General features: G+C 42.9%; 8 protein-coding genes across 12 annotated transcripts; 4 read left to right on the top strand and 4 right to left on the bottom strand.

Moving 5' to 3' along the window:
* Nucleotides 1-4,318: 4,318 nt before the first annotated feature.
* Nucleotides 4,319-6,297, bottom strand: LOC106646846 (START domain-containing protein 10). The gene is made up of 6 exons (XM_014362997.2): nt 6,116-6,297; nt 5,801-5,948; nt 5,485-5,637; nt 5,264-5,388; nt 5,081-5,203; nt 4,319-4,623 (listed from the first exon to the last, which is right to left on the bottom strand). The coding sequence occupies exons 1-6, from the start codon at nt 6,269-6,271 to the stop codon at nt 4,519-4,521; spliced, it is 810 nt and encodes a 269-aa protein (XP_014218483.2). The 5' UTR covers nt 6,272-6,297; the 3' UTR covers nt 4,319-4,518.
* A 2,725-nt stretch (nt 6,298-9,022) lies between these two features.
* Nucleotides 9,023-15,369, top strand: Pgm2a (phosphoglucomutase 2). Its single transcript, XM_014362934.2, has 10 exons — nt 9,023-9,282; nt 9,634-9,793; nt 9,878-10,134; nt 10,230-10,692; nt 10,765-10,949; nt 11,019-11,196; nt 11,270-11,493; nt 11,574-11,679; nt 14,450-14,676; nt 14,772-15,369. Exons 2-10 carry the CDS (start codon nt 9,719-9,721, stop codon nt 14,872-14,874), a joined length of 1,818 nt encoding a protein of 605 aa, XP_014218420.2. The 5' UTR covers nt 9,023-9,282; nt 9,634-9,718; the 3' UTR covers nt 14,875-15,369.
* Nucleotides 15,140-22,427, bottom strand: LOC106646921 (uncharacterized). Its single transcript, XM_014363144.2, has 11 exons — nt 21,928-22,427; nt 21,581-21,841; nt 20,633-21,206; nt 20,277-20,499; nt 19,997-20,193; nt 19,608-19,715; nt 18,698-19,357; nt 16,123-18,627; nt 15,800-16,053; nt 15,494-15,728; nt 15,140-15,426 (listed from the first exon to the last, which is right to left on the bottom strand). Exons 2-11 carry the CDS (start codon nt 21,655-21,657, stop codon nt 15,367-15,369), a joined length of 4,893 nt encoding a protein of 1,630 aa, XP_014218630.2. The 5' UTR covers nt 21,658-21,841; nt 21,928-22,427; the 3' UTR covers nt 15,140-15,366.
* LOC106646923 (Taspase 1) lies at nt 22,372-25,871 on the top strand. Of its 2 annotated transcripts, XM_089591375.1 has the most exons (13): nt 22,372-22,449; nt 22,560-22,693; nt 22,758-22,825; nt 22,889-23,160; nt 23,220-23,367; nt 23,441-23,557; nt 23,625-23,805; nt 23,866-24,017; nt 24,088-24,174; nt 24,874-24,918; nt 25,049-25,180; nt 25,455-25,569; nt 25,683-25,871. In XM_089591375.1, exons 2-13 carry the CDS (start codon nt 22,654-22,656, stop codon nt 25,826-25,828), a joined length of 1,503 nt encoding a protein of 500 aa, XP_089447501.1. In that variant the 5' UTR covers nt 22,372-22,449; nt 22,560-22,653; the 3' UTR covers nt 25,829-25,871. The 2 variants fall into 2 exon arrangements, with proteins under 2 accessions (XP_089447501.1, XP_014218406.1); XM_014362920.2 differs by lacking the exons at nt 22,372-22,449; nt 22,560-22,693; nt 22,758-22,825; ... (4 more) ...; nt 23,866-24,017; nt 24,088-24,174 and adding an exon at nt 24,687-24,781 and having other exon boundaries at nt 25,683-25,866.
* Nucleotides 25,872-26,315: 444 nt separating this feature from the next.
* On the bottom strand, nt 26,316-32,142 carry LOC106646822 (uncharacterized). 3 transcript variants are annotated; one of them, XM_089591482.1, is made up of 10 exons: nt 31,774-32,142; nt 31,195-31,263; nt 30,983-31,106; nt 30,002-30,898; nt 29,503-29,916; nt 28,718-29,190; nt 28,400-28,633; nt 27,424-28,251; nt 26,987-27,357; nt 26,316-26,906 (listed from the first exon to the last, which is right to left on the bottom strand). In XM_089591482.1, the coding sequence occupies exons 2-10, from the start codon at nt 31,222-31,224 to the stop codon at nt 26,801-26,803; spliced, it is 3,477 nt and encodes a 1,158-aa protein (XP_089447608.1). In that variant the 5' UTR covers nt 31,225-31,263; nt 31,774-32,142; the 3' UTR covers nt 26,316-26,800. The 3 variants fall into 3 exon arrangements, with proteins under 3 accessions (XP_089447608.1, XP_089447607.1, XP_089447609.1); XM_089591481.1 differs by lacking the exon at nt 31,774-32,142 and adding an exon at nt 31,506-31,716; XM_089591483.1 differs by lacking the exon at nt 31,774-32,142 and adding an exon at nt 31,370-31,478.
* A 154-nt stretch (nt 32,143-32,296) lies between these two features.
* Nucleotides 32,297-34,967, top strand: Nup44A (nuclear pore complex protein Nup44A). Of its 2 annotated transcripts, XM_014362972.2 has the most exons (6): nt 32,297-32,486; nt 32,563-32,719; nt 32,805-33,066; nt 33,140-33,373; nt 33,461-33,745; nt 34,282-34,967. In XM_014362972.2, exons 1-6 carry the CDS (start codon nt 32,376-32,378, stop codon nt 34,460-34,462), a joined length of 1,230 nt encoding a protein of 409 aa, XP_014218458.2. In that variant the 5' UTR covers nt 32,297-32,375; the 3' UTR covers nt 34,463-34,967. The 2 variants fall into 2 exon arrangements, with proteins under 2 accessions (XP_014218458.2, XP_023245315.2); XM_023389547.2 differs by lacking the exon at nt 34,282-34,967 and having other exon boundaries at nt 33,461-34,183.
* A 709-nt stretch (nt 34,968-35,676) lies between these two features.
* LOC106646773 (testis-expressed protein 47) lies at nt 35,677-37,405 on the top strand. The gene is made up of 6 exons (XM_014362894.2): nt 35,677-35,742; nt 35,821-35,886; nt 35,976-36,182; nt 36,260-36,406; nt 36,489-36,667; nt 37,351-37,405. Exons 1-6 carry the CDS (start codon nt 35,677-35,679, stop codon nt 37,403-37,405), a joined length of 720 nt encoding a protein of 239 aa, XP_014218380.2.
* Nucleotides 37,406-41,243: 3,838 nt separating this feature from the next.
* Nucleotides 41,244-104,144, bottom strand: LOC106646772 (neural cell adhesion molecule 2). Its single transcript, XM_089590854.1, has 14 exons — nt 104,117-104,144; nt 103,727-103,868; nt 97,367-97,575; nt 79,575-79,685; nt 76,144-76,347; nt 51,787-51,938; nt 50,258-50,405; nt 49,795-49,925; nt 48,468-48,627; nt 46,267-46,560; nt 45,159-45,467; nt 43,037-43,396; nt 42,564-42,781; nt 41,244-41,859 (listed from the first exon to the last, which is right to left on the bottom strand). Exons 1-14 carry the CDS (start codon nt 104,142-104,144, stop codon nt 41,437-41,439), a joined length of 2,889 nt encoding a protein of 962 aa, XP_089446980.1. The 3' UTR covers nt 41,244-41,436.
* Nucleotides 104,145-142,879: the final 38,735 nt, after the last annotated feature.

A 142,879-nucleotide genomic window follows, 5' to 3' on the forward strand; every position in this document is an offset into this window, starting at 1 on the left:
GTGCGTCAGATCACGGCGTATACACGCGACACCGCGGCAATCGGATTCCCAGTTCGGTGCACGTGAGGCTTGATCGCTGGTGTGTTGAAGAAAAAAACTGCCAACTTGGGGTGGGAAAAAAAAAAAAAAGGACCGAGGTTTACTTACCCGGTGCGCGATGACACTGTTATTGATTTTTTGAAAAAAGTTAGAGCATGTGGGGCAAGGTTGTTGGTGCTTATTTCTTAAATAATTTATGGATTCTTTGGATGGACGATTTTTCACGAAAAACTGCGAGCTTACACTTGAAATGCACCGAGCAGTTGTACTGAAAGAGTCGATTAGAGTTTTAAAATGTGTCTTATTGAAAAAAAAAAAAAAAAAAAAATTTATAAAACAGGCACCGATATTTTTTAGCCTCCGGACACTTTTGACTTTTCGAGCGGCCACGGAAAGTGAGACTATTGCGAGCGAAAATTCATCGCACGCTCGCCGTCGAGTGATATTGACGTTACAATTTGCCACTGCGTTTTCAATTTTAACCCAATTTGCACCTTCCGAAAGATATTTCCAATACGAATTATCTTCGAAAAAGTGAGGAAAAAAAAAAAAAATTACATCGGGATGGCAGGTATATAATAAGGGAAACACTCGTTGGAGATGCGATATTATTCATGATGTTTTATTGTAATCGTAAAATGCTCAACTGTTTGTTTGATACAATGCTCGAGATGGTGATATACAATAGTTATATTCAAAGCACAAAAATATTTCCAAAATTTTTTTATTCGTAACATTGGCGTAATCGCAGAGAAAAACTATAGACGTTTAGCAACGCAGCTGTCTCATATACAATAAGAAAAAACGGTCTCGCTGTACAGTCGCTACACGGTAAAATCGTGAATGATTTTCCCTATTTTTCTTTTTTTTTTTTTTTTTTTTTCGTTATCTTCCTTTCTCGTAACATCGACACGAACGGAAAGAGTCTAACTGCAGAGATTACTTTTTTTTTTTTTTTTTTTTTTTAATGCATACCTCATCAAGTACTATTATTCGATACTATAACCGTGAGATTTACTTCATGTGTCGTGTAATTGTGTGTTACACTATACATATTGCTGATATGAAAAAATGTCTTTCCCCGCCTCTCGCCGAATCACTTTATCAAAGACGCTCCTCGACACTTGGGGGTATTGTTTTTTGTGATATCAGTGCAAAATCCATCCGTACAATAAATGTTGAAGAAAAAAAACAATTGAGAACATTTTCGGACACATCTGATTTCGCAGCAAGGCAAACTATATGTGAAAAAGCTCGCGTACACTTACGCTCTTTCTTTTTTTTTTTTTTTTTTCGTCAAGCGCGCAAAAAACCCGCGATAACACAGTGTAATACTTATGACTCGAACAACTTTTAATAATACAATCGTGTACTTACAGCGCGCTAGCACAGCCTCGTTTTTCATACAAGTACGGCATTATTTTTTTATTTTTTTTTTAACTCAACGTGTGTGCATTTTGGAAATTCAAAGTGATCAGTGATCCGTTGGGGGCGAAATGTAAGAAAATAAATAAATACAAGTAAAGTGTATTTAAATTTTCTGCGTTGATTTATTGATGCGCAACGTTTCGCTGACAATATGCGTCAGCCTCATCAGGCGCAGATACGCGAGAATTCGTAAGTTTGGTTGACTTACTCGTCACCTGTCGTGCTGTCGACTGACATGTGTGTGACACACTGTGTGTGCATTTTGTACATCGGAACATTACACGCAGCTGTTAAGCCCTTCGGGTGCGCGACAAAACGTAACAAACGACGCTCTAAATAGTGTAAGTACAGAAAAAAAAAAAAAAAAAAAATAGAGCTGGTGTGGAAGCAGAGCAGCGGACCCGCGACAGAGGCGGGAAACGAAAAATCGGGAAGGAAAACGGGAGAGCAGGGCACCGAGGAGATAAATGGATTCGTCGGTGTCATATTAGAAGACAGAGCGAGAACGGCGGCGCGTCGACCTCTCGCGGGTGTTTGCATTCACGTATACGATTGTGACGTTTGTCGATTTCATCAGTCGGTTCGTTAAAAAATGACGTGGACTCTCCAAGTCACTGAAAAAGGCTGCAAAATACTTTGAGAGTCACACAAAGACGGAAAAAGTATCCCAGTTTCTTCAAGTCTTAGAAATACTGCACAAACGTTGCAAAATTTTAGATTTTTTTCATCAGCTCTAATGAAAACAAAAAAAAACCATTTTGATATTACCACATGAAAATGAACCACGTTGCTTTGGTCATTGTTAACCACGAGGTTTCTTTTGCCAATATATAAGACTGTAAATCAGAATGGAGATTACGCTTGAAAATAATAGTGGTGATATGGCGGTAACGATATAGTTATATACTTTAGTTTGACAAATGACAACAGAGTGCAGTTGTTGACAAAACTATTATTAAAATCTTACGTGAATGCGCTTGTATAAGTACATGTGTGTTTCGTTACGGTTTCAATTAGTACTGATATGCAAGATTAAGAGAGTCCGAGCCGTGATCACGTTGTTCTCTCGAAAATTTTCATTTCGGTATGGATACTTGTATATTTCGCGCTCACCGTCTCTCAGATTCATCGAGATATGCGTGCGGAAGAAAATTCGTTTTGATCAACTTATTTCTATTTTGTACTATTTTCATTACAAGTTTACAGTGATTTCATAATATTACACATATAAATGTACGTTTTGTGTGTGTGTGTGTGTGTGTGTGTTCATTTATGTCATTTTTAAAGATGTAAATGTATGTATCGTATGTAACAATCAAAAATCGATCACGACTTGAACTCGTACAACAAAGTCTTTGTTTCGCCATGCGTTTATATATCATTAAGTTTGTTGAAAATTCATAAAAAATCCACGTTTTAATATAATAAGTGTTTTATGTATAATAATATAATGATATAGAATAAAGTGCAGTGTTTGTCTCTTACTTTCGTTTTCTTTTTTGTTTTTTTTTTTTTTGTTTTTGTTTTTTTTTGCAACTGAAAATAAAAAATATTACGTCTAGGCTAGTTATTTGTCTGGAAAATTGACGTTGTATTGATGCACAAAAAATGAATTATACGTGCAAGAAAAATTATCCATGTATTATTGCATTTTGCAAGCAGAGCTCAAGCGATTGTTGGAATAGTTAAAAAATTACAAGTATATTATAGCCAATGGCAGTCTTATGGATAAAAGGAGTTATTTGTAATAATATGTAAATTACAATGATAAGAATAAGTTTGGTAAAAATCACAGAATAACGGAGATATGAAAAATGGAGAGAAATTTTCGTTTGTTCATGTAAAGTAGAAAAAAGTAGACTTAAATTTAAAATTGTTTAAAAATATCTTACGATACTCAATATTCGCATAATTAGAATATACATTTTATAGATTAACTTTTTTAATAATGTCTTTTTTTATTTAATGTCAAAGAGAAAAATGTTTTCTACAAAAATGCGATGACCTTAAAACGAACTTTCGCTTTTCTCGCAAAAGTCTACAAGATCTTCTGTGAGACGAGTCTCTCAACGTTATTATCATTTTAAAATATTTTGTTATTTATTTTTTTTTATCGTTCAACTAAATTTTTTTTTAACAATGTAATATTTCAATTTTATTTTCAAATATTTAACTAACTAGACGACGAGACTAGCCTTTGAAACAAATTTCACATCAATTCACTGTCTCTCAGTGTAAAATCCACCTACTTATTTCGGTTCTCAAAACTATTTTTTTTTTTTTTTTCCTATAAAAATTCATTTTCCTTTTATCATATTATTCTTCAACATTACTTTTGTCGGTACAATGAGCAACAAGATTAAAGTTAAAACGCACAATATAAAGTGTACACAGTAATGGGATATATACTCTTGTAACCCGAGTTTGTGTTTCGCAATTATTTCACGTTGTACAAATGGAAATTGAGAAAAAAATGAGCATTTCATCCAACGTATCTTAACTTTATTGTGTTTGCGAGTGATTTTTAACGCAAAAACTTACGTACAATTTGATATACCCTGCATATTGCGCGTTATATTCGTGTTTTGCTTGATTTTTTATTAAATTTAATTTTTTTCTTCACTGTTACGATGACTAAAAAACGTCATATTGTTAAATTTTATTTCAAAAGACTATACAATTGGCGCGTAAAAATCCGAGCCTTGTAACATTCTGGCACACTCGTGGCCTGTGTTAATATTCACATCGTAATCATTGTGACCATCGGTAACAGCAGATTATTAATAACTTTAACATTTTTCGTCCATCTTGATCGATCAGGACTTGATAATCGCTTTTTTTATTAATCGTCTTTTTTTTTTTCTTAAATCGAACTTCAATCGTATAAAATCACCGAACAATCGTCATGCTTTTTTTTTCGTTTTGATTTGCGCCCACTCACAACACTTATACGCATAAACTACAACATTGAACTTGTCTCAAGCTGAATTTAAAAAGAATGAATTTGTCTACCTACTTTTCTCTCGACAGTCATCTTGTCGCAATGGAAGGTTAATCACTGTCCATAATTTCAATATCTTTACTTCGCGCCTCCTTAACATTCGACTCGTCAACATAATTGTTTTTATGTTTCATTTCCTCAGCTGATTTCACGCACTAGATAATAAAATATAATTTTTTGAAAACAATTGTAATTGCATTTTTTTTTTTTTGTTCTTGTTGTTGCTAGCTCTAATAACTACACTAGTCTACGTGCACCTATAAAAAAAAATTATTTAAGAAAATATTGTAATAGGTATTTTTTGTGAAACGAGCATATTTCATGAAAAGTCTTTTTTTAAGATTGCAACGGATGTTAAAAAAAATATTACATTTCTCATCGACAATCTTATTACAATGATGTGTGTCAACATAGCAAAACAACACTAGGCTATATATATATATATGATACGTTACAGTGATGTGAGTGCAAAAAATTTATCATAAAAATGCAATGAGTAAAAAAGCAATTGAAACATTGCCTCGGGTGGTGCCAAAAAAACAAATCCAACGTAAAACTCATGAGCCTATACATAGGTTTCCGCGCAAGCAGCTGAAATTATTTGATACTTACATCCTCTATTCTTATTCGCGGCGACATGATCTGCTCCGGAAAGTGCCATGGCTTGTAATTTGGATTGTTGAGCGATTTCCAGCTGGGATAGTTCACCGATGCTTTGTGTAATTTTTTCACCATCTGCAATCGAATGATGTATCAGAAGTGATGGAAAAGAAAAGGAACTCGGGGTAATTTTACCTTTGGTGCGAATATTTGGGTGACTTTGTTCACCAGCCAGACGGGCAGCTTGCCATGGGGATCCGTATGCGACACGTAACCGAGTTCCGAGCCTTCCCCGTTTCTCGACGGCCTCACGACGTACCCTGTACACGCACATTCATCACGTGCAATGTTTAATACCATTTACTCTTGGATTACGGAAAAAAAAAAAAAAAAAAAAAAAAAAAAATGCAATTCACCTGTGAGGTACGAGGTCGCCCTGACGAAGCTTTTTTTCGGCGGATAATCCTTGTGAAAGACGGAGTGATTGATGATCAACTGCTCCAGTCCTGTGTCCAGCCAAGATCTCTGCAGCACGAAATCTCGGTTTTTCAAAGGAGACGGGCAGGCCACTGCAAAGTAAAATTTCACATGGTGTATACACGCGCGTGCGAATACCTCGACTACCACATACAAACAACAATAAAGATACACGACGAGTATGAAAATTGAAAGAAAAAAATAAAATAAATAGTCGTACAGTCATTGGTTGTATACACATCAGGGAGTGCTTACTCGAGTAGTAGCCAATGTCATTGTTGGGATTGAAAAAGCCAATGTCCTTCGAGTCGATGACGTGGGTGTCCCAAACTTTTCGATACTCGGGATCATGCAACACATCGTACAATGTTTCAGGCAAGACATCGGAAAATCGTGTTCTAATCTACAATTGACGACGACGAAAAATGTATTTCAAACCACTCGGGCGTAATAATAATAATAATATATATATATAGCGTGAACGAAACAAAAAAAACACACACACACACAAGTTGTGCACATATAGTTGTGAGAGTGGGGGGGGAGGGGAAGAAAAAGTCGTTATTTTACCTTGACCATGCGAAAACTGATCCCCGGCACCGTCTTGGTCCACACCGAGAGGTCGGGCTTGTTGTAATCCAGCCTCCAGTCGTTGTTGTCGTCGTACAACTTCTTCAGCTTCTCGAAATCTTTGTCTTCGGCTATTTTTACCAGGCCAACGTCCATCACGACGAAACCTCCTGCGTGAAACGAGCGCACACGCGCGAGAGAAAAAATATTATATGCAAAAGCTATATACTGCTTGGACGTAAAAGTTGAAGTAGCCGGCTACAAAAAAAAAAAAAAAAAAAAAAAAATCCTCCACCGTTCGGTGAGTTGTTTGGGTATTCGGCGCGATAAGGAACAAATACTATCGGTGCGGGTGTTCATCGACAGCAAAATCAGTGGAGGTTCGGCGGATTGAAATTAAAAAATTGTTACGTTTCGGTGCGCAAAAAGTGCCTTATCTCGAAGCGGGAGCCCGTAGGTAATGCCTGTGACGTGGAAAAAGCACGCAGAGAGAGAGAGAGAGATAACACATGTTGCGGGCAAAGCTATAACGTATTGGAAAAAAAAAAAAAAAAAAAAATCAACAATATCAGTGTCGCACGCTCCACGGGGGAGAGAAAGAGAGTTCGAGGCGCAGGTATATAATACAACTTTGCCCCCTTGATAGGCAAAAAAAAAAAAAAGGAAAAATCGGGCGCTTTTTTCCTTCTTCCAAACTGTACGACTAGGTATATGTATCGTGGATTGTCGGCCTCTGTTTGCATAATTCACGCTGCCGCGAAGCTTATCGCTAATTTTCGTAATCGCTCCCGAGGCCGGTGCAACGCATTTTAGCGCTCCACCGTGCAGTAACAAAAATTTTTTATCCTGTACTTATAATAGTACTATTGCGTGCGCGAAGAAGAAAAAAAAAAAAAAAAAACCACAATGCACTTTTCCTCTCCTCCGCGACGGAAGCTGTTGAGGGCTCGTATATAATCAATGAGGTGAGAGCTTGCATATGTAGCGCTCTTTTCTTCTCCCTTCGGAGAAAGAGGGGAAAAAAAAAAAAAAAAAAAAAAAGAAAACACTCTCTCGAATAAACATGATTATATGGACAGTGCAGTGTACTCACGGTCGCGCAGAGTCGTTCAGCAGCAGTGTCTGTCTTTGTCGGTGTAACGGGTGAGGCGGTTCGTACAGTTGGATGATGATAAAAAACAGGTCCGGCAAAGGTTTAGCTGCGGTAACATCAGCGCTGGCACGAGAGTCGACTCGCGTCCGAGCCGAGTCATCATCCTCCTCCTCGCCGACGACGGTCGTCGGGAGCCACGCGGGACTGTACTACTGTCGATACGGCACAGAGAAAAACGCGACAGCAGCGGCGGCTAAGTCCATTGCCTCCTCCTCCTCCTCCTCCATACCCTGCACCACCTCGTTGTCGCGCACTATACATACGCACGCTCACACACCCCCTTTCTCCCCGTTCTCGCGGCATATATATATATGTATCATACTCCTCGCATCAGTTGGTTCCCCTGTTGTATATATGGGAGAGCTTGCACGGGGGGTTGTACAGCATACAACGTGTGCGCAAGCACCACTCTTCCCCGTATAGGGAAAGAGAGAGAGAGAGAGAGAAAACGAGGGTAGGAATAGGTGTATATATGTAGATATATGTGTACACGCATACGTATACACGCGTATACCCCGGGAGAGCGGCGGTTGTGCGATTTTCTCGTTTTCCCTTCTCTTCTTGAATTTTTCGTCCATTCCATTATGTACAATACATACATACATCTCTCACAGCTGCCCCGTTCCACACCAACTTCTTCTCCAAGGATCTATTTCCCGTTGATCGGAAATTATTCAAGGCTCTACTCTTCGAATAGGTGGTATATACTTATATATTATGATACTCTGCGCAGCCGTTATTTTTTCCGGGTCGGGAGTCGAGAGGAGAGGGAAAAAGGGTGTGCAAATGAGCTTTGTCTCACGCGCCGACGGCAGCTGATTCGAGCCCGCGATAATAAATATTAATCCCCTACCCACCCACCCCCTACGCCTGCACTCCGCTCTGCTGCATATAGGTATATAGGTACACGTATACGTGTGTACATACGTGCTCCTGCGGGCCGGGAGATTATCCGATTGCTTTCGGCTGCAGGGGGTGGATATATGTATATATATATCGGGGGTTTCTCTCGGGTCCTTCCGTGCACTCAAACTTCAACTTACACGGAAAAGCTCTCTCGCAGCCGTGGCAAAATAGGTTACGAGTGTGGGTGTGTATGTATACTGCCTAATCGATTTTCCCCTCTTTCTCCCTTTTATACCGTATATGAAAATGCCTTTTCTCCTCCTCATCCCAAGTTATAAGATGTATCCGCATCAGCAGTCCAATGCGTAAATTTTTCAGGGCTAATTTCGCATTCATGGAAGTTCGGTGAGGGCACAGAGCCGGGGGGGGGGGGAGAGCAATGCGTCTGAAATATTAAGCTCATCCCCTTCTTTTGGCTTTTGCTCTCGTCAAGTATATATACATGCCGAGATGACTCTTTAATATCGTCGTTGACGCCTAGATGAGAATTTTTTTTTTTTTCTCATCTGCTCGCCCTTTTTTTATTACCTACTTATATACATAATATGGAAAATAGCTGAAATATTTCAGTGAAGCTGATGAATGTTGACGTCTTCGTCTTGTTACATCGAATGGCGCGAGGGCGGCGAGGGGAGAGAAAAAAATATATATGTCACATTCAAATTCAAACTCAAGAGTCGTCGGTCGGTAGTGCAGGTTTTCCTTTGTTGGTGTGTTATCGGTGCATAAGACGCGGGCATGGCACAGTTGATAACATAGAATTAATAAATCATCTTTAGTAATTTTTTGACAGCTATACATATGCAGTTATGCATGCACGTATTGATCATACACGCATAAAGAAAAATACTCTCTACCCGAAATGAAAACACACTGTTTGTTTGTTTCAGATATCAGGGTCGTTGCATTTGTTACTCATGTCGCACAATCAACTGTTCGTTATTATACGTGTGATTTCATTTGATTGCGAGAAAGATAATCCTTATTAGATGCTAAAAAAATATTATTACTTACTCTTCGATTAACGATTAAACTCATTCAAAAGTTGAGTTTTTTAATAATAAAGACAACGTTCGTTCATACGACTGTTTTCATCGTGGTGCTTATCGTGAGTATATCCACTTATGTGTAATTAAGTATTATTTTAAGCGAACCGCTGAGTACTTATTCGGAGATAAACATGATTTTTCCATGTCCACATCGTTTGTCACGTGTTTTTTGCTTTGAGAAATGTGTGATAAAGTACAAATTTAGATTACGCAGACATTGCGTGTCTTAGACAGCTGGCAGAATCTCATATTTGATAGTTAAATAGTGGAATTTATTGAGATATCGTTAGTCATCAAGTTTTTTTTTTCTACCCACATTTTGGCAATCGCTACGTTTTGTAATAGTTATTTTGCTCCCCCGGGGTATATGTACGTAATTGATTATAGATTGCGTATTTATCGTGTTTCAGTATCTTCAATTGCCAAACACATTTTGAGACTTGTATCTCAGTTGAGCTGTGACTTTGGAGGCAGATACTTTTCAATCTCGTCGCTATGCCACCTAATTTTGTAAACACTGGAAATTCCATTTTGGATGACAAAATCAACGAATGGTTAAGCTGGAATAAAGTAAGTAATTGTTTACTGTGTAATACTTCGTTGCAAAACTGTTGTAGCATTGTAAACTTACTCCAAATATCACTCAAATTCTAGGATACCAAGGCAGAGCAAGAAATTCAGACTTTAATTGATAATGATGATGTCAAGACTTTATCAAATTTATTCCTCAAGAGACTTGAGTTTGGAACCGCTGGGCTTAGAGGAAGAATGGGGCCAGGATACAATCAAATGAATGACTTGGTGATCATACAAACTGGTCAAGGTCTGGCCAAGTATTTGTTAAAAATCATTCCAGATGTTGCTGAAAAAGGTATTATTCTAGGATACGATGGTAGATACAATAGTAAAAGGTAAACTATTCATTTTTTTTTTTTTTTTTTTTTTTTTTTTTTTTTTTTTTTTTTTTTTTTTTAATATCATGGAAACGAAAGTATTTTATCTTTAGATTTGCTGAATTGACTGCGGCAATTTTTCTCAACCATAAAATTAAGGTATACATGTACTCCAAGCTCTGTCCCACGCCGTTTATTCCGTATGGTGTACTCAAGTATAAATGTGCTGCTGGTGTCATGGTTACTGCATCGCACAATCCAAAAGAAGATAACGGATACAAAGTTTACTGGGGCAATGGTACCCAAATTATTTCGCCTCATGATAAAGAAATTCAAAAAAGTATTTTTGAAAACCTTGAACCACTAAAATCATCGTGGGACACATCTGTCGTTTATGACAACCCCTTATTCAAAGATCCATTGGCTGAAGTAATGGTTTCGTACTTTAATGATATAAAGGAAAATGTTTTGTATCCTGAAGTTACAAGGAGTACTTCACTCAAATTTGTATACACACCTGTACATGGTGTTGGATATAACTACATGACAGAGGCATTTAAAGTTGCCAATTTTAAAGTAAACATTAAATATTTATTATTCATTCATAAAAATTTGATGTATGACTTAATGCACGTACTTTTTTTGTAGCCCTTTATAGCTGTGGAAGAACAAAAGGATCCTGACCCTGAGTTTTCAACTGTCAAGTTCCCCAATCCTGAAGAGCCATGCGCATTGGAATTGAGTATCAAAACAGCCGATGCAAACAATGCTACAGTCATCATTGCTAATGATCCTGACGCCGATAGACTTGCATGTGCAGAAAAAACTAAAAAGTAAGCTTAATGTACAAAAAACCATTTGAAGACTTTTATGGGAAAAAAATTCACAATGCATTTTTGTAGCGGAGAATGGCACATATATTCAGGAAATGAGCTCGGAGCCCTGTTGGGCTGGTGGATGTTACATGCATTCAAAGTCAGACGTCCTGATGCCAATATAGCAGATGCTTATATGCTAGCTTCAACAGTTTCTAGTAAAGTCTTAGCGTCTATGGCGAAAAAAGAGGGTTTCAAATTTGAGGTGAACACATTTTTTTTTCAACTGATTTTACGTGTATTATTACATTATTTTAAAATATGTTTGTATCTTTTAGGAAACTTTAACTGGTTTCAAGTGGATGGGAAACAAAGCGTCTGAATTGATAAAATTAGGAAAAACTGTTCTATTTGCTTATGAAGAGGCCATAGGGTTTATGTGTGGTTCTAAGGTGCTGGACAAGGATGGCGTGAGTGCTGGAATTTGCGTAGCTGAGATGACAGCTTACCTCGACACAATGGGCCTTACGCTGATGGACAAACTAAACGAATTATATTGCGAGTAAGCATTCGTACTGTTGAAATATTCAAAATTATTCCAAGTGCATTTATCGTTTACATTTCAATATTTTATTTTTACAGATACGGCCATCACATAAGCGAAAATTCATACTGGATTTGCCACGAGCCAGAGGTAACGAAAAAGATTTTCAAGCGCTTGAGAAATTTTGATGGAAAAGACGATTCGGTAAGTTTGAATATTAACTAATGGCACCTACTGAATCTTAATGGCTTTTGTTTTGCTCACTGCGTCGGTGACATCATGAATCGTGCAGCAACTCTTTGTTACACTGACAAAAAATATTTGCAGCCATTGTTTGAGTGTTGTTGTGGAAAATAATTAATTCCACATTAATTATTAGTTTCTTTAAATATCTTACCTTTCTTGTAACTTGAAAAAGTTGTACAATATTTTTTTACTATTCATCGTTGTATTACTCAAATAGAGTCTTTGAATTTTATCTTATCCTGTTAAACTAGATCTAAAATCCAACTGATAGTAACTAAACAGATGTTTATCAAAGATATAGACATTTTAATTCTAGATACGTTATCAGTTGAAGCTAAACTTGACTAATCAAATTTCTTTTAATTATCTCGAAGACATAAATTTTCTAGTATGTGATGTGAATTGAAAAAAAATTCCACTTACACATTTTGAAAAATAAATGCACGTAAAAAAAAAAAAAAAACGCGAACTTGACTGTCTTTCAGTGAAATTACACACGACTGATCTATTAAAGAATCAACCATAATAGCATACCTGACGTTGATGCATAAGTAATTACATAGCATACGTAATATGTCGCGTAATCGAAAATAAGTTCATATGGCGTAATCGACCTGTAAAAAAGTCCATCTTTCTCGGAAGCTAATTACAGTAATCACCGTTTTACCTTATAGATTTGCATTCGCAAAGAAGCACAAAAACTCCTCGTTACGCGACAAGCACCGGTGTACTTAAGAAATCCAAAATTAATGCAAATAAAACCGAAAGAGTCGTATATTTTGTGCTATGGATTGGCGAACGTAAAAAAAAAAAAATTCATTGTTTGTAAAATTGATCGCTGCTGCGTCGTAATGGTAACAGAGCGCGGGACAGATATCGCACAATCGGACATCGTGATTTATGATAAAAATATGCTTGCGACCCGTGAAAAAAATCCGTGACCGCGACGGCAGCGCAAACATTGTTTTCGCCATTCAGTTACCTGTTCCGGCTAGCTTGGGATACATCGGTATTTTCGATTATTTGTTTTTTGTCAAAATTGCATTGCTTTTTGTAAAACATCTAGAGGCTCAAAACGTTTCTGCGACTCTCATCGCGATTGATGTACACATTTGTACATAAAATAGAATCAAGCCCGACGAGTTTATCACACGACAATCAAATGAAAGAAGAAAAAAAAAAATGCTAATAAAAACCCGTTTGTGCAAATTTTTCGAGCGGCAGTTTCGTGTACACACGCGCGCTCCTCGACGAGCTTAGTCATCCCTTGCGTTTGTTAATGTTGTTTGTTGGGTTGCATGTGCAACAATATCGGCACATGTACAAGTAATCTGCAAGGCCGGTGAGGTCGTGTGCTCTCGTGGGGTGCGAAAGTGTACAATAAGAATATGGCCAATCGGGCCGGGAAAAGGCACCATGTAACGCGTAGATAATCGGCAGTCGTGTAACTATTGAAGAGAGTAAAAGTTTGTCGTTATCTCGCGTCGTCGCGCGTCGAGATTATCGTGTGTGCCGGTGCACGCGGCAAATCGTCGCGACGGAAAAAGACGAAGAATAAAAGTAGGGTAATTTAACTGGAATATATCGGGTGTGCCGATTTTTTTTTTTTCTCTATCGACCTATACGACGTCCACGCGATTATTTTCGAGGGCATCATAAAATAAAGCGCGAGTTCGGTTGAAATCGGTTCGGCATCCGGTGGATTGCGGGGCTGTACGTAACCCGCTGAGGTGCTAAAGTCGTTGTTACATATGGATGTTTCCGTCGAGTCATTGGAAAAAATTGCTCACTACAATACACCTACGAGTCTCGCGAGTTGGCGCGAGCTACGCGCGCAGTAAGCGAAATGCATCGAGCATCGGGCCGGCAGATAGATTTTACGTCGCATCTCGCGTACACGCTCTTTGGATTTTTTTTTGTTTTTTGTTTTTCTCATTTGATTTCATTGGCGTATAAGATCGGAAGTTCGGAGAGTAAATTGACAAACTCTGCTGGGATTTCCCGAAAATTTTCAGTGCGTGCGTAAAGAGGATTGAAGTGCGTAATTCGAACGTGGATGAGTTGGAGGAATAGTAGCTGCGATAGCCCGAGGTACCGCGGAGAAGAGAATGCCAGCGTCGTCATCGGCAATAGCGACGAAATCGTTTTGGGTGGGAAAAATGCAGGATGTGTTTTTGACTTCCTTAACGCTAGTGCCGTCTCTGCTCCTCGGCGTGCTTGCCATACCGGCTGTACAGTCCCTTTACTATCTCGCGCCGATTTTCGACGAGATCAAGGACATGTGAGTGTACGATGCCTTTTTTTCTTTTTTTTTTTTTTTTTTTTTTTTTTTTTTTTTTTTTTTTCTAAGTTCACTAAGGTGTTGGAAGGAACATTCAACGCAAAAAATACTATTTTAAACTTTGGATAAAAATTACGTTGGAAAAGCCATTAAGATTCAGATTACTGCGTGGGACGTTGAAAATCGTGTTGGATTTTTAATGTAAAATAAATATTGCTTGTTAGCTCGTACTTTTTCACATTTCTTTTAATAAATACATACATTTTATTAATATTATCCATCGCAAATTCATCACCAACTTGTACGCATACCCTCGACTTTTGTAGTGTATAATATATCTTATCTTTTCGTTTAATGTCGAGCTGAGTTTTATAGTTTTAACAAGTATTAGCTCACTATTACGTCGTAGTTGTTTATTTTTTTAATGATAAAATATACGTGTTAAAGTATCCAACCAGCATTCTCGGAGGAAAGTATCCTATCACAAGCGTCAGAGACTTAACTACAGGATACGACAATACCAAGCCTGGGAATAAAGCTATATTACCTGTATCCAAATCGAGCCAGATGATAACGTTCGTGTTTAAAAACGGACTGGTCACTACTCTTAGAAGTAGTGGCACAGAGCCTAAAATTAAATACTACAATGAGCTGTGTGCTTCTCCGGACCAAAAGTACGTATGACTTTTTTAATATTTAATTCTACTCTGTTTATAGACAAAAGTAACGAAAGTTGCTAAATTTTTATGCTCTGCTTATGAATTTACAGAGATTTGAATGAATTACGAAGTATTCTAAATGAGATGGTGTCTGCTATCGTTGAAGAATTTTTACAGCCACAAGAAAATAAACTGATACCTCGAAGCGCGTAATTAAAAGCGACAGAAAGAAACCAAGTGGTAGTTTATTTTTATTAACGATCATAAAAGCGATCGTGGCGACATCGAAACGTTTTATAAGACTAATGAAATAACGATATTACATACATTTGAAAATTTTCACTCGAAATTACAGAGTGTTTACTGATGTTTTTTTTTTTGTCCACAAAAATGTGCAAGGAATTGTAAAGAAATTTTCATGTGATAAATTATATTTGACTCATGTTCTCATTTCTTTTTTTATCATAATATTTATTTTAGTCTTTTTTTTTCAACAATTTCAGACATTCGTAATAAATTTTTTATACAATAAAAAACGGTTCTCTTTACTTGAAAATATCTCATGTAAGAAAATAACTTTTTTATTCTTATAGCTAATTTCGATAAGTAGCTATGTACAATATCTGTGAATCAACTATTCGCGTAACGAATGATTGACAAGATAAGAAAACAATATTTATACAGTAATACAACCGTGGATTCAGATTATTTTTTCTTTTTTCTTCTATCGTCCTTTTTCCCCGCTTTAACTTGAAATGTTATGCACTGAAAAAATTATGCTTTCAATTTTTTTGTACAACTTTGTTGCATTGCTTTTAAAATTAATACTGACCTGTTCATCCAAAAAATCCATAAGACTATTTTTATCACATTTGAACCCTTTTTCCTTCAAACTTGAATGTAAATTTTCCAGTGGCAAAGGCTCATACGTCAAAACTTTATTATGCAACCCCCTGTCGGACATAATCAGTTTATCAAATGCTTCCTTAATACTTTTAGAGTCTTTTAAGGTAAAACCTGTGGCTGTTTCTGGCTCATCATAATTTATTTCTTCAGCAATTACTTCTCTAAAATGTAATAATTATGTCAATGATCACAGTAAACTCAAAATATAAATCATTAAAAATCAATGAATTACCTATTTTCTGAAGCTTTGCTTTTTTTCTGTTTACTTGCGCCATTTTCCTTAGAAGAATCTTTTTTAGATTTCACTCTAGAATTCGGCTTTTTAAGAGGAGGCTCTTCAGTTTCACTTGCCGAATCTTCATTTATAAGTCTTTTCTTGGATTTACGATTTTCCGGATTTTTAGCTAATTCTGAATATACGTGCCTCAATAAAAGCTTAGAATTCTTTCGATTTTGCGGCTTCAAACCAAATTCCTTCAATTTTTTCTGTAAGATAAAATTTTGTAAGAAAATGAGTGATTAATAAATGTAATCTAAGTATAATGTTCATCTTACATGCAACTCGGGTGTTTCACATAAACTAAGATTGTTCATAGCATCCTCATATTCACGAGATTTTTTCTCCGTTTTCTTTTTTGGAGGAGTTTCAAAATTTGATGTCGATGCTGATTTGGTTTGAAGTTTTCTCGTAGCTTGTGATCTACTTCTGTTTTGACTTAAAATGGGTGATGTTGAAGTTGGCAATATTCTTACGTTTTGGGATGGAGAAGCTGGTGGGGATTGCGGTGAATCAAACTTTGAGAACTCATCTGTAGGTCTTGCTTCATATGAGGCTGGCGATGACGGTGAGGAGTCAATCTCTATTAACTCGTTTTCCGGAAGTCCAACATTTTTGGGAGGTGAGAGTGGAGGAGACTGTGGTGAATCAAATTCAGAAAATTTTTTCTTATATGATTGGTGTTCTTGCAACGGCAAGGCCAGAGGTGATTGTGGTGAATCAAATTTAGAAAAATCATTTCTACATGCCAGGTCATTTGCAGATGAGTTTATCTTGTTTAAATTTGAAGTAGACGAACGTGTTTTATCCCTGGTTATTTCGGGGGGCGATTTAGAAGTCCAATCGTCATTAAACCAATCATTTTCCAAGGAACCAAGATCAACATCATTGTTTTTGTTTGAGTTATTATTTTTATTAGATTCGTTAATTTTATTTTTACTAGAATTTTCAGATTTTGAATCATGCGGTTTTCCTGCATCTTCATCATCTGAGCTTAAGATTGCTATTTCACTTGAATCAAGATTATGATTTTTTTTAGCATTATCATCTTTGTTTGCGGTTATTTCGTTATTTGAAGCTTCCTTTTGCTGTTTTGATAAATCATTTCCTTGTTTTCCATTTTTATTTACTGACGTGCAACCTTTTTCGTTTTCATCAGAATCGTAACACAAATCTACAAATTGGTCTTTTGGTTCTTCTGCAGCGTTCATAATTTTTGAAATTTCCTGATCCACTAAATCAATGGAAGAAAGACTTGCATATTCAGATCGACTGATGTTAGGTGCTGGAATCGAATTGTCATTTTTTTGCAAGTGTGAATCAGACTTTGTTGAAGTTGAAGTTTTTGAAGGGTTTTGCTCCTCTTCATCTGAATCATCAACTAAAGTTACATCTTCAACTTTTTTCTTTTCAGACAATGTTTCATTCTTTTCGGATGAAACTGATTTTAAATTACTTTTCAAACTATCATCATTTTCTTCATTATTAGTATTGTGATTTTTTCGTCGTGAACTATTTCTCTTTGACTCAAGATTCAACTCGCTGCGATATTTTTGTATGCTGTTGTTATGCTGATTTTGTTTTTTATATCTGGAATACAAAGATAACTCATTGTCATCAATAGTTGCATTAGAACAATCCGAAATATTATCGCTACTACTTTTGGTATTACTTGAGGGTATGTCTTTTGTTAACTTTTTGGGCTCTAAATCGTCTACTATTTGTAAATCGTCAGGTTTTTTAAGGTCTTTACTTGCCTTAACATTTTCATTAATTTTTTTTTCAGTCTGATGATCAAGGGTTTGATTTTCTCCCAACGATTCTCTTCCTGAGGCATTTTGTAATTTTTCATCGTCCAACACATCTTGTTCTAGTATGCTGATTACTCTTTTGTTTGGACCATTCTTTCCATCACTTTGTAAGTATCGATATGAATCATCGCGATGCCTTTTTAAAAATGGATTCTTCACTTTTTGTTGTAGAATACTCAAATCAGATTCCGAATCCGATGCCAAATCATCCTTTGCATTGATTCTGTCAATTTTTTTTAAAAACGAATCTTTCTCAATTATACTTCTAAAGTCTCTTTCACTAGAATTACGCCGCGGTGGTGTGACTGCATCGTGTATCGATTCTTCATTATTAGAATCATCCGACTCAAGAGCAATCACTTCCGCGCAATTTGTATTTTTTGATGAATTTTCTCTTGGAGTTGGCGATAAGTTGTGAACTGTCTTTTGTGAGTTGACGATTTCACACTCATTCGGATTATCTTGTACTTGTTGCTCTTCCGTGATCGGAACAACATCAACTTGATCATCATTCACATCATCATTAGCCAAATCTACAAGAACATTTAAGGCCGTACTGTTTTGACTTGGTTCCGATTGAGTGTGTCTTTCAGTAAAGCTTTCAAAAAGCGATTCATTCAATGATTCGAATAATTCTGGAGAATTAGTGAGTCGTCCACGGATATTTTGCAATATCGGTTGTATGGGTCTAGCCGAAGAGTTCATCACTGACTCAACATTTGACTCTGTAGGTTCCATTGGATAATCCACCACTGGTTCGGGATTCCATTCAGTCAATCCATTTTTTTCAGTAACTGTATTAGATTTTTCTAAAGATTCTGTTGTTTGCGTTCCCTGATTCTGCATTGTTTTGGAAATAGAATTTGCTGTGGAGTCTTGTACATCATGAGTTTGTGTCTGTCTACTTCTTTTTTTAATGTAACTTGTATTTTGCTGCACGTTAGCAGGCAAAGCAGGAATCCCTTGAGTTTCCTGAAAATTTAAATGAAAGTATATGTAAAAGATTCAGTTCAACCTTACTGGGTCCAAAGTCAAATTTTACCTTATAATTTTCGTAAGAAATTTTGTTTGATGGAGCTGGAGTTTTGAACTGCTGTAAAGGTGAATGCATTATAGATTTGGTAGAGGCATTTTTACCACCTCTGTGTCTACTAATATTGCGAGATTCATTTGACTTTGAGGTCTTCTGCTCATTTTGCTTTAATTTGATGTAATCTAATAACTGTGTTACTTTATACTGTGTTGCCAACTGCTCAACTTCAGCTAATAAATTTTTTTTATCGAAAACCTCAACATTTTTGGAAATGCAACCACAATAAATGAATTCTAAAAATGCTAATGCTGAAAGCTGATCTTTTGTCAACCAACATATTTTATTTTTAATTTTTGTGCTCCTTAACGAGTCATTCACCTCCATACTGTGTAAAATACTTGACCATTGCACATACAACACTAATTTGTGGGCATAAATTTCCTTATTATTTTTAACAAAAATAATGACGTCACTCTGTGCACTGCTGTTGAGGGCTTGACTCCAGTTAGCAATTGCTTTCTTCATATAATGTAATTCAAGATCCATCTCGTCCAATAATGTGTCCTGTTCGTACTTGTTTTGTATTAGAATTTCAACATCAACGTCAGGCTCATATTCTATAGATAGGTTTGCATCAAAACTAGTTTTTTCACTTGGTGCCTTCAAATCCTGCCAGAATATTAAAATTTACATCAACACTGTGAAATAGTAATAGATTTTTTGCTCAATTGTCTGGTGGGAAATGACTAAAATTACTCAAACTTTATCTTTAATTCCATCGTGATTCATGCTTAATACAAATACGCGATAATTATTAATTGATCAAAAAATATTCTGCAAAATGAGTTTCTGTTTTTCTTTTTTAAAGCAACTGCCAAACAAACAACTTAAATTTAATTTTCTGATATTGGATACTCACAGCACATGATTCATCAGTGTCTAATGCTAATAATTGAGACTTTAACCGTTCAACAAAAAAATCACTACACGTTTTTGTCAGCCTGCTACGATCCCACAGCCTGTCACTCTGAAAAAAAAGACTTGTTTAGTTAGGTATACTTACTTCGTACTTGTTGTAACACGAAAAATAGACTACATATATATTTGTCCTTCAGTATACTATATATATACATATATACTTTGCATTGGACATCAAAATCTAAGATCAAAAGTTAACCTATAAATAAATACTTAACCGGGAATATTATGTATTAAAATGATCATCGCAGTGATAAATAACCTATCTATACCTAATATATACATGCACACAGTACATTTTTAATAAATTGTATACGTAATATAACTCACCGAACGTTCGATACTGCGAAGTTTTTGACTTGCGAGCAGAGTGGCAGTTCTTTTCTGAGGATCTGTCGAAGTGTCCTCATTCCTTGATTGCGTGAGGGCATCGTCCCCCGTGATAATGCAAGCTATTCGCTCCGTCAGCACGCGATCTTTGTCCTCTTTCGAGCGGCTCAAAAGTATCGTAGGCCCACGAAGTTTTCCTATAGTAAAAGCGAGGGAACATTAAAATTCTTATCTCTCTGTCAAGGTGATAACATTAGTAAGAGCACCGTCGCTTCTGTACTTTTTTTACTCTGCCGTACGGGGGCGTCGACTAGAAGCGGTTTGTTTGTCGAGAAACCAAATCCCTGCAGGGTTTTACGTTCCTCTGCGTTTATGTCTTGCAGACACTCCGATGGCACCCCGGCAAGAACAGCGGCCTGTTCAAATTCTTGCTGCTGTTCTGCCTGGTACAATGATTCGGACATGGCCAGAACGAGCTGAAGCTGAGGATCATCTTCGGTGCTCTGAAAAATTTTGGGGAGAGCTATATTTTTGGAACGATTCGTTCCATTGAATGTCCCAATTTTAATTGAAAATATATTGTCAAATGGGGACAGAATTTCTTTTAAACAATTGGAGAAAAAATGTTTGACGTACGTAATTTTTTGAACGAAAAGTTTTTTTTTTTTCCGGAATGGCAGGGGCTGCTAGCAGTCCCAATGCTTTTCTTTCTTCGGCTTGACGATCTTGTAATCTTTTTGCATCCAACAATTGCTCTGTAGAGATTTTTTTTTTCGCTGCACACGTTTTCATATGATTATGGCATGTCGTATCATCTTTGAATGGTTTTAGACACAAAGGACAGGGAAACGATTCCTTATCGGCTAGATTGGATGCTTGTGGTTTAAAAAAAGATGACTCTATTGACGGCTGATTTGTATCTACAGCAGATCTCGTAGGTTTGCTTTTGGATTTTTTCAATTTTTTTTTTACCTTTTCTCTGTCGAATTTAAATTTTTTAAGGATTGGATGAGGCTTTTTTTCTTCTTTGGGCGATTTAAAATCTGCCAAGCTGTCATCGACATTTTTATCATTGCATGCTTTTTCTTTTTTAGGGGATTGGAAATCTTCCAAGCTGTCATTTTTGACATTTTGTTCGGTGCATACGCCATCATTTTGCGACGATGATTTACTGCAACTATCTGTACTTGAACCCAAAGTGTTTTGTATGCTACAAAAAAAAAAAATGCTTATTCTCCCCTACTAATAATTATATTCCAAAATTTTAATATTGTCGTCTTTCCATGTAACACCACATTAATATACATGTGAAATAGATCAGTCAATAGAGCACTAGTCACATGTATTAAAATTTCATGTCACAAGTGGATGAAGGTTATTTTTTGAATAAAAAAATGAAATCATATTATTCTTGAAGAAGATAATCAGTACTTTGAATAGTTAGAATCAAAGGAAAAAAAGAAGGAATGCATAAAAATTTTAGTGCTATTACTTTTAATACATATCTTTACACCAGAGAATGTCGAAAAATGTTTGAAGCTAAAAGTCTACAGAGAAATGTTACAGATGTTATAATCTTCATACCTGTCACTATTGCTTCTCTTAAGACTCAACTTAAATCTAAGGTTTGCTCTTGTACCTTGGCTCCCACTGCCCAACATTTTTTTAGCAATAGTCTACCATATTTCCAAGTTAGAATCCTTTGGCATATCCCTCCTCTTTTTTCTTTCAAGGATATGAGATACTAAAGCATCATTGAGGTACTCCTTGAGCTCCGTTGCCTCGTTTTCCTCTTTTGTCCACTCAGCTATGGTCTGCAATTTTTTTTCCACATAAGGTGTGCGACTGAATAATTGAAAAGAGAAAATGTAAGTAACAAGAACCACTGCAGCTTCAAAGAAATAAATTTCACAATATAAAATTAATATTACAATGCCAACTCTATAAGACCAGCAATGGCACAAACGGTGAATAGGTTTAACTTGGTGAAGAATTTGTAAGCGGGTGTTCCCTTGACTCTAGTCGGCTTTGAGTATTTATTTGGATTTTCTGGATCGAAAAGCATTTCAATTTTCAATACTTATTACTTAGTAGCTTGAAATTTCAACATTTCTTGAATGTAAATTGACAATGAAAAGTCCGTTTTCCGTTTATCGCAATCGCGACACAGATACACACACACACAACACGACGCACTCGACCGTTTGATGGGGGTTGCGTTAATTTTCTCATAACCTTCAAGAGCACATCAAACACTTGCTCCAACTCGATCAACTCCTTAACACCACATTCACTTGTTTTGTGTGAACAACACGGTTAAAAATATTCATATTTACGATCAAATCTTGATCAAATAAACGTTTTACTAACTTGTGTATGTTTATAAGTGCAGATTAAAAACTTTCCAAAAATCAAATAGGGATTTGACATCAAGTTGCCATCAGTTGGTATAGGTAAGTACATGTTTTATTGTTGTCGGTTGACATATTGAGATTTATTTAAACAAAATCTGCACGAGGACATCCGGAACTCTTAATTGATTTGCAACGATATTTTGATACAGTGTGAAGATGACGAGCGACGAGTCATGTACATAAATGGTAAAACATTGAATACTTAATTAGAAATTTCAATATTCAAACAATTTCGATTCGATAATGAATAATCCGACCGAAGGGTTTATTGCAGTACATCTGGGTAAGTACATTTAAGTAAAGTAAAGTTAGAGACGAAATTTATTTCACAGAATTTTATTTAAAAGGCGCAGGGCAGCACTCTAGCACATTGAAGGAAAAGTATTTCAAATTAAGTCAAGAAGCGTGTCAAAAGGTAACAAATAGTTGTAAAATTTTTTTAACTCAATGAAATTATTGTTTGATTATCTTATTTTAGGGAATAGAATCTCTCAAATCAAGTAGCAGTGTATTGGAAGCAGCAGTTAGTGCTGTGACTGTATTGGAAGACTCCCCATTGACAAATGCTGGATATGGATCCAACTTGACTTATGATGGAAATGTTGAATGTGATGCAAGTGTTATGGATGGCTCAAATTTGCAATATGGAGCAGTTGGTGCCATCACTGGGGTGAAAAATCCCATTCAAGTTGCTAAATGCTTGTGCCAATACCAAACAGTAAACATAGGACATGGCAGAGTTCCACCAAGGTAAAACTTTTTTTTTTTTATTTAGCTGTACAAGTGCGTTATGCAAACAAAATTTACAGCTTATTGACCGGATCTGGTGCATCAGCGTGGGCCAAAGAAATTGGGATTCAATGTGTACCTGCTGAAAATTTGATTTCGGTAAAAGCTAAAAAAATTTACAAACATTACAAAAGAAAAGTTGAAGGTGATTGCAGCAAAGTCACTCTAGTATGTATAGCAGCCGGCTTTTATCAGGTGGTACAAATTTGCTAAAAAAATTTAATCTTAAAATTTATTTCAGCAAATTAAAAAACGTATGGATACCGTAGGTGCTGTTTGTATTGATGGATGTGGTAATGTTGCAGCTGCATGTTCTAGTGGAGGAATTATATTAAAATTTCCAGGAAGAGTTGGCCAGGTTAAAAAAAAATTGAAAAAAATTTTTCAGAAAAAAATATAACAGTTTTTTTTATCCAAATTTTTAGGCTGCTATTTGGGGTTGTGGTTCTTGGGCAAGTAAAGGAAATGTTTCAGTTGGTTCTAGTACATCTGGATGTGGAGAACACCTCATACGTACTTCGTTAGCTCGTACCATTGCAGATTGTATTGTAGATGCTGACTGCCCTACTACTAGTGTACATAATACCATGACGTCAGATTTTATAAGTAAGGACATATTAGTATAAAAAATGTCAATAATATACAGTAAATAAATACATTTTGTAGATTCCAAATTTTTACAAAATCTCAATGAAAAACTGGGTGGAGTGATTGCCATTAAATATTCTGCAGAAGACAATATTGGTGATTTCCTCTGGAGCCATTCAACAAATAGCATGATAATAGGATATATGAATTCCAGAAACAAATCAGCAAAGGTAATATGAAAACTAGCTTTCGGGATGATTCAACATTTTAATGGATAAATAATTTTTTTTTTTTCTGTAGAGTCATATGTCTACTCTGCCTATTGCTGATGTTGGAAAAAAACCAATAGTGGAAGGAGTCATGTTCAAATTGAAAAAGACTAAAAAAGTCGAGTGATTTGTTTTGTCGTTTAATACACTTTTGTACAAAATGTAAAACTTTTACTTATTTTTTCATTTAGTAATGCATCTAACTAAAAATAAATCTAATTTTACACGATGATTTATTCAAACATAAGTTAAATTTATGGTGAATCATAGAGTTAAGAAAGTAATTTTCAAGTATTACAACTAAATTTTAGTAATTTTAAAATTATCCATTGCTCAGTTTGTTTAAATGTATATAGGTACAGTAGTAGAAGACATAACTTTATTGAAAAAATTATCTGTCCCCTCGTCAAATAAGCATAATGAATATGTAAATAAATCTAAAAGTCAGAAATAAATCATTGAATAGTAATAAGGAATATGTATTTACATACTTACGCAAACAATGCATGGAAAATCAAATTTCGGTGCATCAACAGAGCCAACTACAACACCAATAAATAAATTTCTTGAATTGGTTCAGTTGGCTAGCATGTGTAGCGCGCAGCTTTCCAAAAAAAATTTTGACCGATGTTACCTAGTTCCATCTTTCCTTACGCACTGCAGCGCCTTTTTTTTTGTTCTTTCGTGTAACTTCGTGAGGTCGATCCGTCACCATGCAGGCAAAGGTGTAGTGAACTTTTTGAAAATTTATTTAAACAATTGAAACTTTAGCCCCGAAATCATTCAAACTAAATGCATTATATTGCGATTGTTTCAGAAACAAAAGCCACAGATCCAGTCCGTTCAGGTCTTCGGACGCAAGGTGAGTTCTTCAGTGCAATTTGTCGTGCCGAGGTTATGGCAACTTGACCACGCGTTAATAGCCTGTTTGTTGATATTTTTTGTGCACCGATATTGAATTATTGTGATTTTAATCAAATGTTTCCGTACAGAAAAGTGCCACAGCGGTCGCTTACTGTAAACAAGGAAATGGAGTCATGCGGGTGAACGGACGTCCTCTGGAGCTATTTGAGCCCCGTGGTCTTCAGTACAAACTCCAGGAGCCGATACTCCTTCTTGGCAAGGTATGCTTATTTTAATTTCTTTCCGATTTAGGTACTTTTTCACGGTTCGTGGTATTTTACTTGTTTTATTTTCATTTTGAGAGGCTTTTTACAAGCTTCTCGTCTTACAAAGCATAGGGTACATTAATTGGTCATTCTGATGAATTTAACTTATTCCGAACATGATAGTTCTTGATTACACAATGGTTTTTACTGAATTGACTCTCTCATAACTTTAAATGTTAAGAAATATTTGAATTGATGGATTAATATGCTTTCTTCTTTAACTTTTCAGGAGAAATTTGCTGGAGTGGATATTAGGGTCCGAGTTAACGGAGGAGGACACATCTCGCAAATTTATGCCATAAGGCAATCAATAGCTAAAGCGTTAGTTGCATATTACCAAAAATGTAAGTATAGTTATGAAAAACTATGAACTTAATCACATTGAAACGGTCACAAGAACTACTTTTAATGTCAATAAATGAATTGAACGTTTTCTAATTTGGCAAATATTTTTTAGATGTTGATGAAGCAAGCAAAAAGGAAATCAAAGAAATCCTTATCACATACGACAGGACACTTTTGGTCGCAGATCCTCGGCGATGCGAACCAAAAAAGTTTGGTGGTCCGGGTGCCCGTGCTCGATACCAAAAGTCTTACCGTTAATATTCAGAAACTATATTTTTTACTTCAAATTTATTGAATAAAAAAAAAAAAAAAAAAAAAAAAATCATTTTGATGTCTATTATGTGATAGTTTGTACACCTCCATCATTTTTGAATTATTCGTAGTATCCGCTCAACTTAAGATGATTTTTCCATGAAGTATGAATTAAGAAAGCTATTTTTTAAATTTCGATTAAAAATAACTGATTGATACGTCATACGGTCGAGTATAAATGTTTTACAAATTGATCGAGAAATGCTTAGTTGCGTGCAAATTCAATAATTCTCTCATCTAGTCGCCTTTTAAACATACATTTTCCTGCTATTACATTATAATTTATACAAATTAATTTTTATTTTAAAGACTCCATGCAAAATATCTTTAAGAATCAATTGAGTTTGTCAAGATCTTTACATAAAAACCAAAAACAATTACTAGTTGAGGGAAAGAATCTTATTTCGCTACATAATATTGAGAAATGTAAGAATTTTTATTAATGACCTTTATTAAATGTCAATCGTAGATACATTTTTTATATTAAAAATATTTTGTCAATTTGTGAACTTCAGATCCCATATAAAAATTTATCAAATATGCATTTTATACATTTTATAGATGAGCATTCAGAGGCTAGTATTATACATGACTTTTCACTAAAATATTTTCAAAGATATATATACATGATTCAAAATACTCAAATGCTCATCTCTGATAATCATTTATTTCTTAAATTTTAATTTTTAAATGGCTTCAAGAAAGTTCTTTAAAATTCCAAATTCACTTAATCTAATTTTTTTCGTTTAAAATACACATGCACTCGTAAATTATGCTGTCGCAAAAACCAATAGTAGTGCTGCGACAGTTAATATTGCAGCAAAGTGTACGCATTTCATCGCATGATCGTTGCCAACATTTTTTTCGCAATAAAGCAATAAAACAAGGCATCGACTCGATGATTATTGACAAAAATCACTAAACCTCTACAACACCGATCCACGCTCGGAGAACAGAGACAACGTAATTTAGTTTCTCTTGCCACTCTGCTAACTCGTCTTTTTCGTCAAAAGCTATCAGTGTCCTGTGGATTCAAATAATCTCGTAATGAAATAGCTTGCACCGATGACAAATAAAGGTATATGTTGAATTTTTATTACTGACCCAACAATGGTAGATTTTCCCCTGCATTGCATAAAAGTCGTGTCGGCATCGAGACTGTCCCGTCGACTCCGGGCCGTCGCAATGAGCAAAGTTTTCGGTCGAGCGCAAAGAGAGCGATCGACTAACTCGACGCGTTGAGTAGTACAGCGGGATAAGTCGATGGTACGTTCTGGCGGAGCCCCAACATCCCGGTTGTGCGGATATTTCCAGAAGAAAAGATAGTGATTCTCGAGTGCGCAATAGAATCGCGTCCAATAGACTTGACCTTGGACCTCCTCACCGAAATTTACAAAACCGTCGATCGATATTAGCTTTATTTTGCACTCTGCCTTCATTTCGATCGTTCCGTACAGAGCACTGTTAGATGGCACCTAAAAGTTAAAATATTGTGCACTTTAGCTTTACTCCAGCGAGGTACGGATTCACGTATAACCAACCGCTTTGAGGTTCCAGGGTGGCATGGTCCGGATGTCCCGGAGAGTGAGCTCGAGATTGCCACACTCGATGAACGAGGAATTCTTGGTGGCCACGTTGATATTCTCCTGTCTGTGCCCCATAGTGCTCATCACCGACGTCCTTCGTGATCGCATCAAATTATTGCGCAGCAAGTGAGCGGGACAGCTCACATAGCTGTTGTCAAAATTTTGTTGGTGCCTCTGCAAATGATAGCGTTCGTCGTGGTCAAAGTTATTCTGCTGGCGCAGCTGGAGGCTGTAGACGCGGATGGTAACTCTAAAATTAGGATCGAGTTCGCCAATGACGAAGCTATCAGGGAAGGAAAGTTGGGGTGACGACCTGGAGTAGCAAATGACTCGGCTGGCCCAAACGCGTGGGCCCTCGCTTACTACGAGCAAGAACCACTCAACCATCCCGTTACCGAGACGTTCGTGCTTTATGATATTTTCGCGCAGTTTCAGTTTAATGTCTCTGAGCTCGAGGTCGCTTTGGGCTGAATATTGATGCTGATTCAACTCGGCACGGTATCCTTTAGACGTCAACTGGACAATCTCGTCTAGGTAGGCTTGGTTGCGTAGTTTTGCAAGAAGGAGGGCCCGTTCGGACTCGACACGCTCAAGGCTAGTGATGAACTCAGGCATAGAGCAGCACAAGGACAGAGCCTTTGCTGCCTGAAATATGAGAGTCTGCTGAACCTCCACATGGGCTCTCAGGGCTTGAACCTTCTCGTGTAAACTCGGGCTCACTTCGATCAATTCGGTCGTCAGCTCGCACGAATTATCGGGCTTCATAACGGTTCTGCGAAGTTTCTAAACAAATCATATTTACAAAAGCTTTTTTTTTTGTATGTTCTACACACGAAACTATGTTTTGTCATATTTTATTGAAAGTAAAAGGTAACATATATAAAGAAGAAAAAAGTTTAAATAGAGCTGGTAATGATATAGTTATGCGCACCTTTTTGAGTCTATGAGAAAATGTCTTCAATCTGTTGAACGCTCGCGACCGGTTACTCAACGTCTCGCTGTTCAAGCTTTTTGTACATGGAGCCTGGTAGTCAGCAGGTTTGAAAAAATCAGAGCCAGAGCCGTCGATGATGATCGAATTGCTTATTCTGTTGGACTGGTCCGTGTTGGTGGTGATCGAAACGTAGTGCTCAGTACCAAGGGCGTTGTACAAAAAGTTCTCCACCTTCGTTTAACACAAAATTGACATTACCGATTTTTCAAAATAATATAGTTACGATAAGTTGTCAAGTCTCATGTTAGTACCAACCTCTTCAGGTATGGTCATCTCATATTTTTCATGCTTTGTTGCATTTTCGTTATGTTTGAAGGACTCGTGTACGGATTCTAGCCGATCTTCGAGGTTCCGTTCCTGTGCACTCATTTTATCAACAGTAATAATTCTCTCGTTAGTGCACGGAGGCGTATTGGGCATGATGCTGGAGATGGTGCTATCGACTTGGGAGAGCGTCGGTGACTTTGCCACGGCTTCCACTTCAACAAATGTGGACTCGTGGCAAGGAGGCTGCCGAAATTTTCCATGGGGCGAGAGATTGTCTATAAAGTTTGCCGACTTGCCGTTAGCTTGTATTCGTTCTACGGCCTTCAGTTGTGCACTCGTGATCGGTATATCGTAAATTTTGCCTTGTGCCGGTTTTTCAAGCGTCGGATCTACAGACTCACGTAACTGGATAGGCGATGGAGATCTTAGGGGTGATTTAAACGCGCCAAAATACGGTGTACCTGTGTACAGACATAGATGCACGAAAATAGTAGTTTATTATAGTACATTAGTGGATACTGCAGCGATTTTAATGCATGAAAATCAAGGGAAAAAGCCAGAAAACGTTAAAACCATTTCTGCTGTATCGTGCATAGTATGAGGTTCGTAAAAAATACAATATTTCATTTATAGTGAAAATTCAAAAATTTGCACATGCTTTAAACAAAAAAAAAAAGGCTTATCTTTGTTTTCTTCATTAAATAGAATAAAGTATTGTAAATTTCAAAATACGTACATACGGACGAAAGTGGGGGTAAAAAATAATAACTCACGTATAGGAGTGAAAAATTCAGGCTTCGTCTCATTATCATGGAACTGTCTATTACAGTGCTGGTTGAGTGTTCCAAAAATTTCAGCCTCAGTCATTGGGTTCGCCTCAGCCTCCTTAATCACAGATTCTTTGATATCTAGATTTTTTATCTCCTCGTCCAAAGCTCTGATTTCCTTTGACAGCATAGATATTTCCCAAGATATTTGCTCAGTTTGAGCATCAGATGACCGATAATCTTCCACCGAATCACACTGTCTCGTGATTTTAGGCTTGACGGGCGTCACTTTAGGTTCGAGTGTTTCGAGAAGTCGGATGTTGAAGAACTGATCGGGTCCCTGGCGCAGCAGTTCGGCGTTGCCTTTGGCAAATTCCTCCTCCAGATCGTAGTCTTTGACGAACAATTGCTGACTTATTTCTGAAATACAATTATTACCGGAGCAAAAAAACATTAAAAACAGGTGGGATAAAGTAATTAGAAGCGCAGAAAACAAAGTACAAACTTTTGTTGACCGGATCAGCCAAATATTTGGTGAAAGATCCATCCGAGTCTATCGAGTCGGATTCGGGCTCCGACATACGCTCGCTCTCGGGCAATAGCTCCGCTTGTAGCTGGATGACATCGCTTGTAGATGGATCCGACGAAGTGCTACCGCATGCGTCGCGTACCCACTTGGCAAGTGAAACACCCGAGTCAGCGTCCTGGTTCTCGAGGTCATGGGCGTTTCGACACTGATTGTACTGGAAATCCATGCTAGAGATCACATTATCCGAAAACATGCTGCATTTTCTTTTGTCGCTGGAGACGTGAATAAACTCTTCGACCGAGTCAATTAGGCTCGTTGTCGTGACTTCATTGTCCACATTAGCTGCTACTGTTGGCAGAAAGTCGGGATGTATCAGCGCTCCCGTCGTCGTCGTTGTCTCTCGGACGTCAAGAGAAAGTCTCTGGTCACTCAATTTTCTTGGGCAAAATAGAGAATCCCGAGACTCGCCTAGGGCATGTCGCTCGATAGCAGGGCATGACGTTTTCTCAGCCATCAGCTGTAGCAGCGTGTCCTTGGAGAGCCAATTCTGCTTCGATAAGGAGCCCCGGGAGCGGGTTTCGAGTTCTTGTCGACGAACTCCGACGCGTATAGGCTTGACGGGGCGTGTCTTGTGCATCGACTTGCGGGGCCGGCTATGCGAGGGAGAGCTGTTTGCGAGCAAAGAGTCTCTACTGCTGCTCTCGGTGATTGTTTCACTCAAAGTCGTAGACTTCTTCGTTCTGATGGGGCATTTTCTCTTGGACAGAGTTACCTCGAGGGTCGATTTGTTGATAAAAGGGTACATATCGATGGCACTCGAGGAGTCAGACAGCACCTTTTCAGTGAAATCACAACTGGAATCGCTTTCCGGACCTGAAAATCATGGAAGGCTTGATTTAAAAAAAGAAGAGGTCCGGACTCAAAATAAATTGCGCGTTGAGTGGAGAACATACGTACATCTATTTTCATTTTTCGTGTCGTTGTTATTGTTTATCATCAACTCAACAATGCTGACCCTCCGTTGCATCGCGGATTGGGTGGAATTCATGCTGTCACGCCTCGAGTTCCGATTAATCAAGCGCTGTGATGTGACAAGACAATTTCGTTATTCAATGCTAATTGTAAATAAAAATTAATAATGGTACTTCCATAACGTGACGTTTACTTACTTGAACGTACAATTCGTCCTTGTCCTTCATGATTTTCTAATCCGTTTGCTGACTTCCTACCTGCTTCATCTGTAACCATGATTCATTTGTTTAAACACTGTCATCAGCAAGAAAACAATAAAAGAAACGGTAATATCCCGAATAGCAAGCGAAACTTGAAGATATAATTACGTACGTGCGTCGAGAAAATTGGAAAAAATTTATTTTCTGTTCAAGAAAATACTATAGGCAAATTAACATTCGGTTAGTGTGTTATGATTTAGAAAACAACTAAGGGTCAGCATTCCACGAATATCCTGTACTTTGTATACCTGTGATATGACCATGAAGAACCACTGAATGTGTGGAATTTAGTTTACAGGTGAAGTCGTGATGGTTGAACATAAATTTATAAAAATAAACAACAGTTGACGTAATCAAGTAATTGACCGATCGGCTTGAAATGTACACTATACCATTTATACAGTTAAACTGGTATATGTCTTGAGCACCCGAGAGATTACCAAACGAACGTGGTACATATGAGTACACAATTTGTTTGTAAACACGAGCACTTCTTACACTCAAATACATACGTACCTTTTCTAACTAAATCCCAATGCGGAATTGCGTATTACATTTTTCAAATACTCAATCACATGCGTGTCGCACACATACACACTGAGAGTTGACAAAATTTTGATTGGCTGTAAAAATAATGACTGATTATTTCATCAATTTATCATCACTACCGTCGTATCAGATAAATTTAAGAGTTATTTGATAAATTATTGACTGTAAACCGACGAAAAACTAATCAAGTCGACATCAAGTAAGTATATGCCGCAACCGCAAGCTGCCGTAAGGTCCGTAAGCAATATTTTCGTTCACGAGAATCACGAAAATGAAATGGAGTAAACGATTACTTTTGAAGCGGCCGACGACCCGCGACCCGCAACCCGCAAGTCCCGCAACCCTCGCTCGCAGTAACGAGTAACGAGAAGATACAGGTGTGGGGGAGAGAGAGAGAGAGAGCTAGAGAGCGAGAAATACAAGACTAACCTTAAAATTTAACGTTCGCCTGGTTGCATCGTGCGCGGGTAAACTCGACAAGCGCGTTTGAAAACGCCTTGGTAAGAACTCGCGATTGTTGTTGTTTCTCTTCGTTTGATGCCACAGTACTTAACCAAGTGTCAACAAAAATGTTTGAAGCACACAGCATCAATACCGAGCACAAGGATCTCATACACGACATAGCTTATGATTACTACGGGCAGCGGATGGCCACATGCTCTAGTGATCATTACGTCAAGGTAGGACTCGCTGCAAGAGACGAATTTTTCCGACTTGGAAAATTATTGATTAAATACGTGTTGCTCGTGCATTTAGGTCTGGGACGAGGACGAGCATGGTAACTGGCACTTGACCGCGTCCTGGAAGGCTCACGGTGCTTCTGTTTGGAAAGTTACCTGGGCACATCCCGAATTTGGTCAAGTCTTGGCTACTTGTTCTTTTGACAGAACTGCCGTTGTCTGGGAAGAAATAGGTATGCTTGATTTTTTCATGTTTTATTCTACTTTAATTGTTCCTCAGAACTTAAATACTCATATTTTTTACTCAACATTACTTAGTTGGAGAAGGATCTGGAGTTGGTGATAGGGGTACAAGGCACTGGGTGCGTAGATCAAATCTCGTCGACTCCAGAACTAATGTGACAGATGTCAAATTTGGTCCAAAAATATTAGGTCTTTTAGCTGCAACATGCAGCACAGATGGAGTTATTAGGATATATGAAGCACCTGATGTGATGAACATCAGCCAGTGGACATTGCAGCATGAGATTAATTGTAGATTTGCTACTAGTTGCTTGGCATGGAATCCTTCTCTTTCAAGGTATCAATCCGTGTCTTTTCAATTGTTTTTCAAATAGAAAAAAAAAACCTATATGCTATTTATTTTTTTCTAGACTTCATCCTCCTATGATAGCAGTAGGTAGTGATGATTCAAATTCAACAAACGGAGGAAAAGTGTTTATTTATGAATACTCAGAGATTAGCAGGAAATGGGGAAAGACTGAAACTATATCTAGTATCAACGATGCAGTTCATGATCTTGCATTTGCTCCAAATTTAGGACGTAGCTATCATACACTTGCTGTTGCCACCAAAGATGTGAGAATCGTATCCATAAAACCTGTACCGTAAGTTTTTCAATCCCAAGTATGTTAAAGCTGAACAAATTACTCCCGCATCTGAGATTTACAAACTTTTTCTATTTATTGTTATAGAGATCAAGTTGGACTGGGGAGATTTGAAATTTCGACATTAGCACAATTTGATGATCACTACTGTACCGTTTGGAGGGTCTGTTGGAATATAATGGGAACAATACTGGCAAGTTCGGGTGATGATGGTTGTGTAAGGTTATGGAAAGATAACTATATTAACAACTGGAAGTGCGTTGCTGTATTGAAAGGTGATGGAACTACTGCACATAGTGCAGAAAACGTTATGTCAACGCCACCCAATTCGAATCATAATTTGGGAGTGCAACTGCCTTCCTCAACCACAAGGTACTACAAATTGGGTACCATCAGTCATCCAAATCAAGTGCCTTGGCACTAATATAATAGCTTCTTCTTCAGAGTATTTATTATAAAATGAAAATTTGAAGATAATGAATGTGATTGAACATTTTTGAAATATTGTACATATGAAAATAATTTTATATTAAATACTTTGAGTATGAATTCACATACCAAGTAGTCATATCTATACTACTTTCCTATTTTCTTTATACAGGCTGAAAAAAAATTTGTGTAAAATTTCTCATCTCTTGTTGAAAATAATCATTATTTTTGAGCTGACCATTTTGTTGCCCTTTTGTTTTAAACTTTAAACCAATTTGTAATTGAAACTCCTACCCGTAAGTTTTTTTTTGTTGTTTTTTTTTTTTTTTTATTTTAAATGTAATTTATTATTTTGGAAGAATAAAAATCAGTTTAATACAACTGTGCACTTCTTTTTTTATTTCCTAATACACACCTCACAATGCCATTTTTTAAATAACGGATGTAGTTACCTTGTAAATTATTTTCTTATCTTTCAGATCAATTCATATTCCAACTGATAATACAGAACCTGACGTAACTTTTGATACCAATATTTCTTCAAACAAATGGCAGCCTCCGGAGATAAGAGGTCGCTTTAGTAAATCAGTTTGGTTGGAAGATCCTGGTGAAGCGATACCGGCTCTTCCTATTTCTTTTAAACGAAAGTCCAAAAAATAGATGCAGTCAGTGTTTATAATATGTAAGAAACTGCATGTGATAATTAGTGGTTAAATTTCCGCAGTTGTTGCAACTATAATTTAAGATTTTATGATTTACGTCTATTTAATTACCGAGTCATTTTCATTTAATTTTAAACTAGATACAACCAAAAGACTTGATAAGATGTAAGGATTGTATGCGTTCATGTATTTTATAATTTTTATCAATTACCAGTTGGAGAGGAAAAAAAAGTATCTTTAATAATGTGCCTTGGTGCTTGGAACTAAAAATTTAAATAAGACTAGGAGTAAAATAATCTTTGGGTACTTGATGTTGGTAGTATTTTAGCTTTAAAAAATTTTGATAAAATTTCAAAACAAATATTATTGCTAAAGCTATCAAATAGAAATAAAAGCTGTGATTTAGGTGATAATTTTAGTATCACGGTATATTTTTAAATCATGTATTATGCTACGTCTTCTATGTTATCTGTTTGCTTTGCTGTTGGACTATTGTAATAATCGCATGAAAAGTTTTCAATTTACTGCAATGATATGGCAAAATATTTATAGTGACAGATTGTTTAAAAAAAATGTATGAGGACAATACCGTATGCAGTACGGTTCATGTCTTTTGATAAGCTTAAATTAAAAAAAAAAAAAAAAAAAAAAAAAAAACTATTTTTCTTAGTTTAGTTTCAGACATTTTTCTAATAACCTGATTTCCTTAAATATTCTGTATTTTTTTTCTTCAAGACCCCATAAAAAGCAGATCATCAGAAAAAAACAGATTTTTTCACAAACTGTACATTGTTGTCTTGCTGTCACAAATTTTTTTCAACGCGTTATTGAATCTACCGCTTCTAGCGTTCGATGACGGCAGCCATGATGCAGCAGCTGCCAATCACAGCAGTCCAGGAACAGTGAGAGACCGCAACTAAGACCGGCCGGTTGCGGTTACGTTTGTATACTTTACGTGAGTGCATTAAATAAAATAAAATAACAAATTTAATAAGTAACTCAATCTCGACAATTTGACAATTTGAAGGAATACCTTCACAACTTTTGAAAACTGACAGTTTAAAGAATTTGCGTGGCGTTTTTCATCGGTAATAATCTCAAACTCGTGCTCTCGCCAGTGACGTTAAACTCGGTCCTGCTGCGGCATTCGCGAGTCTGTTTTTTCGATCGTGGTCTTCGGTTATCAGTGATTCGCGATTTAATTTGTGACTTATGGAGGAGCCAAAGAGAAAGAGCTTCCTCGACGTCGTCAAGCACAACCTTAGCTTGGCAAATCGGGTAAACGACTTTTTTTCGACGCCATCCATGTTTACTTGGATATTAATTTATACCATGATAACATGTATCTCCCGATAGTCGGAACCTGTCACGAGATTTGTTTATGTCGGTAGCTACAGTGGATGTAGGGATGACTTGCAAAGAGTACGTCAAGCTCGTTATGCGTTTTTAGTGATAGGGGGAAAAAGGTGTACCTACTTATCAATTATATACACTTACGTATGTATCACTAGTGGATGAAGAACAATGTCAAGGAACTGAACGAAGAGTATAAGAAGATTGTATTTACTGGATTGTTGCTTGTGTATCCCGAAAGTGTCGTGCATTTGATTGAAGCTTCGGAAGAAGCAATCTATAAGCACTTACAATTTGTTCAAAAGGACAAGTCTTCTATGCTTAAAAATGTCATTCTCCTGCCAGCTCGTTACTTTGTGTATATGGTGAATAAAGCGTATCATTTTTTAGGTTTACTAATATACCGCTTTATGAGCTATACTTATTTATATACTTTTTGTAGAAGTATTTTTCTGAATGGCATATGGCATACGTGACAAACCCTCCTATGCTGTTTGATCAAATTGATAGTCAAGAGTTGGAAGAAGTTGGCAAACAAATAAGAAATTGCTTATTCAAAATTTACTCGTTGTGCGAATACCTGTCGAATGTAAGTTATTCATCAACGTATTACAATAATTTTATGATACCAGGTTAACGATTTAAAGTTTTTACTTTTTTTTCTACTGCAGCACAAAAAAATGATTGATCATTTGAAAGATTTAAGTGAATTACAACATCTACTACCAGAAGTTACCGTAGTTGAGTACATACTTTCTTTAACAGTGCCAGAAGTACAAAATCTGAAAATGTATTTGAAGGAATTCAATCAAGTTCCACTTATTCATCTATACAATGGTAAATATCATAGGTTATTTTTAATCTCATTAGGTTGATTAAGGAAAAAAAAATAAGTAACTATATTATTGAATAAAAACGATCATTTATTAGAATATTTACAATATATCAAAACAACAGTTTTGTCACACGTACGAAGGTGACGCGCGAGGGGTTTAAGTGGGTTTAGGGTGGCAAAAGGATAAAGGGACACACTCGTTCTTGAAATGACAGTAGTTAAATTAATAAGCTATACAATATACAAGAGTGAATACATCGGATGATTAGCTCTGTACAAAATTGCGCGAAATAGGTAAGATTGTTTGTGTCCAACTGTATCTCGGTTACTATATTATATATAATAATTGAATGAAATTCGTAACATTTTCAGTCATTTTAACATTTGTATAAATTATTTTTTCTCATTAAAATTTTAATAAAGTCTCTTAATTATTATAAATTTATTTCTGAGTAATTGGTACTTAGACACGAACTCTTCTTTAAAAACGTATCGATAAAAAAACTCGCAGCCGCTTTTGTATATAAAAATAATTAAAGTTTTATAAGTAGTAAATCGTCATTTTATTTTTTGTGTAAGTTTTTATCATACGTGTAAACAGTAACAGGATTTTAATCGAAAAAAAAAAAAAAAAAAATTCAATACATCACTAGTTTTTAATAAAATACAGTTTTAAAATATTTCATAATTGTTTTCAGAAAGTGTATGGCCTCCGGTTTGGTGCTTTGCACCTCGATCACCCTTTTCCTCTGACAAAAAAGCGCATTGAGGTATGTGTTAATTTTCGTTAACTTTAACTACAAAAGTAAATGTTACCGGTTCAAAAGTAAAATGGTATCACTCAATGTAAAACTTGGCCTACTTTGATTTATCATTAAGTTTTTTGGAAAAATTACTACTTGTAATTAATGCTTAAAAAGTTTAAAGTCTTCAATCTGAGCTCGTGTCTGTCATATATTTATAATATATTAATAAGTATACTTTTTTTTCTGAAATCTGACGAGTTTAACAAAAGTTTCGATTGCATAGACTTACAAATGATCAAATCGTCCATGCAAGATCTCATCAAATGAATATAGTTTTCAGTCATTTCATAAATCAATTGTACAATCAGATTTGGCAGTTGCTGCTTTTGTGTGTGTGTGTGTGTGTTTTTTTTTCTTTTTACATGACTACTTTTTTAATGTCATTAGAAAATTTTTACGAAGCAGAAACGATGTGTTTCCGCTAAACATCTATAGGTATCGCTATGAATTTCGTTGCGCCCACTGTATCTCTAGAAAAACCTTAAAATCCACTGGAGACTCGTGTTCAAACAAATTTTCTATACAATTTTTGTAACAAGTGCATACTGCACGTTTGCCGTGTGAATTCCCTCATTGGTAATCAATCGTAACAATTCTCGATAAAAATTTGCTCATCATTCAACTGTAATTTCTCGATCAGCTCGCAAACATTAAAATACCGTATTTATGTACACATTGGGCAACGGATGGAGAAATTTGACAAAATGCCAATCCGCAAATCACAACATGAATAAAGTAAAGGTAACCGATTGAACCAACCCTGTGTATACGAGTCCACTGTCGAACTACACGTACTATCTTGTGCGCCGTGTGCGTTACACCCACGTAACTCGATGCATCACAAGTTTGCCGGTGATGGATTCGATGTCAAAAGTAAAGAAGAAAAACAGCCTCTCGTTACACTCGATGTTAGGTATAAGTATAATGTACAACATCTCAGGATTTGTCATTTCTCACATTCGCTATACATATATATATACGTAAAAGTTTTGGATGTATTCATATGTACACACGCGCGCGCGCCTGATTGATCCGTGCATGAGTGATGATCGTGTATTTATATTAGTTACTCCGATAGTCGCTTCTCCGTAGCCGAGAAGTTTTTTTTTTTTTTTTTTTTTGTTTGCCCTTGACTTGATTGAAAAATTAAGCTGTGTGCAACGATATCGTACGTAATACCCTACGTGGCGCTACGCTCGCAAAAGAAAGAAAAATCGGAAACGGAGACCAGTCCAAAATGTACAAACGTAACGCACAAGTACTTACATAAAACGCACCGTGTCTGCTGCAGCCATTCGTCTTCTGCACAGCGCGTGCACTCGAAAATATTGGCCGCACTCATTCGTATTTATGATACACACACTCACCTCCGCGTGGATATGACACATTTTTTTTTTACACTTTTCTTTCATTGCGTTAGGTATTTCCTATGTTTCATTCACTCGGAGGTGGTGCTTCGTTTTTTCGTTTTTTCCTCGAATCTATGTTATTACGACGCTGAGCAAATATGTTTCACCGCGAATAATTGCCAACACCAGACAAGTCCGAAATTCGATAAAACGTCACATGAGAGATACCATTTGTCATGGTACAATTTAATGTAAATTATCAATGTAGGTATATATAATTATATATTATGTAATACAATGTACAGCGATTCGAGGGTCGGCGCGTTTTTTGTTGAAAACAATATATTCGTACGAGTTACGACATGGCCCATTTAGGTTGTACAATTACAGAACGAGAGAAAAAAAGGTGTGCCTCTGTTGTGGTTTTATTTTCTTCGAAAACAAGGGCGACGGATCCCGAAACCGTATCAACGGGTGCACCGTCACCACGCATACTTGTATCCCCGACGATAACTTTGCGAAAGTTCAAGTAGGCAAGGCCTTTTTTTTCCCCGTGACGAATGTTGTCGCCCCATCTTTCCCTGGTTATACACAAGGGGCCGTTAGTTGCGAAAGTTGCGAAGCTCTCGCGCGAACGGAAAAATATTATTGGACCGCGAGTCACAAACAGCTCCCCTCCCCCCCCCTTGACTCGTTGTTATTTTCCAAATTTTTCCCTTTACGAGATCCATCCGCGAGAGATTTATGCATCCGCTCGCTAAGGGCTGCTTGCTAGCGACAAACGGAGCTCAATGGCCCGGAGGAATACTGTGCGCCAAAGTATAACAGACGACGACGGCGTTAATAAGCCGAACAGTGGCGGGAATAAGAAACTTTTTTTTTTTTTTTTTTCTTCCCACCCCCTCCCCCCCTTCCTGCGAATCACTTTTCCATTTTACCCTCTTTTTGTAACCCGTGATAAGTAGGTGTACGTATATATACATAATAGCATATACGTAGCAAGGAGCCCAGCTCCTGCTCGGTGTATGTGTACACACGGCCGACAAATCGACTCTCGAAGGGGGGCATGATTTACCGTCGCCCGTTCCTCCTCCGCCGCGCGCTCTCCTTTACTCAACCGCTGATGTTTTTTTTTTTTTTTTCTTCTTCCTCTCTCTCCTCCCCTGGCCACGGCCATTCGTCTTTCTCCTCTTACGATTGCACGTACATATATATATACGTATAGCAAGCAAGCACGCCTGCATCAGAGTACCGACCCTCCCCCCCGAGCACCTGTGCCCCGCATCAGGGTCCCGGGATCCGTCCACCCCCTCTTTCTCTACTTCCTGTACTTGAATGCCCGAGATATATATATTTTTTTTTTTTTTACACATGTATACATTTACATTTACGTGGTAGGTACCCAAGTCGAGCCGCTCTTCCATCAGAGCCGCGATTTTTTTTTCTTTTAACAGTTTTATTTTACAATACACGTTAGCGTCCGGTCGAGAGAGAGCCCCTCTTTTCCTCTATACATATCATGATACAGCAATGGTATAAAATAATATTCTCATGTACGTGTTATATTTACATGCGCGTGCCTCGGATATTATTCACCTCCCTCCCCTCTGGTTTGCGTTGTTTCGTCTCCGTCCTCCAATAAACATATATGTACTTTCGTTTTTCCCTCCGTTTAAGAGTTTGCTACGTTTTCCATGCTCGCCGACGCGAGTTCTCCGGGACAGCGATAATTACTGACCCATCTCTCTTTTTTTTTTTTTTTTTTCCATTGCTCCTGCATCGGGTGCGCGTATTCGCGATGGGTGATTTCGCGCGTCGCTGAGCTTCTTTCAATTTTTTTTGTTTTTGTTTCTGCGGTCAAAGCGCTCTCGGGGGGTGGGGGCTCGTTTGCGCCCCCCAGGCTGAAATATTTATCGGGTTATTCGAACTCGCTCGGGTGGAATGAAATGAAAACCAACGGGCCCGAGTTGTGCGTGCACATGTACAGTTTGGTTTTTTTTTTTTTTTTTTTTTTTTATTCTCTCGCACGCGCGATTGGAATGCCTTTGGAATTTGGGGAGGAAAGTAACATGTATATATATGCCGAAAGAAGAAGAAAAAAAAAATTGCTCGCGCGCGTAGCGCTTTGAACGATTCGCCCCGTGTCCTCCGAGTTGATCAATCAATGAAATAATAAACTCTCGTCGTCGACTCGGGCTTTTGCTCTGCGCGCAGAGTCGGACTTTGAAATGAAAAATTGCTCGGCTGTTCTCGAGGTTGATTTGTTCCAGTTTCGGGATTTTTTTTTTTTCCCAAACGTTTGGAAATCCAGAGTTTTGGTAATCATACGCGCAGACGGGAGGAGCCTTTATTCATTCATTCACGCGAGTTTACCCTTGCCACGGTGACTTTTATTTACTTGTCATTTAATTATTTTATTTTATTATTTTTTTTTTTTTTTCATAGTGCATGTATTATATACATTATGTACACACAAGTATCCAATGCATCAGGGGCCGAGAGAGGAAACAACCGAGGCGGCGTCTCACTTGTGTATAGTATATCATCATCATAATGACACGTGTGATCGCGGTATAACATAATTATACGGAGCAATGTACAATTGTATAAGTCCTTAGGCTGGTCTGGGTCACACCGAGCTCTCGCGTTTCGTAACGAGTATGCCGGGTGGGACGAGGGGAGGCTTGAGCGTTGGGGGTGGCGCCTCCTTCGGTGAGCCCTGGACGCAACATTGGCCCATCGGTGGGATTGGTGGTGGTGGTGTCGTCGACAACTGGGGCTGCTGTTGGGCCAGTCTCGCCTCGACGACCTCCTTGGCGAGGAGCACAGGACACCCGCTGGGGGTCGTCCGTACCACGCTTATCGCCCCACTGCCCGTCGTGTACAGCACCGAGGGCGGGCCCGCCAAACTCAACGCCACCGCCGTCGAGGACACGTGTTGCTGCTGGTGCGGGTGGTGGTGGTGGTGGTGGTGGCTCGGCCAGTGCTGTCGGGGCAGCGTGCACATGCCGCTCTCGCAGACCTCGCTCGCCATTGGCTGGAACTGATGCTGCTGCAACACATTCGTTTTTTTTGTTTTTTTTCCTCCTTTTCAACCTACTCTTTTTCCCGGAGTTATTGCTCGAGTTCGGCTCGTTATTTCCCCCCCTTACGCGCGCGGCTCTTTAGCTCCGTGGTATAAGGGCGGCGACCCAATTTCTCTCGAGTCCGTCCGCGGCACTTGAGCGCAAAAAAGCACCTCGTGTACCTCCTAAATTCGCTTCGAAGGAAAAATCGCCGCGGAAACGAAAGAAAAGTCCCGGGTTGCAACCTTCATCTCCGAGGTGGTGGCTCTATTTTTTTTTTTTTTTTAATCTCCGTTTTTGGAGGCACCCGGGCCGAAGAAGCGCGGAAAGGGGCAAAAGAAAAACAGCGGTGTGTAGGTATATATGTACGGCGGGGCACGTCACCTGCGCAAGTGCAATTATTCCACGAGGACTCGGAAGCGGAGTGTCTGCCGCCCGAGGGCATCGGACCGAGAGGCGACCCTCCGAAACTCATCCGCGCCAACTGTTCTTTTCTCTTTCTCCTCTTCTGTATACCTTATTTTTTCACCACCCCCCCCCCCCTGTTCTCCCTCGTGGAGTTAACAGCGGACTTTGTGTACTCGAGGTCGAGAGTCGCCCAAGAACCTACCACCCCCTACTTTAATCCTCAACAGTCTCTTTGTCAACAAAATCGTGTGCATGTAACATGTATGATGTATTATATACTCACAGGCTTGGGCTTGAACTTGACGGTGTTGGAGAGCTCCCTGAGGGGCATGCTGCTGCGTATGGTGCAGTAGCCGGCGTAGTTGGGCCTCGGGCCCACCGCCAGGGCCGATCTCTCGAGCAGCCCCACCCGGGACGGCGAGGTCTCTATCGTCGACACCAGCCGCCTCTTTCTCAGGTACTCCGATACCTCCTCCCCTGCGCAATAATCCACCATTGTAGCTGTGTATATAAATATATACATACACATTGCGTTGCATTGATTTCATACTCTTTTATCCATTTCAAAGAGCCCAAGGTATCCGAATGAACGTGCGTCTTTGGCAAAATTTTACATTTGGCAAAGAATACACCCGTGCCGGATATAGAGATAGGAAGGGATACAGGAGATATCGGGGCGCGATCGGGGGGGTTTTTATATTTGATGTAACGCATATGTAATATAGATTATAGTAAAGATGTGGATGGGAAACGTACCGGTGATCTGCTGTTGGGGTATGATGTCGGGGTTCTTCTCGTCCGACTCGCTGGCGTCGCCGCCCGTGCTGATGGCGTCGAGTTTGCCGAACGAGTCGGGCAGCTTGATCTCGTCGGTGATGAGGCTGCCGCACTCGCGGAAGCGCAACTCGCGCTGTATCGTCGGCGGCTTGGCCGCGCAGTGCTTCCTGCTGTTGCAATTGTTGTCCTCGGCGTGCGAGGACTTGGCCTGCTCGTCAACGGGCGACTGGTACGTCCGCACTATCACCACGACTATCGCCATCACGATCACCAGGGCCACCACGACCCCTATTATCACGCTCATCATGGCCGTGGGGTTGCCCGTTGGGTGGGGCTTTTCTGTTGTTCGTTATGGACGACGGATGAAATAGAAACAAAAAAGAGGCGTGAAAATACAACAACAACAACAACGACGCGCGGTGATAAAAATATGACGAGGGTGACCCGCCGTAAAGGCGATAGTAAAAAGCGCCGTGGCTGGGGTGGGGGGGGGGCTTGGATTTTACGAGGCCGATGCGGATATTATATAGCTTTACGGCGCTGCTTTCTATTTGTGCTCTCCGAAGTTTATTGCTTGTATTCGTTTGTCGAGGTTTTTTTTTTTTTTCTACCTCCTTCCACCCACCCCCTTTGTACACATTGATGTCGGTGACTTGATATTAGCCGAGTGGCCAAATGGGTATTATTAAAATTATCATTATTATTTGCGAAAGCACTTTAATAACAAAATGTATCCCCGAGTTCTCGCGCTGGTGCAGTTTCGCCTTCGTTTTCCATTATTAGATTACATTACGGTGCAGCTGACGTCACGTGAAAGCCGCAACGAAGGTATATATATATATATATATATATACCTAATACATATATAATAATTCCCAGCAGTTTCAAATTTTCCGTCACGAAATGTTATTTCTCATTGTTCCCAGGAGCGCAGGCATACGTATTATTATGTAACATTTGCCTTGATGGGTTTGTGCATCTCGTCGTTTTTTGGTCCAATCTTTTAAAAATGCACCTGTTTACTTTTGTAAAAAAAAAAAAAAAAAAAAAAAAAAGCACAAGCAACCTCTACGTAATTAGCATAATACCCAATCTTCCCTAAATGTTTCCGCAGCCGTTAAAATCGATCGGAAGGCACTTTGTCTAAAAAACATTATGAAAATTCGACCTTCGTGAGATAGGTTCGTCTTAATGTTGAAATGGAGGAACGATGAACAATAACAACAGGGGATGGAAGGAGAGTGAAACAATATCCAACGATAATACCAAACGAGATTCAAATAAGTCTTTGGGTTGGTAAGTAGACACACACACACACAATCGAATAATGAAATTCATTCGGCTCAATTATTTAATGTATTCCGACAGCACGCCTCGTCAAGCTCTGCACCGAGTTTTCATATATATACCAAAACAAGCAAACCCATATATGTATATATACCTTCCCGCATATATTATATAACACGCCCACGCTGTATACTCTATGGTATATAGCATACACACGGGCTAATAATGCTTCCTCGAAGAGCACACGGATGCACCTTCTGTATAATTCATCGCGTCTCCCACTTCCACACGTAAATACCCAAACTATATATACATGCGTGCATGCATAATATTGGGTGTACGCAGACGTAAAACACGGGTCTTACAAAGTTGGCGACTCGCACTAAGTAAATGTATATAAGTACACCTGTACGGGCAACACACAGTGAAGGGGGAACACTAATGAAGGGAAAAGCCTTGACACATGTATATACGTAACGCGTGTCGTGCACGTTTCAGCTTCCAAGTACCGATTCTCCGATCCCCCCGGTAATTATCGATGATACTATACTTGCACAGTGTAGTTACGGAAGCGAAAAAGAAATAGGGAAATTCAAGATTGTGTTGTGCTTACGTCACGGGGGCGAGGGACGCACATATACATAATATACACGCAGTAATGAGCGTTATTCCCGCGCGCAGCATTAGACCGAACGTGGGGGGGTGGGGTGGGCAATTATGCCTGATGATTACCTCTCGGGCCCTTGTACGAGGGGATGATGAGTATCGGTGTAACGTATATTATGTGATTGCCGGGCGCGTTATATACACTCACCCGAGTCGGAGGTTAATTGCTTCTCGGGTGGGCTGAGGGTGCTGGCTTGGAGGAGCACGGGCTCGCTGCGGCCCTTGGCGTTGTAGGCGTACACGAGGGCCTGGTAGAGCGAGCCGGCCTCGAGGTTGCCGACGCTGAAGCGCGCGAGGCTCGAGGTCAAGTTCGCCGCGAGCCTGTGGCTGCCGCTCTCCCGCACCTCCAGCTGGAACGACTGCGACATGCCACCGTCGAAGCCCGGGCTGCACTGGAGGGCGAACGCGCTCTTCGACGTGTTCGTTATCGTGCAGTTGTGCACGGCGTCCGGGTGACCTGGTGTAAATAACAGAGAGTTGTAATTTTTCTTATTCTCTAGCAGCTGTGATTGTGCCGCGAACTCGAGAGCTTTTTAATTGCGTTTCCGCGGGGAGTTTGCGGGGGAAATTCCGGTGAAATTCGAGCTGCCGAAAAGTTTTCCCAACTTCGCGTTAGGTATACCGCAGTCGCGTTGCGCGAAAGGTAATTAGTTATGGATACAAGCTCGGCGAGCGGCGAGGTTTCCCAAAGGACAGATGTGTAGAAAATTCGCGCACCGAAAATTTGCTCCGTACATATAATAATATATATCCATCGCAATCTACGCGTTTTTCTACAGAAATGTTTTCTCGTCACTATAGGATATGAACACGTAAGATCGTCGAGTTTCGCTGAAATTCGAGGATTGGCAACTTGTTAGGGATCCTCTCCTTTCCAAGAGAGAGAGAGGGAGATCTTAACCGTAGGAAGGAGAAATTCTAAACCGGCATCAAATTATCGAGGGTGGCCCTTCCAATGCGAAAAGCTACAACCGACTCGTGACAAATGTACGTTTTTGGTAGTTTTTTTTTTCATAGAGGCGACGCCGGATTTGTGGAATGAGACTCTTACAAATGCGTGTTTGTATTTTTTGAAACAGCGCTACTGCGCGAAGGGCAAAGTGATCAATCTACTACTACTGAATCCAAGCCGTCATAAATGAGGTATCGAATTTGCGCTCCAAATATAGACGATTTATGTGCATATGGTTACAGCTCTTCCACGCAACATTGGGGTATACAGCTTCAGAGGGATTCACAGGATGTATATTATGTACCTGCTGGTATGATGTGATAGACGCAGGGGGCCTGCTGTTGGCCGATTTTGTTCTCTGCCCAGCAGAGGAGGGTGCCGTAGTCGAGCTCTATCGTGGGCGTGTACGTGGCCGTGGATCTCGTGGTGGTGCTCGTAAAGTGCCTCGGGGTGAGCTCGGTGCTCATGGCCGAGTTGTTAAAGGTCCAGTGAAAGATGACCTCGGGCGGGTTGGCGTCCACTTCGCAGGGTATGGTGGCGTTCTCCTGCTTCGCCACCCCGTGTATTTTCGTCTGGTTCGGCGAGCACGTCGGTGCGACTGTTGTTATCGCAAGCATGTAAACAGAGAGAGAGTCAGGTGTTGGCTTACTTTTTATATTTATTGATACACATCATTTTCTTCTCCCCACCCCCCAGATTTTCTCGTTTTCATTTCCAGCTCGACGGGGGATAAGAGAGATATCCTCCCATCACCTGGGAGGAGCCAATTTTTCCTCCGAGCGGGGATTTGCCGGGAATGGGATATCAGGGTGCCCACCCAACCCCCCCGGGCCTCCGTCGCGTGCCCTCCTCTTTCCCCCGGAATCGTTTTCAGGGTTTATCATGCCTGCACCGCTGTACCAGCCCTAGATACTAATACTTGCGCTATACTGCTCCTCATAATCTGCTGATGCAATTTTTTTTCTTTTTTCCATCTACGTAAGTACTTTGATAGGCGTCTAAGGCCTTTATGAATCATTTTAATAAATAATGCCAAGCAGTGACACTTTGGATTAGTATTTATCTACTTTTATGCGTTCAGAAAATAACGCATTCGGGGGAAAAGAATAATACTTTGTATTGTTATCAACAGGAGCGCAGAGCCTTTGGTGCACAAAAAAAAAAAAAAAAAAAAAAAAAAGTATTTAATGCGATTAAGTGTTTTGAAAAGGAAAAAAGTAGGTACTGGACAAAAGTCGAGTGCAACAGCTGTACGCTTGATGAAAAGGAAAGAAAAAAAACTTTCGCTTGAAATGTTTTTAAAACAATACCCAATCCTCTTGGAAAAACCACGAGTCCATCGAGCAACGTAATCTGATTAAAATAATAATGATCATCTGTAAAAGCAAAGTTTTTGGTTTACTCCGGAATTACATCCGAGGAAAAACCCACAGAGTACGCGTCTCTCGAGCTGACCCGTATACCAATAATGTAGTGAATGAGTAACGGACCTCTTTGTCTCACGATAACGCATGTGCGTGTTTTTCTCCGTGTAATCGTGGGGGGGCATTTCACACCACACCCGTTCCTAATCCGCGTGAAATATCAAAACTCTTTGTCAGCGGCCAAGCAAAAAAACACAAGCCCGGGTCTTTATTGTTTTATTATACTCGAGAAAATTCACCCGGGACGATAAACAAGATTACACCCGAGATTAAATAAATAACCCCTCCCGTCTCGGAAATATTTTTGCCCCTTCGCTGCACAGAATCGCGTAAGTGTACGCCGCTCGAAATTAATTCGCAAAAAACACTATGTTGTACTCTACTCCTTGAACCACACGTAAAGTACATTCAACCGCGATAATTCAGCCCAAGTGCCCGAACTAAAAACTTTTTCTAGCGCCCCCACTTCGTGCAATGGTATCCCAAGTATTGCATTACCACGCTCTCTCTCTCACCCCTTGACGTGCAATTGCCGCGCCCGGAGACAGAAAGAAAGAGACCCTCGAATTATTTAACAAACTTTATTGGTAATCCACGTGAGAATTTCCTCGGTAGCACCTCCCCCCCCCCCTGGCATGCAGCTTTAATCACTCGCCATTGTTCCCGGCGATAATTAAAGCACACCGTGGACACGACCCGTATCTGCAAATGGGGGGTAAAAAAGAAGCAATTCTTAGCCGGCCGGACGGTTAAACAGACAGAGAAAAGAATTGGAGAAGCGCTACAGAAGAGAGTTTATAGAATGGGGGGGGGGGAAGAAGAAAAAAAAAAACCCTCGAGAAATATGAGGAACACAAAAAAAAGAGGTGTCCGCAAAAAGGGGACCACGGCTGTGTGAAGTTGTATCGGTGGGGAGGTAATGGCTCTTGGATTAAAGAGCGCCAGCCCCACCGAGGTAATGAAAGAGCGCGAGGGCGAGTTGAAGCCCATCGAAGAGGACTTGCTTATACACGGGGACGTGTAATTATAAACTTGCGTGGGCGTGTGGAAAAAAAAAAAAAAAAAAAAAGTATATACTCACACATGACGTTCAAATAAAAGGGCTGGCTGATACCGTCGCCCTCGACGTTGAAGCCGACGCACACGTAGTTGCCAGCGTTTTTCCGCGTCAAGCCGCGCACGGCGAGGCTCTGGTTGCTTATCACGACGCCCTGCGAGACGTTGTGGCTGAGGGTCCTTCCCTGAAACACGCCGATGAAAAAGATTCAGGACAGCATCACCGACACAGGTAAGCTTCCGTCGAGCTGGGATTACCTCTCTCTCTCTCTCTCCCAAGGGAAGGGGGGGAGATTATCATGCGATATCCAGAGCAAAGGGATATATATATATTTCCATTCCCTGTGGGCTGTTTTTTTTTTTTTTTTCTAGCTCGAGGTAAATCAAGGCTCGTGGAAGATTAAAACCTTTAGCCAAGCTAATTGGGTAATACTGTGCACCACGAGCACCGCGCCGTCGCCCGGGACATTTTTTATTCAATCGCTATTATTAGCCCCGCCATTCGTTTCGGAGATTAGATCGGGGTGTAATTTTTTTTGTTCACCTCCGTGTGCGTATAATCGCGTCGTAGGGGGAGAAAACAAAAAGCACGTGTTTATGGATCACGCGCCAAACTTTTAAACTAGTCGCCTCGTATGGGTGTATTGTATATGAACTGTAAAGTTATACACAGCGGCGCGGGAAAGTTTAATTTAGAAAATTGAATTTATCTTCCGAGGTTTCAAGGGAGCAAAATAGAGCGCGATTCGATAAAAAAAAAAAAAAAAAAACAGGTGGAGTGGGGAACCAGCTTCCACTTTGTGGCTCCCCTCCCCCTTTGATATTACTTTCTTGGCCAGCGAAATTGTTTGAAAACAACAAAACATATACGTATGCGTGTATGGCCAATTGCGGGTGAAAAATCATCGGGATCCGTTTGGTTATTAATAGTTTGCTCGATTGGGCGCGAGTGGTTGCATATTATTTTCACTCGGACCAATGAGACTTGTGCTCCCGTCGCGAGTCCGCGCAAATGAGAGCCAAAAGAAAAAAAGAAAAAAAAAAAAAAAACGATTAATCAAGCGCCGGAGGAGGAAAGAAAGAAGTTATGTAGGCTCTTTACCACCCACGGGACGTAATAACACACATCCGCGTGGCAATTACCGTAATTAATACACGCGCGCGACCCGAATATCATTGAGGGGCGATAAAGGCTCTCGTGCACGTAAGTGCATTATATGAAACACCAGAGAGAAGCATATGTATATAGGGGAAGGAGGTATATGGGTGGAAAAAGTGTGCCATCGACTCGTTAGCTACGCCGGCGGGGGAAAAAAAAAAAAAAAAAGTAGCGAGAGAGAAGCCAAGCGTACCTGATGCCTCCACTCGACCTTATAGACCGATGGCTCGGCCTCGATTATGCAGTCAAAGTAGACGTCGCTGCCCTCCTTTATGTCGTCCGGGTTGAGGTTGGCGCCCAACTGGATCCTCGTCTCGGGCGTGTCTGAACAAAAAAAACGGATGAATTGAGCGTCTCCCTACAACAGGACCTCCTCTTGTATGAGATTTCCGGCGCGCTGCCAAGGGAAAATTTTAAATCTCGCAAACATTGACTCTCGGGCTTTGGGGACCAAAAAAAAAAAAAAAAAAAAAAAGTGCTTGATTTCATCTTGTTTGTCCAAACTTGCGAACAAAGGGGAGCGGCGTCATCAGAAGAGCCGTGGGGTAAGTACTTTTTGTGCTGAATTTTCGAAACAGCAGTTCGAACGGACGGACGGGACGGACTCATTAGTCCACAAGACAGTAGCAAATGGAAATCGCTGATACGGGGCTTACACTGTACTCGCAGGGTCCAGCTGTCCTCGATCACCGGGGAGGCCTTCATGGTCGGGTTTTTCGCCCGGCAGGTCAGGTTCCTGCCCGCGTCGGACTTGCTCGCCACGAAGGACAGTACGCTGCTGGTCGTGTTGCCGCTGTTCATCGTCTGCGAAAAGAGAAAAAAAAAGAAATATAGCACAATATACCGGCTTTGGGTGTATGTGTATATATACCCCCGCGTTAAACAAACGGAATTTCAATTTTTTCCTTTACGAGCCGTACCCTCGACTATATCCTTCCTCGGGTATCCTCTGACGCGGCACCTTTTTTTTCCCCTACCGCCCTTTTCTTCCGGCTCGTGGCGTTGATTTTTCGACGGAAACGAGATCGACTGGCTGAGCTAAATTCGATAATAAGCCGGGGCTTACGGATACGTATATATATATCTATTACCTCTCTATCCTCTATTGGCCTATATATATATATACCCCCCTCGCTCTATTACATACACGGGATGAGTGTGTATTTTGCCAGGGTGTGGTGCAAGCGTATGATACAAGGAAGCGCCCGCGGGACGTGTATATTTTATCCGCGAATATTGGGACAAACCAAGCGAATAAAATGGGAAAAAGCGATACGACAGACTCGGCGTGTATATAGTGTTATTTGCCAGCCGGCTGGGGACGAAAAGAGAGTGTCGAATCTGACGTTAATGTACAATTTATCGGGAGAGGAGGAGGAGGAGGAGGAGCGCTCGTTTTCTCCCTGTTTTTGCTTCTTCTTCTTTTCGATCGAATTTTTTAAAATAATGATGGGAAAAGTGTGTTATCGGAAACGTTGGTTCGACGCGCCGTGCAATCCAATACCCATACTACATTATACACTGCGATAGGGTACCCTGTGGGTGTGTATACATATAACACGCTCCCCCGTTGAATAAAACATGAGCGCCGACTCACTCGATACTTTTTAAATTTTAATAGCTCCTCGTCGCCGAGTGTAAGGGGGATATCGCGCGCTTACATCGAATGATTTTCCCGCGAAAATCCGCTCTCCGCTTACATTTTTCCTTACACGTATACAATGAAATTTCATACCGAATGGAAATTCCTCGCCCCCCAACGTACACTCGCGCTCAAACTTGTACACTTACGGGCGAAACTTTCGGATCCCCTCTTTGATTCATCATACGTACGTATACACATCCGTGTACAGGTTGTGAGAGGATCAAAAAGTTTTGTCAAAAAATTACCGCCATGTCGGAGGAGTAATTGACGGATGGACGAATTATTCATGGATGCAGCTGATCCCCCGCTCGACGCCAAGAGACGCGGGCAGTAGTAAAAGCCCGTGTTGGGTCGGACGAGCGCGACAAACACGGAAAGTCCACCACCGTGTACCCACGCGTATATATATATAAAGAAAAGACCTTAAGCTCACGCGTGCCGTGTAAGCTGTGTGAGGGTGTACATGTACAAGTTTGGGAAAGAAAGACGAGATCGTCGCGGAAAAGCCGGGGGCTCAGTGTGGGTGGGGTGTATACTCACGACATTCGTCGAGTTCCAAAGCTCCTGGTCGTCCTTGTACCAAGTGATAACCGCCGGCGGCCGGCTGCCCGACGAATCGCAGACCACGTCGACTCGCTTGCCCGCCGAGAGCGGCTGATTGTTGCCCTTTATACTGACCTCCAGTGGCTGGACTGAAATACACCCATTTCCATCATTGTAACGCGCGTGTACACATTTTATTCATTTCACCGAACATTTTCACAATGGTGGGATCGTTATTGCCTACTGACATTTTACAATATAAATTCTTGCTCCTTTGATCGCTGGGGGTCAGGTGTGGTTGGCCAAAACACGACGGATTCCCTTATTTTTGATCCCCCGCGTGCGAGTCGATTTTGCCGGCTCGCCAGCGCGACGTATAGACGGTATACACGGGTAGTATACACGAAACGGGAGGTGGGCGAGAAAATGGAAAGCCGAGAGCGATCCCGGGGAATTGACGTTGACAAATCTTCTCTCGCTGCTCTCGGGCCTATACATCATCCACGTCTCTTCTCCTTCTACTCCCGCGCAATGCTATCCTCCGGCCCTTGGGTCGCTGGTGGTGAAAAAGGGTGTTTGGGGGGGGGGAACTACCGTGGCCTCGCTCTTTTTTCACGGGGATTAACCGAGAAGCGCGAGATGAGATTCTTGGAATTTTTTCACGCCCGGGCTCGCAAAGCGCTCGAAATTAGTTACTAGTTGATTAACCCCCCCCCCCCCTAGCTTTCGTCCTCTGCCTTTTCCGGTGCTGAAGCTCAAGCGCGTGATTTTTCAACTTTGCAAAAAACACCTCCGAGGACGCCGACTCGCCAATTATATACCTACTCTCTCTTTTTTTTTTTTATTGCATCCTTTTAATCTTTTTTTACCCTCGAAAAGGTTAATTTGGTTTGTTTCCGTTCGCTAGTAATTATACCGTTTATTGGCGGGCTGTAGTAAAGAGCGTCAAAGAGACGCTCCATTTGCCAAAAGAGCGGCTCGAACGACGATTTATTTTTCCCGTCGCCTGTATACATTTATATACGCAAAACGCGAAAGTATGCGTACGCGTAACGTTTTGTAAATATGCGCAGGTGGTTTTATCGAAATTTCACGGTATTAATAATTCATGAATTCATAATAAATCGGCCCGGATGACGGGAAATGGGTAAATAAGCGTATGCTTTGACTTTTAAATGGGGGGAGGATGAAAAAAAAAAAAACAAAACAAAAAAAAAACAAACAAGCAAACAAACTGACAAATGCAATATCGTGAATCGTGAATTGCCTGGGAACTTAAACAAAGTGACGTGTTGGTGAATAGAAGCTTTTTTTATTTACGTGTACTCATTTCATGAACAGGACGTGATTGGCGTTTGATTATATACATCCCACTAGTAGCACAAATGCTTGGGTGATACCGCGAGCGATACCGTTTGCGAGCGACAAACTTGTAACTTTGTTCAAACGAATAGGACAAAAAAAAAAAAGGGACTAGGATACATCAGCTTTGACAAAGTAACGACGTTAATGGGCCAGTCGGATGGATTAATTAAAAAAGTCAAAGAAAACACTTGAAACGAAAAATGTTTCATGTACATACGCGCCAGGATGTATAACAGTACGGGGAGGAGCGAGCGAGTAGGTAACTTTTTTAATAAAACAGATTCCTGCTGGTTTGTTTTCCTGTACTGCTCATTACCGTACAAAAGTGCAATTTGCTGTGTATGTGTACATTTGTATAAACCAAGCTGTAGCGGTGTATGGGAGAAGGAGAGGCAACGTGGTTGGAAGCTAAAAAAAAAAATAAAAAAAAAAAGTATCGTCGAGGCGTGCAATAAGCTATACTTTCGTTGTTTACACCCTTGTTTGAGTTTAGCGCAAAGTTGCAGATTTTCATGCAATTTTCAAAAAATACATATATGTATCATTAAAGTGCTTGCTTTTGTTCTATCGTTTGGGCCTGTTTTCAAATTTTCTCAACTTTTTGATAACGAAAAGTTACAATTTGTTACGTTTCATGTATATATTTTACATCTGATGAAAATATCTGATTTGTCGAGTGTAACACATAAGCGCACTATACGAATACTGAAAGGATAAAGTATATTACTATTGGAAAAGGTTGAATTTTGGCTTTTGTCTGTTTGACGATTTTTCGTATTTTAGTGCTGAGTTCAGAGGATATAGGCTTTTCCGTGAAAATTAATGGATGGAAATCAAAGAAGATTTTAAATGTCACTTTACCGCGGGGCTGGGTTATATTTAAATAGCTGAATAATGCCGGGTTGTCGCCCACGCCGACGTATATTACCTCATTTTTTCCAACGAAGGGTAATAGGTGCCGGTAGAAAAAGAAGAAAAAAAATGAAAGGGGATTAACCCTCGTAATAACAGGGAAGGGACTTTACTAAAACCATCAACTCTTGGCTTTAAGCTCATCAAATTTTCTGACGTAATTGGTAGCAGCCAACTCTCCTCTTTGCTCTTATATACACATATAACTAAACGTCGACTTTAGAGATATGTAGAAGAGCTCCATTGTTATACTTTTTTTCTCCCTTTCCAGCTCAAAATAACGAATTTGCGATTCCTGAATTTTCTCTTTTTTTTTTGTATGTTCACTTTCATGCATACAAAATTTCAATGTTCAAAGTGACACGAGCGCGAATTCGAGGAGGGCTGAAGGCGGCATTCTTCATCGCGACACGAAATTCGGAGAGAGAACACCTACTCGGGAAAAAATTGAATTTTATACCTCGAAATAGGAACAGGTACATTATACCTGCTATGGCATTCATCTCCCGGGTTGCGTAAACCCCCTCCTGGCCCCTTAATCCAGGACACAACGCACGCGCGCGCGTGAAAATGTATAAAAAGTTGGAAAAGAAAAGAAAGAAAGAAAAAAAAAAAATCCTCGAAAGCCAAAGTTTCACTCGGGTCGTGTGTATACACACAAGCCGTAAAATAAGCATAAAGTAAATTAGATCGAGTTATCGATGCGACGTTTATTCAAGCGCCGTCGCCCTCGTGGGTGAAGCTGTCCCTATAAATTCGCCCCCTCTCCCCTGCGCCCGGGGGCTCCTATATATACGTTCCCTCCCTGCCAACTTTGCCCCTTCATTTCCCACGCAATAAAGCACGCCCCAAGGCCCCCGCGGCTGCTCCTCCGATCTTCCTCGTGCTCCCATCGTCGCGTATACACGTACTTTAGTCGCTTCTGTGCCCACATACACATGCAGAACGACGACGAGGAGGGAGCAACAAGCTCCTCTAGCTAATCATTTATCTCGCTCCGGGCAGACCTCGTCCAGCATCCGTCCACTCGGCTATACGAGTATACAGGTGGGGTGCTCTTGCACACGAAGACTGATCTTTTGGCCGGTTATCGGAGCTGGATTGGAAAATAAGATTTCGATCGCCGGCAGGTACGTAGCCAGTCGTCGAGAGAGGACGAGTAGGTAACTTGGGAGGAGGTTGACGTGAAAAGGGACCGATTTGCATGATTCACGAGTGACGTGATTCTACCGGGGCTCGGACGCGTCGAGAGTCAGGAAAGGAGGACTTTGAGGTGCGCATGGATGCATATTAAGAGGTGTACAGTTGACCCAAATTTCCATCATGAAACTGCTCGGTTCATCCAGTGGCTTATGTGTACATTGATTGGTAGCAAAATATTAAAAATCCTCAAGTGCCATTGGATGAAACCAGTAGCCAATACTATAGGCACTAGCAATTTACTATAGGTCATAAGCACACACCTCACAATACTAGTAGACAATTGACAAATTAAGCTCTTTTGATCCCAAGTTCTCATGGAAGTAACTTTACTTTTCAAGACACCTCATACTATATAGATAACAACTTACTTCATCTCACTGCGACAGCATAATTATATTATAAACTAATTAATTCTCGTACAAATTTTTTCTTTCGCACGAAAGCGATAACGATAATAATAATAATAATAATAATAATAATAAAAATAATAATAATTAGTATTAGAATAGAAAAGCAGTTTCGTGAGGATTATCGGCCACTGAGTTGGTATCAAATACTGGGTCAACTACCCTCATACGCGCAAGAGAGAGAGAGGGATGCCCGCGTCTGCGTGTACATACGTGTATAGATATATACACGTAGTAGGACCAACGTAGATATAGGATAAATGCACATGTATGGAAGGGTACAAGGAAGGAGGAGGAGGAGGATGGTGTATACGGGCGTCGGAGAGCGTATAAGCGCCCATCACTGACGGGCTGAAACGCCGCTCACTTTATAATGTAATCAGCTCGAAAGTCGATACGTACTTCTCTCCTCCCCCACCCCCCCCCCCTTTCCACCCTACGTACCGCTACCTATGCACCAAATATTATAATGTATACAGTTATATATACCCGTCCCGCGCACATGTCGGTATGGGTGTGCTCGTCAGTTATACGCGTTTATAAGTACGTGTGTTACCAGTGTCCCTGGATTTTGCGAAATAAGGCGCCTTGCAGGCTGCTCGTGCCCGGCAAGAGAACGAGATGGAACGCCAGTCCGCAACACCACAGAGTTACTAATATATATGTACGTACACTCTGCTGGAAACTTACAATGCGATTATATACCGACAAAGTTGACCATTGATGTATTTACCACGGAAATCGTAGTTTACCGCCGGCGTGTCCCCTCGAATCATCGCGGTGTTATTTCATTTCGGGACCGTAACAATTTTCATTATTGGATTGTGGACCGCGTGGATTATGGCGTTTGTCTGTTTGGTTAAATGACAAGCTAAACTTTGGTTTTTTTTTTTTTTTTTTTTTTTTTTTTTTTTTTTTTTTTTACTAAAAATATTTTCGAGTATAGAGAGAGTTTGATTTAAAAAAAAGGGGATTCTGGGTCACGGGTGCGTCGGTTATTTCGGCATTTTGTGGAAAATTGGACTGCGATTGGATTTTCGTTTCGCTTTTGCTTTCGCATATTTATATTAATTCCGATGTACTTTTTCCACTTTTTATTTCAAGATCTTTGACGTAGCCAACTTCAATCGGTACGCAAAAAGTATATAATTACATTAATCGGATCACGACGATGACACGCATTTGCAATAAATATCGATGAATAATTGCATCCGATGTAGAATTATTTTCGTGTAATCCATCTACGCTAATTATGTATACGATTTGTAATATGATTTTCCTATTGGTATGTTACTCATGAAAAAAAAAAAAAATAATAATAATAATAATTTCAAATTCAGCCAATCGTGGCTGCAATTTGGTCAAGCTGACTGAAATTTCAATCAAAATTTCCGGGTAATGAACGTTAATATATCATGTTTATCGATTGTAATAAATATAATGTATTCGAAAATACAACAATTAATTTCTTCTCGATTTAGTAATTAATCAGATAAAAGGCAAATGCATCCATGAAGCCCTCATATGGGTTTATGTGCTCCAGCATAGATGAGAGATATAAAAGAGCAAATGATAGATAATTTTAATTAACCAACCGGATGTTGCAATTATTTTTACTCTGGAATGGATTATGAGCTAACTTTGAAATCTATAACTAAAATAAGTATATAAACATGTGATACCTTTAAAAGTTTTAATTTTAATTCACATTTAATGTGTTAAAAATAATTAAAGGCATCGGTTTCACTTTTGTATTGTGTATGCTAAAATATCAAAAAAATTGTAACGCATAGAAATAATGAAAATTTAAATTTAGAGTTAAAACATGAAATTCCTTGTCATTCCGGAATAGTTATCTGACATGATGGATATATATGGTAATGTGGCAAGGTAGTCGGTTTTTAAATCATCGTTGGCCTGAAAACTCACAAGCTAATTGAATAGTAAGCGAAATACGTAAAATTAAATTAGATGTATAATTTCATCAACGTTTTTTCATATGCACCGTCAAAGTCAGATTTTTTTCTTTTTTTAATCTCACCAAATTTTTGAAGAAAAAAAAAAAAAAAAAAAAAAAAAAAAAAAAAAAAAAAGAAAAAAAAAACCTCTCGACGAGTAGGTGAACATGAAGAAGAAAAAAAATCTACGCGCCAGTTTCGCTCTCGCCACGAGAGTTATGAATTTTCAAGCTCGTTATCGTCAAAGTGCCAGACAGCTTCAAATGCAACAGATATTAGCACAGTAATTTCTTTTGCTGACAGCCTTTGTACGCTCGATTGCATTAACAAGCGAAACCTTACCACAGATTGTCCCGGTTGTATGAATCTTTTTTACTCATTTTTGACTACATACAAACAATTTCTTATTTTAATTATCTTTTTCCTCAAACTTTGTATGCAATCTCTCAGTACCTCACGAAAGCTCTACAATTTTCTTGTAACATGAAAACAATTTTTCTGCATTTCAACGTTACGTAATTTGAGTAAGAACGAATAAATTTCCACACGCGTTTGTCGGACAAAGAACAAAATATGAGACAAACTGAAATAAACTTCGATGTATATATAATGTGCACCACGTTTAATTAAAATAAAAATGTCTTGTGGCATTTAATTGGTTTTTCCAAGCTCTTTCTGCCACCGAAAACGAGAAAAACGAGTCGTCCCCGAGATACGAGAAGATAATGAAATTTCGTCGAGATTGGCGGGTAGTTTCGTATACAGTATAACAAAAATGCACAGGCTCGGAGGGGAAAAATAAAAAGGGAGAGAGCAAAAATGACCGCAATAAGGCACGAGGGAGGGGAGAAAAGTCGTCGCGGACTATTATACGCCGCGTTGTATGTGCTATTAATAATAACAATGACACGCGCGCAAAGGAGAGTAAAAGGCGAAACGAGAAAATTGCAGCGTCTCTTGCTCGGCTTTGGTCGTCGTCGCAGCGCAAGACAAGTCGAGCAGCGGGTGGTACAAGGGGGTGCCTAACAAAGTCGGAAAATTGCCTCGCGCTGCCTTCACGTATACATACATACTTACTTGTATATATGTATAATCTATACAGTTTGCGAGCGAAATTAACCGATGGCACGTATTTTATCGTCGTTGCATGTGTTACCATCACCGTCTACGTTTATATCGTGTTGCCGCTTTTACATATAGGGATTTGCGATGTACAATGCACACGTATATGTGTATAGGTCTACGGCAAACTCTTGTTGACGAATTCCTTTTAGCTGTAGCTACACGAGAGCTGGGCTCGAGCGTATTAGCTTGAGCTTTTAAACAATGTACTCTAGATTTGATGTTTCAACGGGAAAATTGTGTTTGCTCCGGAATTGGAGCATCGAGGTGCCAAAACTACTATATTTCAGCTCCTCTTATCGGCTCCCGAGCTTTTAGCACGTGTTCGCGTTGGATGGCGTGTCGTTGTATACAAGGATCATGTAGGTACATATATATATATATATTATACTCGCACGCACAGTCAGTTTCTTGAAAACCATACAAATTATTAGTCACGAACAATTGACTCTCGACTTGGCTCTGCACGTGCGTGTTTTAATGGTTGATAATTTCATGCGTTTCTTTCATTCTGCTGTTTTGCAATAATTAAATATTTCATTTTTTTCCCCTCGTAGTATAACTTCGAAATAATCATCGTCGAAATCACAGTAAAAAAAAAAAAATAATAATAATCGAGTAAAATCAAATTAGGGCAGTCAGAACGTGATTATACATCGCGAATACCGCGAATAGCCATTTTTGAAATTAAATAATGTATAGCACAAAAAGGGAAAGCGCCAAATTTTACTTCATCCCAGATAATAAAAGATTGCTGTTGAAAAAAGTGACTTTATCAATTATATTTTTAGTCCCTTACAATGTATAATAACACATGAAAATGATGTTTAATTATCACTTGCAACGTGATTTTCCATTTTTATTTTTCACTGAATGAAACTGTACCGGTATAAAGCATGTAATTTAATAGGCTTATTTTGGTATCACATTTTGTCATGTGTACAAGTAAAAAAAAATGTTTTTCAAAGCTCGTCCCCTGCATTTTTTTTTATCATGCTTTGTGCAAAAATCATAAAATACTGATTGTACAACGTAAAAGAGTACGTTCAATCAATGACTGTTACCATCAACCATTGCTCTTGTTATTCGATATTTTATCGACATCACCAGAGCTTTCTTTATAGCTAAACGACGGGGTTTCGTCAAAACTTGTTCATTATGAATAAAAGCTAAAGCGGTGCCTCTTTTTCGTTGGTTCCGCTTATTCATAATTGACAATTTTTTACGGAATTTTATCGTTTAGCTATAAAAAACCGCGCTAGCATGCGATTGATGAAATCCGATGTTTTCACGAGCATCAGATCCTTTCATTATCGATGCAAATATAACGAGTAAGTAGCGACGAGACGACGACTTTTTAATTGAAAGCATTTGACCCGACTCTTCCTTCAACGCAGATGACGTAACCCATCATGTACAAATCACTACTCCGTCCATCGCCGTTCAATTAGCGTCTAATTATGGCTTCTCTCGTATAAAATATCGAATCGCAAAACGCGCCGGTCGCACCGCGCCGAAGTTGTCCGGGAGGGGCTTTGATCAAGCGCTAATTAAGCTCACGCCTCCCGCGCGGGATACAAATAAGAGCAAAACTCGCAATTGGTGTTTAGTAAAAGGAGCTCCGTCGGTGAGGATGATCAGCCCCACGCCTGTATAATTTACCGTTTTCGCAGTCTCGGGTGGCTGACGTGCTCGAAAGGGGCGCCCGCAGCCATGCGTGCAAGCGCTAACTATCTCCGGCAACAATTTCTAAAATATTCCCCGGTCCATGGGGGGAAAAAAAACCACCTCCCTCGTTGCGACCCCGAAAACTATACGTGTACTATCTAGCCACGGGGCACACGATGCAAATAACGTACACCCACTTACCATGACGCCGCTAATGGAAAAAGCTAGTTTGGAGCATATATGATAGCTCCCTATATACCCTTGGCATATGTGTAATATACACATCACAACGGCAACGACGCTATGCTAACTCGTTTTTCCAATTTGTCCCAATAAAGTTGGTCGACGACTGCGTAAATATAGCACACGCGGTAATGAGACGCGGGAGGGTCGCCACCACCTCCGCGGTCGAAGGGTTGGGGGGAGGTATAGTAGCGAAGGCTACACGTATACATATATAAATGTATGGGGAAGCGAGGGCGCAAATAGCCTGATTAAATACCGGGAACGCCGAAAGTTTGGGCCTATGGGTGGAAAAAGGGGAGAGGCGTGCCGAGCCACCTGATGGCCCTGCGCGTATACGCGAGGACGAGAGCTCCCCGCGAAACTCAATATTCCGGTAGGTGCGCCGAACGCGCTGGGACAAGTTAAATCGCATTACCCGCGTCGTCGTCGGCCGGCCGTTCCCTGCAGGGAAGCTGCTGCAGCAACGACGCGCGACACGCTCGTGCAATTTTGACCCGAGAGATGCGAAGGAGAGTTTCCAAAGTAGCGACCCGCCAGAAGAGGCGCGCGAGTGTGTTTTCCCTCCCCAGGTCCCCGAAGAGTTTCCAAGGCAACTGTATACACACGCGCGTGGAAGAATAAGGCGTATCGAAAGGGCATTTCCTTGTTCCCGCGGAATCATACTCGTCGCAAAGTTTGCCGGCGTTGAGTGTTTATTTCCGCCACGCTCGTGTTCTACTCTCCCCCCCCCTTTTCCTTTCTGGTTGCGGGGGGTGAATTTTTTACGAGAACCCGAGCGGAGATGGAAAAGTTTTTCCTTCCGATTATTCATTCTGGATCGGTGATATTTCTGAACCGGTGTTGTTTTTTTTTTTTTTTTTTTATAGATCGACGGAGATGTATTTGGAAAACCGGCGCTCTTGGTTTGAACAAAAATTGGCTCTGTCTCTTATTTTCGTGTTTTTTCTCTTTGTTAATTTCCATCCTTTGACGCAAAGTGAATCATCATTTTACTTTGTTAGGGGAAATATAATTTTTCACTCGTTTAAAACAACGGATAAAACGCGGAATTTGTTTTAGAAACGAAAAAAAATAAATAGGTCGAACAACGAGCCAATTGGTGCAGGCAAATTGATATAAATAAATTCAAGTCGTCGAAGCGTTTATTTTTGTCTCACTCGGAACTCACGTCTTATAAATCACTAATAATACACTGGTGAAAATTGGGCTTTATTTTCTTGCGAGATTGACGTATTTTTTTTTTTTTTATTCAACATACTCCAGCGATCGTTTACTTTTTTGCTAGCCGATGAGTTTTAAATTTATTCGTACCGATGGAAACAGGCCTTTGTTTTTACTCCTTTTGCCTTTCGCACCCTGTCGACTCTCCTATAATTAAAACGTTCAACTTCGGGCTCTCTTAAATATGCAATCGACTCTCGCGAAATGGGGGATGTTTTATAGCTAATCGATTGAATCTACCTGTGCGTTCGTTTCATAAACTTTGTTTAAAAGTTAAAAAAAAAAAAAAAAAAAATTCCTTTCAGCTTTTTGATTTTTGCGTTAACGATGAATTGCAAATAAAAAAAAAAAAAACAGTTTTTTTGAAAAGGAGTCTTTGAACTAAAAATCGGTGTACAGTCGCTCTTTTTCCACAAGGGGAGAAAAATACAGTCATCATTCCGTTTTTTTTTTTAACCCACCAAACATTTAGTATTTATTTGAGTAAAATGTTTTTTTTTTTTTTTTTTTTTTTTTTGAATAAACAAAAAAATATTTTGTTGTTTATCAATGAAACCGGAAATTCGCGTGAAATTGAAAAATACGTGAAATTCAATCAAAAGAGTTTTATAAAAAATTCAAATTCGTCAGATTCTGCATGGGCTTCCGAAAGTGGCAGGAGAATTTCAAACTGGATGGAAAATCCTCCAAAACGTGCGTTTCACTCAAAAAAGAAAAGAGTGTATTTGGGGGGGGGGGGGTACGTCGATTCTAACATTTTTTTTTTTTTACTCAATGAAACATCGGAATTTGCCGAAATTTCGATGAAATACACGTTTCTTAGGAAAAAAAGAGAAAAAAATTCGTTAAACCCCGCGCATGCAAAATAAGGGCAGCGAGAAATCACGGCGTAAAGTACGTGCCACGCGTTCGCGAAATAAACGACGCGGTCCTCTCTCCAACGTTTGAGTGGTTATATTCAAAAATATAAAACGAGAATATGACTCGTGGATTGCCTCTGAAATACACGGCACGAAATTAAAGCTGCGAACGCAATTTAAAGACCACCTCCTCTATTATGCATAACACGAGGGTTTTTTTTTTTTTTTTTCTTTCTTTTTTCATTGCAATAAATTAATGAAGGAAAAAAAAAGAACGCACCGATTTGCATAAGAGCGCGGTCACGATGTAAAAGGTCAAGCATATGCAAATGACGACCCCTCGCCGCGTGCTGTTACCATCTCGTATACAAAAACATTGTATCGATCGATATATTACCATGTTATACCTTTGCGGTATAAAACTAAAACGCAAAAGTGTTACTACAGAGGCCAAAAAATAAATTTCGTCCCATACACGCAATAACACCAATTACAATACACACAAAACACAAAGAGGACCTCCAAGTTGTACATATTATATACCTTTTTTTTCATTATAGTGCTCTACATACGGCTCCTTTATTAAGGGCACTACTATGGGCACTTATAGCACTTGGGAGAGGGACAACGAAAGGGGATGGGAGGCCTTCCATTACTGCGAGGGGGAAATAGGCAATTTTGCTGCGAGAAGGTCGCCTAAACCCTCCTCGAGGAGCATTGCGTGGTGAAAACGCACATGTGAAAAATCACTGAGGTACTTGCCCGAAAAGTCGCACTGGCCGGGAATTGAACCACGGTCTCCCGCGTACCAATCCACGACCTATAGCCGACCGAGCCACCGCGCGCTTTTACATATATACACCTATACATTAGAAATAAAAGCAAAGCTTGGTATCGAAATTCTGGTGCGCCCCTGTACATGGCGAAAGATCCGTAAATTGAGCTCAACGCCACTACCTATTGGCAAAAGGCGCGTGTAACAAATATATGCTCCAAATCTCTTCTTCTCCCACACACCAATTCGTACACTCGTCGGCGAGATATGATACACGGGGAGGATGATGAAATACTCCCATCATCCCTCGAGAGGTAGTCCTCGGTTGTAGGTATTTATGTCGCCGAGTGGCGAAAATTTTCAGCCGAGAACGAGGAAATGAGCGTCTGCGGTGCCTCTTCGCGCTCGAAAAGAGCCAGAGACGGGGGGGGGGGGCTCGGATCGATGAACGGGGTCTTTCAATCGCGCCGGGGAGGAGCAACGCCACGGGGACGCTGAAAACGACGAATATAAGGAGGCATAGGGGAGAATAGACGGGGAGTATAAGTGGCGCGGCTGATGGCGCACGCGGTAAGTACGGAAGCGCCGAGACGAGCTAAGGGAAAGAAAAAAAAAAAAAAAAAAAATTGCCGGAGGTACTTCTCGAGCCCGCGGCCCTTATATACGTACAGCTCTCGTACACACACATTTATATAGAGTGTAGATCTTAGGGCCTCATCCTAAAAACTCTCGCTCGCTTGCGTTCGAGGATTTTTCGACATGAAGATATCAATTACGCACCTCGCGATTTCTTCACCCTCCCTCGTCTACCGCTACGTTCGCTCGTACTCTTTTTTTTTTTTTTTTTTTTTTCCAACGAGTGTTTTGTTGTCCTCTCGAGACTGCAGCGTAGTGTACGCGGTAATGATCGTGCGCGAGATCACAATAGCGTTCCGTCCTCTGTCGCGCTCTTGTCGTGTTTTTTCACTCTTGGGGGATGGAGAGAAATAAGGGACAGCTTCATAGATGTAGGTGAAATCACTCGTCGTTAATAAAGTATGGGTTTGAAAAAAAAAAAAAAAAAAAAAATTGTTTTCTGTTTCGTCGCTGCTGTATATATATACCCTGCAATTATCCCTCGGTTGGAAAGTTACAATACACCCAATTACGGGGCCCGCGGTCTATACGTATATACAAGTTTTGACGTTTTTTGATTAAATTTCACTTTGCGAACTCTATGATTGGCGCGTCGTCGACGCGGCGGGGGTATCTACAGCCACTGTTTTGTTTTTCAGCCAAAGTTTTCTCCAACGGCAGTATATATACACATAGTGCAGTACGGCCCAGCAGATAGAGATAACTTTCACGACGGTATTTCTTCGGCAACGCGAGCTGAGGGAAAAAGTTGATGAGGAGAAGAAAAATCGGTTTTCATAAAATGCGCTTAAACACGTGTATACGCGTATATATCTATATCTGCATCGGCTGGCTGTAAAGTTAAGCAGTATGGAGCCGCGTCGAAAGTTTGATCAAGTTCGGATTAGACGTGACTATTAAGTTACGACGGTGTATATATATATATACACGGGAAGCGGGGGTGGAGGTGATAACACGATTTACGCTGGCCCGATTTTAATTAACCCCCCAATATTTGATCTTTACTCCGATCCCACCTGGAGGCAGCAAAAAAAAAAAAAAAAAAAAAACATTATTGGCACACAAATTTAGTTCTCCGACATAATGTAATACATATACGTCCAGAAAACAGTGGAAACGTGCCGATGGTCTTTCTAAACCACACGGGGAGAGAATATAAAAATGCCACAGCATCAAACATCCGTAGGGGGTGAGGGGGGGGGCTTAGGGCGAGAAAAGTGTTAAGCTGCTATCGAGTGACTTTATGACTCGAGTTGTATATAACACCCCGAAAAACGTACATAAAATCGGTCGAAGCGCTCTGCACTAGCTTTACCGAGGTGTACGTACATGTAGTCCTGCAGCTCGTAAAGCGCTTTAAGCCCAGCCATATTTCTCCCCCTACCCACAAGGCCGCTTATACCCACATATGCGTGGGTGCGTACTGTTTCCGGGTTTGGTTTAATTGTGTGTAGGTGTACGTGTAATCGAAATGTCCCGCGCGACCGGGCAGCCCTGCTAATTTCCGCGTGTTCTTTATCTCGGATCTCCCCCTTGATTTACCCGCACCTCCGCTTTTTTTTTTTTTTTTTCTCTCTTTTGCTTTCGCTTATCGTAACTGCCCGCATGCAGGTGCCCCGGGGACAAAGCAAAAACGGCATTATGATCGGTACACAGCATAGCCGAGGTCGGAAAAATTAGCCTTCGCATCGGGAGATGGATGGCCATGCAGGCGTTGATTGTTTTGCGGCAGCGGGGACCAATATTGACGTTTCGTGTTTAAAAATGTAGAGAGGGGGAAAAAAAAAGAGGATGCGCCGCGGGTGAAGGTTCCACGCGATAACGCGTTTGATCGATCACTTACGGTTTTGGTGAATATTAACCAGAGCCGCGAAAATTGCACTCGATGTGGGTCCGGGAAAATCTCTGAAAAAAGTCAAATGGACCAAATTAGACGCTGCGCCGGATTGCGTTTGAAAGATTCATCGCTCCCCCCGGGGCCTCGGTAAATTTATAAAAACACCATCCCGTCCGTCTCTCCTTACCGAATTGACTTGGCGAGATTTGCTCTTTCGGAAATTACACGGACTCGCCGCGCGCGAATCGATGCCCCGGGGTGAATAAAAACGTCACCCGCTCGGCCGTGCCTTTGAGTAAAAATAAAGTATTGAGAAGGGAAAATTAACGGGGGGGAGACTGTACGTTCGCAGACCTTTGGCGTTGGCTGATGATGAAACGTTAATGCAATAAAAGCACTCCCGTACAACGTTGTTGTACTCATACGTCACATTGGTATGGGGGGCTCCCTGCATCTTCGTACCCATCAGGGAAAAACTTTGCCATCGTTTTTATTATCTAGAGAATAGGTCGTTACACGCGAAGAAAATAAAAGAATCGCGCACTTATACGCGTGTATAATTATCGAATCAGTCAAATTTTCCAAGGGCCCATCGGTGAAGGGTATTACATATGGCGGGACGCCGCGTGCAATTCACCCGTCAATTTGCCGCACGCGATTTCGCCATCCACTTGACGCTTAACTTTCTTCCTTTTTCCCTATGTACTCTTTCTTCGCGTGCGCCGTACTTATACACACTCTCTCTTTTGTAACGTGTTAATGTCGAGGGTACGATATACCAGTGCCCCCCGTCCCTTGGACGTTTTCGGGGAATAAAGTTTCTCGAGTTGAGAGAGCCCCTTTTCGTTGCCCCCCCCCCCCCCGTAATTGATTCCCGTTTTTACCTCATTGCTCCGTCCCGCGCTGTAAACAACCGGGGATAATGTCCCGGGGAAAATAGAAGGCGATATCCGTTCATCATCACCCGCTCCGACGTTGCCGGAGATTATTGCTGTTGATTAAACAAAATGCGCCGCTCCATAAATTGTATCCCCGTACCTGTTGATAATTATTTCAGATAGGTGTACGTGTATACGACGCACCGATCGATCAATCGTCGTCACCTCCACCCCTCCCCTCCCGCAGCTCGTGTAGGTACACACCAAACTCGACCATACCGCAATATAATATACTCTTGCCTTGTATAACACGAGAGCTCTCTAATCGCCCGATAGGATCGTTTACTCATACGGTGTATACCTTTGTCCCGCTGAAACTAATATTTCCGCCTCCGTTTACCGCCAAAAATCCAATAGAGCCGGTAATTTTTCCCCGAGTTACACGCCAACCTCCTCTTTTTTCCTCCCTCGGGTATACATTTGTGTTGATATCCACCCCACCCACCAGGCCTGCACCGCGAATCAATCATCGGTGTCCGCTCGTGTGTACACGCAGCCGTGCACATATTATATGTACCTACCACCGCACGTGTATATATATGTATACACATAAGTTCCCGAAAAGCGATTCCCCCATACCACGACTCACTCGCTCATTATTTTTCTCCCCCCCCCCACCCTCGTCTGTTGATCTCACACCGAGCTATATATACTCACACGTAACTCGTTAGTCTGACCCGCGTTTGTTTTTTTTTTTCTCACGTTATATATGATGCAGCTTCCAACGCACGACCCAAAACCGGATATCCGATTAATTCGCAGCGTTAAATTTTTTTTTTTTTTTTTCCTCCCCAAGAGCTTTCCCCGAGACTCTTTCTCCACACTGGCTGGACCGACCTATACCACACGAAAACACTCGGCTGTGCAACATTCGTCACGCTAATTGCGCCCATATATGCACACGCTATATGTATTTACCCATTTCTCCTTGATCACGTGCTCGAAGCGTGGCAGGTTGGGCTTGCAAAAAAAAAAAAAGCACAACTGAGCTTGTCCAAAGAGCGATGTGCGATACGACGCGTACCAATAGGCGATTCTTGCCTCTCTCACACTTGTTGGACACCATAAGGTTGCACTTGAAACAATGAAAAAAGGAGTTGCCATCAGCTGATTTTTTCACACTCGAGCGAACGGCTCGTGCTACCCAAGAGAGTGGAAGGGGATAGAAATAAAGTAAAAAGGAAGGAACAACGTCGATGATTTATCGCTCGAGAGCCGGTGCATTAGAATTTTCGTTAACGACATAATGACGCCAGACAGAGGAAGGGAAAATCTGGGTTATGCGAGCGCGTCATGCAACCTGCCCGCATATTATACGTGTATACGTATACGCGATTGTACAACACACGCGGAGTAGCCTCTGTCCTGGCTCGTATACGGACACTACATAAATCATCGATGCATATTGCTCGTTATTAGCCAACGCGATTTGCTCCCTTGTATGTACATACACGCCACGGCACGCGACTCAATTGGACGCGACGCGCGTGCCGCCGATGTTATCCGTCTTCCTTTCGCTTCTTTGCATCAATTTTTTTTTTTTTTTTTTTTTTTCTTTTTCTATCTGTCCGTCTCTGCAAGAACTCTGTACATCGCAACTACCGTGTGTGGGATGAAAAATACGATATCGCGTATCCTCCGACGCTGAATGCTTCACGGCACGGTAATACATTATCCCTATAACAAGATTCAGGCGGTGTATATATAAGGTGTACATATATAGATATATAAGCCAGATAATGCCGCCACGTACACTTGTCGGTACATGTGGCGTGTGGCTCTCGAGAACGAGTTTATTACATAATTTAGTGGCAATGAATCTCAACGAAGTTCTATACTCTAGCTGCTCCTCCATCTCTGCTCTCTAAACACGCGCGCACCGACACACACGTGCATTATATTCCCTTTGCAGACGAGAGCTTACAAGACGCATATATATATACATACATATACACGTGGATAAGCGAGCGAGGAGGATTTCGGAATACCCTGGAATTTTTAAATCCCTTCCACCGCTCGGATTGTGGGGGGTATCACGGTTGTTTTTGGCAGGTCAAGCGTACACACGGCGCCGCCATTATTTTTTGAATTTCAAGTACATCTCTCGGGTGCACGAAAAGCGCTTTAGCGATGGGTATAGGTATATTTGTGGTCCTACAGGAGATTTTTAGTTACGCGCGTGTACATACATAGGTATATATATGTTATGTACATTTTCGTTGCCTATACATCGCGTATACAGTGTTGCCAAGGAAAAGGGTTTTGTGATCTTGTTGCCGGATCGGTTGAATTTTTTCAACGGAGACGCGCATTTTTGGCGTATTTATTTCTTTCTCAATAAAACCGTGGCAGGGGGTTGGCGCGTTTGTCTGCATGTTAATATATATATACACGTTGTTGAAAACCAACAAGGGGATTGGGGTTAGGCTTTTGCGAGCTCGTAACTTTGGGGATCGGGAAAATATGAGTGAATGCCTATATGGTTTAACCATCAGGAAGTAGCGATAGACTACAGCCGGCTTGGCGAGTCCTCGTAGTTTTACAAACCACTTGCCCGGTGCTCGAGAGTCACACACACATGTCGAGTAAGAGGCGTGCAAAAACTAGGACACGTACGGATAAATGGTGTTTTTCAAGCCACGAGTAACCATATACATCTACTCGCGCGTTACTCGGACGCGCACCGTCGGAGAGGCCGCTCGGGGCTCTTCCCTCGGCGGGGGTTCATTTTTCTCAATTAGCCCCATTTAGCGATATTCATTTCTCGCGCTGCGACGGGCATTAATCACAATGGACCCGGGAGCATTTCCGCGAGTGGGCAAAAAAAAAAAAAAAAAGCCCCCACGGGCAATTCGTAAAATATTTTTCCCTCCCCGCGAGAAACTCGTTTTTTGCGGTGTGTTATCAATGTACGGAGCGTGGATGGGTGCGAGGGGAGAAAATTGCCGCAGGTGTGTACGTTTGAACTACCGATAATCCTCGAGATGAGCGAGACCGATGAGCCGCAGCTGACTAATGCTATTATATACACGGATCCATGATGTGGTTATGTATATACGTATACGTATGTATTATACTCTGCGAAGCCCTACAGGAGAAAAGTGTGCAGTCGTTACATTACGGTGTGTATAGCGTGCAGGATATTGAGCCTTGGTATGTGTATATAACATAATGTATACATGCGTGTGTGTGTGTGTGTGTACGGCTGGAGTATTGGGACAAATCGGAAATTCCCTTTGGGGAGGCCCTGTTTGACTCGCTTTTTCCATAAACGCTTATTTGATGATGCGGGAAAAGAAGAGGAAAAAAAAAATTCCAGGGGAGGATTTTCCTTTTGCTTATTATTCCCACGTAATAGTGGCCTATTACCCAAATAATATGATGCGCATAGATGTTGATGGGATGATGCGTCCATTGCAGTATATGTTTACCTATTATACGAAGAGTGCGCGGTAGCTTATACATGCGCGTCTCCTGCGTTACCCACGAAAGAGCGACCTTGTATAATACTGATTTTCTAGCTACGTTATCGTGCCTATAATATGTAACATGATGGTATACATACCTCGTGCTACGCTTGAGGTTTCGAACGAGGTAATTCCCGCTCGGTGGATCGAAAATCGCGAGTAATGAAATTCAACGAGGAGAACAAAAAAAAAAAAAAAAAAAAAAGAGTCGCGCTGTTTTGCATTTCTCGCTCCTCTTGATTTTTTACAGTCTGATATCTTACTTTCAAGAAAAACAAGTCGGGTATTGAGGTGACGGTTTGATGCATACACGTTATTCTGCGCAGGATACTTTACTTTTCATTAGTATCGGATATTTTTAGGTCCATCGAATCTATATATAGGAGGACTTTCAACGAAATCCCGGGAATTGCCTGTACACGAAAGAGCTCTTTGAACGCTGGGGAATTTTTTTTTTTTTTTTTTTTTTTTTTTTTCATACAAATTGACCGTCGAGGACCTGCGGTGAATTTTTTGAAACGACTCTATTGGTGTCCGTCCAACCTACCATTTTTAAATCATACATATGACGAATCAATGGCAAACCATCGAAAGCCCGTGTGTACAAATCATTTCATGGATTTACTTTTGCGCTTTATGTAAAGAAAAATAAAGCAATAATAAAAAAAAAGATTAAATTTTCACCGCAACCAAAAAGTGCACGCGTTGCGCTATCTCTAGCTCTTTGATGCAATGTTTTTCGGTGCTCTGAGCGTTGCCATTTACCCCCCCCCCTTTTTTTTTTTTTTTGTTCGATCAAATCCTAAAAAATCTAATAATACTCCGATGCTCCAATTTTTTTTTTCTTTTTTTTTTTTTTTTTTTTTTTCTCTCAGTTCAGATTAGTCAATCTCGCCCAATTTTCCATACAGAATTCAAAACGCATTCAGCAGCAGTGGGTATACTTACCTACACATGCAAGGAGAAAGGGAAGAAAAGGAGGAAAAGTTCGCTTCCGTCCCTCGCGGCGTCGGCCACGTTGCGGCTAACCGGAAGCACCGAGGGTAGGGGGTAGGTCAGCTCTCGCCGGCGAAACGCGGAATTTTGATGAGCTTATCGTCCCAAGAGTCAACGTATATAGGGGGGAGATGGCGCGCGAACGGGGAATCCCCGGCTCTGCTCGGGTGCTTTATTTCTGCTGCTGCTGCGCTTGACCGATGAAATTCCCCGGTGGTGGTGGTGGTAATACCTTCCACGCCTCCTCCTGCTCCTCCATCTCGATGATGGCCAACTTTCGCGGCACGTCCGCTTGCTATTTTTCTTTCTCTTTTACTCCCATTAGGCGAGACAGATATTTTCGCGAGGATAGGCACGACAAAACGATGGCTAATTATTTTCCTCGTGTATGTGTGGTGTCTCACATCTCTCGCACTTCAGGGTCTCTACTCGCCAGCTGGCCAACCCCCTAATAGGGGTAAACGGTACAGTTGTTGACCCCCCCGATAGTGATTGACCGCCACATGCATTTTTAAATGGAGCCTTTATATATAGATATGCAAATTATACAGGGGTCAATCACTACCTTAAAGTGTCAATAACTGTACCGTTTACCCCTAGTTAACTCCCGTCAAGCGGCGAAATTCCCGCACGATTACAATATAAGCGCGATCGAGTAAATCTGAGCCCACACCTCTCTTGTATCTAAATCTAAGGCAGGGAACACGTAACAGCATTTTCGAGTTATTGAGATCTCTTGCACATCAACAAAATGGCATGTTCAAGGAAGCCTTCAAATCCATCATTAGAAATATATGGTGGGCTGAAATAGGACATATTGGCATGATAGATGAACACATTGTTCAGAATAACAAAGCGTGTTTAAGTGTGCCACAGTATAGAGAGAGGACTCTGGGTCCACTGTTCTCGGGCATTGCGAATATTTCCAGTTATTCTGGACAAATTTTGTTTATCTTTCATGCGCCAATTATGTCCTATTTCAGCCCACCATATATTTCTAATGATGGGTTTAAAGGCTTCCTTGTACATGCCATTTTGTTGATATGCAAGAGATTTCACCACCTCGAAAATGCTGTTAAGTGTTCCCAGCCTTGTAGACACAAGAGAGGTGTGGGCTCAGATTGACTCGATCGCGGTTATATAGTAATCGTAAGTGAATTTCGCCGCTTGACGGGAGTTAACTATTAGGGGCTTGGTCACCTGGCGAGTAGAGCCTGAAGCGCGAGAGATGTGAGACGCCACATGTATACTTACCAAGTGCGTGCGCGAAAAAATTTCTGCGACACCCAACAGGGCGAGACTATTCCGACTGCCTCGTTTACCCCCCCCCCTCCTCCTACGTCTCTCGCCTACTCCGCTCCAACTAGCGTATGCATATTAATTATACGAAACAGCGTAGCGGAGCTTAAGGTGGCTCCCGCGGGAGGAGTTGGGAGGTCACAGGTAGCTTAATTGATAAATAAAAACACGATGATTCCAACGGTGTCCTTATTTACCCCTCTAACCCTGAAAAATTTTGAGATATTTGCTCTCAAAGTTCGTACATCATACATAGCCTCTCATGGAGCAACATGAAAACATCGGTGTTTTCTAACAATAATCGAGGAGTTACATATCAGGACTGTAACTGTTTTATAGAAAAACATCTCAGCTTTCAGATGGTACCTTCAAAAATATAGGTAAGCCTGGAAATATTTGAGATATTTCTTAAAGTATTGATCAAGTCATTGAATTAGCAGGGTTATGACGGGATGCCATCTTGTTTTTTGTAAGGCGCGCGCTTTTGAATGTTTCAGAATTACACTGCAAGTACTTACATAGGATTCATGTCATTTGTAACTCTTTTTTAATCGTGTTCTCCTATGGATTACTTACACTTATTTTTTTTTTAAATAAAATAGAACATTAAACAATTTTAACTGCAATTATTTTTTATTTTATCACAAATTGCGTCAATTATATTAATATTTGAAGTAACTCTTACTTTATTATTTACACTCATAGATAATAATAAGGTAATACCATTTGTAGGATCTTTTTTATATGCATCTACTAATACTTCTGTTGATATCGATTCTTTGGCCATTTTATAAATTATCTTATCATTAATAATACCTTTTAATACACTTAATTTTTGATTGTTATCCTCAACTACTTTTTTATTTCTTTCATTTTTTATAACACAAAAAAACTAATTCTAAATAAAACGCTCTGTACGTGACAGAAGCTGCTGTTTGTTTACCATATATAGGTACGAATACATCATATATATAGATGATGGTGCTCGCCTGCTCGCATATATATACTCACAGAAGTGATACCAACTAACCGAATAGTTTTCGGGTTGGTACCAGTGCTCGCTGGAGCCCCCTGAAACCCGATTTTTCCTTTTTCTTCCTTTCTCCCGCTCGTTTCGCGCTCGAGCTAACCTTCCTACCCCTTTTATTTCTTTTATTTCTTTACTCTTTCCGCGGGCCTTTTTTTTCTACTTTGGTACAGGTTTTGTCTAAGGCGTGCGCGACGCTCGTCGATATTATTTTTCGTCCCTTCCTCCGTTGTTTATGACAGAGAGAGATATGACCGAAAGCGTCCCTCTCGTGTTTTTCTACCTGCTGATGATAATAGAGAGACCCACCCGACTTAATGAGCGCCATTTAAATGCATTAGTTTAATTATTTTCGGACCCCCTGCTTTTCGCCCGCCCCATTATTTATACGTAAGTGGATTTTTTTATTTTACGCACCCCTTCCCCCTTTTCCTGTGGGATTAAATGTTGTTTTTTTTAGCACGCCCCTGCAAAACGAGTTTAATTAACTTTTGTGAGTCACGATGTGGACGCTGCGAGCATTTTTTTTTTTTTAGGATTCTCTTTGATTTTATTGAAATTGGTGGATTTTAATATATATATATATATGGATTGATTGATAGACTGTTGTTTTTGTTTCAGCTGCAGCAGCTGCGGATTCGTCACGCTCGCGTGAGTCGGGGTAAGTACGGTGAAATGAAACTTTCCTCCGGCGCTCGTTCCCGTCATTCGAGACGCTCCCTCGTTTGACGGAACTGTCACGCGAAGCGTGTACACCAGATGATTTTTCAACGAAACACGACACCCCTCCCCGAAATCCGTCATCCCCCGACGACGACAGATAATTTCATCATCCGGCCCACGCGTCGAAGTCACGGGCTTCGGAAATTCCATATTCAAATTAACCAGAGCCTTCTTGTTTTTTACCATCTTCTTCCCTGGAAAAAAAGGTCCTCCGCCCACGTTTACAAGCTCCCGCCGAGAATTCCGGAAAAAAGCTCGTAATTTCGCAGACGAGCATCGGAGTAGTAAAGCGATTTCGAAAAAAAAAAAAAAAAAAAACCAAGGGCTCCGGGAAAAGCGCACTGCCTCTCTGTTTCTGTCTTTCACGCAACTGCGGCCAACAACAGCAGCAGCAGAGGATGGCACACGGCGCAGGAGAGAGAGATGCCTCGCGAGGCATGCAAAACACCCCCGGGGAATCCAAGGCGGGCGTCGTCGTCGGATCCTTCGAAGCGTAACTTGGAGCAAATTGTGTCGTCCATCTTGATTTCGCGGTGGGCGCGTCACTTTTCCCTCCGACCCCGAGGCTCCGGCTGTCCTCCTTCTTGCTGACGGTACTCTCCACGCAATGTTTTTTTTTTTTTTTTTTTTTTTTTTCTTTTTTCTCCGGTAGGCAGCTTTTTGCTGATTCCGCGTGACGCTTGATTTATCGATGCCCCGTGCGTTACGCAGGATTTATACGTGAGGGCCATTGCGATTAAAAATAGCCTCGGACGGGGCCGGTGAAATTACTTTTTTTTTTTTTTTTTTTTTTTTTATCGCTGAGCGCGAGGGGGATTGTTTAATTTTTGGCGAAACGTTGAATTTCGGGGAGCGAGAGATATTTTTTTCCTAAACGAGAGCGGAGCGTGATAATTAATTTTTTTTCTACGTCCCCGTAATAATGTCAATTATGAGAACTTGACTTTAATGAAGACCGCGAGGGCTGAAAGAAAGAAAAAAACTCATTTTCTCTTTTAACACGGCCCGGAGCACGCGCCTGATGAGCGAATTACCACCACCTTCGTGAGTGACTCTCTCTCTCTAGGCGCTTTTAATTAAGAATAAATAGTTCAAGCGCTCGCCATGTGTGCTTAATTAAGGGAGCGAAAATTTATTTAAGCTCCAAATGCATGTAAATATATAAATATCTCGATGATCTGGTTTAATTGGGCGAGCGCATTCGGGTATTTGTGACGTTCACGTGGTGCTGGTAAATTTATACAGTGTACAAATAAAATGATGTTTTAATTATGTTGGGAGTTTTTTTTAACCACATTTTGATACATTAATTAATACAGGTACATTGCTTACTTTTTTCCCCCAGGAATAAACAAATAATGCATGTTTACTTGTGACGTTGATGAATAAATTCAATGTTTGCCCATAACGTGAGACCTCAAATTTCGTTCGGTCAACATAATATTTGCCCATAAAATTGATCATAAATGCACGCATAATTTTGACCAAAGTAATGACAATAAAATATTATTACTTGAAAAAAAACACACACACAGTCGCCTACAGTGGACCATGTGAAAATGTTCATGTTAATTATATATTTCTTTATCAAGCAAAAACAGATTGTGGCCAATTTAGTATTAAACATTGAACAACAATGTGATATGTGTAGAGGGAGGTAATGGTTATGATGAAACAGTACAAAAGGCACTTACAGTACATGACGAGGGTGACGTTGACGGACAGGGGACTGGACCTGTCGTTGTTGGTAGCGTTGCAGGTGATCCGCGTGTCCACGTCCCTGCGGCCGAGATTCTTCAACCGTAGCTCGCTCCGCGTCAGGCCGTCCCTCTGGCTGTGGCTCGCGTTGCCCGCGAACTCCCCGTTACGATACCAGCTGACCATAGGTGGTGGCTTACCTGTGCACACACACACGTCAAAATAAAAAAAAAATGTTTTTTTTTTTTTCCTCTTGAATCAGCAAAGCTCTCCCTCTGACTGCATTTGCGTACCACGAGCGTTACTCAAAATGGCTTTGCGCTCGCGTGCAGGGATCCGAGATATACGCGAGAGCTTTACGGCTAGCTGTTTTTCATTAAGAATTCTCTTTTGCCTTGCGTTCTCTGGGGTACGCCGGTGCACACTGTTTGACGATAATCTCGCACGCAGTCCACCCGATGTGTGATGGACGTTTGATCGGATTGACTCTTTTTTTATTTAAAAAAAAAAAAAAAGCTCAAAGTGATGGTGCATTAGTCATGTTCTCATTTCGCTTTTTTTTTTTTTTTTTTTTTTTTGGTGCTTTTAGGGAAGAGAAGCAACAAAAAAATACATATGAGATAATTAACAAGGGAGGATGAAAAATATTCGTAAGCTGGTGATAACGGAGCGAATCGAGGTCGATCGTGAGCTCCTTTTAACGGCCCCTCGCCGTGTAATTTTATCGGCCCGATTATTTTTACGGCCACGAACGTTATCGTTATTGCGATGCTAAGATCTTCAGCTACTGCCCCACTAATTTCCTCTCCTCCTCCTACTTTTTCCTTTGCGCGATAAACCTTGAATTTGCAATAAACACTGTGGGTTTTTCATGGAAAATAACAATGAGCTCCATTCATTACCTACAACTTCATTACTAATTACTCTCTTGAACCGAAACGGGAAAATTTTACTCAATGTGTGAAAATTCACAGATGGAAATAACAAAAATTCAAAAGATGAGTCTGTTAAATTCAAAGGTTTTAAAGTACGCGTTTGAAGCTTTTAATAAAATGCATTACGTTGACAAATGTTTTAAGAAAAATCAATGCGATGCTTCATAAATTATTTTGCCAAACCTATTAGTAAACAATTTTTTTCTTCAATGATTGACACAAGTTGGCTGTAGCTAGTGTTAAATTTTTAACAGCAAATTTTTGTCGCTGTGAAAATTTCCTGCATTGAATTTTCCCGTTTAAAGTGTTGTAGTATAAACGCAAAATATATTTTGTAAAAAAAACGAAATTTTAACTGCACGCGTTAAACGTGTACTTAAATGCACTTGGATTTACAGTGGAGCTACTGAAATATTCGATATTTTCACTAATTTTATGTGAGAGAGTGACAAAGTTGCAAGTCCGTTTTATCAAAGTTACGAATCAACTTGGCATGATGTAAAAATACCCCAAAGTGTAATACCCATGACTGAAATGTCCCATAATGGCTGAAAGCCCATCCTTAATCCAGTGTCACGTACTTTAACATTCGATTACAGCTCCCCTTTTCTTTCTGCTCTTCCCGCCCCGTCACGATTAGCCGATCGAGTCTTTAATTAAATTTGTACGAATCAATCGAGCTGCTTCCACGAAAAGAGCTTTTTGGCAATCTATACATTATTTCCAACGCCACCTTGCAAAACTCCTCCCCTTCCAGCCTGTACTCCAAAAACTCCGTTAATTTTCCTCATATCACTTACAAAAGTCCGGTCTCCATCACTTCTCCGGCAGCAGCCACTTCTCTCGAGCAGATGAAATATCCCACACGTCGTTTCATCATCATCATCATCCCCCGAAAAAAAAACTTTTTTCCTCCCCCAGCAGCCCCTCTCAACCCTTCCATTAAGCGAGCGCGTGCGACCATCCGTCTTTCTCCGTCCTGAAAATGTGTGTCCCACATATTATACCTGTATACGCTTATCAAGCTTTTTTTCGTTTACACCCCTCTATATATCATCTCCGCTTCCATTTGCCAAATGTAGCACGTTTGAGATGAACAAAACAAAAAAAAAGAGAAAATCAGTTTGGTTAATTCTTCCGATCGATGAATTTCGGGGAGACGCGTAGTTGATAAATTTCGTTATCCCCTCGGGCGCCAACTACAGGATACGCTTGCGAAACCCAGCGCTAATCGTAAAACGAATAATCCGCAAGCCCCGCGTGTGCGTCGACGTGAACTCGGTTTACAATTGTGCCACCAGGGATGGCTCCGCTCCCTCTCTCTTTCTCTCTAATGAAGGTATCCTGCATGTATAAATGGGTCGTAAAATCGGCGCTAATTGCATCCACTCGGACCACCGGGCGAATCGATAGAGAATTTGCAAGAGGAAGCCCTGCAACCCTTTCTTTTTTCCTTTTTTCTTTTTTTCATGCGCCCTACTGTTGGGTTAATTAAAAATCTTGATCGGCCCGATGATGTTCCGCATCCGATAAAAGGCACCGGGGGGGGAGGGATTGCCGAGTGATTCTCGCTCCCGCAGTTATTAGATTAATTTTTCCGCAGCCGGGCTGCGTGCGAGATTGTTCGGATTCGTGATTGGGCGCGTCCGGCGCCGATGAGATTGAATTTTTCACGCGTGCCGTGCAATCGGGAAAAAAAGGGCCGGTGTAACAATGCACCTGCAAAATGTACACGGATCGGCCGGGCCAAATGGATTTGATCAGAAGTCGATGGGTAAAATTAAATTGTACGGCCTTTTTTTTTTTTTTTTATCACTCTCTTTTTTGCCTTCGAGCTCTGCAGAACTTTTCAATTAATCCCCAGGTGTACGTATGATATAATAACGCGAACGCATTTGGAAGGGAGAAATCGAAGCGATTGGAACACCGCGCCACGCGCGTTCATGATAAAACGTTCGCGTCTGACCGAATCTCGATCGTACTACTTGTTTTCAGTTATTCCCGCGCATCTGGGCTCCCGTTGACGGTACATTTACTACTATTATTATTTTTTGTTAAAGTAAATCAACTCAATTTAGATAATCCATCAATTGTTTGTTGGTTTGTTGAAAAAAAAAAAAAAAAAAAAACAAACAAAAAACAAAGAAAATAGAGACGAAACGAAAAAAAAAGGGTCCACCTAATCCGGAAACCAATAGCCATACACAACACATTGTCACGAGAGCCAGCCGGGCAAAAGAGATCCTCTTCAAAAGGAAGCAATAGTCCCGATCCAATTTATTTCGAGGAGAGAGAGAAAAGGACACCGATGGAGGCTCAGCTAGATAAGGTACACGCGTAGGGATAAGGAGCGAAGGACGAAGGGAGACAAGCCTACACATGTGTATTTATATACACACAAGGGAGGAAGATAATAAGAAGTCGTGGGAGGAGCGCGTGCTCGCATCAGCAGGGAAACAACACACACGTGGTACATTGGTTGTGCAGCTTACCACCGTGAACGTCGCAGAAAAGCCTCAGGTCGTCCCCCTCGTAGTAAGGTCCGGCGCTTGATCTCAGCACGTCGCCGTTCTCGTTCAGTATCGTTATGTTCTCCGGTGGCACTGCAACACACACAACAAAAGAACAACACTTGATTAATTCTCCCTCGCTATGCATAATTATACCTGGTAGTGTATATATATAAAATGTCAGCCTATACGTAAAGCTATTTTCGCTCGTGATGCGCAATCGAGGAAACCTGATAAGAGCGATTTCTGTGTGTATACGCGAGAGGACGCGCCCAGATTGCCTCGCTCTCTTTCGAGCTATACTGGGGGGATGAAGGGAGGGAATAAGGGAGCTAGGCCGGGGATATCGCGATGGCATTAAATTGAAATCTGAAATCGATTTTGCCCCGTGTGTGTGTGTCTCTGTACACGTCTCACTGGTTGGTTGAGTGCGCGAGGGAGCTACATCGAAATGAGGTGGAGGAGGAAGAGCAGGAAAATAAAAACGAGAGCAGGGGGTGTGGGGCAACCGAGTCCTCGTTATATCGGAGGGGGGGGGAGATGCTCTCGAGCGTCGAGACTACAGGTGGTGCAACCGGTCGTTAGGGCCAGTACGATCGGAGGGTACGCGTCACAATGGGCGCGCTCGCTTTTTTTTTCCAAGTAATGAATTTGCGCTCTTGGAAAAGGGAGGTCGTCGGAGCAAACTCCTTTCACGGGGATTAGGTTTGCTACCGTTACCGTTTGGGGTGCGTGTACGGTCGGGCATTGAGAGTCACACGGGTCGTTTGCGCGATAATTGATAATGCCCCGGCTGCCGGCGCTTCCTGCCGCGGTACAATGAATTCGTTACAACTTTGGTGGTACTGCGCTCTGTTTGTGGATTTCGCTTGGTGTTTTTTGTTTTCTCCCTTTATAAAGGGGGGAAAAAAGGCGGAAAAAGTCGAGCTGTTTGTATAGTGGAACTTTTAAATTTTCCAAGGCGTTTTGATGTAAATGAGGGAATAAAATTACCAAGCTGAACGAAGTTTGTGCCGGTACAAAGTGTAACGCGCGGTTATGCAATATATTTTACACGAGAAGCCTCGCTCTGTTCGTTTACTTTTCAATTGAAGGCGCTCCCTCTCCCCCTCTTTCTCACGGAGTAAGTGAATGAAACTGTGTGCGTACGCATTAAGCGCGCGCGCGAAACTCAAACGACGAGTTCATTAAAATTCCTCGATGGTGAAAATCTTTTTCACTCGTCTCGTGAGTAATTAATACCTCGAACTTTGGGAGCTCCGAGGCTTTCGAGTATATACGCGGGCCGGGAAAAATTGATTTGTTTTGAATGCCAAGATGGGCTCGAGGAACTTTTACACCTAAAGCACAGGCTCGCTTTGCCGGTTATTTTGTCGAGGACTCAAGGCCCATTTCCTATAGCTATACAATGGTGAGTTTGCTTACCAATTACATGTCAAGGACCAACTCGAGGTAATCTTAATGTTGTTTTTATAAGCGTAAAAAAAAAAAAAAAAATCATTTTGACACGCAGATAGTCACGTAAGGTGAGTGATTTCCCTCTTCGGGTCGACCAAGTATCTCCCATGAAATTCAATTTGCCGCGGTAGACGAGACGTGACAGAGATTTCCAAGATCCTTTGGCGAATTTTCGTAACCCTGGTGCACCGATAACGTTTCTCTCCGTTTTCTTCTTCTTCGATCCTTCCACCGTTGCTCGGTTGTTCGTGTAATTTTCCAAAATGACTCTAGCACCGCTACTCCACTCGAACCAAACCGCGTATCCCTCTCCGGTTTCGCACTAAAATTAATGAAACAGCCGCTCGGTGCACGTCGCTCGCTTTTGGTCGAAAGAGCGCGTATATCCGGAGGAGCGAGTGCTCAGCATAATTCGACGCAAAGATGAAATATCCGAGATATAAAAAGTCATTTCGGGCCGTGGGAGGAAAAGGAGCCCCTTTGTTACCACGCCGGCTTTATTCAATATCCATCCCGGTGTATCAAAGGAGAGCCGCCCCCCACCCCACCCTTCCTCAGATCGAGGAAGGAGAATTACACTTTTTAATAAATGAAACGGGCATTCAGGCGCCGTTTGTTGCAACTCCGGGGGAGAAGTACAATCTCAAAAGTATGTACAACAGCAGAGTATCAAAAGCATTCCTCCCCTATCTGCCCTAGATAGGTCCCACAGATAGGAAGGAACTGCTGCTCGATGGTTCGTACATCTTTAATAACGAATTCCGGTCTCGCGCTGCTCTCAAAGAGCAGATACGTATACATTTGTCATCCTCCGTGGTATAATTTGCTTCGGCTCGGACATGGGGCTTTCGCGTAAAACAAGGGCCCATCCATCAGAGTACTTTGCCAGGAGGAAGAAGAAAAAAAAAAAAAAAAAAAAATAGGAAACCAAAGAAAGCTTGAGACCCGTCAATCACCATACATATATATATATATATGTACATTCTTCCGGGCCGCGGGAGCAGGGGCTTATGTTGGTATATATCCCTCCTCGAGTCCGGCGTGTGTAAATTACAGGCCAGCTCGAGAATTATAAGGACGGCTCTCCACTAGAGTTGATCGTAGCAGCACACACTGCACTCTCCCCTGCAAGCTCTTCGGGGCGCGAGAGAGAGAGAGAGGGGTCGCGTGTCGTAGATCAGATAAATCTCGTTATAGCGTACATATATATATATACGCTCGCTCTCCCGAACTTTCCCTCCATGGTAACTGGTTTGCCAACTATGCGGTGTATTTAAGCCTCTTTGTGCCTCGGAGCAGCGGGAGAGGAGTGTCTCGAGTTGGCTCGCTCACCTACATACATATATATATATACACATTCCTCCTCGTTTTATCTCGTATAGGTGTAACGTGTAGCAAGGTTGTCGCGGCCGCATAATACGACACGACTCGCGTGTACATGTACACGCGAGAAGAGCCACTCGGGTGTGTGCAAAAGGGGCGAGGGGTAAGGAGATGCTGCTGGGGCTTTTCGATTAGGATTAATCCTGCGGCCTCTCGTCGTCGTCGTTGCCGCAGATTGTCAGCTCGGCAGCTGCTTCGCAAGAGTCTCCTCGAGCCTAACGAAGCTTCCCTTCGACTACCTACTGTGTGTACAACCATATACCACTACGGAGTCGCGACCTCCTTTGGTGTTTGGAAACGCACGCGCGACACGGCTTTTATGTACGGATATTCGGATAAAATTTATTCGTGTGTTAAAAGCCATTAGTTTGGCTTTTGGTTATCACCGAAGTAGCGCCTCGGTGTATGGACTAATTTTTTTTCTATACGTGGATGTATATGCAAAACAGTGTAAAAACGGAAAATTGGAATACATTTTCTGAGAAAACGACACACCCCTTTTGTCTCTCGCTAGGTATAGGTAGGTACTTTACGTTGTCAGCTCGACTCCGCTTTGGCTCGTAAAATTGGAAGAAAAAAACACACTCCATCGTGCGTTACAGTATACATACCGAATTTCCATACACCGATTCAAGGAATCGCGAGGTTATTGAATGCAGTATAAAAGATATCGATGCGACATCGGCACCGTTGTTACTTACATATAACTGTTGCCGCGCGTGTTTTATGTACATGCCCTTCAGCCGTTTCGACGGATTGCCGATCTTACGCGTTGCGAGTCTGGAGAAGCAGATGGAAGAGATGGATAAGAAGCTCGTTGTCTACGGGTATACCTATGCGTATCTCAAAGTATACGTACATGACTTTTACGTCGCGATAGATTATGTAGACAAGAAAATCTTGAAAAAAAATAAATGTAGCTCCAGCAAATCGAGAGGGACTGCAATAATCAAGTAAAGCACTTCTTCTATGATCCGCTGGGTTTTTTTTCCCCCCCACCCACAAACGCTAAAACTTTCGTTGGCCATTTCGCGGTGCCAACTCCATAAATACACGCGTACAGCGTGCTACCGGGAGTACATATATACACATGCTCGGCTGTTTGCTCGCGTTTGCATATTACTCGCCTTGGGAGGGGGGGGGTCCGTAAAACTTCAAGAGTTGAGATAAGAGGTCGAGGCGGGTGTGCGAACGAAAGGGCATAAATACGTACGGGCGGCCAAGCGTGTGAAGAAGAAAAAAGAGTGACCTGGTAGGCTGCGCTCTTTTTTTTTTTTCCTCCCCCCCCATCCCTGTAGTACAAGTATACTCCGGAGTTTGGCTAACGCGCCGCGAGCCATATACGTTAAAGCTCGCCACATTCCCACCAAATCGATTTAAGCTCCTTCGTGACAAAGTACTTTGCCGCTTCGCCTCGTTTGTACCCCACCCCCTGCACTTTCTGGCTACCATCCTATGTACCTATATGTACGCGTCACGGCAGCTGCTACTGGCGGCTTCCGATGCAAATTCATCCCGAGGCGCGCTTTAGGCTCAAAATACCGGTCGCCCTGGAAACAGAGAGCCGGACCACCGGGGCGTGTATACACCGGCAGCTGAGAAAGCCGAATCGCTCCGCAAAATGGAACGTCCGACGCGCTTCTAATCGGCGATGATCGGCTCCCCGTTTGTGTGTTGGCATTGCCCACAGTTGCCTCAGGAGCAAACGAGCAATGTATACATATGTATCCTTTGGATTGGAGTTAGCTTATTGAATTCAGGGATTTTTCTCCTCCGTTGGACCGGCTGCGAAGAGGAGGAGGTTACTCGGAAAAATTAAATTGCACAACAATCCCCCGGGAGGGCCACCGTGTATATACGTATACAGGCACTTTTCGACGTGGTCGGTGGGACGGTAAAAGAGATCTGCTTTTAATTTCATTAACACAAAAGTTCGCGGCAGCCGAGAAGTAGTCTTGCTAATTATGAAGCTAAAAACTCCCGGGACTCGGCGGAAGGGGGGAAGTCAAGAGAGCAAAGAGTGGAGCTATGTAAGAGCTGCAAGGGGGGGGGGGAGGGGTTTCTTTCGCAAGATTTTAGGGCCGGCGTTTTTGAATCGCTGCAAATAATCCGCTCAAGTGGATTTGTCGTCGTGCACTGCACGGGCGACCTACATTTACACCCCCTCGTCCCTTTTATTCTCTCGCTTCTCCTTTCCCCACTTGTCCTCCTTCGTTTTAGCTAGATACAATTTCGCCGTACACTGGTGCGCCTAATACCTCGAAGAAGAAAAAAGTGCAATGTGCACAATAAAAAAAGCCACTTGCACGATCTCTCTCTCTCTCTCTCTCTGTCGGATTGAAAAATGTGAAAAATCTTGCGAGGAGGAGAAAAAAAATTGATCCCGGGAGGGCTTTCATCCTGAAATGATGAATAGATGGGTCCGTCCGAAGGTATATCCTACAATGAGATTGGGCTTGTTTTCTTTTTTTTTTTTTGTTCATCTAAATAAACGCTCTACGCGCGCGCACGTATACATCGTTTCTTCGGCATATAGGTACAAAGAGAGCGAAGGCACTTTCTCTCGCGGGTGTGCATGTGTTTACTCGGGGGGGCTAAAAGCCCTGCACGAAGATTAAGGATGTTTTCTCTCCCCGTTTCTGTATGCATATATATACGGCGTGCCCCCGGCTTTTCTTGCATCAGCCTCGGAAAAGCATAATATTTTAAGAAGCGTATTCGCCCGAGCGGGGATAATGCGCGCTTTGTATTATTCAAAAGTCAAGTTTTACCCATTGTTTGCCCGAAAAACGCTTCCTTCCTTCCTTCCCTGCCCATTTTATTTTATTCCCTTTCCTTTTGTAAAAACGAACGAAAGTAATCTCCGGAGGAGAAAAGATAATCCCTCCCCCCCCACCCGCTCGAATAAAAGAAATGAAAGTCTACTCCGACGTATATGTATATATAATATACAGATCTAGCAAATAGGAACTAATGCCCCTCCGCGCCAAGCCATTTGGACGTCGTCATACGTGACAAGTCGTCCCCGTCCTCCCCTCCGTCGCCGCCACCAATCAGTTATGTTGCGCGCACGACGTTTTATCAGGGAAACGAAGAGCAGTGACAACATAATGCGGGACGTGGCTCATATATGTACACATGCTCGGACGCGCGTGTCCTGTATATGTACACCCGTGTTTCCCAGACGTTTAATTAAACGCTCGTGTTGTCGCAAACTTTCGGTTTACCTCGAAGTAACGCGCGACCGCGTCGTTATATTTATGTATAAATATTATGTATAAATGTTGTAATTTTTAGCAAAGCTGTAAGCGCGGTGCCAATCCACTTTGGGGCTGGAATGGCGAAATGTACGAATTATTAATCAACCCGCGTTAAAGACGACCGGTCAGGATAAGGAAGCTCCTCCACAGCTACGAGCCCGGGCAAACGTCTTAATTATCAAACGCGATATTAGCTCTCGGGACCAGCGGCAGAAGAGAGAGAGAGGAGTTTCCATCTAGCAAAATGCTCGAGAGATTACATTGCAAACGAAGTCATCTTGGTCGTGTTATACCCTGGGACGACGGCGTTACCCCCCCCCTCCCCTGTCTTACCCTTACTGCACCACCGGCATCACCTAAGTAGATTAGGATCGACTGGCGTCAGACATCGTCCGACTGTATCACGGGCCACTGCTTATAACGGGTACACGGCAGTGACTTCCTTCGAGGAGGACTCGCTATCTTTTATTTTTTTCCTTCTCTCATCCGAGACTCTACGTACCATTTTTTTTTTTTTTTTTTTTTTTTTATGTTTGAAGAGGTCTTGCGAGTAACCCAGCGATGAAAGTAGCTCCTCGTCGCCTGAAACCTCACTCGATTACTTCGGCGAAGACGAGGAAGAGGTCGGGATGGGGGCAAAAAGGCCATTAGAATAATTGCTTCGACAGTTTCGTGGCTACTGTGGTGGTGGTACTCCGACTACCATAACCGGGTCGAATATCGCGGGCAACTCCTCTCTCTCTCTCTCTCTCTCGTACGTGTATATATACATACACATGCATGTGGGTCCGTGGATACTCGGTTTATCTTATTTTTCACTATCTCGGTTCGCTTCGATTTTAAAATACCAGCCACCGGGTGACGGGCGTTGGGTTAAAAGAACAGTGTAACAATGGAGTCTCGCCTCGCTCGATGTCGCTGATGAGGAGGAAACGACCATACTGGATCCCAAGGACAAAGTACCCGTCATACCTCGTAACCTGCCTCGGCTCCGTATATATTTCCCCCACCCCCCTTTTTTTGTTTTTGTTTTTTCCGCTCCTTTGTTCAATTTTCACAATGAAAGACAGCTGTGTTTTCTTTCTCCCACCCCTCTGGTCTTTGTCTCTCGTAATTCCCCCCGCCCCCGGAATGTTTTCAGTCCTTTGATGCTCGTGTCGCGCGAATTAATAGCACCGGTGGTCTTGTCTGAGACGCGGGGCCGCTCGTATACGCGTATACGCGTGTGATCGCGAAACCACTTGAATCGCCGTCACACTCGAATTGCCTCGCTCGCTGTTAGCTGCTGCTTTTTTATCATACGTAAGTTTAAGAGTAGTGGAGACAGTTTTTCGATTAAAATTCCATTTGAGGGTGAAGCTGTACTCTTTTTCTCTCTGAGGTTGAGTCGTGAGGGAAATCGGGCTCGGGAAAGAAAAGGAAAGGAGGACAAAAACATCCCATAACCCATAGCGTACACAACAAGTGCATGCAGTTGAGCAAACAGGGCACGAGCTCGTATGTGTGGGTACTAATATAGAAAACGTAGTATTTACCGGTGGTCAAGTGTGTATATATGTATACACACCCGGAGGAGCGTATATGGAAAAATGACGATAGCATGGCGTCGTCGACAGGTAAGCGATGAAAATATAGGATACATCGAGAGGAGCTTTTGTTATTTTTCGACGATACGGTATACTTAGGTATTATATACATTACGTGCGCGTCTCCCTCGAGTTTCGAGATTTTATTCCGACCTCCTTTCATATGTGTATACGTGTATCGCTGGTGGACGCGCGTTTGTTTGCGGTCTGTAAAGGATGAAAAAAAAAAGAAATCGCTACAGAAACAACTCGAGGCTCCCGTTTGTTTGACGTACGAAGGGAAAGAAATGAAATAAAATCAAAAGCGCCAAAGCGATTGTCGGAAAGGCAAAGGAATATGTTCGTTGCAGGATTGCTCTCCACTACGAGATAATAATAATACGTGCATCCCGCATCTCGGGGATTGGCTAAATTTCGACTCCCCGTCTTTCCCGTTTAACGAGCAAGCGCTTCGTTTTGCGGATCTACATTTTTTTTTTTTTCCATTCGACGAGGATCGTCTTCAAGTAGACACCGACTCGTATACACGCAAAAGGAGGAGAAAGAATCGAGATCCCGTTGAGAAGAAGTAAAAAAAAGCGACAGAGGAAAAAAAAAAAATCACGCGCAAGTCTCGTTTAAGGAAATGACTTTTCTACTTTCGAGCGCAAGGGAGAAAAAGAGTCCGAGCGCGGTGCAGTGTCGGCGATTCCCCAGTCGTTATAAAAACCCCCACAAAGCCGCGACACCTCATCTCGACTGCCGTTACTGCAGTCGTCCATGGGTTATACCACTGCCTCTCTGGAAAGAAAAAATCACCAAGAGGGTACATCCCCCACGGAGAGATACGACTGTGTTGGTACCCTTCTACACGTATAGCTGGGGGAGGGGGGGGAGTTGACAATTTCGCCGAGCTTATAGGTGGACTTTCAATTGCTCTAATTATACGATCGATGCAGCCAGTCGGGCGTGATATTACGTGGGCGCGTGCTGGCACGGAAAATCCGCGGCATTTAGTTTAACGAGCCGATGTTTTACAAGCTCCTTCCCCTCCCCCGCGCGACAATCACACAGCTCGGGGAGCAACGTACATGTACACGAGAGGGTATATATACATAATACGTGTGCGTATACGCGAAGGCGACAATCAATATATGCGCGCAACTTTCCTCCATCGGTATTAACGAGGGGGAAACTCGCGCGCTTTACACATTATACACTCGCGGGAGGCGTGCATTAGACGGCCGGGAAGTGGGTGCGGGGGCGAAGAGCGCGCAATTGTCAGGTAACTAAATCTCGACGCTACGAAAATTACCATAGAGCTCCCGCCCGCGCGAGCGCTTGCATATATACATACGTTCGTTGTACATTAAGCGCGCGCTCTCCAAGTTAAGCGGAGCTCGTGACGGTCTCGATAAGGCCACCGCGTTGGGAGACGACTCGGTTATTGTTGACTCCTCCCCCCCCCCATCCTTTCATATATACGCACACACTGTATACGCGGTTGCGTGCTTATCTGTGACTGTCGTGTTAACGAGTGCTCGTCTCTATCGTCGTCCGTTGATCGTGTTTTCGAGGGTACAGAGGGTAACTTTTTTCAAAGGAGGAGGTTCGTTTGCCCACCGGTTTTTACTGCTCGTGCGAAATGACGAACAATAGTCCATCAGGCTCGCCCCAAAGACGTCATTTATTTCTTTTCAAAAGCAAGTGATGGGACGCGATCGCTTGGTCCGGCGAATAAAAAAAAATTTGTAGAATGAAATATTCAAATTAAATTGTATGGGTACTACCGCTCGGTGTGATTGCTCGGATTCACCGGTGATTCAAATTCGAATAGCGCCTCTAAAATGCACTAAAAACGCGAATAGAATAAAAATGAACCTCGTAAAATTAAATCAGTATACCGCTCTCTCTCGCTATATATATGAATTGTACGCGCCTATGGATTTCGTTCTCGAAAACTTGAGACGGGCCTTCCCAAACTCTTGCACCCCATCGTACAGCAGTCCAATAAATATATACTTGCAGCGAAATTGGCTCGTAGCTGCTCAATTTGCCGTTTAAAATGCACCGACTCGGAGCGAAAGAAAAATTGGCTCCTTCCGTTTACCCCCGATCGATCCGACCCGGAGAGTCGTTTCTTATATATCGAACGGGGCAACTGTCTCGCCCAGCCAAGCTCATCCCCCCACCCCCCCTTACTCCCACCGAAACCCTCCTGCGAAACACAATCGTTTCGATGAAGTCTTTTCGGCGAGTCAGTAACAAGAGAGAGAGAGAGAGATTGAAAACGGGAAGTCGAGGTGGTCGCCGCAGCAGTCGAATGGACGACCACCCAGTGGTGTGGGCTAAATTATTCATGAAGGACCGAATAAAGCGAACGGGACACGGCTGGTGTAATAGACCCTATACCCGTACAGCCCTTATTTTCTTTCCATTCGTGTATTTTTCGGCGAGGAAGAAGTAAGTACACGTCAAACGTATATATACAGTGTAAATAGATTTATCCGTGGTATCGAGAGCTGCTATTGAAATTCAACGCCTCGAGTACACTCCTAGCCCCGAGAGATCGACACTCGACGTTTGCTTTCTGTTTTTTTTTTTTTTTTTTTTTTTTCATCCGCGATACGACGATTCAAGTATACGTCACATTTGGGGAGTCGCGAGTTATATAACCACCCATTCCGTGAAACTCGAATCTCACGCCCGAGGAGAACAATACGTTCGCGGAGCCAAACTCCCGTAGTCATCGCGATGGCTTTGACGAGCTCAAACAAATTAATCCACCCCAGCAAAAGAGCGGGACGACAGCACAAAGTTGATCACGATCAGTGCGGTATATATATCTCCCCGCGTGCCATGAACGTGCATTGGACTGGGCCCGTCTTAGCAGATACACATATAGGGAATGGGAGCGAGCGAGAGAGAAATAGGGGAGAGAATATACGTGCCGGAGATGCCCCAAGTAAGCAGACGACTGTGACTGCTGCTCCTCTGCTTCATGTGCATGTATATATATGTACATAATATCGTTGCAGTGCGTTGTACGTATATGTACGTGCCAACCTCTCGACCCACAAACACGTTAAACTCTCACATATGTATGTTAGCCTACCACCTTAAAACTCTTCACTCGACTCGACTACCCTTCTCGAGGGTAGGTATGTATATATATATACGTGTACACCAAACATGTAGCACCGGGTCCCGCTCCTAACTCTTCTCTCTCTGCTGCTACTACTCGCGCGCTTTGCGGCCCAGCTACTAACAGAAATTATAATCCAGCGAGAAGATCTTTTGACAAAGTTCGCTCCGGGGAACGCTCCGGTTGAATTTACAGAATCTTACAAACTCCCCGGTCTCTCTTTCTCTCTGTGTGGGTGTTTGCTTGTACCTCCACCGGTGTGGCTCTGCGCTTCGCATCCCTCTCCCCCCCCTCCTCCTCCTCGACGACAGCGATAAAGTGGAGACAGAAAACGGTGCTTTTGTTCTAATAAAATTACGGCCCTGTATTACACCTGCACCCCCCCCCCTTTAGACTGTGTACTTAGGTGTACTCTGGTGTGTGTGTCGGGGAGCAGTGGTGTACACATAGAGAGGAGCGGGCGAAGCCCCCATTGTCTGCCCGGCTCTATTGAGTCCGGGGAGCGCGCCTGCAACGTTGATTTTCATTCGCGATGCCCCGCGACGTTTATTATTATCAGAGACACACACTACTGCAGGGATGGAGGGGGGGAAGAGAGAGAGAGAGAGGATCCTTTGACCCCTCGCTTATAGTTGGTCGTTCTAAGGGCTCGCGCGGGTATAAGCAATTGCATTAGTCCTATTAGCAGAGGACGGTACCTGTACGCATGGGTTGGCAGTGCACGGTGACTTACTAACTGGGTGCAGCCGTGCGAAATATGGCACTCGGTCGAGACCGGCAAAGTTTGATAAGGTTCCACCCTCGTTTCTCTGTCTCTGGTGTACATATATATATATATAAACCCACTGTGTGCCGATGCAACTGTGACTCTCTCTCTCTCTGGGGTTGATTTTAATGGCACAAGCGCTGGATTTCGCAACTTTATACGGCCGATTGTCCTTTGTACGTACACACACACACACAGAGGATCGCCAAGGGAGATAAAGCCATGGGAAACTCGACCGCGTGTATAATTGCTGAAAATGTTATACCGCTCCGAAAGGCACACGAATTGAACATTTTTCTCCTCTCCATCCGCTTATTGGTCGATTCCCGAGCGCTGCGAGATCTAAGAATTCACACTTTAAAAAACGGGTGGTAGAGCGCGGGAACAAATTAAGTTGATACCCAGCAGCCAGCGAGAGCATCGGAGAAAAGCACAAAGGAACGCCGAGAGATGATCCGCCGCGCGCGCGAAAGTAAGGAGCGGGATAAAAGCAGCTGGGGGGTGGGGGTTATAAGGCTAATGCAATGCGTTCTTAAATTCGAGAGTCGAGCATACATACATTCAGAGTGCATTTCTATGCGCATCTCTTATACATGTATACCCCACCTCCTCGGAGATGGTGTTCCATTTGGCAAAGCCAATGCGGGATCAGCAGGTGGGAAAGCGCGCCTAATGCTCTTTTCTTCTTCTTCCTACTCTTTTATCCCAAATTCGCGACTCCCTCTTTCTCGAATCTTTCGACAATGCCATCACTGTTACTATCCTTTGGTGGTGGGTGGAATATCGTACGTATATACAAAATCCCATGAATTGTCGGGGAGAATTAGCCAAACCCACTTTTTATTATTATTTTTTTTTTTTTACCGCTTGTGTGCGCGCGATTTTTCGTTGTCGATCTCCAGAACCGAGGGAGAGAAGATTAATTCAATCGGACGTGAAATTGCTCTCTTTCGCGTTTAACTTTACAACCTACGAAAGAACGGGATCTTCGATAATAGTAAAAAAAAAAAAAACGAAGACAACCACGAGAGGCGCTCGAGTCGTTGGGCTTGCGGGGCTGTAAAACGCAGTCGCGAGTCGCGCGTCGATTGTTTCGGAGCGAGGGGCAAAGCACCGACAGTCATCGTTGTAAAATCGAAGGGGGAGCTTCTTATTTTCTCCCTTTTACGGGGAGTCCGTGTGTATAGAAAAACGGGGGTGTAAAGGGAGAAAAAGAGAGTCAACGTACTCGGGAAAACGCTGTGTGGCGTGGGGTGGGGTGGGGGGGGGGGGCTTCTGCGGCGGCATCTACGATTCCATTCTCGTCACTGCACAATTGATATTGAACGAGAAGATATTCTCGGGCCGAGAGGAGCGAAAACGCGCGCGTGATTCGACTGAGCAAATCGTCGTGAGCCACCACCACCACCACCCGCCGTATCTCGAGCCCCTGCACGTGTGTGTGCATCGAGGGTATACACAGTTGAGGAAAACGAAAAAATAATCCATACAGAGAGAGAGAGAGAGAGTCAACACTGGAGCCAATAAATTGGAGACACGCAACTCCTACAGTGGTAATTGGAGAAACATCGGGAACTCCAGTCTCTCGTACCACTTTTCCTACCCCCGCCTCCTCGCCACTCCTCCTCGAGGCTTCGAGTGAAAAGGGGGTGAAAACTAGCGGTAAAAGACAATCCTTTTCTCTCCTCTGCTGTCTACGCCTCCGCTTACCCCGGGGGAACTGAAAAAGAGGAGGAGGAAAAAAAAAAAAAAAAAAAAAAGGTAAAAGAAAGGAATTCGAGTTCTGTTCCACATGTGCTCTAGAATCCAGAAGAAGAAGTGCTGCCACGGCCCCACTGCTCCCATCTGATATAGCGCGTAACCGTACCCCCGTGCATCTCTTTTCCTCCTTTTTTTCGCAGGTGTGCATGGTATACCTACCTCATATATATATGTTCAGCGCGCACTCTCGCAGAAAAAAAAAGGAAAAAAAAAATCCACTCGCACACAGACGGGCAGACGCGGTGGTGGTGGTAAACGGCACAGTCCAAGGATCGATCGATCGCCCTTGTAATGCTACCACCACAGCATATACACACCCACGCACACACACACACACGTCTCATGCGACGTGCCGAGTGTAGATGAAATGAGGTTGCTCGCCGTGCGGAGAAACGAAAATACCCACTCGGCATCCCTAAAGTAAGTAGCCAGTATAGCTGACAGATGGAGAGCGAGCGCTGCAAAATAGCCCCACCCCCCTTGCCTCCTTCCCTACCCCGCTTTGTGAAGCGACGTGGAAGCTGTCGAAATTCTCACCTCGGCATTTCAATTTTTTTTTTTTTTATTTATTTATTCATTTTCTTTTTTTTTTTTGCTTCGTTTACTAGATGGGAAGAGGAGGAGGTGCCTCGTAAGAGGAGCTTGCGAAAAGTGATACGGCGCGATTTGTATGTACGTGTGGGTATGACTTACACACGGTGGAAAAGATAAGGAGGCGTTGCTGAGTTTTTTTTTTTATGCGAAATCAAATCGCAAAGCTTGTGTTGTTCCCAAGAGGCCATAGTCGAGGGATCCTCTTTTCCTTTTGCCGGAGGGTGTGAGTACACGGATTCTCGTTCGAAAGCAGATTCATCAGTAAGGAGTCTTGAGGGCTTTTCCGTCCCGCGGCCCCCCTTCCTTCTTCGCGCGCGCTCGTAATACTTGAATGCGGCGCTCGGAGTGATCCACGAAACCAAAGCCCACCCCACCCCAGAAAAGGAGGAGAGCCGAGCTTGCGAATAAAAGCTCGAGTGTAAAATGCTCCGAAGTATAGCGGCGAGAGGAGAGCGTTGGGGCAGGAGGAGGAGGAGGTGAAAAAATGCCGGGGATTTTCAGCCGAGCCTCGTCCGGGAACGTAAATGTATAGGCCACCGATCGTGGTTCTGCCCAGCAAAGCTTTTTATTTTACTTCAACGCACGGCCAAGGCAAAAAAAAAAAAAAAGAAGGTTTTAATTGAATTTCCAGGGCGTTATTTCCAAGGGAAGAGCGCACCATCGATCGGTCAAGCGAGTTATTGTTGTTTTACCTGCGACACAAGGGGCCGATTGACGTGGGAAACGATGTTAACGTGGTATCGTGGTTCATACCAGTCTCAAAAAAAAAAAAAAAAATAACCCTTCAAACATGTCATTACGATACAGACCGAAATATGGGGGACGAGGGGGGTCTTCATGCGATGTAATCGGAGTATCGATTTCCGAAAGCAAAGTGGAGGCATTACAACGGGAGTAATCGCATTAGACGTCAAAGCATCTCCGGTTTAAACGGGACAAGGACAAGTATACCTGTCCACCTGATAAACACGGAAGATTTACGGTAAACAGGAAGAGTTTTTAGCGGCCGGGCGACGAGGGGGGGAGCTTCAATAATTCAACAGTCCTTAAACAATTTCGCGAGTCGAGTTCGTAAGCCCCTCCCCCCGGTGTATACTAAATATAATATACACGTAGCGGCGGGGGAGGGAGGAGGGGGGGTCGATGAAAAAGAAGCGCGAAAAGCTCACTCAAAAGTTTATCGGGTGGGGGGGGGGGTGGCGCAAACATCTCGACACCCGCGCTTGTGTGTAACTTTACGAGGTGAAGACCCATAACGGAGCTTCCTCGGAGGGGAGATTTGTTGGGATCGTTAATTGGCGACGACGCTGCTATCGCTGTATTAAACCGCGAATACCCACGCGATACGAAAGAGCAAGGTGGGTAGGACGGGGAGGTGATTTCTCGTCATTTTTTTCACCATCACTCTTTGACTGCAGGTTTTTCAGTCTCTCCCTCATTTTCCCTTCTTCGTGTCGTCGACTGGAGGGTTAAGCTCACGAGTTGTGCTTTACTTATTCATGTGCCTCGTGGGATGATTCGAAATATGTTTTAATTGCTCGTTTGCAGTATTATTGCATTTCACGTAATCTGCCTTTCCTTTGCCGTGCTTTTTCCGCAATTAGATGGAAGGTTGTGTACCCGTATACGTGCGAGCCATCCTTTCGGGGGATTGCTTATTTTTTCGGCTGCCCGTTTTTCCTTTTTCGAGGCGAGCAAGTGAACACGGAGTTAATCACGGCTAAAAGCTTACAGACGAACTCGCTCGCATCTCCTTTTGGCTTTGAGGAAGCCCCCCTCCCCCCGAGACCGGCGACCGCACGAGGCTAAGTAATTTATTTCAAATGACCCCCGTTGCTTTTTTTTTTATTTTTTTTATTTTTGTCACACTGCGGTTCCGAAATGTGTCTTAATGAGGCTGCTGGGCTTGAGGCTAAGCGCTCCCTTATCCTTGAATTATTGACTCTCGTCGTTGTCAATCGTGTGCCTCTGCTTTCGTTAATGCGCCATAGATCCCATATATGTATAATGGAGCTTTGATGTTACGGGATTGGAGTTGTCGGTGTGTAGGTACGCCCGACACTTTGGAAAAAGTACCTATTTATCCTCGATATGTCTGCAACGCATTCCAACGCGTTCAACGGTTTAAAATTAATAAAAAGACACGAGTTACAGTTTTTCATTTTGTTGCTGTACAATTTTTTTTTTTTTGCTGAAAATTCAATGCTTTATTTGTGTTGAAAACGTTTTTTGTTAATCACTACTTCCAACATGTGGTTTAACAAAATTTTTTCCACCAGCAAAAATTGAAAGAGAAAACAATTTAGAAGAAAATAATTGTCAAAGTATGTACATATTTTAATATCCAAAACATAATTGCACTCATTTGCTCGAAAGAATATAACTTTCTCAGTGTTTGACTCACTTTAATCAAGAAAAAAAAACTTTTCTTTTCAAGCCTTTCAAAATCCATAAAATAATCATGCCCAAGTCTGACTATATTATAAACTCCCTTCAAAGATATGATATAAGGTGCTCTCTCAACGCAAATCACTTGGATAAACATCAACATTGTCCCAGGAGTGCGGGGCGTCGGTTCTGTTTAATCAAAAGGATCCAACTTTCGGGTCTTTTGATATCGTTCGTTTGACGGCGGAACTTAAATTTCGTTTCATTCTATGCTAAAACGCTTGCGCTGCTCTTCACGGTTATATATATACGCAAACGAAACGAGAAAATCAAGATTCTCATCAAACTTTGCAAGTTTGCGTTACACACCTCCACCACCTTCGGTGGAGATATGATAATGATGATGATAGTTTTGCGGGTGGTACAAAGCAGATTCCTAATTTGTCACACCAGAGGGGAAGAATGTAGTAATTTTGTCATTTATATATTATATTATATATGAGCGATGCATCGAGTTCAGAGGAATTTCGGCGACTCGTCTTCTTAGAGTAAACTCCCATTGGCCTTTACGAGGGGAGAAGGTTGAATTTGACGAAGATACAGGCTGGCTGGGGGGGGGGAAGCGTCAAACGTCGGTGGGTCGAGGGAATTTGTCGGGGACAATTTTCCCCGGCGCGAAGTATGTCACGTCGAGCTCTCCTCGAGGTATCGAATCAAGTTGGACGAAAATTTAAAGGAGCAGCGTGCATCCGCACACGTCGGGGATGATAAAAAAGCAGATGGCATAAGAGGGCGCGGACAAATTGGAGCCGGCGGGAAAACGAGGCCGCCTTAGTTCGCCGAAAAAAAAAAAAAGATTGGACGGGAAAGCTGCTTGCGCGTGTGCGGGTACGAGCGCGATTTGGTGGAAAACGAGGCATGAGGGAGAGCCTACACGGGAGGGTGACTCGCTTTCACGCTCGATGAGATCCGTGGTACGGAGTGTGTATAGAAAAAGAAAAAAAAATAAATAAAGAGTGTAATATTACCACATGTTCAATTGGACTCTTTTTTCCTTACTTTTGGTTTAGTTGGTACGGAAAAATCGTCGAATTGACTAATACATCATTCGGCACAAAGATTTTTCAACGCTTTGGGGTAGAATGTATTTTTCAAAATATCCAAGTAATGCATTACTTTTGCTGGAAAAATTCTTGGTCATCCCAGCTTACGACACAATAACCGCAACATGAATTATTTACATTTTTATTTAGGACAGAACCTACAGCCATACAAATGCCTTTTTCAAATACTTCGACCCCCTCTTTTTCATTACAAAAATTGTGCCAATTACCGTATTCCAATACAAATTGTATAAACTCGGAGTAATGGACAAGGTGCCTCCCAATGATCGAGCAACAAATATTTGATTTATAACGTGATGATGAAAGAAAAAAAAAAAAAGGTTTGCGTACCAATGACGGTGAGATTGACGTTGGAGTTGCGAGTCTGGCCGAAGCGAAACTCGACCCGGCACCTGTACATGCCCGCGTCGTCCTCGCGCACGTTGTCGATGCCAAGCTGGGCCGGCTGCTTGTGCAGCTCAAAGTGCGCCCTGTTCCAGAACACCTTCTCGTCGGACCAGTGCTGCGCCAAACTGAAGTCCCGGTCACGTGCGTCCACACTGCAAACAACAACCCGCACAGCGATCGATCAGAGCTCGTGTTCACGTGTATACATGTAATCATATAATTCTGTCATGATAATGCCATTTTTTTCCCCCTATCAAACGCCAATTATAAAGTTTATTTATTCGGGAATAGGTACAACATTTTACAGTAGTAAGTCAATTTCAGGTGGTTTCGGCGAACAGTGCAAAATAAACTACCGCCGCTTGGATATCACACAAACATATATTACATGGACCGATTATCCCACTACAACACTGTATACCTTGATGGGTCGAGAGCTGCTATTAATTACAAGCTGGCACGTGTGGGGGCTCCCCTTCTCTCTTGGGGTCTCGTCTTGCTATATGTGTTACAAAAAGCTGTACTTACAGAGAGAGAAGTAATACAGCGATGGAAAGTGGCGACGATATGACGACGGTGGTGATAATAACAAGGAGCAGCGATGAATTTTTCTTTTGTCAGTTCTCTCTCTCCCTCGGTTCGCTCGAGCGGAGGAAGGCGCCGGAGCAAAGAAAAAAATACACACACACACCCGCCACCCAAATCCGAAAAGAGCAAACATAAATCCCGAGTGTTGAGGTGGTGTTTGTTATCCTACGGCTCGAGCGTTTACTCGGGGGTGGGGGGAGGGATATGGCAACGCCGAGGGAGAGCTCGATTCTGGAACGGAGAGGGACTGCTTTTTTTTCGGTGGAGGCGCAGGACACGAGCCAGCATCAGGGCGCTCGGGAGACCATGTCACGAGGAGGGAGAAAGCGAGGGGGTGTGTTAGCTGCTGCGGGGTAATGCACTCGGCCCGTGACGAGCGCCCGCGCGGGGCTAAAACAGAGAGAGCCCCGACCGCGCCAATGACACTTTAATCCTAGCCCCGTTGGCACGACTCCCATGGGCTCTTAATGCCACGAGCATTCAATTACCGTGCAACAGTGCTGGTAGTAGTACCACCAACCTTCACTCCCTTGCCGAGAATCACTGGCTGGGGCTTCCTGTGTTTACACAGACGTGTATGGATTTTTTTTTTTTTTTTTGTTCATGTATTTCCTGTCAGAGTGTGATTTTTCGGAAGTAATTGCTGTTTTTTCTGTAAACATTTCGAGGGCATTTTTTTTTCGCGTTTCATCTCGGCGAATTGGTACGCAATGTTTGTCCTTTTGATTGATGGGATCGGTCGTTTTTTGCAACACGTGAAAAACCAAACCACAAAACTGGGGACGAACAATTTTTCCACGTTTTTTTTTACGAGGCTGTGGTTTTTTTTTTTTTTTTTTTTTACTCGCAGTCATTTCGAAATGACGCTTCCGTCGACGCATGCGAGTCGCGCGAGTGCAGCTTCCAATTTCCAAAGTATCGACAAGCTAGCGAGTCAATCATCGGGGGAAAAGCGCCATCTCGTCCGTCCCATTTTTCTTTAGCAAAGAAAAAAAAAAAGGAAGCCAAACTAGGGCGAATTTGCGTAATAACGCAATGCATGACTGTTTTTTTTTTTTTTTTTTTTTCACTGGTGGCCCTTTGATTACGACGTACAGTGGTACACGGGTGGGCTGCCATGAAAATTCAATCGGCAGCTGGGGGGTGGAAGCAAACAAAAAAGCCACGCGAATGCGCGCACAAGAACACGCGCAAAAAGGGCAAAGAGAAAAGCAAAAAGCGATACGCGCGTACACGGGCCGACGGGGGCAGTGGAAAGAGGTTTCACTGCGCTCGATGGGAAATATTCCAAGTGGAAATGGAAATGAGTTCGAGTGGCGGCGAATGAAAAGTAAAACGCGATGGGCTGTAGTGGTGCTCCTTTACCCTCGTCCTCCTCATCCTCCTTCTCGACGGAATTAATGACCACGCACGAGAGGGAATTCCCGATCGTTTGGCCGATGAATAATGATGGCGATGATTACGAAATATACATTTCTCGTGAAAGCGAGTTACATATTTATATGTTACTGCAAACAAAAAAACAAAAATCATACATTTTCGTTTACTTGTACATTCCTGAGGTTACATGATCCAATCACATGTACATGTAACGGGTGTCCTCCAAACCCGAAAGGGACGGAGAATGAAATCAATAAACATAGTTGCAACTTTCAGGAATACCAATCGGTGGTTTGCTATCAGCGAGTGAAAACATACATAATTGGCAAATCGGGCCCAGAGAAAGCAATACCGATTAAAATTCAATAAAGCGCCGAGGGATGATACTTTTCGAGAGATCGAAGATAAAAAACAAAAGTATACGACCGAGTTATTATTTTACTACACCCGCGGTGTTCCCCGTATAGCCGGCAAACTCGATTGTTAACAGGCAAAAATGCTGTTGAAAGCCTTCGCCGTGTCCCCTCTCAATTGAATTTCGATCTGTCTACATACCTGTATATACACACCATCTGCGTATCCATTTACGGTAACTCGAGGCAAAACAAAAATACTCGCGGAGCTTCCGGTGTAATTGTGATCCACCGATTCTCCGATAATAGCCGTGGCGGCCTCTCCCCACCCCCTGGATATCAGAACTCGTTCGTACCGGCTGCCATTAGACCGTAATAAACGTGTGCACGGGCTTTTCCGCCTTTGTGTATACCGCACACACTCCGTGCACACTGTGCATATATGCCGCCTCTCCTTTTACGGCGAGTGTAATGAAAATGAGTCCGAGCGTGTGCGGGTTCGAATGTAAAATGAAAAAAAAAAAAAAAAAAGAGCCCTATCGGGAAGAAGTAGAGCATTGCGGTACGTGTGTGTCTATAATGTACGTGGAGGGACGATATGAAAATAATGAAAGCGAAAAGAGCAAAAGGGAGGAGGAGGAGGTGCAAGAAGGAGTAGAGGTTTGATGCGAAAGAATCCAACGGCTCGCACGAGGTCCCCCTTTGCGTTTAAAGGCGCCGACCTGGATACAAGAGAGAACTCGTGGCCCTAAACAAGGAACACGTATCTTTTTCCTCCCTCCCTCCCTCGTGTTTCTCTCTTCGTTTCTTTTGCCAGCCCAAGTTTGATAAGTTGCGCGTATAGGCTTCTTGTCGAAACAACGCGCTCGAACGCGCCCCCCCGAGGGCAGAGTAGCGCAAGTGCCTGTACCCTATACGTACTCTTGTGCACTAGGTTTTCTTTCGCCACCACTGCCCGACTTTTTTTACGTTTTGTGTGTGGCGCGGATGAGACCCGCAGTCGATCGGAGCTAGCATATATCGCCGCCGGTCATCCGTATCGCGCCACACGAGGGACGACGCGAGGGAAGTAAGGAAGAAAAACGCTTCTTCTCGGCCCCGAGGATATTTATTTGTTCCCCCGCGTGCTGCCCCCTCTACGTATGTATATACCTACGTACGTGTGTACTTTACGCTGAGTAAATGCTTTTATACATTCGTACTTCATCACAGTGGCTTTTTCTACTTTTTTTTTTTTTTCTCTCTCTACCTCCGAGTTTTTCACCAGCGCGCGAAATCTCGCTTCTCCGTCTTTTTTTTTTTTCTCTCTCTTCTAGTTTTCTTTGCTCGCGGGAGGAAATGGAAAAGTCTCGTATATTCGAGGTATACATTGAAGCTCGGGCGCGAGCTTTTATTTCGAATTAAAAATTTGTAAAAAAAAAAAAGCCACATCCTCGTCCTTGCGCGTATGTCGAGGGTATTTATATTTTGTTCTGCCGCGCGAGTGATGGTTCATTGTTTCGAGTTGCACGACCCTATGCACGATGTTTCAAATTTTTCGACTTTATGAACATGCCGAGGCTCAAAAAAGCGCCAACTAATTTTTTTTCGCTCACATTACTATACCCTCCCGTCGTATAGGGCGTGTTATTCGACTCGAGCATTTTTTTTCGTCCCATATATCACTAAATATTCGCAAAAGTATGAAACAATTTTGCCAAAATGAGGAAAAAATAATTCATCAGCGTTATTAAAAATTCCGTCGCTTCTGTAATGGATCCATGCTATCGTTTTTCGTAGATGGTAAAACTGCTTGTTTTTACAACAATCAATTTCTCTCGATTACTCGCAGAATCCTCTTAAAGAAAGTACTCCCGTTTGTATTTAAAAAACTTTCAATTTGAAAAAAGTTGGATATGCTTTTTTTTTTTTTTTTTTTTTTTTCTGAAAAACCCAAAAAAACCAGGTTGCACGACGCACTCGACCTCACGGAAACCTTGGGACGTAGTGCTAGCCCATCAAGCCAAAAACGTCTCATGCGTGCGTCTTTTTTCTACTCCTACACGGTGCCTCTATATACACATGTATATAGCTCCGCGCGCGCACTTGTCGCCCTTTACCCGAGTTAATCCAGCCGGCGCAGCTGGGGCTCTCGAGAGCACCGCCCGACCCTGCAAATTTAATAAGGAAAACGCCAGCCTTGGACGGAAGAAAAGCGCCGGCTGGCTTGCGACCGCGTGCATATATATATATGTATACGTAGCTTTTTGTCCCAGAATTTCGAGCGGTGCCGGGACACGCGCGCGATTTATACCAACACCCATCGGCATGGGGCCCCTTTTATCTCGCGCGGTATTTTTTCTTCCCCGTGGCCCTAGGATCTGGAGAGAAATCCCCGGCGCTCGAGATAAAACTCTGGCGGAACAAAAGAGTTTGGTGACCCCTCCCCCCCCCTCCTCCGGGTGTGTGTGGCGAGGAAAAAGTCTGCCCCCGGCATATACCGGAACGAGATTTCCGGATATTTTACGGGCCCCCAACGACGACGAGGCTTTTTGCGCGTTCCTTGCGTTATTGGGTTTGTTACTTTGAAGTACAGGTGTTTGAATCGACTACCAACCGACACGAGTAATGGAGCGATGTGGTACAGGTAATAAATTAAAATTTACTTCAATTTCATTACGGTGTTGACTATACATGCTACATTGGGGTATAAGGCCACGAGGTGATTATTCTAATTCTGCAAGATACATATCTCTTTGGCTCATTGTCATTATTGTGCTGGAGTATTTTCTGGAACAGAGCCATAATTGTGATCTACCTGCGGAGTGGATTGCCGAGGTGGACTGCAGTGGAGGTCTTAGCTGGCAGGTGTGTGAGGTTGAAAGGGGGGAGTAGTCGGGACGGGTCAGATGATCCACAAACAACAAAGTGTTCATTCAACTCCCCCTTCCTACCACTCAATCGTATACGTGTATACGGAGGGTGATGTATCGGACAAATAGCTCATTCCATTTATCAATATTGTAATAAACTCAACTAGACTATACGAGCTCCAAGCTCATGCATAAATGTATCTGGGTGAAGAAGAAAAAAAAAAAAAAAAAAAAAAAAAAAAAAAAAAAGAGTGATTCCTTAAATTTAACATCCATTCCCGCGTAATTGAGTAGTTATCATAACGGTAAATTGCTTGCCATAAATTTCCATCGTATCTCGTTATAAAATATACATCCATCACTCGTAGACGAATTCTGCCAAAACTTTATATATGAATGACAAGTGTACAACTCCATCATTCGTATAGTCAAACCTCGTAATTACATTTTAATTGCTCGCGATAAACCTGTCCCACTGTTCTAATTATTCTTTCGTGTGATTCAACGCGTGATTAATTTTACCGCGGTACCAATAAAACTTGGGCTCATCACTGGTCGTCATTCCCGTTTTTTTTTTTTTTTTCCACCGCGTGGTCGTTGCCCTGTACATACAGAAGAGGAGAAAATAAGCTCAAAGCACTCGCGCGGACCGAGGTGTGCGGGGAGGAGCTGTTTGCCGAGGAAAATTGAGCTCCGCGCTCCCGATTAAAAATAACGAGGGCGCGTGATTTGGTTCCGTAACGAGCCCCCCTGAGGGGCTATAAGTTGACGTGTGTATACTTGCGTGCAATACACATTATACAATATATATATATATAAGGCTCGGCTACACGACGCCAGTACGGTCTGTATACATACGTGCACGTATATAACAGGCGTTTCGTGTTTTCACGCCCCGACGAATCCGAGTCGGCTTGTTTGCGGGCGCAGTGCCGCACGCGTCATCTGGCAGGGATATACATATGCACCGAGAGGAATTTTCCCTCCCCTGTATATACGGGAGCTCGCGGTATACACAAGCTGCCTCCGTATACGACGAAGGTTTGTGCACCTGACGGGAAATCTGGTACCTGCATATATACGTGTAAGCGTGGCTTTGTCGAGCGATTAGCTTGTATGCATGTACGTACCTGTATATCGACGTCGGCGATCCATCGCGGTCCTCGCGAAGCCAGAGTATGAGGTGCGGCGAGTCGTCCTTCTGGCTCGGCGATATGTTGCACGGCAGGAAACTCGGCTTGCCGACCAACGCCACCACCCGCTCCAACGGCACTGCAACACACGTACATATATACATCGTTAGGTACCCATTGTTTATTATTTATATAGGGTGTACGGTTTGAGTTATTCAAATCCTACGATATACACGATGTACTATTTTCAGTGGTATTTAATTTGTGGCTTCGATCATTGTCGTGCATGCGAATAAAATCTGTGCCATGAAGGAAATTTCTATAGACATCCCCTCTACCCCCCCCGCGATTGCGCACGTGCGACGTGTATGAAAAATCCTCAATTACCCGCCTTGAGATTCAACGAGCTTGCCATAATTCGATGTAACAAGCGTGAATCCGCTCAAGCATCCTCCGAGGCAGTAGTAATACACCCGTCGCCGTCGCGTATGTATATATACATTACATTACAGATGGAGAGAGAGAGAGACGCGATCAAACGACTGTGTGTATATATATATACGAGGTGCCCCCCTCGAGGATGGCTGGCAGTCGCATTCGCCAATTTCACGCACCGATGCTTGACAAATGCAACTCGGGCGCCTATACATGCACTCTCCGTTCCCGTTATCGTTCTCTCTCTCTCTCTCTCTTTTTTTTTTCTTTTACTTTGCTTTTCTACTCATCCGTCAACGCTCGACGGTGCATCTCCCTCTGCCCGCATTTTTCCCCGCAGTAGACTGAATTAACCGCGTGCTTGCGCTCTACTCCATTGTCTCCCATACCCTTTTTTTTTTCCACCGTATTCCCTCTACATCTGCGCGCGTGTTTTTTTTTTCTGTTGTTTTTCAATGAAATACCCGTGTGTCTTTCGACGCCCCCTCGATTTTCATCGCCAGCGCGTGTATAGCATATATATTGTACCTGCAGCGGCCGGGTCGCATATATGCGCGCGGGGTGGAGCGAAGAGGGAGTTTGTCGATTGTCGCTCGTATACATTGTTGCGGCGACAGGCCTTTCAACAATATTATCCGAGAGCTCTATAGCCCCGGCCCTCGCTCGCCCCGTCGGCCATTGCCGACGCCATTGCGGTATTTCGGTGTGTGGTGGTGATGTATTATCGCTCCACAATTCCTCGTTAAATCAGCCGGCACCTCCTACTCCTCGTTTTCTCGCGTGTGCGTGTGTGTTGGGTGCGCGTAACACACGGGAAACGCGCGGAGAAAGAGACGAAGCTGCCGCGGTTGAACAAAGAGCCGCCGCCAGGATCAATGCTCCACTGGCTCCCTCATGGGGTGTAAAAATGCCTTCTCCGGTGTGCATCATGTATTATACTCTCTCCCTCAGTTACCCACTGTATTTGCAAGTACTCGCGTGTACATGCATTATGTGCACCATATCTGATTCCCGATTTCGCCCTCTTATTAAAAATTCCTCGTTCAAGCATCGTGTCACACGATGACGCGCCGTTCTCGAGAGCTATAACGTTGGCGTGGCTACATGTACGGCGAAGCGCGGTGGCAGCAAATTTTCCTGTTAATTAAAATAGCGTTATAAATACTCGGGTCGTCAGCCGGACTGGAAATTTTAATGGGAGACCGCGCATTCCACCTCGGCTGTGTGTACCCGTTGACGTGTGTAGCTACGGCGGTAAACAACGGGTGCTTGTGAATAATTGAACGGACAAACAATTTAAAAAATACATTAGCGCCTTGTGGGGCGGCGAAGCTGCACCTTTTCCCTCCACCCAGGAAGGGTAATTTTTTCGCAAAACCACCGAAAAACTAGTCTCTGGTCGCGAGAACTCGGGGGAAAGGGGAATTGTAACCATGCGCTCGTATAAATTTTTGCCATAATCAACGCAAAATGTACACGTTTTCACTGCAGTAGGGGATAAAAAACAACTGGGGGGGGGGTAGTAACTTTATTTTTTTTTGCCAATGTCTCGGAGCGTGTTTGCAAAAAAAGAAAAAGAAACCTCCAACGCATCGTAACGAAGGAAAAACAAGGCTGGATAAGAGAGAATAAAGAGCTCCTGGTGGCAGAGCGACGTCCCGAAAGAAAGGACTTTGTACAAAGTAGCAAACAAAGGACATTGTGGAAAGGCGCGCATTGACGTTCGGTGTGGGCGACAGGAGACGAGGGGCCCCCGTAAAATAGGATTCTATCCCTGCCAAGTCAACACGTTCGATCAAACAGCGGATCCGGCTACGACGCAACCGAGCACGACCACTGTGACACAGAGAGCCCATCTCCCTCCTCCCGTGTGGGGGTGTACGTCGGGACAGCGTCTCTGTCGTCCACTACAAATTGAAATTGGTCAAATAAACTTGCCCACGAGGAGGAGTCTCCGCTGGGTCTCTGCTGCGGCGAATAAATACACACACGCACGGCCGAAGCAGTCCTCGTCCTCTCCCAATGAACGCCCGAATGGGCACTGTACTCTCTCGTTCTCGTAATTGACTGGCAAACGCGAGCCCATTTCCGGGACCGACTTGCGACGCAAATGAAGCGATTTAATAAAGCACCCACTCCACTGCGCCCATATGGACTCGACCATTGCAGCCTCTCTCGTTGCACACAAATGGTTTTGATTTTATCTCGCGAGCCAATCACCCATCAATTTTTCGTAACTTTTGGCTCGGAGATCGATAAAATCACATCCGGTCATCAAACGCGTCATTTCGAGGAGATTAAACCTGTCAACGGCTCAGTCGCTCGCGTGCAATGATTTTCCAAAAAAAAAAAAAAAAAAAAAAATGCACAGCATATAACCGATGCTGCACGGGGGAACGTCAAAGCCATCCCCAAGAACCCAGGGAAAATCAGCGAAGCGGAAATGACTATACCCCTTCTCCTCCTCTGTTGTCGAGTCTTATATATACGTCCATATATTTATGTACTCGATCACGCGTTTCTTCAATTTGACACGTCGATCGGTTGCGCGTGTCTCTTTTGTGAAATGTACCCCATGCACACCTGCAGACACGTGGATATCCATACACGTGTATTATTATACCTTTTGCGCTTATACCGATGACGCAGGTGTATAAGAAAATTGAGCCATACGGCATCTATGTATACACGTACGTGTCTTCCTCCATCGCATTGTCGCGGCTCTTCTCTCCCGCATCTTTCGCCAGGCAGAGTTCGTTTCTCCGTAAGCTCGTATATGGATATATGTATATACCTCTCGGGAAAACGAGGCCTTGGAGAATTTTCCTGGTTTTCGCGCGCAGAGGCGTACGGGACGCGCGCGCGAAATTGGATCTTTCGCGGCACTCGTGTCAATAGCGCCGTGAGAGCCCTGGTGGCTCTTTGGGCGCCGACGATACAGACGATATTTCGCTTTGCTTTTCGTGCCCTGTTTGGGTGGCGCAATAAAAGAGAGCAACCATCAGCGATGCTGGGGATATGCTCCGAGGACGTGCTTCAACAATGATCGATCCTTCACTTCTCGCGAGTGAATATAATATATATATACACTTTGGATCAGAGAACGCGATATATTAAAGCAGTTGAGCGTGTAGATGTAACAGCGACGACGACGCGGGTAATAAAGGGACAATTAACGAGACGGAAAATTCCAAGGTAGAATTTATATGAAGCGTAATGGAGACGGATGAGTGCGCTTCGCAGTTGGCCGTGAGGGCCGAACAAAAGAGAGCGCGTCGAGAAAAGAGGCCATAACAGGCAGTTGCCTGCTGTGTTACAGCAGAGAGGAAGAAAGCCGGTGGGGGAAGGCATCGGGGGCGCGCGAGCCTCACTTCAAACTAATTATCAAAGTTAAATTCGAGCTCCGAGGAGGGCCGGGACTCTCCTCCCGGTAACTGGCGATGGCGGAAAGAGCGGAGTGGCTACACGGTATATATCAGTTTTCGCGGAGGAGGAATGCACCGGCACTTTTGGGACGTAATATTTCGAGCATCACCCCCCCTCCCTTCCCTGTCTTCATTTTCCCACCCCGTGCACGTACTTATATATGTACGTAGGTATACGAGACTCCACGTGACTTTCTCTCGGCATCGCGCTCCAAGTGCATATACTCGTCGCACACGAGTTACACCGCAGCGATAAGACGAATGCGAGCTTTGCCCCGTATGGTCGTCGTGCGTGTGTGCGAGTCGTAGGCGTTTAATGACCCCGCACACCGAGGCCAACATCTCTGTCGGGTATAGGCACGTATATAATAATGTGTGCATGCATGCATGTATATCCCCCTCCCCCCTCTTGGCTGTGTAAAGTGTGTACACGTTCAAAGGGTCGTTGTGTCTCACGAGGTTCCGTATACGCGCGCTTGTGTCTATACGTGCGTCAAAAGGGCGACGATAAACTGCACGTAGAGAGAGAGAAAGAAAGAAAGAGAGAGAGAAGGGGGTATGTACCCCCTACATTGTACAGCATATTATATGGTATCCGTCAAACCCCCCGACTAGTCGTTGACGTCGTCATATGGCTGCTATTTTGGTTGCGTGGCGGCGATAGCTGCTCGCTCGGGCATAGTCGAGCGATAATCTCGGCCGTCGCGTTCGAGCGAGCGCTCCCTGGGTTAAGGGCCCTCTCACTCCCCCCGACCCCAACTTTCCCTACATGTTGTGTAGACACCGACACACCGGACGCGAGGCATGCTGTGGGTGTGTGCCTATACATTTATACCTAATACGTGTGAACGTATATAGATTTTTTTTTATAAATATTCTACGAGTTTGTATAAGCACTGCAGTCCGGTGCATTACTGGAATTACGAAGAAATTGCCATATTTAGCGAGTCGGCGTATATCGGGCGACTTCGATCGCTCGGGAGTGACTATACGTGTACGTGCATCGCTTTGTAAATAAATATGTACTGCAGTGCATACACGGGTGGCGGAGTATAGGAAGAGAGAGAGAGAGAGCGAGTAGCGGCAGCGAGGTAATGTCGGTGATAAGTGGACTGCTCGTGTACATTTTTTCCAGGCGATGTGTAGAGCGGCGTTTTTTTTTTGTTTTTTTTTAGAGCCGTCGTAAAATATTTACCGCGGCTGACGTTTATTCCATAGACGCCGCGGGAAGATTTTTTTACGAGAGCACACCTTTTTTTTTACACCCGGGTTGTACGTGTGTCTTTCACCCCGTCGTCTCTCTGCGCGTGTCCTTACTTTTAAAGCCCTAGATAAAAGTTTTTTTTTTTTTTTTTTTGCTGAAATATTAGCCGAGCTGTTCGGCGAGGCTACTGTGAATGAAGAATAACGCTAATTTCAGGAAAACAAATGATGATGCTGGGGTTTTCCACGGGGCCCGCACTTTCGCGCGACTGGTACTCCGAGTCCCGTGCTTTTAAAAACCAGAGGAATAAACCGTGACGTTGTGTGTTTATTTTTATTTTTATGGCATCGATTAATAAAAAAAAAAGTAAAAATTTCAGCTCCTCCGTTAATTGTGTAAAAAAATTAAGCTGTAAGAGCTTCCACCACTAAGCACCACCATCGTCCACCAATAATCTTCAACCATGATATCATGTAGTGTTTGCTTAGTACCTATAGAACAGTTGATTTCATTACAGAGTCTAACAAAGGAGTTTTCAGTAGAGGATTGGATGATAGTTGGCAAACTTTTGATATTGATATACCTGGGATGAATGCCAGTGAACTAACAAACTCGCTGTGTGCCGTTTGTTCGGTACGCTCAGTGCTCAGTGCAAACAAAAAGTAGATGGATACCAGAGTAGTCGGACATTGATTTGTATTTTCCAATTTATTAATGTCAATCGGGAAATAATTTGTAGAATAAAGTTTGAATTTCTGATTGATATTTATGTTTAATTGAATATTATTTCTGTGGTGTGTACATTTTACGCGCCTAGTGCCTGGTATTGACACTAAGTAGATACATCTGAAATTGGTCAGACGTTAAATTTGTCATACCAAGTATTTTAATACATATTCGTGGAGGGTTCATATTTAAATTGTAGAAACTCTGACTATCGAGCACACGTCATTAAATATTATTGTTATTTTTTGTGTTTAGATATTTTTTCTACGTTCAGTTCGCGGGTGTCGACGTTTCAGTAGATACATGTGAAATTGGTCAGACATTTGCTGTATTAATTACTTTGGTAAAAATTACGAGATAATTAATTGAAAAAAATCACAACGTCAATGTTTGATATTGACATAAATTTTAAATAAAATTTTATCCTGTAAATATGTACATTTGACACACCTAGAACCCAGAGGCGAGAGAGTCAATATTAAGTAGATACTTATCGAATTGGTCAGACACTCGTACTTTCAAATTTATTTGCACGGATAACGAGATTATTCAGTAATAACAAAAGGGTAAAATATATCTGACGAACATTGACATTTGAATATAAGCTGTAAAAGGATGTTCGGTGTTAGCTTTTAATTTCAGCTTTACTCAAATCTTAAATTTAATGCAAACATCGGAAACAATCTCGTCCTGCCGGAAAAAGATTTCACCAGTACATCCCCTATAGAGCGAGAGAGCGAAAAAAAGTGCCTTTAAATATGTGCTAAGTAAATCGCGATTATTAGATTATCTGCTAAGGAGATTGTTGAAAAAGGTCGAAAGAGAGGAGGAGGAGGAGGTGAGCGAGAGGGAAGAGAATGAGATCGTAAAAGCGAGAAAATGGAGGGCGAGGGTGGGTGCAATAGTTGCACCCTGGGGCTGCTGTCTCAACGTCCGATAGCTCGAAAAGAGCGAGTGTATTTCTTTGGTGTGCTTTCCCCACCTCCCCTCCTTCCTCGTAGCGCCGGCGCACGCGGCCCAGTGACAGAAGAAATAAAGAGAACGAACGAGCGAAGAGCCGTACCACGCGCGTGAATGCACGTACCTTTGTGTGTACGTGTGTGTTGGTTTTTTCGCTCGAGATTGGAAACGATCGGATCCTCTCTCTCTCTTCCCGCTATACCACCCTTGCCAAGTCGTGTTTGCTCGCGATTGAATTTATCGCTCGCGCCTCGAGAATTTCAACGAGGAATTGCATTCCGTCGCCACCGACCCCATCCACTCCATCCGCGATAAAAATACTGCCTGATTATTTTATGGGACAATCTTTCTCCGCCTCGTCCCCCCCCCTTGCTCTTTCACTTATGAAAACACACAATGCGTGTGCTAACAGCCATGCCCACGCGCTTTTTCTTTTCTTCCTCTCGAAACGCTTCATCTCGAGCCCATAAATTTTTCATCAACCCCTCCAACTCTATTAACCCACGGTGTACGAATCTCCCCTCTCGCTTGCACGTACGTCATATGTATACGCGCGTGAGTCAAGCATAGAGAGAGAGAGAGAGAGAGAGAGAGAGCCGCTGAAATTGTTTTAGCTGTAAAGCTTCGCTCGAGCTTTTAAATTATGCGCCCGCGATTTCGGGGTATAATAACCGTATTACCCTCGAATAACTAATATAGGCACCCCAAACTGTGATTCATGCAAATCGGGCGTGTTACAAATGTGACGGGGTGTACCGCGAATATATCAACGGTGTAGGCTTGAACCATACACTCGTCCGCAAAATCACGAACTGCGTTAATAACCGCTCACGTAAATATGCCACGCGCACCTGGGGCCTTTTTGGCTTTTCTGTATATCCCAGCAATTCACAAATACACTACACGTACACAGTGAGCGAATCATTACCGGATTTCATTAACCTCGCGTGCATATATGGTTGCGCTTTGTCGAAGCGAGCAGCTGTTGATTAGTTTCTTCGTACAACTAAAAGCTCCCTTTGTAGAGAAGCTCTGGATATTCGGCGTAATTGCTCGGTTGTGGTTGCAAAATTTACCAATGCACGTAATACTACTTGTAATCATATATACGTATATATTTTAAGACACGTGCAACATGCATTGTCGAACGAAGGATAAAGAGAGACCTATAATCTAATCAACAATTTCCAATAATCCCATATTATAATTAATGGGATGAAGCGTGATTGAAACACCGTTGCACGTAATGTAACTGTTACCGCGACTTGATATGCTGATAATCTAATTTGAATTGTTACCGTCAAAGGTTACAATTATCGTGATTAGATTCACCTTTTTGCACAATTTTATATCAAATAATCAAGTCCCAATCTATTTCTACCTTTACTAATTTCCAATCATCCAAATCCAACTTTTATAAAATTTACTTGTACTTGGTCGTGCCTAACACTTTGTGGCAAAATAAAACTTGATAAATTAATCTCGATCGCAATGAAAAGTGCGGCTCTACCGAGTTAACAACTGGTAGTACATACATAGCCAAGGGAATCCAACACAGATGAGTTTTGTGGTATGCCCGTTAAACGACTACATGTGGAAACAAAAGTTTTACCGATTAACCGTGTACGCGTATATATATTTACGCTTATCACGAGCTCTTTGATGCTCTCCTAAACTCGTGCATTCCCGGGAGTCCTCCAAATGGAACAGCCTCTCGTGCCACGAGAGCCTTCCGCGTGAAGGAATACTATACACGGAAGACGGGGATGTGTATAGAGTCAGTGGAAAACAGTTGGCTCCTCGTATCTACCTCGATGCTTACGCACGCACACCCACTGCCACTCGGCCAAGTGGAAAACGGACCGTATACAGTCCCCGAGGCGTGGGCTCACTCACTCTTAACTCTATATAACTACGTCTCTACTCGGTCCCGGTTTGCCGATACCCGCCCGTCTCTACCTACAGACAGGTGTGCTCGTCCGTACACACATAAGGATACGGTGCTTGGCTTACGGCTCTCGAATGGATGTATCGCCCGTCGGTAGCTTCTGTTATTGCCGCACGTGCCCCTACTATACCCCCAAGCCCCGGCTCTTACCGGCCACTCGCACCAGTGGATAAATAAATGTGTATACTCTTTCCGATGAAAAAGAAAAAAAATACGCCTGATTTTCAAGTCATACCGTCCATCGCTGGCTGGGCAAGAGTTTTCGTAAAGTTACACCACCTCAACCTCCCAAATTTGTCGAAACACACGCACCAGAAGCCTCGCAACCCCTACCACCAGCCAACGTTGGGAAGACATAATGAGCATCTAATAGGATGGCGCAGTCCGCTCGGCAATTTCAGAGTCCGGGGCAACTTTGCGTGGAGCTTGATTAATTTCAACGTTGACTTTTTTCCCACAACACCCGGAGACTCTCCAACAGTGCCATTCCGGTCCAATGAATGTATATGGCGTCCATTACACTGACTCGGCGCTGGGAGAACGGGCACTCGGAACACGTATAATATGGGGGGGGGGGGGAGCTCGGGGACTTGTCCGGCAAAGCCCGTGAAACTATGCTAACACCACCACCATGACTAAATATATATATACGTATACGTACAAGCTGACTTCTCCGATCGATGAAATACAAGATTCGCCGCGATATCGGGATTAGCCTTGTAAATTGCGCAGTCGCATTGCGTAATCACGCGCCCTCCGACCCGTCCATTATATATATATATATCTACTGCAGATTTGAATTAACAGCCCGTACAATTGTCCGGGGATGTTTGTGTATTATTACCGTGTGCACACGCATATAATGTACGAATTGACGCGTTTATTGCACCTGTACGGGACAAAATTTGCCGAGTGGCTGTTTCACGCGCTAACAATGGAAAAAAATATACCGTGAATCGCAAAAACTTTTCAGAGCTGCGTACATGTATACCCCATGGTCGGGGGATTTCGCGCGAAATGGATGGGTAAACAATGCACCGCTATACTGTCACCACTGCACCGGGGCTCTCTGTTATCGCGGAAAACATGTGAATTTAGTGTTGGGGAGGGGGTGCGATACGCGGTATGCGCGACAGAGTAAACAACGTTTCGTGTTCATCTGTCTCCCGATGGCAGCCTGCGATCGACCTGTTTTCTCCCTCGTTCCGCGATCTGCTGATGCAAACGCACGTCGTATGGACTCGATTGAAAAAAAAATTTTTTTTTTGTTTGTTCCTCGCCTAGACAAACTATACACCCAGGGCTGTTATTTGGAGCCTCTGCTGTGTAAGGCGTGATGGGTATAGGTACGAAAAACTCATACTTCCGAACTATACCGATGCGAGGTTTCAGTCTGTCGTTTTGGCAAAAACGAAATAAGTAGCAACCCGATAAAAAAAAAAAAAAAGGCCATGCGCTGATCTCGCGCTTGTTTTCTCCGACAAATCGAGCACCCTCCTAAATCATGACTAGAGGAAACATCATTACATCCCTACCTGCACACGTGTCCTACAGTCAAAGGCCCACTTCGCTCTATCATTTTCCCATGTAATAAGTGGACGTCGATCAGCGAGTATGCGATGAGAGATAAAGTCCTCCCTCTCGTCCCTGCGACGACATCTATACACACGCTCACCCACAGGCGTCTGGGCTTTTGCCTGAATTCACCGGGACCGAAGTTTAACGTACAGAGTATATAGCTTGCATCGCACCCTCCTTCCCCTAACCCACGCATGGACCACCGTCTTCCCTCGTCGAGGATGTGTCGAAGCCGGGGAAATTTATACGGCATGAAAATCTCGCTTCATCCGTGCATATGAGTACACCTATATACGATGTGTATAATATCGGCGCAGAGTTTATCGAGAGATGGGAAAGAGGGGATGTCGCGCGGAAGGGGGGGGGTAATTGAGAAAATGATGAAAATAAATTAAATAGTAGTCTCGCCGCTGTGTATAAAATAGAAAAATAATGAGAACAAGGCAAGGAAAAAAGATGAGAAAAGTCGTGTGTGCGTCGAGCGAGAGACAGGGAGAAGTAGGGCGTTCAGCGCACCGAAGGAGAGTATAATGGTGTTGGTACATCGATGGATCGATAGACCTGCGAATATATACATACATATATATATATATGTATACCTTTACACTGCCGCCACCTGTATGGTCCATTACAACGGTGTATACTGCGCGCGAAGGTACTTTGTACTACCTCCGTACACGTGTATACACATACGAGTGTGTACATAGGGCCACTTGGCGAGTCCTCCGTCATTCACATGCAAATGCTCGGTGCACGGCAAAGCAACAGAGACAAGCCTTGGTGCGTTGTTCCCTCCCTCCCTCTAACGCGTACGTACGTAAACACAATAATATATACTAAAGCCATCGCACCACCACGCGCCTTTGTTATAATACCGGTGCCACTTATACACAGCAGATTGATGACGGAACGAGGGTTTATCGAGGGCTCTGTCTCTCTCTGTTTTTTTTCCTGGCGGTCCGCGTCGGTGGGAGATTATACGGGAGCCATCGAGTTTACGCGATCTGTACCCACCGGCTCGCTTCGGTATACGCGCGTGAGTTACCTGTCGCTCCGATGGGCAAACTTCTTCTTTGCCGTGCCGGAAAGGATTAGACGAACGCCTCCGGGAATGATCGTAAAACGCTCGCCCCATCTCCGGTGACATCGTCTTCTTGCGCGGATCTCTATTGTGTGTGTTTTTTATATACATTTTCTCACCTTGTGACGACAACGTGTACACAAGGCTCATTCGCTTCGACACCGATCTCATTTATTTTCCCCTCCCCCTCGGCACTCGGATTTATCGGGAATCTGTCGCTTTGCGTTTCACACGTACACTCACGGGTACACAAAAGATTTGCCCGAACCCGAGGACCAGGGGGCTGTCGCGAGAGCTTGAATTTTCGTATACGACCTCGTCGCTGTTTAATGGTATATCATTTTCCGCGCACGTCCGATTCTGAATTACGCGCTGGTCTGGCCGAGTCAGGGAAAACCGGGCTTGGGACCGTTTTTGGAAGGTCGGACGGATGAGAGAGCATCGGAGAAAGGATATAAAGAACTTGACTCGGCAAATTCGCTGGTCCCACCCCTACCCCACGAGATATGCGATGCTCGGGCCGTCACGTCCGTCAGAATCGACAACCTGTAGATATGCGCCCGGCAGCCCCCAGCCGCGTACACACACAGTTGAGCCGACGAGTGGAGATGATGAAAAAAAAAGGTCACCTCTAGCTCGTGCTGTTTGTTCATTAATTCCTGAGGGGTTGTTTTTGTAGCTCGTAAAAAAAAATTAATTCCCGAGATTGAGGAGATGCTCGGTCGCGTCTGCCGGCCAGTGAGCGCGACCAGCCGTGGGAAAGTAATTTGGGAATCGCTGATTGATAGAAAACCATCCAGATTCATTAGGAGGATTAAAGAAAGGGGGAGAGGCTGGTCGTGTCGCGGCCGGTGCACTTAGCGTAACTACCGAGTGATTAGCGACTTTAATGGCCAGCCGGCGCTCCCGTGAATCTGCAAGAAGTTTCCCCCACCCGCCACTTGGCGGGACGAAATTCTCGCGCGTCCATTCGTTTGCCCACCCCCCACCCCCCTTCCCATATATATATATATATACATATTCTCGCTCCTGCAACTTTCTTGCCCGAGAGAGCGTCTGTCACTTTATCGACGTTTTTGCTGTAGGTGCACCTTATATTCCACGCGAGGGAGGAGAATCCCGGGGAGCCGAGCGACGACGAGGAACAAAAATAATTTGTCAAGTGGACCGGGGGAAAATTCCGCTCGATCTGCACACACTCTTCCGCCGCCCCTACACGCACATCAGCTCGGGAATAAAAGTATTTTCGACCTTTTCTTTTCTTTTTGCTCGAATAAAAAATAAAAAGTACGAGCCAAGCGGGGGGGTGGCCAAGAAGGGAGCAAAATTCGAGTCGCGGACAATCGGAAGAATGCCATCGGAGCTAGTGTACGTGTATACAGCCCATCTCTCGTTCCGTCGAGTTAAAAGTTTTATTGAAAAGTACTGTATAACAGCAGTAGTCCCCAAGATTTCCCATGTGTCACCGGATTACTGCTCCATACATCCACATACAGAGAGAGAGAGAGAGAGAGCAGAAGAGCAACTTTGGCCCTGTTGCAATTTACGAGCGCCCGCTTTTCTTCGTCTCGGGGAACACGTTGGAGCCGGAGAAAAAGATTTTCGCTCGTCCCTGCCGGCGAGGCAACCTGGAATTCTTGGAATTATTCCGTAAAACGTCCGCAATATCCCGGGGACGCGGAAAAAGAAACGGGAGCCGAGCCGCGCCGTTCCGGTAATGTTGGCGCGCTTGTCTGCGGAGCTGCACGGGGATGAAAAAAAAAAAAAAAAAAGAAAAAGCCCGAGACAAAGTGCAGGCTGCTCGTACACCCACGTAAGGTAAAAAGGAGCCAACGAAAGTGGTCGCGCTCTGGTTTAAGCGTTGCCGAAGAAGATGGGAGCGAGGGAGCGCGGCGGGTCGATATACACCTCGCGCGTATACACCCTCGAGAACTGCTGACCTCTCCGCGCTGCACCCACTACGGCCCATTAATGTCCGAGAGCCGGATTTTGCGAGACGACTACAATATGTACACTCCGATCTGCTGATTTAGGAAGACGGCTCCACCTCCGACTTTTTTTTCCTCCCTCGGGCGTTTTCTTCCCCGAAAGTCCAACTTGAGTTTGTACAGTTAAAAATTTTCCCGAAAGTAAGAAACTCGATACAAGTTTGGCGAATTACAACAACAGAAGCCAAGGAGGAAGGGAAAAAAAGGCAACAACTTCTCACCCGTAACGCAAAGTTATTCGATTTAAAGTGTCAGGTTTTAAGCACACGTATACGTGTATATATACACAAAGAGAGAGAGAGAGAGAGAGTTTATTTCGCAAAGTAAAAGTCGCGCTTGAAACTTAAATTTGATTTGTGAATTTTCACATAAATTCGGGAGCTGCGCATCGAGGAGGGGTAGCACCGGGTGGTGTCGGCGCGCCGGCTTTTCCGTATAATGGGGGCTCAGCGTGATCCCGGGAGAGGAGGACAGGGAGGAAACTTTGGTTGTTTTAAAACAGAGACGACCACTTACCTCCGCAGGTGCAAGCGTATACACGAACCACGACAAATTCGACTTTTTATACCTCGAGACCCGTGCTCACACACACGCGTGGCCGATTTTTTATTATTGATTTTTTTTTTGTTTCCTTTACACGGACGAGACCAAAGATCGCAACAGCCAACGTTTACGCGAAACGTGTTTGCACCCCAGTACCCATATTGCGCGGATCTATTGTCCGTATAGTATACACACGCGACATGGGCGGCAAAGGGGTGCCACGCAACGGTGTATACGAAACAAGGGGGAGGGGGTCCAATATTCAGAGAGCCCGGTGTGTTCCAGGCGTCCTCCCGCTGCGGTTCCATTACTGCCCCGAGCATGTCATGATCAATGCAGAAATTCCAGCCGGAGGCTGCGCGGGACGAGATGATTGCGCTTTAACGGGAGTTCGCGTATATATATACGAGCGATCCCCCTGCTGTTGGTGGACAGGTTATACGTACTATTAGCCCACGGCTTGTTACAACGTGCGCGCCCGCGAGTGTGTGTACACACGTGCGACGAGTGCTCTTCCCCACCCCCTGGATTTTATGCTAAAAGTTTTTATGCAGATTGGATTTTTTCCGGGGACGAAGAGAGAGGGTGCACCCACTCGGAACGTGACAGTTTTGCCGAATGCGTACTTTTAAAAGATATTGAAATTCAAGTGCAGGGGAGAGAGAGTGACGGCGGGCCAGGGGGTGCGAAGTGGACCGATACGACGCAGCTGTCGGGTGGCCGTATCCGCGGAATTTGCCTCTACAAGAACCCCGGGTTACACCGCCTTTTGGCTTCAACGTCCACCTCGTGAGATATCCATGGATCCCCCGGAATTTTTATACAATGTCATTGTTACCCGAGGGATGATGTCTGTTTTGAAAAAAAAAAAAAAAAAATGTACAAGTGCAAAACACGTATATAGCAGTGTAGGTACATCGCTGCGGGTTCCCGTTGTTATTTTTTCCTCTCCTCCGAGCGCCGTGAATTATCGTTGGCGCGCAGGATGTGTCCCCTCCCCCGAGTCGTAATAAACGTAGCACGGCACTTTTAAAATAAATTACACTTAGCCGTACATGTACCGATGTTTTTTTTTTTTTTTTTTTTTTTTTTTTTTTTTTTTTTTTATACATAATACAGTGGCTGCCGTTTTTTTCAATTTTCTCCCAGTTTACGCGCACACCCACGCGTTGGACCTAGGAGGGGGGGGGAGCAAAAGATTTCCCGAAAGTAAAAGCTGCGGAGGGGAGAGGTGAACATGAGTTAAGAACGGGTCCATCTCCTTGAAGCACACATATAAACATATTATATGAGCAAGTTCACACGCGTGGGCTCACAAAGGGCACAGAGGGGAAGAGTCAAAAGGGGATTAGCCCGAGAAGTTAGTCGCTGCGGTGGATAAAAGAGGGTTACAGACGCGGCCGGTTTAGCACACGTCGCACGTACCCCGAGAGATGTATATGAGTATTACATATAGAGATAGAGGCACGCTTTTTCGCGCTGTATACATCATCGCTGTACGGCCATATATGTGTGTACCGCCATACCTTGCGAAACGCCACTCGAGATAGGGTGGGTGACGTTTGCTGGGGAAGCGTGTATATTATATACATACGTGTGTAGTAGCGAGGGCAAGAAAAAAAGAGGGAGAGTAGGAGCACGTAGCAAGCCAACTATGTATATATATATACATATGTATATATAAGCGTCCGAGCAGCTGTACACTTCACTTAATGTCGCTGACTCGCAAATGCACTCTCTCTCTCTCTCTCGCTCATCTCTGCTTTCGTACAGCAGTAGCCTATGTGCATGTGCACACTGCAGGCTTTCGGGGTTAAGGAGGTGAGCTCTCGAGAGCGGGGCTCCCTCTCGGCGTACGTTGCAGAGAGACACGCGGATCAAGAGGGGGATGAGAAGCGGCAGTAGCCAGGCAGGCAGTTGTCGAGTCGAGTTGAGGGATGAGAGAGAGAGAGAGAGCAGCAGGGGCACGCGCTCGCCCCTTTGTCAATCGGGCCGTCTGCCTTTTATACCGGCTTGCACCGAGCAGGTTTAAATAGAGCGAGAGGGCAGCCCTCTTTTCTTTCTGCACACGTGCCCGCCTTTGTTACCCTAATGACTGCAATGCGTCGGCTTCATTAAAAAATAATATCAAGCGCGGTTATGCAGCCACCTCGTTTCTTCTTCTTCTTCTTCTTCTTCTTGCTTGTATCTCCCCTTTTTCTCGCTCCGTGCTCGACTCCCATTGTCCGGAGCTCGCGAGATTAAGCGATGCGCTCTTTTCCGGACTGCCGAGTGCGTTTTGTAGACTCTGGGTTTCCTTTTTTATCATATATTTATTCACCCTGCTGTCGTTGTTTCACGGGGAATGTTTGTGGTGCAGGATATTGTCGAAACAGGGAGGAAAAAAATGAAAGGACGGATTGGAAAAAGGAAGGGGAAATTCGAGTCGTGCGAGTGACACTTCGTTAAAGGAAATTTCAAAAGTCATTCGGACACAGGCCAACAAACAAACAAACAGTGAAGGAGGTGTATTCGCTAAGAATATCTATTTTTGTCATTGCGTCGTGGGGGGTGGGGGGGGGGGAGAAACATTGTAGAAACGCGAGCACAAGAGAGAGCAAAAGGTGATAGGGGTAAATGACCCAATTACTGCGCACTGAAATTTTCGATTGTACTAAATTTCTCATTTCTCAATGTTTTTCGATGTAAATTGAACCAGTTTTACTTAATCTTTATTTGCAGCATCTTGTGCGATTAAAACGACAAATATTTTTCTGTTAAGTAACTTTTTTTTTTTTTTTTAAATAATTGTTTTAGTGCTGATATCACTTGCTGGTATTACTGCGCACGGTTATAAAATTAGCACCAGTCGCTGCGCCCCCAATTACTGCGCGGGTATCTCCCATAAGGTTTTCATGCTGAAGCCCTAGACCCAATTGCTGCGCACCAATCACTACGCACGACTACAAAGTTTTGTAGGTTAGATTCGTTTGGAGTCACTCAGTTAAACAATTATAAATGTCATGATGTAAAGTATGATTCTGGATTGAACGTTACTAATGTCCGTACGTGTTACAATATCCAAGCACCCAAATTTTTTAGTCTGTTTTTCTTATTTTCAGTTACCGTTGAGTGCGCAGTAATTGGTGCCTGCGCGGTAATTGGCTCATTTAACCCTATTATACTCTTCCAGAGAAGCCAGCGAGAAGGAGGAGAAGAAAAGAAAAGAGAAGACGGAAAAAGTCGAGCTCTCGTGGTTGAAAATTGTGTTGCATCGATTCGCGCGAGTAAGGAATAAAATAGCCCCGACTTTTTGCGGTGCTCCTCAAGAAGGTACACAGGAGAGGAGGCGGGGCCGCGGATGCAAACGCCAGCTAGTTTTGGAATACGAGCCACCATAACTCGTCTTTATAGCTATGCTCTCCACACACATACACAAGGAGGGGGGGGGCGAGCTAGCGATCTATGATGCGATAGCGCGCGAGGATAACCAGCCGGGACTGGTACGAGGCTTTGGCTGGCTCACGTGTCGAACGATCATTATCGTTCGCTGCAGCACTCGATCCCCCTCACCCCACTCACCCCCGGTTGCCGGACGCGCGCTTTTTTTGCGCTCGACTCTTCTCCCGCGCTCCGGAAGTAGCGATCCCCAGACGGCCGGGAGCAAGATGCTCGGCGAAAGCCGATCCCTCGGGTGATTTTACGTCCCCCCACCCACCCCTTCTTCATTCCTGTTTTACAGCGTAAGGAGCAGCGAGTATGTATACGCTAAGGGGGGTAGGGGGGTAGGGGCAAAAAGTCGGGTGAAATTGATCGCTGATCGTCGCGTGGTCGTGTGTGTGTATAGTAAACCGGCGATCCGTGAGATAGAAGGATGAAAAGGGGGGGGTGGCAGACCGACTGCCGAGGGCGGCGCCAATGACTGGGTTGCGTAATTGCCTCGGCTTCGGGCGGTTTAATAAATTGTTGTCGAGTCGGTATTAAAACGTCGTTTGTCACGTCGTTGTCCATCCCGCGTGTGTGTGGGTGTGCCGTTGTACCTACATTGGGTTCAATCCCAGCTTCGACCTACATTATTTTATGGTGGCTTCTTTTTTCCCCTACCTTGTTTTTACCAATTTCTGTAGAGAAGGGGAGAAACGATGCTTTGATCGTTTGTAAAACGTTTTTTAAGAGTTGTTTTTAGTGTGACAAATAACACGGGTGGTTATAAAGAAATTTTACAAAGCTGTTTTTCCTGCATTTCACTCCATGAAAAAAGATGATGAAAAAAAAAAAAAAAAACTTAAGCCTTTACAGTACTGTCAAGCGCACAACTCATAAGAATTGTTATCATCATTGGTCTTTCCTTTTTTTCAACTAAAAAAAAAAAAAAAAAAAAACTCTACAAATGTACAAAGAGTGTGTTATTTCATTATAATTTTACGTCCAGAAAATTCAAGCGCTGCCGCGTACTTTTTCTCGCAAATGTACTTAAATTACTCTTACTTTAGACTGGGTTTTTACATTAGTCTGACCAAATTCGACTTTTTCTACTTGGGATGTGGGCTTTTTATTTTAGCTGAAAAGGTATAATTTACAGTAAGCATTTTAAGGAAACGCATCGAATGGATGGTTCCAAATAAAATAAATATTTTTCTTATAAATTATTATGTCTATTATATTCACAGTTATTACTTTGGTGGTTAATCTAACAGATATGACTTTCATCATTTTTTTAGGTCCACGCATTAACCTTCAAATGAAGTGGCTGTATAGACATTAAAAAACCAAATATCCATACTACTTTATACACTAGTGGAACGTAATTCTCATACCAAGCCGAGGAATTTTAGAAAATCTTTCCTCTTGGTGTCAGGATGCGATTACAATGACATTCTTGATCGGAGTTGCTCATTCGCGCGAAGAGAAATGATTCCTCGATCATTTATTTCTCATCAACGAGCAAGAAGATAAAAACTTCGAAGAGTATAGGTAAAGCCGTAGTTTGCCTCTGAGCAGATGGGCAAAAGTGCCAGGGGGACGAGATCCGCCGAAGGCAAAGAAAGAATGGCTCAGTTAGTCATGCGTGGAACAAAAGAAATGAGTAATAATTCACGACAAGGCTTCAGGTAAGGCACCGATCACATTCCGATCCGTCTTACGTATATCGCATAATCGATTGGAACAAAGAGACGGAGAGTTTCTCTTATTGCAGTCTCCCTACACTTCCCCCTCCAATAATTATGCAATTGCGCGCTATGCTGCTCTACCTCCGAAGAAAATCTTTCAGCCGGTTTGTACTAGTAATCCTCTCTTCGATTACCCGATCTCAAAAGTCAAAACAAAGGTGGTAGAATCTAAAGTCACAATAGCATATGTTGAAAATAGAAAAATATGTCAAAAAGTCAACGCGAAAACGGGTAAATAATCTAATGGTTGTCCATCGCAAAATTGTCAGAATTCCGAATGGGGGTGGGGAAAAAAAAGAAGCCCCGAGGGAGCGACGAAACAACACTCGGGAGACAGAGATGCCGTATACCTAATAAGATTTCTTAATAACCTAATGTATGCATGTAGAGGTGTGCATTGCCGAGGCTTCACGGCGAGAGACGGCGATGGGGTGGGCGCGTCTTGTTTAAAAAGACACACGGGAAGAAACATCAGAATATACGCGGTACACGTGCTCCACGCGCAATCACATACTCGTAGAGAGGAAAGCTTAACGCGTATGTGGCATACACGTATACGTATAGCTTCTGTGTGTGGGTGTGTGTACTCATCGGGTGGCACAAGGCGTTATGTACAACCTGTTCCGTCTCCGGCAAGGCGTCGGTGCGTCACTTGACGGGAAAACGTCCCCGGGAACCATTAAAACTTTACAATCTCAATCTCGAGGGCTCCTCGTCGCGCCAACTCTCGCTCCCTCGCGCGTCACCCCGTTAAATTAACGAAAGCTCCTTTCACCGCCCTTCGTACATATAACCCTTTCGTTCTCGTGAAACTTGCTCCTGCAGCTCCTATATGCCACTTGGCTCTTGTTTTTGAGCGCACACTTACCACCTAATCCAACGAACGGGGGGTCTCCTCATAAATCAGACGATTGGTTCCTGCGACCTTCCTCTCCCCGCCAGATTCTTGTACCCCCTTAATGAGCTTATTAGTCACCTCGGGAGTTCTGGCTCAAGATGTAATCAATGTTCTTCCGTATATACACAACAATTTAATTAATTTCTCTACTCGTTTCTTAATGCTTCATGTTTACCCATAAACACTTAGGGACACACCAAATTCTTCTATTTACCCCCCCTGCCCGATCGGTATAGCTTTGCTCTCTTTGTGATTAATCATCGAGCAACACCCATTTGACTTATTGAATTATTTGCCGGTCTGACGTCATAATGTTCCGTCTTCGACACCACCGCTGTATATAACCTAATACTATATACACGTGATACACAATACCTACCTATACGGCTACGCCGACCCTTCGACCATCAGCCGTAAATCACGTTATGGAATTAAAGCACAGCAGTGCACACGTACAATCGAGGGCTGCCAACAACAGCGGCAAAGTGACTTTTGGGAGTCGAATCTAGTTTGCGGGCTCGATATCATCGCGCAGTAACAATCCTATTGATACGGTGTATTAGTTGCCGTCGCACCGTCGGAGCCGAGGAATTTCCCCCCATCCCCTTCGTCGTAAATACTCTTGTGGCCCTGAACAACACTGGTATACGGATACCCGTATATGACGAGCTGACCAATACACGCCTCAGCGTGGACTCGACTTTTGATTCCACGGGGCATCGTCACCCCCTACGTACTGTACCGTACAATGTCGGAGCCGTGTAGTTTGCTCGTCTGTATTTGCATAGCCGGGATGTAGAAAGGTCAAAGGGAGGAAAAAAGGTGATTTAACAGGGGAGAGGGTGTTAAATCACAGTTGCGTTGCCCACCCCTTTCTGCAACTCTCGGTACCTTCGTGGGAAAGGTCTTTGCCGAGTACGCACGCACACGAGTGGCGCTCGGGACATTAGCTGATTGTTACACACTGCAGGGTAGGTATGCGTGTTCAGTGTGGGTGCATTAAGGGTTGCGGGATTGCGTGAGCAGTGGGGTTGGGGGAAAGCGAGGGAGGAAAATAAAGCCGAGCTGCGCGGAAGGTAAATTGAAATTTAATTTATTAGCCGGGCTTCGCGAGGGAGGGACGGATGAGCCGCTTGTAGCACTCCAGCCGGTGTTATCGATTTACCTCTTTCTCTCTCTTTCCCAGCTTTGCGGGCGACAGAGGGACATTGATATTGTTTTCGTTTAAGCGTAAATGTGTACATGCGTGCGTTTTCATTGGTGAGCCGATGAAAGCGCATCGGATTATGTTTTAGGAATTTTCAAAGAACATCATTACGAAACCGCGTCATTCGCACTCGATGAGCTCGAGCTACCCTTTGGTTTTGAAATTTAATTATTCGTGATTTTAGCTGGTAATTGAAATATTTGTGTGTCGATTATGCTAGATTTTAAGGCACAGTTGATCCAATCAATAACCTGAATCGGGATGAATTTTTTTCGCATAAAATCAATATTTGATACAAAACGTCCGTTTAAGCATGCGTGGCTATATGTTATGCAATGCCCTGGGGGGTGGGGCGGGGGGAAGTTTAAAACAAAATATTTCGTATCGGTTGGAAAAAATCAAAATACAAATCGTACAATATTTGCAAAGGGGCAAAACTGTTTTTTAAATTTTCAATAAATTTATCCACCGATTCTCGCAATCTCCATACACGTGTTGGGCCTGCGATGCTCTTATTCGCCCACGTCAAAGGCTATCGCGTACACGAATGGTATTTTTACCCTTTTGAATATTCTGCGTTTTACTCGATGGAGCGGAACTTCAACGATAGAAATACATCAATTTTCCAGCTTTTGATATTCGTAAAGTTACGGCACTGTCGATAATCTTTGATCATTCAGCTGGCGAGCATATCTATCAAAAAGAAAAAAAAAGAAAACCCGAAACGAACTCGCTCCACATTTGCATCAGTCGTTAACAGTAACGGAAAAAACGAGAGAGAGAGAGAGAGAGAGAGAGAGAAAACACGGATTTTCCTTCAACTTTTTTTCTTCCCACGCGTTCTTTTGAGTACTGTTGGAAAGTCTACATCCTACCTATCTGCTTTTACATTTCACCCCGTGAGTAGTCGTGAAACATCCGACGAGTTTCCGCGAGAGGAGTAAAAAAAAAAACAACCCCAAGGGCCTCGGTGCACGCGGTAGGAACGAAGCGAACCACAGGTAAAATGATCGATGGAAGTTTAACCGGCGCAAAAGTTCAGGAGCCAGCACTTACATGGTCAAGTTTCAAAAGCCGAGTTTGAAGCAGAAGAAGAAGAAGAAGAGGCAGTGCTCCATCGGGAATCTCGGACTCGGAGCAAAATAAAAAGCTAGTGCTCCTCATTGCGTCACGCGACTCCTCGGCTACGGTGTACCCTTTCGCAGTCGTGTACGGCCATTTGGCAAGTGTACAGCTAAGCTCGACCATCGATCCGCGCCGTAATAGCTACATGCACCTCCTCTCGAAAAGCCACGGCCGCTCGGCAAAAGCCGGGAGCGCAGCTTCGGGTTTCAGAGAAAATCGCACGCACCGACCGTGTATATATATGTCGTCTTCCGCATCGTTGAAAGGAGGTCGCTGGGGCGGGATCGGGGAAAAAAAAAAAAAAAAATTTCGAAACGAGAGGCAATTTCGACGCCTCTTCTGACCCTCTGAATTTTTTCAAACTGCGCTGTGTTCGGCCGTTCTTTGACTCTCTGCACCCTCCGTCTCTTTTGGTTGCCGCCCAGTCTGTGTTTCCTATTTATCTCGCGCCGCTTTACGGAACCCGTTTGGTATGATGCTTTTTTTTTTCAGCATCTACTTCGAACTCGAGTGAGATTCGCACCGATCGGACTCTGTCCCTTTTTGTCCGAGAAATAGCGAATTTGTGTCGGTGCATGTCATATGGTGAGAGATACCATTAAAATTATCGTACCATAAATAATTACAGTTCATTTACCCTTTTAGTCTATTTTATGTTAATAAATATATATTTTGTAGTCAGCATAATTTTACCTGTAAAATACTTGGACCATGTGACCCGTTGGTACCATACAAATCCTCTCCAGTTACTGGTGTAAAAATAAGCTCGGCGGCAACAACGAAAACAATGGCCGCAGCAACAACGTCATCAAAGTAAATTATCAGGCATCAGATGATAAGGAATGCGATGCTCTTGACCATTCGACAATCGAAAATCGACGTGTTAATCATTTATGGGAGAACGACGAAAGTCCACTATACGGAAGAGGTTGACTCTATTTTTTTGTTTTCAATTTCGACCAACAGTGGTATGTCAAATGTTGCCGAGAGGACAGTAAATTGGAAATTCCTTCGATGCGTACCGAGCGAGATCTGTTGTTTCTTTGTTTTATTTGTATTTTGCAACCACTTGACAATTTTTAGTTGAATTTTAGATTGAATTTTTTCCGCCGACATGTGTACACCGTAGGCGCTTCCGATGATGGACACAACATGTAAGGGTATAATTATTTTTGACGCGTGAGTATGTCATTGACGTTTGAATCATCCGACGAACGTGCGTCAGCAGCGCATACTTCCACAAAACGCAACAAAACAATTGAAGCTTGAAATTTTCAAAGTAATTATTACTTTGACGTGATGTAATTAAAATTTCCTGATCGGAATCTTTTTTAAAAGTTCCAAAAATATAGGATTTTACGTGCGGTAAACATTGTGCTGTTGTTTTGATTTTCTTTATTTTTCACGGTGCTGACAGATTTTCGAAAAAGTTACCGTAGATAATTAACCCACCCATACTCTAGTAAATACAACTCTTCTTTTCCCAGTATACTCAAACTGCAACGTTAACTGTTAGTCATAACCATCGATTCCTGTCGCAGCAAGAATTGCAGGCTCTGCACGCGTAGCAGTCGAAGTTTCCAAATATTCAACGAGTGATCTTGTTTGCGCCCTCACATTGGAATCACCGGTCCACCGCGTCAACCCCGAAAAACACGTATCATGAGACGCAAGAGTATAGGTGCAGCTTGACGAAACAACCCCCTCTCACCCTTCTTCTTGGGCTGGCGACCCCAAACCAGAGGGGGACAGCAGCACGGGCCGCAAGTCCGCCAAAAGTGGCAATCGAATCGAGCTGCTGGAGTCGTACATGTATGTAAGTGCACGAGGTCTCGGGAGGTGGGACCAGCAAGTTTCGAGAGCCGAGTGCAGTACCCTAGTCTACGGACGCCGACCAAGACAAACAGAACAATTCGGCTAGGCGGAGTAGTATACACATCGCAGCACGCGTGTATACATGCGGAGGGAAGCCGGGCCCCGAGCAAGTTACCTCTGTACACCGCACTTTCTGCTCTCGCAGGGGGCGAGATTGACTACATGCACAGTCAACTTGGCCGATCGAGCTCCGGCTAACCACTGCCCCTTTCTCTCTCTCTCTCTTTGGGCCAACTAAGCGGGAACAATTTCAAATCCTGGAGGAGACTGCGGAGCCGGAACTGGTATATCCTCTGCAGGGGTACACCACTTGGCGGATCGCGGTAATGGCCGAGCTGGCGTCTCGCCCTGGTGATGAGTAATTGCACCGTACCCCTCTCTCTCAAGGGGTGATTATCGAGACATCTTTGAGCGTATAATGTACACGAACGGGGGGACCTCTTGGCTGTTTGTTTGTTTATCCACGGCGGTCCTTGGCATCTTCCGAGGATAGACCGAATGGACTATTGTCCTCTCCCTCCTTATATACTCTCTGTTAATTGGTTCCTCATGCAGGTACGGATTCCAACTAGGGCCTTTAGATTAATTAGCACACCCTGTGTCCACAAATTTATTTGGACTGAAGCTGTGATACCCCCTGCCTTGTTGTCTGCATTTGTATATTCGTATGCATGGTAAATTGATGAAATTGCGATTTCCATGTTTAAGGTGAAATTTGCAGTTTGCGCAACTCTTGCGAATTGAGCGTGTTCGTTGAATTAAAAAGTATATGGCCATAGTGTGTTTAACATTGTACGGTACCGACGTGTGGCATTTTGGGTGCAAATAAAAAAAACTTGGTAATTTTACTTGAGAGAGAAGGAGAGAGATGAAAAAAAGGTTTTTTAAATAATTCAAACGAGCAGAAGCAGCAGAAGCATCAGTGGCATAACTTGGCAAGAGAGAAAAAAAAAAAAAAAAAAAAAAAAAAAAAGAAAGAAAAAGAAAAGAAGCTGCGTCTTAACGAAGTCGGAGCACACAAAACTCTCTCTCTTACTCTTGGTGAACTCGCAGTTGTTGACTCGGCGGAAGTCCTGCTGTGCGAACTCCCTCTTCTTCACCATTTCTCTTTTATTTTTGCTCAGTAAAAGTTTGTCGACACTCGCAGGGCTATTTTTTTTTTTTCATCCGCCCATCCGCGCTCGTACACGCACGCACGTGGGCCATGCAAAACCCGGCCAATGGATCGAGCACGCAACGTACCCACGGAAAATAATTTATTTAAGTCACGCGTTTTTCACCCCCCCGCCTCCATACCTTCTTGGCTCTCTCTTTCTCTCAAAAGTTCATCAAACTCGAAAGCAATAAGTGAGAGGGTACACAGCAACAGCACGAGGGAGATACCCGAGAAAAGTTTGTGTATATTGTGCTGCTACTCCCTTCCTCCCACCTCGGCTCCTTCTGTGGAACACGATTTCAAAGTGAGAGAGTACGACTCGAACTTCGAAACTACCGAGGGTATATCGTCTCCGATGGTTAAAAGACACACACCCGGGGGTGGGAAGCCCAACAGCAGAGGCATCAGTAGCAGAGCACCGAGGCAACTTTATAATATAAAACAAGATCGTAATCTTGACCTGATGTATAACATGGAGGAATGAACGCGCCTCTCCTCTTGGTGCCAAGTTTCTAAATTCTTCCCGCGTTGCTCTCTCGCTCGCTTCGACTCGCTATATAGGGAGGGAAACAAAGATCATTGTACACGTATACATAGGTAGCTTTGAATGCCACTGTCTGTCTGTCTGCTTTTCTACGCATTTCAGCGGGAAAAGAGAGAAGAAGAAAAAAAAAACAGGGGATTTTCTTTCCAGGTTGTTATCTGCCAGTCTTTGGGCTCGATGGTGTGCTCTGCGCTGTGAAACTTATAACACCCCGGTGACGTTATTCTTTGCCGTGCTCTTGGATTTTTCCTTGCTTTTTTTTTTTTTTTTTTTTTTTTTTTTGGTCTTACATTTTGTCACGAGCGACAAATCAAGCAGGCAACGCGCGGTAACCTGTTCCGGGACAGAAATCACGAAAAAACGAGGGGGTGGTTGAGGGGGGGATGATGGGAGAAAGACAGCGAGAGCTCGACAATTTTTCCGTCTTCAGTCTGCGATTCCGTGCAATTTTCGAGAGCCAGAGGGAGCAATTCCGTCCAAAGAGAATCGAAGTTTACGGTCACCGAGTTTTCCGCTTCTCTCCCCTACATCTCTGTATATACACACATAGGGTATCGCCAATACTTCTCGATGTATTTGTGAGCTATAGCAGCAGTGGCACAGTGTCAAGTTGGAGATATTCAATTTGCTCGATCGGGAAGGCGCGCGGTTGTTACTTTGAATCCACCCACAATAATGGCTTTGGGTACAATTGCATTTTATGTGTGCTTCCTTTATCCATCGGCGTCTATTGAGTTTCAACCTGCACGCATTCACACATGCGTATTTGCAAAGGTACTGTAAATCTCTCTCTTTCTTTTGGTACTTCATTCGGTCACGTATCAGTGCTCTCTTTCAATACGCTATTTTCCCTAGCTGCGTAAAAATACATGCTATCATATCTAATTTTTAAATACATTTATCGTTATTGCACGCAACTAGAATATTCTTGATGAAAAACAAATAAATGCGCCTGTGTTGTAATATTTTTAAACATACGTGCAAAGCTCCCTTACAAACTATGCTTTATGCCTGCTAGCCGCGTTATTATGGGATACGTTATCTAACTTTGCGATGTTATTTTCATTACAATACACTCCTTTGAAAAACATATCCGTACTTTTGCGTTTTTTGTTTAGATCAGGCACGAATTTTCCGCAGGTGTTTCGTGTTATATAAGAACCAGAGCAAAAAAATGTACCCGCGGTAAATCTTCAATTCTGGGCGCAAAATAAATGAGGTTGGTCCGAGTGGGTGAACGTATGAAGACTACCTCAAAAAGTTAATATCGGCCGAAATTTGTGGGCTCGTTTTTTCCGATTGTGCAAGTTACATAAACGACGAAAATTTTGCTAGCGAAGAAATCACAGAGCTAAATAATAATAAAACCTTTCCGTTTTTTTTTTGTCTTAGTCTTTCAGGGCCTATACTTATATATATACCCTTTTATTAATATACCCTTTTCGTTGAACCAAGAAAATAAAATAGTATTAATTCGTATCCTTAAAGTCGAAAAAGAGTTATTTTAAAAATAAAATGTAGCTTCGTGGTCATAAAACTCACAATTGGATTGTGCCCATATTTGTGGATCTAAATTTCCTAAATCTTCTATCATTCTATGGAAAAATGTAGGGACGCAAAGGTAGTAGATCTCAAAAAAGCACATCTTGAAACTAGTTTATTTTGAGAACAACTAATTATTTTTTAGATTAAAAACTGTATATGTATAAATAATCAAAGTGACTACAAATCACAAGGATGAATTGCAAAATTTTGACATTTACAGACATAATATTAATAAGTTTATCGTTTCAATTATGTTCATTGTATACATCGCTAAACAATGATAAAAATTATAATTTGATGCATAAAAAATTTCATTATTTCTAAAAAATTCATAATAATTCATAAAAAATGCATAATATTTCTTTATTTCTTTCGTTTCTTTTTTTTTCATTTACACTTTTTCTCGAAGCACTTCATCAACATAAATCATGAGTATTGTTATTATTATCTGCGCTGGGTAAGGGCAAAGCGGCCGTGAGGTCCATGTACAGTTGAGATAAATAATGGATCCTTGAAAAGTACAATGTGAAATATGTATCGTTTCTTTGTACTTTTTCTTCAAAAGAACAGTTTGTACCAAAGAAAAAACAAAAAAAAAACAGTAAATGGTTGAAAGCATAACAGGATGATATTGGATGACAACCAAAATGAATGAGAGCAAATATTTTTCTTTCAAATCAGCAAATTCACGCTACGGTCGAAAGTCCAAGCAGTCACGGCTTACACGGCGAAATACCTAACATTACGCAGATAATATACGCTCATCGTTCCCTTTCGTTTGTTATCGGCTCTACAAACGTATACCAAGCCAGAAAATAACGAGCAAACGAACCGTAACGGATGAGGGATGAAAAGTATACAGCCATAACGCGGACACGAGGGAGGCTACCGCGCGTAAAATTAAGTCCCTCTCATCGCGTTCTTTTTCCAACGATTCAGCTCCCGAACTACCGCTGCTACTGCTGGCATTGCACGCAAACACGTGATAATCGCGCATGACGGCTAGTTTGCTTTATTTGCTCCTCCCGCAGATGCTTTCCTCGTGTGCGCGTTCGCTCCATCGTGGCGTGCGTGCGTGCGTGTGTTTACGAAGCAGATCTTCACGGTATATACGGGAATTGATGGCCGCACACGTGGAGGGCGTTTATCATGAGCCGGAAGAGAAAAAAAAAAAGAAGCGAGTGCGCGTGAATCATTATTATTGTGGTCATGGTGATACGCGTATCTGGTGTGAATTTAAACACGCAGCTCTGACTTTAAAACTCGGGCGAGAAAAAATGAGGGTGGCGCTGCAATTTTTTGCTGAATCGAAGGAAAAAAGAAGAAGAAACAACATAGCGTAGTTTATGGTATAGTACTCGGGGAAATTTCCGTTTTGGAATTTTGCGGTGCTAGGCAAAGGAAAAAAATGTACCACTTTTCTCTGGACACTCGAGCACGGAAGGAAATTCGCAATACGAAGCTCCTCCTCTCAAGTCCACTCGAGTGGTCTTACCTAATATAGTCAGCGTGTCTGCTTTACATGTATACTACCAACTCATACAATATGGGCTTATGCTTCAGTACAGTTGCTCTTTGTACGCCGTAACGAGCGTTGGAGAGAATCGATTCGATGAGTATATGGAGGAGGGTGGGCCGGTCTTACCTAAAACTGACTGTTTCTACTGGTTTGGTATTACTTGGCAGATACGGCAATGTTTTTTCCAACATTGTAATAAATTTTTTTTTTAATTCCGTCTCGTTTTGATGAAGGCGTTAATTTATACATGACTAGAAAAAGCAATAATGTCCAATTTCTAGAAAAAATTCTTAAAATTTCGGGTTTTTTTTTATGTTTTTGAATAGCTTTCGGTACGAGTAAAATTTTTCATTGTTCCGAAAAGTTTCTTGAAAAGAAGTTGGTACAAATTTAGTAGTTTTTAATGCTGATGAGACATTTTTACAGAGTACTCAGGGATCTTTTATAATTTTCCTGATTTAATGCGAGCGTACAAAATGTCCAAAGATGGAAAAAAAGTCATAATTGAGATCTCTTAATTAATAAAAATTTCAAGTTTATCGGCAGTATTCCAATTTAAAAATTTAAGAAGATCCAAATGTATAAGTTTAAAAAAATTTTAATGACCCTTCGTTCCATTTGTTGAGAACTTTCATAAACATACAAATAATTTTTATGTATGTGCAACGAATCGCGATTCTTTTGAAGCGAGACCGAATTTCCGGTTAACCTCGTTCAGAGGTATTTTTTCAATACTCGCAGAGGCCTGGATGACGTAAAAAAAAAAAAAAAAAAAAAAAAAAAAAAACATCATTTGCGAAGTATCGGTGTATTCTTCCCCACGCCATCCTGTTTACTTATGTGCTTCTTTTTAATTCCACTCGAGAGACACCCTCTCACGGCCGGGGTAATTACGCTCTGATACGTATTACCGGAGCCAACCCCGAGACGGCACTACAAGTTCACGAGGAGAATCTTCTCGAGTGCGCGTCGACGATTGTACCAGTCTCTCTCTCCCTCTATGTGTATATACTACAATTATACGTGCTACTTCTTCCGCCCCGTGTTCCCCATCCCAGCTATTAGCAAGTTTGCTATTCATTAAGTTATTTAGAAGATTTCCTCCGGAACTTCAAGAGCTACTGTTACTGCCTCGACTCTACCGAAATATATACATACACATTCCAGTGCCGTTTATTCACGCATTTTGCGACAAAAACGATTGTTGTTTCATTGCCGTACAACGCAACTGAGACACGCATACTGGCAATGAACATTTTTTTTTTTTCTTTCTTTTTTTCACAGTGAAAAACAGTAACGAGTCTTGAAAAACACAGCGCACATGTACACGATATGCAGAATCGTGCGCTGCACGATAGGTATTTCCAATCGGCTGGCCACCTCGAGCACAAGTACCGCAAACATCATCCCCACGCTAGCGGCGCATTGGTGTATGTCTAGAAAAACTTACTTCATCACGATCCACGATGCAAGGGGAGACTGCTGTGCACCCCAACATGCTGGTAACAGTATAACCGCGTATACACACTGTGCGGGAACTGAAACAAGGGCTATATTTTTCCCCCACCCTCTTTATCAACTATCACTCCCCCCCCTTGTTTTCTCCTTCGCGTTCATACGCACGGGGGTACATGGCTTTTAGAGTGCATTTAGTATCACGGAGAACCCCCCCTCGCTCTCCTCCAGTTCATTTTGCGTTTAGCGCGATAAAAAGCCAATGCATGCACAGAAACACCGTCCCCGAGTTGTTATCGCGGTATAGGGTCAAACTCCCCGATGTACTGGCCGTGTCGCCGAACTTTTTGCCGTAACATCGCATCGATAATGCGCACACGTGGAACGCCATACATGGACAAACAATGATAGAGTGGTCCCGTTGCAAAGCGCCGCCCGCACTCCATCATATACCGGCCAGTCCAACTGTGTATTTATGCTCTCCGTTGCAATTCCATTTCCGCGTCGACCTATACATCTTATCCCACCCCCCGTTCGCGCTCCCCTTCCCGTGTAATGCGCGAATCAACTAATAACACTCGCGCTCACGGGCCTTCGTTAACGCGTACACGTACATTTTGGCAATGTCCATTAGCGCCGCTGTTGTGTGGGTTATCTTTGCCGACTCGCGGAGGGCTTCCGAAAAATTTACGACACATCCTCCGACTGGTGTTACATTATACGCCCTCCTAGGGTTATTGCAAAAAGTGTTGAATCGCGGTGTATGTATACGTATGGGTATAGGTGCCACCCAATTTGCATGGAGATTAGCACGCGGCCGGAGGCAATTATACCGCTCGACTTCCTCCTCTCTCCCTCTCTTATCGGTACCTACCCCCCCCCCTTTTTTTTATTCCTACCAACCCCCGCCCGTGTGTCTAATAACAAGATTACCTCGATAAATACCTTAGTCCGGAGAGGAGGAAGTATTTCACGTAATCTATACATCCGGTGGGGTGTAGACCGAAGAAGAAGAAGAACCGAGAGAGAGGATGAAGAAAAAATAATGGTGTTTCGCACACCGTATCACCAGCAAAGACGAGGGGCTCGAGGGGTCTCGTTTGAAATTAACATACTTACACCCGCATTTACGCGCAAAATTAGCACTAGGATCGGCTAATCCTCGACGCCGCGTAATTTACGGACTGTATACGTATACGTAGGTATATCCACGCGCAGGAGGAGGGAGGAGGCGAATCCCGGAATTTGATCGGGCGCGGGCGATAACGCCCACCCTTCCATAATCGGGATTCCTCCTCCGTATACCTACTTCTCCATTTCCCCCGCGACTCCTTAGGTGTATAAAAACGTTTCCCCCGACGTTGGCGCGGGATCACGGAATGCGGTCGCGCGCCATTCTCGTGAGTGTGTATATATATTTACAGGTTCGCGCGTGACCCCCGCTCTCATCCACTCAATTCCCGATGTATTATAGTTACATGCGACTCGCAGTGGTGCAGGGCAGGATAGAAAGCACTCGGCCTTTTTCTGTACCCGTACATACACACGCCCACGCGTACGTGCTTATATATATATATATACATATCCGCGCATGTATGGCAACGGTATATACCCTAATAGTACGTATATGTATTATGCATAATACATGTTATAATAGACTAACTGTACGTGCATTATATCGCGTAGGTGGTGGGTGCAGGTGCTCTTTCCGTAATACCGGCAAATGGAGGCATTAAGTCAACACTCGCTGCGTACGTGCATTAGCGTATACACGTATATATATATATGGCATGGGGAAAAAGCGTGTAGGCCTCTCTCGTTCCATTTCAGTTCCCCGCCGCACAGTTACCCTCCCCCCCCCTCTGTATACGTATACAGGGAATAAGTACGCGTGTGCTTAATGGAATGCTAGTGGAGTGCAAATTGTGTGTATATATATATATATATACGTGTACACACGGAGAAAGAACAGGGCGGAGGATTGGCGAGCTGCCAGATCGAAAGAATAATCCAGCTGGTGGACCTTGGTGGAACGCGGAGGAGTAGGAAACAATAAGGAGCCGAGTGTTAGGCCCGGCCCTTCCGATTCTCCCTCCCCTCGCTTTTTATCTCATTTTTCCCCGACGCGTCGCTTGATAATAAACACGAGAGTAAACTTTGCTGGTCTACCAACTGCAGGGGAGATAGGATGTATATGTATGTATGTATATACATACACTTGTGCTCGAGTGGAGGAGGAGGAGGGGGGTGAGAAAAGAATGAGGGTGGCGCGCGTGGTATCGATATAAAACGCCGTCGTTTTCTAGGTCTTTTGATCGGAGATATACATATATTTATCGAGAGGAGGAAAAAAGCCTCGATTTCCTTCCTCTTGGGCTTCGCTCGATCTCGTTTTCCTTCCCCCCCCCCCACCCCATCCAGCGTAACGGTGTCGTTTCGCTTAAAAACTTCCCCGGATACTTCTTGGCCTTCTCTCTGGGAGAGAAAAGTCTTTCTTTGCCGTTGATTTTCTTTTGCCGTCGAGTTATAATTACGTATTCGAGTTCCCTCGATTCTTTTTTCACGCGCCCCGAGTGGAAAATGTGTTTCGTTGTTGCACAAGGAGGAAAAGAGACCGAGAGCCACCTCCTATACAATACATGTATATACACGCGCTTCGAAGGGAGGGTTCGAGTGGGGGGGGGGAGTAAAGAATAAGGCGCGGAGTAGATGAAAAGTGGTCCCTTGTCGTCGTCGGGACACTTTATTCCTCGCTGATTAAAGTTTGCAAACTTATTTATCATTACTCGTTTCACTCGATTGAGAGCTGAAATCAGGAGACTTTTTTTTTTTTTTTTTCATAACGACAGAGCTATACATGTACAGCAGAGACGAAGAACTTTTAATGCTTGTTGATTTTTTCATGGGTCATTAATTACAATGACTTTTTTTTTGTTTAAGTATACGCATTTCGAGAAACTTGAATGTTACTTTGGCTTTTCAGGGAGAATTACCACGGATACGAAATTCAGCCGAGGAAGCCGAAGCACGACTTCTGTACACGTCCCTTTTCGAGCCAACCAATGGAAATTCAATCTAAGTTTATCGGTTGTCACCAGACTTCTACGACTACCGCTGCTGCTGCGCAACACATTGATTAGTTTCAAGGTAGGTTGGTACATACATACACGCAGTAGCCGCGAACTCTTATTGAGAAAGTTTCCTGCGCTCCTCGATCACTTTTCCGTAAATTTTTGATTGTCACACCCCCTCCCTTCCGTACACCAACGACTTGGCTACGTACAATTTAATTCATGTAATGGAATTTTATACTAAAAAAAAAAAAAAAAATAAAAAAAATAAAATAAAAACTACGACTGATAGCATGATGTGTTCGCAATCCTTGAATTCCCTCCGTTTCCACCACCAAACGTGACAATCCACTGTCCAAAGTTTCGAGCATAAATTGAACGTCAATGGAGTTACCACGATTGACTCCATTTATGTAATAACCCAATAATCCACGTCAATCTTACATAACGTGGAAATTTCCAAATGTTATGCATCATAGCGTATGGTATACCGAGTGATGACGAGCGCCATCAACGCAATTAAACGTCAAATCGATCGAATCATTTATAGCCACCGAATGCACGCAATAATAAGCCTCCCCGTGGACTCGGCAACGACCTCCTCGGTAATAACAGTTAAGAACAACACTGTACAAGAGCGACTCGTTGTATATATGCATCAGCATCAACAACCGGACGTGGCGTGTGTGGAGAGAGCCCCATAGTCGGAATTCCCTTGGAATACGGTCTAGCTCGGACGCGTCCGGTCGCATATTACTTTCGAGCCAATAGCGCCATCGAGGGCTTCCCTCGGCTTCCTCTCTTCCATTTACGCGCGTCTACGTGTGCGGGTGTTTCGTCTCTGGTGAATACCTGCAGTGCCGAGGGCTCCCCTTGGCCGGCTCTCAAAAGGAAGCAACAGCAGAGACTACCTACGTGCATACGCTCTCACACGGTCCGGTAAATCGTCCGAATTGCGAAAGCGGTTGCTGCTATTGGCACGGGCCCTTCATGTATATATATTCTACATGTATATCGTGGACCACCACCCCTCCTCCCTCTCTTTGCATTGTATATATATATGTATGTATGTATGTACGTGGCGGTCGGAGCTGTTCTTCAATAGGTGGCAGGGCCAATTACCCGATTATTGAGGATAGCAGCGACTATTTGGGCGCGAGTACGAGCACGCGTGTGCCATGCATTTCAATACCCGAGGCTTGCGAGGTGCATTCAGATCGGGTCTTTCGGCCTTTAAACCCTACATTGCACAAGACCCGAAGTAACTTGCGATTCTTAACACCATACATGATTTTCACCTCTGAAATAATGATGAGTAATAATTATTCTTCCAATGAAGGAAAAAAAAAAGTATTTTCACTCGCTACACATTCTCTAATGGTACTTCCTATTTTCATTCCAATGGATTTTTTTGCTTGAGAAGTCAAATTGTCCGACTTTGTAATCTTCTCAAGCCAAGGACGCGTTAGTCTTTCTCGATGGAAACAGTATAGTTTTGTCTTTTGTATAATGTATGGTTTCAAAAAGTTTCAAAATCGATTATTCAAATATGGCAGGAAGTCGTCGGAAAAGTATCGATCGTGATACATGCGATGCGACGGTCGAGGAAACGAGTAAGAAATCATAATGTATAGCTTGTGTAAATATTGTCCCCGAAAATCTAGTTCGTTCGACAGTGGCAGGAGTATTGAAAAACAACCTTGTACTCTTGTTTATTGACCCTCGCAACGTTTGGCAGATCCTGGATGCGGGGACACCCGAATATCGTAAACAGCAGATGTAACAGCAGCTATACTCTGCCCTTTTGGAAAGCTCGACCACTCATATATGCGTCTTTATATTCACCAGGCCTCCGCTATACCTCCCCATATTTTCATCCTTGACTTTCACGATACGTTTTTTCATCCCTTACTCCAGTGATGGTATATCACAAAGGATCTAGTTGGGCTCGATGCTGTAGCTCATCAGAGTGTGCACTGGCCGGATCGGTACATTATGCGCCCTTTGCTAATGAGTAACCAATACCCTGTCGATACGTCTACTAATTTACGTGAACTTTACCTTAATACGATTTTTTTTTTTTTTTTTTTTTTTTTGTGGCAAATTGGAACGTTTATTCGACTTTCCCGAGATAAAATAAACACAGATGGAGTCGAAAAAAATGTAAACTACTGTCCTCGGTATGGGAAACGCAAGATTAGTCATACATGTAAAATCAATGCAAACCAGCTCAGATTTTACCCTGTGGAGCGATACAGGGGACCACTTGAACAAATCCCCTATACTCGCATATATGGCAGAGAAAGAGAAAAGTTGAGAAAAGAGACTATTGCGTCATGGACGTGACACGTAGGGAGGAACTGGGAAAAGTGTCGTTCGTCCAATGTGTTACAGCACCTTCAACTGCGCCCCAACTTTTTTGTTCTCTTACCCTAATGCCGAAGCTCAACTCGACCCGCACGTCAATACCAAACGACATCCAAAAAGAACCCCCCCCCACTCATCCCTCCCAAGGGTTTTGGGCACCTTGTTTGTATTCGTAAAAAAAGAAAAGAAAAAAAAAACCAAGGCGTCCTACTGACTGCCTCCATCAACTCACGCGGTCTCTCCAAACGGGGCTTCCTTTCCGTTCGGTTGTAAGCGAATATAATATATAAACAGCGGTGCTCCTAGACGGCTGAAACGCGCCCATTTCACGCCAAACGACTGCCCGTGTAATTAAGCGCGAGGCAACACTCGGTGAAAAGAACCGCGAGCGCGCGTTGTACACGTTTGCGTACACCCGTCTGTTGTATATATATATACGAAGGGGCTGGAAAGGAACCACCGCGTGTGCACAGCGGAGAGGCACGCTGCTGATGCCAGCCAGTTAATTAAATTTCAATTCTCGCGAGCGTTAGGCTGCAGCGATGGTTATTTGGTATATTATACGTACAGTCCCCGCTGGCGTTGCTCATATACGTATATAAGTTTACCTATGGTTATATGTAGAGTTGCCAGAGGGATATTCTTCGCCCAGCCCTTTTTCGCGCCGAGAGACGCGTTAAACGCGGCTGTTTGGCACTACCCTCGATTCCCGGTCTAATGACGCGCCGACAGAACTTTTTGACACCGTAATTGTGCGTAATAATGAACTTTTTGGATGTCGGGCTAACGAGCATGAGATGGCAAGGGGGGGGTTCGAGAATAATGTCAGCTCGTGAATGTCCGTCGGAACGGATGATTATTATGCGGGCGCGTGCGTTTGCGCGAATATAAACTTCTCGCGTGCGGAGCGCCACGCGAGCTATTAATCAAAATATACGCGACGCGCGGGAGATACGAATCGTGTGTGGGGGGGGGGGGGGGTGGCACGTTGGTACGGAGTTATGTACACATGAGCGTGTGTGTACATAAGGATCGTGGGTGTACTCTGCCGTTGGAATTTCGAGCTCGCGACCTGCGACGATGGCTAAATAAATATAGTTGCGCGCGGTGACGTGGCCACTGTAAACAGAAAGGTGCAAAAAATGTGTTGGTACCTATAGCGGATGCTTTTTTTTTTCTCGTAAGCGAGTTGCTCGTTTTGTTGGACGCTCCGTTCGCTGGCACTTATCGGGCGCGTCTCGTGTATGTACATACAAGCACCTCTTCGCGGTTTTTGTTTGACTTGAGTACGTTTTCGCGTTTCGCAGCGGCTTTTATCGCGGGAGCTTTCGAAACGACGATCTTTCCCTTCGGAGTAGGTGTATTTTGCTCGCTTCTTCGCCCTGTGTACTGCTGTTGGTCGAATTAAGGAGCACATCTGCTTTTTTTTTTTTTTTTTCTACTGCCAACTCATCGTTATTGCGATGCTTTTTCTTTTGGCCAAACGTTACTGTACATCATGAAAGTATTTTTTTTTTTTTAGATGCTCGACACACCATGCGAACAGAGAATATGCAATAAAACCGCAGCTTGAAGTTTATCAGAGGAAACTAATTTTTCTTTTCGAGGTGACAGTACATGATTGACTCAAACTGTGACATTGTGTACAGTCGAGTTCCATTATACACGCGTACGCTCGTCTAATTAAAATTAAATTCTCCAAAAAACACCGCAGCCATTGTTTTGTCTAACCTGCAAGCGCCTATCTCGTGATCGGATGTGTATATATATATCATATACTTATTAGCTATTCGAGTGAGCTGCCAATTTAAACGCACCCTCGCTAATGAGCCGTACGAGCGTGTGGTACGTTATTCACAAGTAGGGGTGTATATTACGCTTTTTGTTTTATAATCGTCAAAAGCAGCAATAATCATAGTAATACACAAAATAGATATACATAGAAGATAATTATATACGCAGGGAAGCAGCGGAAATTTATATTGTACGCGTAAACATATACTTTTTCTCATCCTCTCCCTTTGCACCTGTACGTTAAACGAGTTAGGGAGACGGCGGTGAGGAGGGGGGGAGGGGGGTTGAAACAAATTTGGCACCCAGCACCGCTCGGGAAAGTGAGCCCCGTAAAATGATGAGAGATTGGGTGCTCGAACGCGCGCTCACGTATACACTCCACCTAAATAATACGTATACACGCTTCCGCCGCACCGGGCATAAAGAGAGCGGATGGATGGGTGGTATTATTATTATTATTATTATTATTATTATTATTATTTGCATACATTCTCATTAGATGCGACGAGGCAGGATATAATTTGAATATTGCAAGTTGCGCGGGAAAGCAAAGAGAATAATATGATATGGTAAGAGCACGCGCCTCCGCGGAATATATATATATAAGTATAGCGAAGTGAAAGACGAGAGGCAAAACAGACATTGAGTCGATGAGGGAGGTACACACACACGCGCGCGCTCGCGCTCATATATATATATATATACAATATGTATACGTATAATGTACGGGTAGACGCACTGCACCTTGTGTGCGTGATGATGTGAAGTAATTTGTGCGCGGCGCGGTATTCTCGTCTAACAATTTTGGCGGATGTACCTCGTACCTATGCTGCTGGGGAGAATCTTGATAAGGCGGTCCTAAGACGACGACGACGACGACTACGCCGAAAGAGAAGCAAGAGATATTCGACTACCGGGAGCTTCAAGTATACATACATGTATACGTCCGTATACTCGTACAGACTCCGTTTTGCAGTCTTTGCCTCCTCATGAATAGCCCCGGCGGACTTTTGATCTCGGCTATCAGTATGTATATTGCATATATATTAAATATGTAGAGTGAGCGGTGGCTCAGTCGGCTAGGTCGTGGATTGGCTGTTTTTCTTTTTAACTTTTCTAGGTCGTGGATTGGCACGCGGGAGACCGTGGTTCGATTCCCGGCCAGTGCGACTTTTTTGGGCAAGTACCTCTGAGAATTTTCACATGTGCTTTTTCACCACGCAATGCTCCTCGAGGAGGGTTTAGGCGACCTTCTCGCAGCATAATTGCCTATTTTCCCCTCCCAGTAATGGGAGGCCTCCCATCTCCTTTCCTTGTCCCTTTCCCAAGGACGTAGAGTAGAGCACTCTAATATAAAAAAAAAATATATATATATATATAGGTAACAGACCCTTTGGCGACATTCCTTCTGCCACTGTTGTCGCGCTCTATATACCCACGACCCTTCATCTCGAGCTTTCGGTCCTCCCTTTTTTCTCTCTCTTTCTGGTTCTTACACTCCAGTTTCGCATTCGCTGATGCCTTTCCATTACAGCTGTACGCCAACGTTGTACTTG

Source organism: Copidosoma floridanum, unplaced genomic scaffold (assembly GCF_036245765.1).
Source record: "Copidosoma floridanum isolate Cflo_tuat_1 unplaced genomic scaffold, Cflo_Japanese_pri ptg000013l, whole genome shotgun sequence".
NCBI classification, from domain to species: Eukaryota; Metazoa; Arthropoda; class Insecta; order Hymenoptera; family Encyrtidae; genus Copidosoma; species Copidosoma floridanum.

Excerpts from the sequence above, each read along its gene's own strand:
- LOC106646846 (XM_014362997.2), bottom strand. The coding sequence starts at position 6,271 with ATGGACGTTGGCCTGGTAAAAATAGCCGAAGACAAAGATTTCGAGAAG. Across the intron at positions 5,949-6,115 it reads TCAGTTTTCGCATGGTCAAG|ATTAGAACACGATTTTCCGA; the intron begins GTAAAATAACGA and ends CGTCAATTGTAG. Across the intron at positions 5,389-5,484 it reads GGCGACCTCGTACCTCACAG|GGTACGTCGTGAGGCCGTCG; the intron begins GTGAATTGCATT and ends GTGCGTGTACAG.
- Pgm2a (XM_014362934.2), top strand. The coding sequence starts at position 9,719 with ATGCCACCTAATTTTGTAAACACTGGAAATTCCATTTTGGATGACAAA. Across the intron at positions 11,494-11,573 it reads CTAAACGAATTATATTGCGA|ATACGGCCATCACATAAGCG; the intron begins GTAAGCATTCGT and ends TTATTTTTACAG. Across the intron at positions 14,677-14,771 it reads TGTGCTTCTCCGGACCAAAA|AGATTTGAATGAATTACGAA; the intron begins GTACGTATGACT and ends ATGAATTTACAG.
- LOC106646921 (XM_014363144.2), bottom strand. The coding sequence starts at position 21,657 with ATGTTGGGCAGTGGGAGCCAAGGTACAAGAGCAAACCTTAGATTTAAG. Across the intron at positions 20,500-20,632 it reads CTTTTCGTTCAAAAAATTAC|AGCACCGAAGATGATCCTCA; the intron begins GTACGTCAAACA and ends AAAATTTTTCAG. Across the intron at positions 16,054-16,122 it reads GTGAAACACCCGAGTTGCAT|AAAAAATTGAAGGAATTTGG; the intron begins GTAAGATGAACA and ends TTTATCTTACAG.
- LOC106646923 (XM_089591375.1), top strand. The coding sequence starts at position 22,654 with ATGAATAATCCGACCGAAGGGTTTATTGCAGTACATCTGG. Across the intron at positions 22,826-22,888 it reads GTCAAGAAGCGTGTCAAAAG|GGAATAGAATCTCTCAAATC; the intron begins GTAACAAATAGT and ends ATCTTATTTTAG. Across the intron at positions 24,175-24,873 it reads AATTGAAAAAGACTAAAAAA|AAACAAAAGCCACAGATCCA; the intron begins GTCGAGTGATTT and ends CGATTGTTTCAG.
- LOC106646822 (XM_089591482.1), bottom strand. The coding sequence starts at position 31,224 with ATGAAGGACAAGGACGAATTGTACGTTCAA. Across the intron at positions 28,634-28,717 it reads AGATGACCATACCTGAAGAG|GTGGAGAACTTTTTGTACAA; the intron begins GTTGGTACTAAC and ends TGTTAAACGAAG. Across the intron at positions 28,252-28,399 it reads TTTCTCATAGACTCAAAAAG|AAACTTCGCAGAACCGTTAT; the intron begins GTGCGCATAACT and ends TGATTTGTTTAG.
- Nup44A (XM_014362972.2), top strand. The coding sequence starts at position 32,376 with ATGTTTGAAGCACACAGCATCAATACCGAGCACAAGGATCTCATACAC. Across the intron at positions 32,720-32,804 it reads CGTTGTCTGGGAAGAAATAG|TTGGAGAAGGATCTGGAGTT; the intron begins GTATGCTTGATT and ends AACATTACTTAG. Across the intron at positions 33,374-33,460 it reads GTATCCATAAAACCTGTACC|AGATCAAGTTGGACTGGGGA; the intron begins GTAAGTTTTTCA and ends TTATTGTTATAG.
- LOC106646773 (XM_014362894.2), top strand. The coding sequence starts at position 35,677 with ATGGAGGAGCCAAAGAGAAAGAGCTTCCTCGACGTCGTCAAGCACAAC. Across the intron at positions 35,743-35,820 it reads ACCTTAGCTTGGCAAATCGG|TCGGAACCTGTCACGAGATT; the intron begins GTAAACGACTTT and ends ATCTCCCGATAG. Across the intron at positions 35,887-35,975 it reads GTAGGGATGACTTGCAAAGA|TGGATGAAGAACAATGTCAA; the intron begins GTACGTCAAGCT and ends ATGTATCACTAG.
- LOC106646772 (XM_089590854.1), bottom strand. The coding sequence starts at position 104,144 with ATGGCAAGCTCGTTGAATCTCAAGGCGG. Across the intron at positions 49,926-50,257 it reads CTGGACCCTGCGAGTACAGT|ACACGCCCGAGACGAGGATC; the intron begins GTAAGCCCCGTA and ends TTTTTTGTTCAG. Across the intron at positions 41,860-42,563 it reads TCAAGTTCAAGCCCAAGCCT|CAGCATCAGTTCCAGCCAAT; the intron begins GTGAGTATATAA and ends AATGTGTTGCAG.